The sequence below is a fragment of the Phacochoerus africanus genome, chromosome 8 (assembly GCF_016906955.1).
Source record: "Phacochoerus africanus isolate WHEZ1 chromosome 8, ROS_Pafr_v1, whole genome shotgun sequence".
In the NCBI taxonomy this organism is placed as follows: domain Eukaryota; kingdom Metazoa; phylum Chordata; class Mammalia; order Artiodactyla; family Suidae; genus Phacochoerus; species Phacochoerus africanus.
In genome coordinates, this window is record NC_062551.1 from 59029537 (window position 1) to 59145208 (window position 115672).

At 57.5% G+C, this 115672-nt stretch overlaps 7 protein-coding genes across 14 annotated transcripts; 1 reads left to right on the forward strand and 6 right to left on the reverse strand.

Moving 5' to 3' along the window:
- The first annotated feature begins 6584 nt into the window (after positions 1-6584).
- On the forward strand, positions 6585-18767 carry EPS8L1 (EPS8 like 1). Of its 2 annotated transcripts, XM_047790488.1 has the most exons (20): positions 6645-6758; positions 7431-7483; positions 9347-9387; positions 9512-9570; positions 10156-10317; positions 10609-10758; positions 11294-11376; positions 11717-11981; positions 12242-12368; positions 12533-12621; positions 12716-12790; positions 12888-13036; positions 14144-14285; positions 14399-14427; positions 16271-16391; positions 16486-16599; positions 16792-17392; positions 17555-17744; positions 18182-18314; positions 18403-18767. In XM_047790488.1, the coding sequence occupies exons 2-20, from the start codon at positions 7467-7469 to the stop codon at positions 18487-18489; spliced, it is 2634 nt and encodes an 877-aa protein (XP_047646444.1). In that variant the 5' UTR covers positions 6645-6758; positions 7431-7466; the 3' UTR covers positions 18490-18767. The 2 variants fall into 2 exon arrangements, with proteins under 2 accessions (XP_047646445.1, XP_047646444.1); XM_047790489.1 differs by lacking the exons at positions 14399-14427; positions 16271-16391 and having other exon boundaries at positions 6585-6758.
- A 2866-nt stretch (positions 18768-21633) lies between these two features.
- Positions 21634-43710, reverse strand: PPP1R12C (protein phosphatase 1 regulatory subunit 12C). 2 transcript variants are annotated; one of them, XM_047790494.1, is made up of 22 exons: positions 43283-43710; positions 39163-39293; positions 38971-39089; positions 31702-31861; positions 28282-28426; positions 28121-28195; positions 26802-26875; positions 26598-26725; positions 26218-26291; positions 25846-26004; positions 25703-25770; positions 24962-25054; positions 24639-24729; positions 24033-24116; positions 23898-23958; positions 23664-23746; positions 23492-23532; positions 23317-23410; positions 22991-23095; positions 22597-22647; positions 22365-22415; positions 21634-22269 (listed from the first exon to the last, which is right to left on the reverse strand). In XM_047790494.1, the coding sequence occupies exons 1-22, from the start codon at positions 43601-43603 to the stop codon at positions 22183-22185; spliced, it is 2295 nt and encodes a 764-aa protein (XP_047646450.1). In that variant the 5' UTR covers positions 43604-43710; the 3' UTR covers positions 21634-22182. The 2 variants fall into 2 exon arrangements, with proteins under 2 accessions (XP_047646450.1, XP_047646449.1); XM_047790493.1 differs by having other exon boundaries at positions 23664-23749.
- Positions 43711-48077: 4367 nt separating this feature from the next.
- Positions 48078-61117, reverse strand: TNNT1 (troponin T1, slow skeletal type). 5 transcript variants are annotated; one of them, XM_047792144.1, is made up of 14 exons: positions 61040-61117; positions 59429-59471; positions 59306-59319; positions 59037-59063; positions 58754-58786; positions 57961-57982; positions 55935-55998; positions 55401-55517; positions 55113-55190; positions 52111-52224; positions 51746-51855; positions 49262-49352; positions 48994-49034; positions 48078-48216 (listed from the first exon to the last, which is right to left on the reverse strand). In XM_047792144.1, exons 2-14 carry the CDS (start codon positions 59458-59460, stop codon positions 48171-48173), a joined length of 789 nt encoding a protein of 262 aa, XP_047648100.1. In that variant the 5' UTR covers positions 59461-59471; positions 61040-61117; the 3' UTR covers positions 48078-48170. The 5 variants fall into 5 exon arrangements, with proteins under 5 accessions (XP_047648100.1, XP_047648097.1, XP_047648101.1 ...); XM_047792141.1 differs by having other exon boundaries at positions 58998-59063; XM_047792145.1 differs by lacking the exon at positions 58754-58786.
- Positions 61118-62638: 1521 nt separating this feature from the next.
- Positions 62639-66318, reverse strand: TNNI3 (troponin I3, cardiac type). Its single transcript, XM_047792499.1, has 8 exons — positions 66162-66318; positions 65859-65871; positions 65626-65712; positions 65153-65194; positions 64740-64871; positions 64256-64345; positions 63546-63722; positions 62639-62776 (listed from the first exon to the last, which is right to left on the reverse strand). Exons 1-8 carry the CDS (start codon positions 66170-66172, stop codon positions 62693-62695), a joined length of 636 nt encoding a protein of 211 aa, XP_047648455.1. The 5' UTR covers positions 66173-66318; the 3' UTR covers positions 62639-62692.
- Positions 66319-67058: 740 nt separating this feature from the next.
- Positions 67059-73324, reverse strand: DNAAF3 (dynein axonemal assembly factor 3). Its single transcript, XM_047792574.1, is given in 13 exon segments — positions 67059-67442; positions 67444-67789; positions 67898-67972; positions 68141-68252; positions 68875-69007; positions 69267-69389; positions 69473-69598; positions 69778-69960; positions 70277-70434; positions 72218-72311; positions 72620-72753; positions 73034-73122; positions 73265-73324. Coding segments are annotated over 12 exon segments (1632 nt in total). The 5' UTR covers positions 73119-73122; positions 73265-73324; the 3' UTR covers positions 67059-67379.
- Positions 73325-77309: 3985 nt separating this feature from the next.
- On the reverse strand, positions 77310-84311 carry SYT5 (synaptotagmin 5). 2 transcript variants are annotated; one of them, XM_047790377.1, is made up of 9 exons: positions 84113-84311; positions 82930-83032; positions 82045-82217; positions 80109-80228; positions 79845-80012; positions 79359-79526; positions 78723-78837; positions 78323-78456; positions 77310-77891 (listed from the first exon to the last, which is right to left on the reverse strand). In XM_047790377.1, the coding sequence occupies exons 2-9, from the start codon at positions 83006-83008 to the stop codon at positions 77691-77693; spliced, it is 1158 nt and encodes a 385-aa protein (XP_047646333.1). In that variant the 5' UTR covers positions 83009-83032; positions 84113-84311; the 3' UTR covers positions 77310-77690. The 2 variants fall into 2 exon arrangements, with proteins under 2 accessions (XP_047646333.1, XP_047646332.1); XM_047790376.1 differs by having other exon boundaries at positions 78723-78840.
- Positions 84312-85699: 1388 nt separating this feature from the next.
- On the reverse strand, positions 85700-109651 carry PTPRH (protein tyrosine phosphatase receptor type H). Its single transcript, XM_047791125.1, has 18 exons — positions 109472-109651; positions 108394-108427; positions 106196-106462; positions 104026-104292; positions 101855-102121; positions 100670-100936; positions 99686-99985; positions 98553-98819; positions 96295-96373; positions 96120-96170; positions 91082-91172; positions 90353-90443; positions 90017-90093; positions 89779-89913; positions 89305-89427; positions 88941-89101; positions 86148-86283; positions 85700-86069 (listed from the first exon to the last, which is right to left on the reverse strand). The coding sequence occupies exons 1-18, from the start codon at positions 109520-109522 to the stop codon at positions 85944-85946; spliced, it is 2790 nt and encodes a 929-aa protein (XP_047647081.1). The 5' UTR covers positions 109523-109651; the 3' UTR covers positions 85700-85943.
- Positions 109652-115672: the final 6021 nt, after the last annotated feature.

Here is a 115672-nt window from a genome sequence, read left to right on the forward strand (position 1 = left end):
TTCTGCTGCACCATGACAGGAACTCCCCAGCCCTGTCAGGTTCTGATCCCTGCAGTGACCCTGGGAATCCACACCCCACCCCCATCACCTCCCTGACTTCAGGTCCCAGCCCTCTGCGCTCTGCACTCGGCTTCAGAATTTCTGGCCCTGCGGTGTGGGCATACCCTCCCCAGGACCTTTGCACTGGCCATTGCCTGGACATCCTTCCCCTGGTAGAGCCACTAGGTCCTCACTCAAATATCTTGGTGTCAGCAAGGCCTTCCCCAACCAATAGAATCCCCCAAACACCTGCTGGAGGCCCCTGGCCCTCCTCCCAGCTTTATTACCACCATTTGACATTCTCCACCTTTTTTTAATGTTGTTTTCCACCAGAATGTGAATTCCACGAGGGCAGGGTTGGGCCCGCTGAGTTCCACGGCACCTAGAACTGTGCCTGGTATCAAGCAGACGCTTAAGAAACATCTGAGGAATGAAGGGATACATGTCTGGAATCCATGAATGGTCATCAGAAGCTTAGGACTGAGGCTGCCTGTTACTTGGGGTGTCAGAGCCGGTGCCAGGACCCAGGGCTGTCTGTCCACAGAACCAGCCCTTGTCTTCACATATGCATCCGGTCGTTTAGTGAATGGCTCACTCCTTTGTCTACGTCTCCCCCATTGGCTGAGCACTGAGCCTGTTCTAAGCACTTTAGGTGTCTTTTTTTTCCCTCTCACTCTTTTTAGGGCCGCACCCATGGCACATGGAGGTTCCCAGGCTCGGGGCTGAATCAGAGCTGCCGTGGCAGGCCTACACCACAGCCACAGCGATGCCAGATCTGAGGCCCATATGTGACCTACACCGCAGCTTGTGGCAACGCCGGATCCTTAAGCCCCTGAGGGAAGCCAGGGATTGAACCCGCATCCTCATGGACGCTAGTCGGGCTCTTAACCTGCTGAGCCACCATGGGAACTCCCACTTGATGTGTCTTTTCACACTTCATCTTCCCATCAGCTTTCACAGTGGGTACCGGGGCTTGCTCTCCTTTTCAGGAGGAAGAAATGAGAATAATCTGAGAGTCACCTGCTCAGAGAGCAAAGTCACTTGCCCCAGCCCAGCACCCACACTTAAGCCTATCTGCCATCCTTTCCCCATCACTGCACCCCAGCCTGGGAGCCAGGTTCCTCCAGCTTCAGGAGACAAATCCACCCTGGATCCCTCCCAGAGATCAAGCAGCTCACCACCAGCCTCCCTCCCCCATCCTCCTCCCCCACCTCCTCCAGCCAGGCCAGTTCTTAGACTCACTCTCCCAGTGCCACTCCCCAGACTTCAAGGAGAAAAGCTTTCCTAACCCCTTCAGCCCCAGGAAGAACCCCTCTGAGCCACCACACCGCCAAAGCAACCTCCGTTGATGACCTGTTTCAGGTCAGCCCGTGTGTGTGTCACCTCCCCAACCAGACTGGGAGCTTCGTGAGACTCAGGCTTGGGGCAAAGCCACTTGAGCTGGAATGTGGCCGCCCTCTCATGGGCCAGGGTCATTGTCAAGGCCAACATCATGAGCATCCTCATAGCTGTCGCCATTCTCATCTCTGGCCAGCCCCACCCCCACCCCCACCCACCCAGCCTCCCCAAGGTGTTCCCTCTGCCTGAAACCCTCTCTGTATTACCATCTTGAAATTCAGGTCAAGGCTCTCATGCCACCTGCTCAGAGACACTGTCCCTGACCACCCACCTGAAGCGGCCGCACCTGCCCGCCCCTCGGTCACCCATCTCTTTGCCTTTGTTTTATTTCCTCCACAATCTGAGTAAGTCTTATTCATGTATATGCACCCACTTGTTTATTGTCCGTCTCCCCACCACACCCACTAGAATGACAATAACACAAGGGCAGGGGTTTTGTCTGTCCAGCACTTAGAATGTCCTTGGCACACAAGGGATGCTTCAGTATTTGCTGCTACATGACCTCACGACTTTGCAGAGGCTACTCCTCAAGCTTGGAATGTCATTCCTTGCCACAGCTTCCTTGGAAAACTCCTATTCATCCTTCAGAACCCCATCCAGTTATCCCTTAACAAGGGAAGTCTTCTTTAACTGCCTCACATGCCCACCACAAAGTCTTAATAAGGGTCTCCTCTGGGGACGCTCCACACCATTGCCACCTCCGCTAGTGCACACGTCACTGTAAATTCCTCCTGTGGGAGCCATAGGGTCTGCTTCCCCAATCAGCGTCTCTTCTTGAGGGCAAAGAATGGGGCATAAATTAGGTCTGGGGGAGCATTTATTGAATGGATAAATTAACTATTTATGTAAGTAAAGACATCTCCCCAAGACCCAGCTCCATTCTCATTGATACACTCTGTCCCAACAACCCGACCTCTGTCCCTGTCCTAGGAATTTATCAGGGGATCTGTGCCGGGAGAGGAGGATGGGGGAAGAGACGGGGTGGCTCCAGATATGACCCACGGGGGATCTTCGCTTAACAAGTGGTGGTGAGAATTATACCTGGTTCCTGGCATCTCTCAAGGGAGAGTGAGCAGTCCAGCCCCTGGACAAAGCCATCTCAGCTGGGGACAGAGGGGACAGAGGACTCTGCAGTCCTAGAGCTCAATAAAAAGCGCCGTACTGCCCGTCTGAGCCGACAAGGGTTGGGGGGGTGCTGGATCCCCCCACCCCACCCAGCCCGACAGTCTCCAAGCTGGGGGCTCGCTGCCTCCGCCTGGGTCCTGGGACCTACTGAGTCAGACTCGCAGGGGTGTGAGCCTCCGCTGGTATTCGGGAACCACGCGCTCCGGTTTGGAGAGAGGGAGGGGCCTCCTATGCAGCCGGGGGAAGGAGGAAGGAGGCCCTGGGCCCTGAATGAGGGCGGAGGCTCGGGTTTCGGTCTCACCTGCGGCTCCAGACCACAGAGGAGCCTCGGAAAAGGGAGGTGGGGCTGGAGGTTGCCTGCGCAGGACCTGCCCTCCTCCCTCAGACCCAGGAGCCTGGAATCCCAGACCCTCCTCCCTCAGACCCAGGATCCAGCCCCTAGCCTCTCCTCCCTCGGACCCAGGGGTCCAGCCCCCAGCCCCTCCTCCCTCGGACCCAGGGGTCCAGCCCCCAGCCCCTCCTCCCTCGGACCCAGGGGTCCAGCCCCCAGCCCCTCCTCCCTCGGACCCAGGGGTCCAGCCCCCAGCCCCTCCTCCCTCGGACCCAGGGGTCCAGCCCCCCACCACCCCCCAGACCCAGCAGTCCTGACCTCTGACTCCCATTGAATATGCCTCTATGACACTTCTTTCCTCTCGCGCACAAAGACAGGACCTGGACTCAGCCAGACACGCGTTCATCACAGCTGGAGCCACGAGCCCTTAGCCTCTGTCCTCCCTGTCACTGGGGTACCAATCCCGACCTCCTCCGCCTCTCCCTGGGTAAAGGGTCTCCTCCTTCCCTCCGACCCCAGCCCAGGCTGGCCAAGCTCAGAAACCCTGTGTGGCATGACACAGAGTGACAGAAGGGATCCGGAAAGCACAAGACGCCCCCTCCCCCATACACAGGGGGGGAGCACCTGCCCAGCACCTCCGCCTGCCCAGCACCTCCGCCCACCCAGCAGCGCCCAGCACGTGCCTCGTCGGCCCTGCCCTCCGCGGCTGAGGGAGCCCCTGGCCTGGGACACTCCTCCCTGCTCCTCTAGGCCACCTGGGGCTGCCAAACTCGCCCTTCAGGTTTAGCTCTGGCCACCACTCCTCCTCCAGAAAGCCCGCCCTGACCCTCGGAGCAGCCACTCCCCAGCTTCTGAGACTCTCTTAGCATCTGCCGTTATGGTCCTTGTGGAAAGACAGGCCTTTCCCCCGTAGCTGCTAACAGGGAGCAGTTTCTCCTGGCTCAGGGCTGTACTAAGAGGTCGCCATAAGCTCTGTGAATTCTCCCAGGGCTGTGCTCCCCACTGTGCCATTGGGGGACTGGGGCACAGAGAGGGTGAGTCATCTCCACAGGGTCACACAGCTGGAGAGGGGCCGGGTCACAAGGTGGGGGCACAGAGGAGGGGCCTGGGTCAGCAAGGAGGCAGGTCTAGAGGGTATGGCCTGGGGTCAGCCATCTCCACCACTTAGTAGCAGTGCGGATCGAAGGCAAACCGCTTCAGGTGAACACGCCTCAGTTTCCTCACAAACCCCCCGTCAGAGGATGTGCTGAGGTTTATACAAATACAGCGACACACAGAACAGAGGCAGAAGGGGCTACGAGCACACAGGAAGTACCACCAAAAGCATCAGGAGGCAGGGCCAGGACTCGGACCCGCACCCACCTGGGCTCTCTGCCATCACACCACACCATGTGATTCTCTCCCCCCCCTCTTTTTTTGTCTTTTTGCCTTTTCTAGCGCCGCACCTGCGGCACATGGAGGTTCCCAGGCTAGGGGTGGAATCAGAGCTGTAGCTGCCGGCCTACACCACAGCCACAGCAATGCAGGATCCAAGCCATGTCTGCGACCTACACCCCAGGTCACGGCAACATGGGATCCTTAACCCACTGAGCAAGGCCAGGGATCGAACCCGCAACCTCATGGTTCCTAGTCGGATTCGTTTCCGCTGAGCCACGATGGGAACTCCTCCCTCTCTCTTTTTTTTATCCCCATTGATCCAGGACAAGCGTTTACCTTTTCTGGTTTCCAGCCTCACTTAGCATAGACTGGGGCTGACACGAGTTCAGTGGAGCAAGGACGTGAGTGCAGCCAGTGCAGCAGCTCATTAATTCGGTGTCACCCCAGCACTTACTGCTCGCAAGACCCTGTCCCATACGCTGCAGGCAGACCCACAGCAGGATGTGCCCTTGTGCAGTGCAGCATACATTCTAAAGGGGCAGACCTGAAACAGGTCAGACACCCGGGTAATCCAGTGCGCCAGAGCAGGGTGCATGAGCCGAGGAAGAATTAAGTGTTGGTCTAGGAGGAAGAGACTGTGAAGGAGGGGAGGGGAGGGGATGGTCCTGCCTCGTTCAAGAAGGTGGTCAGGAGTTCCCATCATGCCTCAGGGGTCAAGGAACCCGACTAGGAACGATGAGGTTGCAGGTTCCATCCCCGACCTCGCTCAGTGGGCTAAGGATCCAGCATGGCCGTGAGCTGTGGTGTAGGTTGCAGACACGGCTCCGATCCCACATTGCTCTGGCTGTGGTGTATGCTGGCGGCTACACTCTAATTCGACCTCTAGCCTGGGAACCTGCATAGACCACGGGTGTGGCCCTAAAAAGAAAAAAAAGAAGAAGGCAGTCCTTGGAGCAAAGACCTGGAAGAAGGTGAGGGAGAGGCCCGAGGACACCTGAGAAGAGCATTCCAGGCAGAGCATAGCAAGTGCAAAGGCCCTGAGGCAGGATGGCCTCGGTGCTCGAGGGGCAAAGAAGAGGTGAGGTAATGTCTATTCAGGCCTCGGAGAAGGGCTTCTCTTGTAGCCAGAAAATGAGGTGCCACTACAGGCTTTTGAGGGGGGGGTGGCATGAGCTGACTTGGCTTTCTGTGGTCCCTGCACTGAGACTGGATGCAGGGGGGAGGAAGGCTGCGGGGGTGGGCCCACTCACTGCACGTGTGACCTCAAGCACGTCTCTGAGCCTTATGGGCCTCGGTTTCCTCATCTGTGGAATGGACACACCCCAACCCTCACCTCACTGGGTCTGGGGAGGAGTGATGTCTATCTCAATTAGGAGCTCCTGTCGTGGTGCAGTGGAAACAAATCCAACTAAGAACCACAAGGTTATGGGTTCGATCCCTGCCCTCGCTCAATGGGTTAAGGATCCGCCATTGCCGTGGGAAGTTCTGGAAAGGAGATTTTTGTGCCTGGGGAGCCTGTTAATTTTTTTTGGGGGGGGGCACCTCTGCAGCACTTGGAAATTCCCAGACCAGGGATCGAACCCCCACCATAGCAGCGACCCGAGCTGCTGCAGTGACAACCCCAGATCCTTAACCCACTGAGCCACAGAGGAACTCTAGCTGGGCTTTGAATCTCAGCTCATAGGAAATCAGAGAGGACTTTCCAAAGGAAGAGGGAAGGAGAGGGGGAGGGGCTGAGGGCACCCGCATAGGCGGGAACCCCAGACAGGAGGTATGCCCAGAGCAGGGATGGACACCGGCCCTGGAGAGGGCAAGGGGGCCCCTTGGGGTTCCCATCGTGGTTCAGTGGGGTAGGTGTCCATGAGGACGCAGGTTTGATCCCCGGCCCTGCTCACTGGGTTAAGGATCCAGCATTGCCGCAGGCTGTGGCATAGGTCACAAACGCGGCTCGGAACTGGCATGGCTGTGGCTGTGGCTGGCAGCTGCAGCTCCGATTGGACCCCTAGCCCCCAACAGTTCCACAGGCTGCAGGTGCAGTCGTAAAAAGGAGGAAGGAAGGAAGGAAGGAAGGATGGATGGAAGGAAGAGAGAAAAACTGCCTCAAGTTCAAAGCCACAGTGACCATGAACAATGGTCCATCAACTTAGCAGAAACATTAGGAGGATCTGAAGAGGGGGTGTGAGACAGCGCTTTCCGTCTGACATGGGAACAAGTGTGCCATCAAATTACTGTTGTTATCGTCCTGTTGTTGTGATGGAGACAATTACGGTTGGGGCTCCCCTGAGGACGTCCCAGCCCCCGCCCTGCCCCGGGTCTCTGCCAGCCCCGCCCAGGGGCCACTGGGCTGGGCTGTACCTGGGTGGTGAGTGCTCAGGTATGCGGGGCGGAGGCGGAGGCAGGGCCCTGGGAGGGAGCGGGAAGGAGGAGCCCATGTCTGGAAAGGAGAGAGCAACTCAGAGCCTCCCGTCTGACAGAGACTGACCAGCAGGTGAGGAGGGGACCCAGGGAGTGGGGGCCCCTGGGTCTGGGGGAGGAGGAGCAGGGAGCCCAACTCCTGGGTCCAGACAGGAAAGGCCGGGGGACCCAGTGCTGAGGAGGCGAGGGCTGGAAGACTCTGGGGTAAGAGGGGCTGAAGAACGGGCTGACCGGTTCTCTGAGGAGACGGGGGTCAGAGCCCTTTGGCTCCGAGAGACCAGGAGCTGAGCCAGACCCCTGGGCCGCTGAGAAGGTAAAAGTGGGGGCCTGAGAGACAGGATCCCCGAGTAGAGGGAGGAAATGGGAGTAAATTAGGGAGGGGATATACGGATCCCGGAGGAACTGGGGGGATCCCAGAGGGTTCGAGGTGTGAGGGAGGAGGGGCTGGGGTCCCTGATGGGAGGAGGGGCTGGGAGCCTAGATTCCTGGTCTGCGGGAGGAGGGGCCAGGGGCTGGACTCCTGGTCTGAGGGACAAGGGCTAGGGACCTGGATTCCTGGTCTGAGGGACAAGGGCCTGGGGGCCTGGATTCTGGCTCTAAGGCTCAAGGGCCTAGAGGGCTGGACTCCTGGGCCTGCGGGAGGAGGGGCTGGAGGCCTGGAGTCCAGGTCTGAGGGAGGAGGTGCTGGGGGCTGGAATCATAGGGCCTGCAGTCCGGTCAGCCTCGCCCCTTTGCTGGCTCCCAGGGCTCCAGGTGGCAGGAGCTCCCCATCCTCGGCAGCATGAGCACCACCGCCAGGTAAGCACCCCCGCCATCGGACCCCGTGACCCCCACCGGGGGCACTTACAGCACTGGACACCAGCCAGAGGAGTTCTCTTGCAACGCAGGGGTTAAGGATTGGGTGTTGTCCCTGCAGCCGCTCAGGTGGCTGCTGTGGGAAGACAGGCCCAGTCCCTGGCCCAAGAAGTCCCACATGCCATGCACGCAGCCAAAATAAAGGCCCCCTGAGCTGCTGCTTCCCTGCCGCTCCCAGACAGACAGATCTGGGCTCAAATCCGGGCCTTAACCTTCAGCGGTGGTGTAGCCCTGGCCAAAGGACGTCCCCTTTGCAAGCCTCCATCCCTCCTTGGTGACGCAGGGACAGTTTTGAAAGCTTGACAGGATGACGCCCATGGAGGACTTAGCAGTGAATCTAACCAACAGCAGGTGCTCAGTTTATGGCAACTGCTGTGGCCGTTGTTGTTGTTATCTTACTATTACATACGGAGCCTTGGTGACAAAGTGGGGTTTATAACAAAGGTTCGAGCCTCCTGGAGTGAGCAGGGAGAAGGACAAAGAGAGGCATAGGAAGAGCGGCACGATGTGAGATGCCAGGTAGTGAGTTCTCCAGCCCAGAGGTAATCAAATTGGGGGGGGGGTTGACTGACAGGAGCAGGATGAGGTTTGACTGAAAGGGTTTCTTGCCCTTCCTCTCTCATCCCTGACCCCACCCAGGCTCTGAGCTTGTTCTTTCTGTGGAAATGGGGACTCAAGAATTCTTCTTGGAGGAGTTCCCATCGTGGCACAGTGGTTAACAAATCTCACTAGGAACCATGAGGTTGCGGGTTCGATCCCTGCCCTTGCTCAGTGGGTTAAGGATCCAGCGTTGCCGTGAGCTGTGGTGTAGGTTGCAGCTGCGGCTTGGATCCCGCATTGCTGTGGCTCTGGCGGAGGCCAGTGGCTACGGCTTCGATTAGACCCCTAGCCTGGGAACCTCCATATGCCGCGGGAGCGGCCCTAGAAAAGGCAAAAAGGCAAAAATACACACACACACACACACACACACACACACAAGAATTCTTCTTGGAGAAAGGGACCTGGCAGAGGAGAGTGAGGGCAGGAGACAGAGCAGAGTTTGGCTGGAAAGAACCTGGCCCATGGCAGTAGGAAGGGAAGATAACTTTCCATCTACCCCCAACACTAATATTATTGCAAAAAAAAAATGCCATTTATGGAACAACTACTGCGTGTGAAGCCCTTTCCATCATCATGACAATGATAATAACCATTACTGAGGCTGCAAAACATTTCAACTGCATCATCTCACTGAATTTGCTCAACAGTCAGCATAGACAGAGTCTGCAATAGGCTAACCCGTGCTTTATGGAAGGGAAACTGAGCCAGGAGAGATTAAGCCTAAGAAGGGTCATGGGTAAGGCAGTAGCTGACAGGGGATTCAAACCCTGGTCTGTGTGACAGTAGAAGCCACGCTCCCCACCGCCACTCATACCACTGCCATACTTGTCTTGGTAAACATCCAGCTCTGGAAGTTTCCGTCATGGCTCAGCAGAAATGAATCTGACTAGCAACCATGAGGACGCAGGTTCGATCCCTGGCCTCGCTCAGCGGGTCAAGGGTCCGGGGTTGCCATGAGCTGTGGTGTAGGCCAGCAGCTGCAGCTCGATTCGACCCCTAGCCTGGGAACCTCCATATGTCTCGGGTGCAGCCCTAAAAGAACAACAACAAAAAAAGTCCAGCTCTGCCCCTGCTCTCCCCTGTTCGGAACCCTCCATGGCTCCCCACTCCCCCCAAAGAAGCTGTTGCGGCTCTGCTGGGCACTGAAGGCCCCCTGGTCGGCCTGCAAATCCCACGGCCTTTCTCACCCCTCTTTATCTTCGCCAGCCCAGCCGCTTCCCCCAAACGGAGCGCCAAGTCTATCTATGGTGAGTCGAGGGGCACAGCAACCAGGCTAAGAGGAGCTGGGTCCGAGGGGGGAGGGGCTGGGGCTGGACCCCGGGCCTGGGGGGTGTGGAGTCTCCAGTAACCTTTCTCCTTCTCCCCCCACAGAGGAGAGGAAGCGATACACCACTGAAGTTATGTCGGATGTTTCCCAGTATGCAGTCAATGTGAGTCGGGGGTCTGTGTTGCCACAGGGAGTCCCGGAGGAGGAAAGGCAGGCCTGAGGACAGGGGGGTGCTGAAGGCAGTTGGAGTTCCAAGCAGAAAGAACTTGGGGATGGGAGTTTGCTCACCTGCAGAGTGGACGCCCTTCGTCCTGCCTCCCAAGTGGGTATCCAGGGGAGGAGCTCAATTCCACTTGAAGCGGGCGAGTTTCCCTCTGGGCCAGCCCTTGTCGCTGGACAGCTGGACCACGGGGACAAATGAGATGCAGTCCTGGAGGAGCAGGGGGTCAGACAAGGTCCAGAGGTGCCAGCAAAATGTGCCTGGTGCTCTAAAGGAGATAGAGCTGCTTGGAAGGAACTAGATATCATCCAGACCATTCTCTGCCTTCAAGGAGCCTCTAGCTAGACCCAGGCACTTGTCACTCAGATGGAGGCCGCGATGGGCCCCACAGGTGCAGCAGGTGGTTTGGCTGGAGGGCTTCCCAGAGGAGGTCGGGCTAGTCGCAGGCTGGAAGGCTAATTCCAGGGGATGCCCCGGCGCCCCCGGCTACATCCTGGCACTCACTGCTTTCTCCGCGGCCCGTGCCAGCACCTGGTGACCTTCTGCCTGGGTGAAGAGGATGGCCTGCACACGGTGGAGGACGCCTCGCGGAAGCTGGCGCTCATTGACAGCCAAGGCCGCGTCTGGGCCCAGGAGATGCTGCTGTGCGTGTCTTCCAAACACATCACGCTGCTCGACCCGGATTCCAAGGTGCCACGGGGCACGTGGGTGGAAGGAGCGGCTGCACTGAGCCGGCCGAGGCCTGAAGAGCCTGACTCCAGGGATGTGAATTCTGACTCCTCTGGGAACTTCGGCAAGGGATCCCCGCCCGCTTGTTGAGCCCCGAGAGCCTCATCTGTTAAACAGGGGTGTCGTCCCTAACCCCCAAACTCGGGGGTTGCCCTGCGCAGTGCCTGTACCTGCTGGCACTGCTGCCGCCACGTAGGAGTACCCTCGGCTCCGGCTCCGGGCCTCAGCTGACCCGCTGTCCCCCCCGCGCAGGAGGAGCTGGAGTCGTACCCGCTGAGCGCCGTCGTGCGTTGCGATACGGTGACGCCGCCGGGCCAGAGCTGCTCGCTGCTGCTGCTCGTGTGCCAGGAGCCCGAGCGCACGCAGCCCGACGTGCACTTCTTCCAGGGCCTGCGTCTGGGGGTGAGTGGGCCGGGGACGGCCTCGGCGCCTCACCCTGCTGGGACCCTGCGGCTCCCCAGCGCGGGCGGAAGTCGGGAGCCGGCCCGCGGAGGTTGGGGGCGTGGCCTGGGCAAAGGCGGGGGCTGGGCCGGGGAGGGGGCGTGGCCTGGAGAGAAGTTCGGGAACGGAGGGGCGTTTGAGGACAGGTTGAACGTAGGGTCGAGAAGGAGCGCGAGGGCGGAATGGAGACGGAGGTTAAGATCTCGGACAGAAAGCGGCCAGAACGTGGAAGAGACGGTCTAGGGCAGCAGCCAGAACAAGGATGGGAGTGAGGTCTAGGGGCGAGGCGCCCCCTGGCCCGGGCTAGGGGCATGGTTGGGGGTGACCTAGGGCAGGTTCAGTTTTAGGGCAGGCGTGCGGGCCCAGGGCGTAGACGTGCGTGGGCGATGACCGATGACTGGACGTGGTCTGGGGCCGAGCCGAGGAATCGATCCGGAGCGGCGCCTGGGCGGGCAGTAGGTGGGGTGGGGTCGTGGCCTCACGGCGTGATTGGCAGGCGGAGCTGATCCGAGAGGACATCCAGGGGGCTCTGCACCACTACCGATCTGGCCGCGGGGAGCGCAGGGAGGCGGCGCTCAGGTAAGGGGGCTGGATGGAAGCGGGGGAGGTCTCCGGGAAGCCCGCTCCCCTCTTTGGGCCTCCGTCTCCGCATCCGAGAAGTCGGTTGAGAGCACTAGCCTAGAGCAGAGCGAGTTTTAACTGCAGTCAAACAAACCCTGCTTCAAAAACCAGACAAGCGTGCTCCTCTTGCGGGAGTCCTCGGCCTCTCCTCCCTCTGCCTCACGCATCGAATTTCTCCCTACCACTCAGCCTAGGTTTGACCCCTTTGGGCCACAGTGTCTCGGATTTAAGAGCCGAATATCTCCCCGCCCTGGACTCTCCAGTGTGCCCAGCCTCAGTTTCCCTTCTCCCCACGCAGGGCCACGCGAAAGGAGCTGCAGCGCCTCCCCTCTCCCGCCTCCGAGACCCTGCACCTGCATCACTGCCCCGTGGTGCGTCGGGTTACGATCAGCCAGGTGGAACCGTCCGCCGCCTGCGGGCGACCCCAGGCGGACCTCGTCCCAGAGGCGGAAGCGATGCGGAGGGCCGGCCGGGCGGAGGCCTGCAGCACTACTGACCCGGCCTCCCCGGACCTGGGCCCCCGCGGCCCAGACCTGACGAGCCTGCAAGCGGAGCGGGACGTGGTGAGCCGGGCTGGACCAGGGCTGGGGGCGGAACTAGCTTGAGGTGGGAATCTTCTGTCAGGGGATGGGGCTCGGTTCTGGGTACCTGGTAGGATTTCTGGGGGTGCGGCCAGCGGTGACCCTGGGGGCGGGGGCAGGCATAAGGGGGCGTGGCCTGGCCTGCGTGTGTGTCTGAACGCTCTGGGTTTGAGCCGCTTCCCCAGGAGGGATGAGGATCCGGGCTTCAGTGGTCCCACGCATCCCCCTGCTCTGCCCCCCAGGACATCCTGAACCATGTGTTCGACGACGTTGAGAGCTTCGTATCGAGGCTGCAGAAGTCTGCGGAGGCGGCCCGAGTGCTGGAGCACCGGGAGCGCAGCCGCAGGACCCGGGGCCGGGAGGCCGGGGGTGAGGGGCAATCCTGAGCACCACTCCCAAGTGTCCTCCCAATCCCTTGTGTCTCGTCTCGCACCCCCTGCCAGTTTGACTCCCTCTGGCGAACTCACTGTGTCTCTTGGACCCTGACACTGTCTTTTTGTCCCCCATCACTGCACCTGCCTCTCCATCCGCAGAGGGCCTCCTGTCGCTGCGGGCCAAGCCGCCCTCCGAGGCCGAGTACACTGACGTGCTTCAGAAAACCAAGTACGCCTTCAGCCTGCTGGTGAGGACGCGTCCATCCCGGGGACCGGGGGTCGCGGGAACCAGCCAACCCGAGCTGTCGGCGCACTAATGGCATCACCTCCCCGGCTCCGCAGGCCCGGCTGCGCACCAACATCGCCAACCCCTCCTCCGCAGAGCTGCTGCACTTCCTGTTCGGACCTCTGCAAATGGTGAGACACCCCGGGCCTCAGCCCTCAGGGACGCCTGCGGCAGGAGGGTTCGACTTCAGGCGATCTGACAGGATGCCCACTCCTCCGCCCCTGCCAGATCGTGGACACTTCGGGCGGCCCCCGGCTGGCGAGCGGCGTGCGGCGGCCGCCTCTGACTTGTGAGGCGGTGACGCTGCTGCGCGACAACGTCACTGAAGGAGAACACCTGCTCTGGACCTCGCTGGGGAACTCCTGGACCCGCCCGGGGTAAGGGGCGGGGCTGGAAGGCAGGGGGCGTGGTGATGGGAGGACGAAAGGGGCTGGGCAGGGCACGTGGTGATGGGAGGGCGCGGCTGCGAGGCTGGAGGCCGAGGAAACTGGGGGCGGGGTTGAGAGGAAGGGGCGGGGCCGTTGGAAAGGTGAGGTTGGGAGGGACTTGTTAGCTACAGGTTGTCGCCAAAGAAGCTGAAGATCAGGAGGGAGGAGTTCCCCTTGTGGCTCAGCGGTTAACCAATCTGACCTGCATCCATAAGGACACAGGTTCAATCCCTGGCCTCGCTCAGAGGGTTAAGGATCCGGCGTTGCCGTGAGCTGTGGTGTAGGTCGCAGACGCAGCTTGGATCCAGCGTGGCTGTGGCTGTGGTGTAGACTGGCAGCTGTAGCTCCAATTGGACCCCTAGCCTGGGAATCTCCATATGCCGCATATGCGGCCCTAAAAAGACAAAAAATAAAGGTAAAAAAATAAAGATCAGGCGGGACTAGAACAAATGCCAGGATCCGATCGGAGGGAAGGCCAGCAGCTCTGCGTGGTGTGCTGGTCCTCACAAAAGGGTGGGCAGCGCCCGTGGGTTTCTCCTAGGCAGGCAGACCTAAGCTTAGAACTGCAGGCGCTGTCCTAAGCGTTTGTACCCAGGACTTGTCTTCCCAATCCTTTACCTTTCCCCAAGAAGTGTGTTATTTGTCTCAGTTCTAAAAAGTTGCAAAGATAGGAGTCCTCCTCCAGGGACAGCTCCACCCTGCAGCCGACGAGTTCCCGTTGTGGCTCAGCAGAAACAAACCCAACTAGTATCCATAAGGATCGATCCCTAGCCTCCCTCAGTGGGCTAAGGATCCGACGTTGCCTCGCGCTGTGGTACAGGTCGCAGCTGCAGCTCCGATTCTACCCCTAGCCTGGGAACCTCCGCATGCTGCAGGTTCAGCCCTAAAAAAAAAAAAAAAAAGTTGACGTCACGCGTGCAGGGGCAGGGCTTGGCAAAAGGGGGCAAGATTAGAACTGTTGGGATTAAACCAGGCTTCAGGGAAGGGAAACTTCATGAAGTTACAGGCAGGGATCAGACCAGGATCCCCCAGCCCTCAGCCTCTCCTTGGCTGCAGGGTGGAGCTACCCCCGGAGGAGGGACCCCCATACAGACCCGAGTTCTACAGCGGCTGGGAGCCCCCAGCCACTGACCCACAGGGCCGCGCCTGGGAGGACCCAGTAGAGAAACAGTTGCAACACGAGCGGCGGCGCCGGCAGGTGAGGCTAAGGCTTAAGCACCCCCAGGTGACGGGGGGGGGGGGGGGAGAGAAACCAGGAATTCTGGGGCGCAGGGCAGGCACCACCTGACCTACTGCTCTCATCTCCTGCAGCAAAGCGCCCCCCAGGTCGCTGTCAATGGGTGAGTGTCAACGGGTGAGAGTCAGGTCAGGTGGGGTCCAGGAGGGGTGCATCCTGGGGGCTCCCAGCACTGACTCCCCTCCCTCTTTTTTCTTTTTCCTCTTGTCCTCGCGGCTCTCTGAAGGTGGGTGAGGCGGCAGTGAGGCAGGGGCCCCGGGGCAGGGAGAAGGGGGGAGGATGAGGGAGGGAGGGAGTGGGACCTAGACTTCTGGGTCGAAGGGAGAAGGCCCAGATTCCTGGGTCTGAGGGAGGAGGGTGCTGGGGTGGGGGTGGGGGGCCAGGTCTGAGAGGGTTCCCTGGATCCCCAGAGGTCTGGGAGAAGGCGGTGTGGTTTCCCAGCACCTGGGAAATGCCCTACCTGGGTCCCTATGAGGATAGAGTCTTGGGTATTGAGGAAAAAAAGCCTGGGGGAATTGGACACTTCGATTTTCTACAAGAGCTCTGCTGGTTGGGATCTTAGAGACCCAGGGAAGTAGCCTTGGGCTGCAAAGGGCCAAGGGCCAAATTTCCGGGACGATTAGGAAGTGGTGTCCTATCTGGGCCCCTGAGCGAGGAAAGGCTGGGAGGATGGACCCTCACTTTGCTACGGCCCGAAAGCCTGGTCTCGGTCCTTGCTGAGTGTCAAACTGGGAACCTTTAAGAGTTAAAACGCTGAGGAGATCAAAGCTGGAGACCTGGACTCCTCGGTCTCTGGAGGAGGGAGGGACTGGGGGAATCCAACAGGATGAGGGGTGCAGACCCTCGGGGAAAGAAGGGCCCAGAGGAACCAGGACTCCTCGGGCAAGTTCAGGGCAGATGGGATGAGAAGAAAATGGAGCGGCGGGGCTGGAGGAGCAGGGGGTGGGTCTGGACGAGGGCTTGGGCAGCGAGTCTCGGCAGGGACTGCGTGCTGGGAACTGCCGGCCCCACAAGGGGCGCCTTGGCCCTGAAGACCCCCCCTCTCCCTTGCACAGGTAGGCCTGATCCTGGCTGAGGTGCCTTTTACTGGTGTGTCAGAGACAAAATTCTGCTCCCCTTCCCCCCTGGCTGCCTGGTCTTGCGGACTCCCCTCTGCCTGAGCTTCTGACTCGTGGGCGTGACCACCCCAGCTTTTAACGCGTCTTTTTGGCACTTCAAGTTCTTTGCAGAGAGAAGATGGAACCGATAATAATCTCTCCCTGCAAGAGTCTAGGAGATTGTACAGGCTGGTATTTGAGAGCTCAGGGTCACGGCAGCACTCAAGTTCACATCCAGCTGTGTCCAAGGAGAGAGTTACAACATAAGCTCTGGGGCCCGCCTGCCGGGTCCCAGACTGACGATACCTTTTTCTTGCTCTGCGACCTTAACATCACCATGTCACTTTAATGTCACTGTTCCTTTCCGGTTAAATGGGGATAATAGTAGGGCCTGTGGGGGGAGGTAGGAACTAGGGGATCCAGACTCATGGTTCTACCAAGGGTTGTGTCTCGTTTCAAATCAGCTCATTTATCTCACAGACCTTGAACCATGTCTGGCATGTCACAGGTGCTCTATAAACGCCAACATTGTTTCTGTTATGTTTATAAAAATATAATGCGTAGGTTTTATTGTTTATCTCAGTTTATAGTAGACACCCAATAAGCAGCAGCCGTCTCTAGCTGGATGGGGCATCCATAAAATGCTAGGACCCATATCACGGTGCCAGGCACATAGGAGCACCATATATTCAAACTGCTACTCCGATTTCAAATTTCGCTTAACAGTATTAACCCGGCCCCCTGCCTTGACCCCTGCTTGGCTTTAACCCCAGCTCACACCAACAGCCGACAGCCCAGAGCAGTGTGGCTGGCTGCCTCCTTACCAGCAACCCTCCTGCTTCTCCTCAGTCACCCAGACCGGGAACGAGAAGCTGAGCCAGAGCCCGCAGGGAAGTGGGTCCTGTGTAATTACGACTTCCAGGCCCGCAACGGCAGCGAGCTGTCCGTCAGGCAGTGGGATGTGCTGCAGGTTAAAGGGGTAGCGGGGCCGAGGGGTTGGGGTCAACCCAACCCTAGCTAGCAGCAGACGGCAGCCTCTGAACCCTCCCCTTCGCCTCTTCCAGGTCCTGGATGACAAGCGCAAGTGGTGGAAGGTTCGAAACCAGCAGGGGCAGGAGGGATACGTACCCTATAACATCCTGACGCCGCACCCAGGGCCGCAGCGGGGCCGCAGCCTGGTGAGCAAGGGCAGACTCCTGGGTCTTACGGGAAGAGGGGCCAGGACTCGGATCTTAGGTCCTGAGAACCAGGAGCGTGGGGGATGGGGACAAAGTCACTGGCAGAGGAGGTGACTAGGGGTTCAGAAGTTTACCTCCCGGAGCAGGGATGGGGACTCAGTCCTCTCCGATCCTCCGGTTCCCTCTCTCTAGGAAAACAGCCCTCCCCCTCCCCCTCCCCGAACAGCGCCGGCCCCGGCTCAGGCTTTCCCGGCCCCACCACTGTCGGCCGCGGACCCCGCTTTCCCCCCACCGCCGCCACTCTCGGCCCCGGACCTGTCCTTCCCCCCACCACCGCTGTCGGCCTTGGCTCTGGAATTTCCTCCACCACCACTGTCGGCCCTGCCTCCAGCGTCCCCTCCACCACCGGCGGCGGCAGCCCCTGATCTGACTTTCCCTCCACCGCCAGACCCGGATCTGGCTTTCTCTCCACCGCCAGACCCGGATCTGGCTTTTCCTCCATCGCCAGCCTCAGATCCGGCTTTCCCTCCACTGCCAGCCTCAGATCCGGCTTTCCCTCCACCGCCGCTGTCGGCGTTGGATCCGGCTTTCCCTCCACCACCGGCGCCGACCCCGGCCCCGGCCTTCCCTTCACCTCCAGCGCCAGCCCCGGCCGGGGCGCCTCCTCCCCCTCCCCCTCCCCCACCAGCTCCCGCCCCGGGTCCGGCTTCGTGTCCCCGACCAGCACGGACCCAGGCTCGGTCCTCCAGGGACAGCTGCAAGAGCCTCAACAACTTGGACTCCAGCAAGAAGGGTGAGCGGTGGGAGCGCCCCTGAAGAGAGAGGTCTTTGTCCTCGCTTTCCAGGCAGGGAAGCCGAAGCTCAGAAAGAGTAAACGGACTCCCAATCAGTCCCTGGGCCACTGGAGGTCCCTGGAGCCTAGGGCCCTTATCCTGAGTCCTCCCTTCCTCTGCAGAGAAAGTCCCCCCGATGCTGAGTATTAACGAGGAGCTGCTGGCACGCCTGGCCCAGGGCCGCAAGGGCCCCAGCCGAGCAGCCCCGGGGCCGCGCGCCACAGAGCCCCGCGCACAGGAGCCGCAGCTCAGCTCGCGCTCCAGCGCCTCGGAGGTCTGCGCCTGGCTGCAGGCCAAGGGCTTTAGCTCTGGGTAAGTGTGGTGGGCGCCATCAAGGGGGCCCTGAGATTCGGGGGCTAGGGGCACAGCTCTCTGCATTAGCCCCGAGTGGCACGGCACACCACAGGGGACCGGGATTGGCCCCAAACGAGGGTCTGAGCGCAACACTGGAACAAGCAAGGTCAGGCTGTGATTGGCATGTTTTCCCAGGCTCTGATTAGACTCCGGGAGAGCCCAGTCTCCCTCGGAAGGCAGGGTGCCACCCCGCCCACCCAGCCATGGCGCGCAGTGATTGGTGGCTGGAAATTCGGAAGTCTTCCATCCACTTACCTCCCCCCACCCTCGCGGGAGAGCTGGAACTCTGCTCTGATTGGACAGAGGGCTGGGCGGGCGCCAAGTGGCTGGTGGGGCTGAGGTTTGCGCCGTGATTGGCCGGCGGGCCTGACCGTGCCCTCGCTGCCCCTGCCCAGGACCGTGGCCGCACTGGGCGCGCTGACAGGTGCGCAGCTATTCTCGCTGCAGAAGGAGAAATTTCGGGAGCTGAGCCCCGAGGAGGGGGCGCGCGTGTACAGTCATGTCTTGGTGCAGCGGTCGCTGCTGGAGGTGAGCAGGAACGCTTGGGGAGGCCCCAGACGGGGGAGGGCACCGAAGGTTCAGATGCCAAGGTCCTGATTTCCACCTCGCCCTCCAGAACAAAGGGAAAGTGTCAGAGCTGGACGCGGTGATGAAGAAGCAAAAGAAGAGAATGGTAGACGAAGTGGAAACGGAAGTCATTTGATCCTTCTCCGCCCCTCTGCTAAAAGTTTCAAGGCAGCCCCCCTGGGAGAACGGACTCTGCAGACTGCCCCCACCAATGGAAGTAGATCCCTCCAGGGATCGCGGACCTGTTCCGGCTGTGGTCTTACCCGTCCAGGTGGAAAAAGTGGCCCGTCCTTGTGTCCTTGCTGGAGTGTCCTGGACGAGTGCTCTGGGAATGGCCGAGAACAGGCACAGACAATTCAGGAGAAGCTCTGTGCATTGTGATACACTGCCCGGTCTATAAACAGCCTCCTCTTAGCAGGCGCTGTCAGCTGCTGTCCCATCTCTTCCCAGGTACCTGGGACCAGCGATAGCCTCGTAGGAAGGGAAGCGAGGAGATGTCACCCTGTCTGGGGTGCCTTTCTCTGAATCCTCCTCTCCCACCCTGGGGCCCCAACGCAGGCTTCCTCCTGACCTCCCAGCTTCCAGTCTGTCCTCCAGTTCACTCCAGAGGGACCTCTGCACACCCAATATCCCAGTCTATCCCTTACTCAAAATCCTTTTCTGGCTCCCCATTGCCATCTTAGCCCCATAACCTGGCAGTCGAAGCCCTGAGTGGTTTGGTCCCACCTCTCCAGCCTCATCTCTCACCTCCTCATTCCTCCATGCAGTCTGGTCCTGCCCATCTCAGCACACTCCCCAAACCCCTTCAACCATTGGGGTTTTTACATTCGCTGATTTCTGCTGGCTGGAACGACTTTCTGCCTGTTGAACTCCTAGTCCGTCTTCCTGACCCAGCTCAAACACCCTCTGGAAAAGCCCGCTCTCATCCAGCCTGGGATGGTAGTCTCCCAGCATCCACTTCTACACCCTGCTCCCCCACCTTCAGCTGGGGGGCCAGCTACAAAGTGGCTGCCTCTTGAACGTGTCACAGGCTTCCTGGCCACTCTTCACCCTGCCAGATCCAGAAGGTTAAAGGAAAGCTCCCTACCTCCTCAGAAACCACCAGCTTCTTTTCCCTCTGGCTTGCCAGCAACTTTCCCCAGTCATCTAGGTGGCTGGCAGGGCTGGTTTGGGTGGCACTGGTTTTCTCTGGATCCCAGCTTCATGCAGAGTGGAGGCCACCGACAAGTTCCCCTCTCCACCCCCACCAATTCCTGCTGACCTCTCCTCTCCCTCCAACTGTTTCTCTCTGAGCCACCAGATGGCGGCGCCCTCTAAAAGCAGGCGGGATCAGAGGCACAGCTTGGAGCTGGTCCTGAGCACTTAACTGCCACCTTCACATCTTCTGAACCACAAATCAGCTCTCTGAGATTCCTTCCCACCTCAAGCCCACCCTATGCCCTGCTCACACACCTCCCTTGGCTCCCCATCTCCCAACAAATAAAATCCAAGCTCCAGCTCGGCAGCTGAGAGCCTGTGGCTGGCCAGGCTTACCAGGCTTCTCGAGCACAGTGCCCTGCTTCCCTCCTCCTGCCTCCAGGCCTCAGGACATCCTGCTGCTTCCACCAGGCATACCCTCGGCCCGAGCAGGTGTCTAATCCTCTTTCAATCTCTTGCCTGGTGCCCCAGCCCCTGCTTTTAACAAAAGAACCAGAGAAGCCAGCACTTCTCCCAAACACATTTCCCCTCCTCAGTGACTCCCCCCGCCCCACCCCCAGCTCCCATCTTCTAGACTGCAAACTGGAAACCACTCAGGAGCCAGAGAGCTGCCCCAGATGAGCAACCCCGGCCTGAGCCCCATTCCTATCAGTCCAACCTGTCAGCACAGCTGGCGGACGCACCCACCAATATTCCGAGCCTGACCGTTTCTCACCATCTGTACTGCCACCACCCAGGCCTGGGCCGTGGTCACCTCCTGCTGGGATTATGGCAGTAGTCCCTCCACTGGTCTCCAGGGCTGGCCCCGCCACCCCCAGACCATCTTCCATGCAGCAGCCAGAGGAACAGGTTAAAACCCAGGTCCCACCTCACATCTCAAGTCCCTCCAGGCCGCATTCCTACAAAGCCAGTCCTTACTCCTCCAACCCCACCCCTACTTCGCCCCAACCCGGCCACACCAGCCTCTCCCCATGCCCCAACATTTCAGGCACATGTCCCCCCGTTGCCCGTGCTGTTCTCATCTGAAGATACCTTCCTCAAATGCCCACGTGGCTCATTCCAGAGGCCTGCACGCATCTGCCTGAGCCAGCTTTCCAGTGATGCCTATTCTGACCACCCTGTGGATGTATGCACGCACACTCCTGCACACGTGAGCCTGCTGGCACACTCCTGCACCTGCACTCCTGCACACACACACACCAGCCTCCCTAACCGCCACCCCTGCTTTTTCTCCGAAGCACAGCCACCTCATACACTTAGAATGCCTCTTGCTGCCCCTCCTAAAATGCATCAGCACGTCACCTGTGTCACGCACCACTGCGCCACCAAAGGGTAGGAGGGAGCCCAGCAAGTGGACTAGGACCACAAATGAGTGCGTGAATGAATGAAAGACCCATCTTAGAGGCTGGCTCCTCCTCAGCTCCAGCCCACTGTGGCCATGTGGACTCCCCAGCTCATACCGTCAGATTCCTGTGTTACATGTGAATGACCCCACACTTCACATGTTGGCAGCTGGTTCAAATTTGCTCCAAAACTAGTGAGGGCGAGAAGTTCCTGTCATGGCTCAGTGGTTAACGAATCCGACTAGGAACCATGAGGTTATGGGTTTGATCCCCGGCCTTGCTCAGTGGGTTAAGGATCTGGCGTGGCCGTGAGCTGTGGTGTAGGTCGCAGACACGGCTTGGATCCTGCGTTGCTGTGGCTCTGGCATAGGCCGGTGGCTATAGCTCCAATTGGACCCCTAACCTGGGAACCTCCATGTGCTGCACCAGTGCAGCCCTAGAAAAGACAAAAGACAACAAACAAACAAACAAACCAACACAGTGAGGGCAAGCCCTAAGCTCCCTGGCCCAATATTCACAGCCCCTTGTGTCTCACCCGGCTGGCGCCTCCTGCTCCACGTCAAGCCATCCCGTGACCGTGTCAGCCCTGCTCTTCCTAAAGCCACTTCCCTCCCGGTGAGCACGCTCCTACCCACCCCTCGGCACCCCACGCACACGGTCCCGGGGTCTGGTTACGGGAACGCACAGCCCAGCACGGAAGCCGGAAGTGGTGCCCCACCTCCAGCAGGGGACGCCGTCACTGAGTGGCAACTTCACGACTTTTATTTGTGGTGCCTGTGCTTTGTCTCGAAAATACCTTCTCCCCCTACCCCGGACAGCAGGCGGGGAGGGGGCAGCAAAAAATAGAAGGCGTCCCTCCCTATTGCACGCGGACCCTATATACAGGCCCGCCTGCCGCAGCTGGCGGGACTCTTGGCACATTCTTGGATCCCTGTTCAAGAGTGGGAGGGGTGACGAGGGTGACATCACACGTGAGGGGGACCTCTGGGCGGCCACTCTGGTCCTGGCGCTTCTTGGTCCTCGGTTCCTTCCTGGTCCGTCTCCAGCCTCGGTCCCCCTCAGCGACGTTCCCCTACCTGGCTCGGCCTCCCGCCTCCATCCTGGCCTCGCAGGGCCCCCCTTGGCTCCTGGGGACTCCGTACTCCCCTCCTAGGCTGGAGGTCCCGAGGGGAGGCTATGGCTTCTCAGAGACTCCCTCGAGAGCCCTGTCACTCGTGTTCACACAAGGGAAGGGTGCATGTGGCAGAAGCAGCTGTATAAATATGGGTGCAGGGGAAGGGCCGCCAGAGTCACTTGGAGAGTTTGCTGATGACACGGATCAGGGCTGCGTTCTCATCCTTGAGCCGCTGGTTGTCGGCCCGGAGGTCGGACAGCGCCTGCCAGGTGGGACGGGGTCAGCCGGCTGGCCCTGGGCAGCTGAACTGCCGGCCCACCCTCGCTGCCGCCCACAGCTCGCCCCAGTAATACTCACCTTCAGCTCCTCCTCCAGCTCCGCTGCCTTTCGTTCCAGGGCCCTGCGCTCCTGGAATAAATGGGAGAAGGTGACTGGGGGTGTCGGGGGGAATGCCGGGAGTTTACGCCAGGTTGAGGAGGTGGGAAAGGGCAGAGGAGCAGGTTAGAAGGGCAAGGCGGCTCTCCTCACCCTCCCACGGGCTTGGAAGGCTGGGGACACAGCTGGCCCCACCCCCGCCACCCTCACTCACAAATCTCTCCAGCTCCAGAAGGGCGGGCCTCTCTGCAAAGCGCTCCTGCCTCTGGTGAGGACAGAAGGAGCAGGGGTCAGAGAAGCGTCCCAACCGCAATGGCCAGGGGAAGCCAGCGCGGAAGGGGTGGGGGGCGCAGTAAAGACCCCTGGCTGCCCTGACCAGCCATCCACTGCTCCACACCCCTTGGCCCAGGCCCTGCCCCGCAGAGGTCCTGGCCCCGCCCCCAGCCGCCCCATCCCCCCCACCGCCGCCCGGCACCTGCCGGGGGGGATCCTGCCCAAAGGTCCTAGCCGCCCCCACTCACGTCTGGCCCCTCGATGCTGTGGATGGAGAACCAGCACTGGCAAACCCGGCCAGTCCTCGCCACCGCCAGGCCCTGGGGGGTCCTCACCTGCGTGGCGCGCTCCAGCTCCACCTTGAGCTGCGCCAGCTGCAGGGTGGTCTCGGTCAGGGCCTCGCGAAGCCGTTCGTTCTCACTGCGCAGGTCTGCGTACAGCTGGGGGGGCGTGGGGGTGGGGGGGACCCAGGTCAGGCCTGCGGACCGACACACGTTTGTGGGGATGGACGGGGCTGACTGCGGCTCAGGCCTTGGGAAAGGACCAGATGCCCTGCTCCACCACGCAGAGCCCAAGACGGGGACAGTAGGGCAGGGATGTAGAAGCCACTTTGAGGGGACTGGCGAACGGCACGATCATGGGCATGGATGGGGTCACGAACCTTCCTGAAGCCTCCATCCGGCTCTTCTGATTCTGGCTCCGGTTCTGGGTTGAGGTCCCGCTGCCTGCGGGATGAGGGGCCGCCCTCGGGAGTGCTGGGGTGAGGCAAGCGGGGCATCAAGGGGCGCGCCCACAGCCCCACAGACAGACCCAAACCCTTCCTGCCCACCAGGTACCTGGATTCTGGGCCTCGGTCCACGGGCTCTGCCTCCTCCCCCTGTGGGTGGAGGTGGGGTTCAGCCAGAAGCTGGGGGAGAGAGCTCGGACCCACGCCCACCCCACCTCCAAAGCCCACCCGCAGCCTGCCTGGGCCACCCCCTCCCCTCCCTTCCCCTCCCCTCCCCTCACCTCGGCAGGTCCCCTCCGCTCCTTGCCGACTCGGCGGTGCTCCCTGGCAGCCGGCGGTCCCTGCCCTTGCCCGTCAGGCGCCTCTGCTGGGGGAGGGGCAGGAATCAGCCCGGTGACCTGTACAGGGGTCCCCTCTGCTGCCAGGGTCCCTGGGCCCAACCTTCAGGACAGGAAGACTGGGGCGGGTGGATGCAGGGGACCCCCGGGGACGACCTTCCAGAGAGCAGACCTCACCTCTCTGGGCAGAGCCGTCAGAATTTTCCAGCCCCGGAACTCGGGGTCGCCGGGAAGGGTCCTGTGGGAGAGGGGCAGGGGTCAGAGGATGAGGGGTCTCCTATCACCCACTGCCTGGTCGCTGCCCCCTCTCACCAGGCTCTGCAGGCACGACTTCTCTGGCTCCGAGGCCTTCCCCGCAGCCTTCTCTGCTTCCTTCAGGTCGGTCAGAGTCACACCCTGGAGCAGAGAGGGCAGGCGGGGGCCAGGACTTAGGGCCCAGCCTCCGGCACCCAGGTCCAGCCCCCACCCCACCCCGCCTCAGACCAGGGGTCCAGCCCCCCACCCCCAAGACCAGGGGTCCAGCCCCCAGCCTCTCCTCCCTCAGACTCAAGGATCCAGCCCCCAGCCCCTCCTCCCTCAGACTCAGGGGTCCAGTCCCAGCCCCTCCTCCCTCGGACTCAGGGGTCCAGCCCCTCCTCCCTCGGACACATGGGTCCAGCCCCAGCCCCTCCTCCCTCGGACCCAGGGGTCCAGCCCCCACCCCAACCCCCTCAGACCCAGGGGTCCAGCCCCCAGCCCCTCCTCCCTCGGACCCAGGGGTCCAGCCCCCACCCCAACCCCCTCAGACCCAGGGGTCCAGCCCCAGCCTCTCCTCCCTCAGACTCAGGGATCCAGCCCCCAGCCCCTCCTCCCTCGGACCCAGGGGTCCAGCCCCAGCCCCTCTTCCCTCAGGCCAGGAGCCCGGGCCCCAGCCCTCACCTGTGTGGATCTCCGGGACTGGCGCATGAGGCGAGAACGAGCTTTCCTCTGGGATTCGGACTCCTCGTCCCGCACCGGCATCTGGTATATCCTGAGTGAAGGACCCCCGGCCTCAGGGAGGTCCCTCTGGACCCTGTCCTGCCCCAAGGCTGACTCCCTCAGGGGGTGTCAAGTTTGGCCAGAGGTCGTCCACTCCGAGCCCAAGGCCAGCTCTCCCTCAGGAGCCACCCCCACAAGGCCTGGGCTCCTGGGTGGTGCGGTTTTCGGGTTTCTTGGTGGCTGGGGGCCAGCGGCTTCCCGCCCCCGGGGCCTCTTCCCCTCACCTCCGGCGGTCCCGGGAGTCCGCTGGGGGCGCTGCCGAGGCTACGGGGACATTTGGCTTCACCGGGGACCCTGGGGACTCCGGCTCCGGAATCCTGGAGGGAGGAGTGGAGTTATCCAAGGGCAGAGGCGGCCCGAGACGGCAGACCTGGGGGAACTCATTCCATCAACAGACGCCACCCAAGCTGCCGCCACGCAACAGACACCAGATACACAGCAAGGAGCCAAAGAGACACATTATCTCTGCTCCGTGAGTCAAATCTGAGCTGAAAAGATGCAAAACGCACAACAGACACACAAGGATGGGTAGAGCGCATGGTGCGTCAGGAGGACAGAGTGCTCGGGAGCAGGGGACAGAGTGACGACGGGCTCAGGGACAGAAGGGGCGCGTGTCCAGACACTGTGGCAGAGCCAGCGGGGTGGGGGTGGGGGGACCGCACCGAGGAGCTGACATTTGAACAGGCCTGAGCGAGGGAGGAAGGAAGCCCTGTGGGTGCGAGGGGGGGGGCCGCGGTGACGGCCCCACTCAGGAGCAAAGCCTGCGATGGAAAAGATGGGGGGAGACAGGGCCCAGGGCCTGGGGGCCGAGGGAGTCCTGCTCGGAGCTTCCACCTGACGCCCCAGAACGGAAACCGGCCAAGGGCGGTGGGGGGCAGAGACCAGCCCCCAGAGAGCACCTGCTGACCAGCCTGGCACCCCGACCCACCTCCCGCCCCCCGGGGGCCCAGGCCCTTCACACTCACGGGGCAGACGACTCGGGCACCTTCCGGGAAGGGGTGGGGGTGACTCTGGCAAGTCGGGGCTCCCTGGCCTGTGGACAGAGGAGAGGAGGGGCTGTTCCCCGTGACCAAGCAGGGTCTGGGCCCCCGCCCGTCACCCCCCTCACCTGTGTGGAGGTCCCTTCCAGCCTCGAGGAGGAGGCTGAGCGCTGCAGCCCGGCCCCGGAGGCCACCTCAGCGGCCCGCCTGCCTGCGGGACCCAGGGCACCAGAGCTCCCCGTCTTCTGGAGGCCAAAGCGCCTGGGGAAGGGGGCCTCCTCCGGGGTCTGGAGGAGAGAAAGCTCTCAGTCACAGGGAAAGGGTCCCTCTTCTCAGCAACGGCAGGTGTTGTCCCCGGAAGGGCCACAACAAACCACAATTAGGTGCAGGCAGAGCTGGGAAAAGGCAGGCGGCTGTCCCAGAGGATTCTGGGAACTGGAGGCTTCACCCCCTTCCCAGACCGGAAGAGAGGTTTGCAGGCTCTGTGGTGCCAGACTCACCGTGGGGCTCTGAGGGCTGGAGGGTGGCGGGGACGAGACCCCGTTGAGGGTTCTGGACTCTGCAGGGGAGGGATCTATGGCACAGGAAGGGGGAGAAGTCATGAGAACATGCCCCCGCCTCTGGGAACCAGCCCCCTCCCTCAGCCCCCAGCCCCTCCCACCTCAGACCCAGGATCCATCCCCCAGCCCCTCCTCCCTCGGACCCAGGGGTCCAGCCCCCAGCCCCTCCTCCCTCAGACCTAGGATCCATCCCCCAGCCCCTCCTCCCTCGGACCCAGGGGTCCAGCCCCCAACCTCTCCTCCCCCAGACCCAGGGGTCCAGCCCCCAGCTCCCCTCTCTTGGACCCAGGGGTCTAGCCCCCAGACCCCCAGACCCTCACCTGAGGGGCCTTCTTCTCCTTCATCCTCATCCCGGATGGGGGGCCCCCCCGCGCCCCCAGGCCGGCGCTCCTTGGACAGGTCCTGGAGGGAGATCTTCTCTCGGCTGCTCAGACGACACACGGAGCTCCTGGTGGGAAGGGGAGGGCGTTAGGGTCCCTGCCCGGGAGCCTCCAGCCCACCCGCCCCCAGGTGCCTGTCCCTACCTGCGGTGTCTGCTGCTGGAAGGCATGGGAGGCTCCTGGCCCCTGCTCTGGGACACTTCCTTCTGGTTCCGGAGCTGGAGGGGAAGGGGCTGCTGGGGAGGGCTGGGACACGGAGACCTCCTAGGTCCCACACCCCTACTCTGAGGGCCCCCCACGCCGCCGTGCTGGCCCTGCTTTCTAGGGCCTCCGTTCTCAGACCCGGCAGGGGCTGTGCGGGGAGCTGACTGCGGGCTCATCCTGGATCTCCTGCGAGTGCTCCTGCTCTCACGGGGCCTCCAGGCTTCCTGGCCTCTACCTGCCAGGGGTGACCTGCCCAAACATCTCTGGACCCTGCGGCACAGACCCTCAGCACACCCGGACCCCCACAGCAGGCCCCTGCCTCCCTGCGGCTCGGGGCAGCCCACAGGTATCACCACGGGGCTGTGTTCACAGCTCTGAGCTGGCACAGCCCCCCCACCCCCCAGCAAACCCCCGTGTGCTCTAAGCTCCTTTCCCAGACACCCCAGGCCAGGAAGGCACGTACCTCGTCTGTGCTCCCACCTCAGACACCCCGCCTCAGCCACCAGCGCCCCCCAGGGCTGCGTCCCCCTCACCCTGCTCCTCCCTGGCACACAAGGCCCTTCGGGGTCTGCCCCTGGCCCAGCCTCCCGCCCCCTCCGGCACGTTCCTTTTCCCACCCCCCAGCCTCTGCTCGTGCTGGGTGCAGGCCCAGGCCCCCGCCAAGCTGGAAACACAACTTGTCCCCTCAGCAGCCCCACGGCCAACCTTCAAGCAGGGGCATCTGTCCCTGTCCACCCACCACCCAGCAGAAGCTCCAGGTCGAGGGCCTGGCCCCCTGAAGGCCTTGGGAGACATCCCTCACGGCCCGCCCACACTCGCTGGCCGGAGGCAGGGTTCGAAACGCTTCTGTTCAGTAACATTCATGCCACCCAGGCCAGCACGCGAGACTCCACAGGCCAGCACCCGAGACTCCTCGGCAAGGGCACACACTATTATCCCCATTTTAAAGGTGAGGCAATTGAGGCCCAGAGAGGTGAAGGGACTGGCCTGCGCTCACAGAGCAAGTCCATGGCAGAGCCGGGATTCAGACCCCGGGTCCACATGGTTCTGCCCTTCATTCTGCAGTTTCCTAGCAGCAAGGCCCGGCCCAGCCCAAGCCCAGACGGATGACCCCCCTCTGTACCCCAAGGCCCGCCCAGGCCCCAGACCCCGAGGGCCCAGTGGTGCCCCGCCTCATGGCTCTCCGCAGGGCCGCGGCCCCAGCTGGGACGGGCAGGTCCCCGGGCAGTGGAGGCCCCCCTCCGGCCGCTGAGACTCACGTCCTCCTGCTTGCGGGCCAGCTCCTCCAGCAGGCTCAGCACCTCCTCGTCCGCCAGGTCACAGGGCCGCTGCCCCTGGGAGGCAGGGGCAGGGCGGGTGAGGAGGAGGGCTCAGGCCCCTCTGCCCCCAGCCCCACTCCAGTCCCCCGGGCGGCGCTCACCGCGTGGGTCAGCGAGTCCATGCCCCCGCCGTGCTCCGCCAGCAGGCGGCAGGCGTCCTCCACGCCCCAGTGGGCTGCGGCGTGCAGGGGCGTCCAGCCGTCCCCGTCCCGCAGCTCTGGGTCGTAGCCAGCCTGAAGGAGCAGCCTGGGGACCAGGGAGGCTCGGGTCAAGGACAAAGACAGGGGCTCTGGGCCAAGGGCTGCTGTCGGCCAGCTGTGCTGTGGTGGCAGTACCAGCTGTGACAGTGCCGAAACCAACCCTGGGCCAGGGGGCAAAGAGCCCCTGCCCCGAGCCCCACCCCCAGTCGCCCCCTCCCCTGGCCCATCGGGTGGCCTCCAGAACCCTGCTGCTTGTACCTGCAGGGGTCATCTCTCAACCGCGACCCCTGGCTGTGGGACAGCCCCAGATGCGGGGGGAGGGGGTTCCCCGAGCCCAGGCCCAGGGCAAGGATGACACCCCAGAAGGGCCGGCCTGGTCGGGGGCACTGTTCCAGGGACTGGCTGGCTCGGGGCAGCGCTGCTCAACCGGGACCACGCAGCCCCCCGCGGGCGGGCCGTGTCTGCAGACATCTCTGGGTGTCTCAGCTTAGAGGTGGGCGCCGGGAGCATCCGCAGGTTGGGTGGGTTAACCGTCCCACACCGCGGGGCACGGCGCCACAACAAAAAGCCGTCTGGTCCAGAGGCCGCCAGTGTCGGGACAGAAGCCCCGGCTTCGATTAGACTCTTCCTGGAGACTGTCTCCGCCTGAGCGCCCTCAGCCTGGCTGGAGGTCCCGGCAGCTCTGCAGGCTCAGCTCAGGCAGACACGCCTGCGTTCAGAGACTGGATTTAGGCCCCGGTCGGGGAGAGAGCGAGAGAGCCAGGTGGGACAGATGGAGAGATGGGGTGTCTTGTAAACCGAAGCCCCTCTGGACAGCCCCTGAGCTCAGATCCCCCGCATGCTGGGCGCCCCCTGTCCCCCCCGGCAGTCAGGCAGTCACGACCTCCTCCCAGATGTCACAGAGGGGCCCGCCACCACACTCCCCTTCTCCCGCTGCCCTGTGCTATCCCTCTAGGGTAGTGATGCTCAACTGGGGACAATGCTGACCCCCAGGGGAAGTGCCCGGTTGTCGTGACGGTGGTGGGCAGGGGTGGGGGGGGCAAGGATGCTGCTCACGGTCCCCCAGGGTTATCCTGCCGCACGTCCCCGAGTGGAGCTGAGGACCCTCCCGAAACATGTGATGTGACCTGCTTCCTTGTCACTTGTCTGTCTGTCTCCTCCACGAGCTGTGAACTTCCCGGTCACGTGTGCCACCGTATCCCCAGCCCCTAAAAGGCCTGGCACACAGCAGGTGCTCAGCGGTGTCACATGAACAGCGCCAAATAAAGGCACCCTCCTCTCTGCCACTCGTCTTTCATGAGGAGAACATCGGTTACAGTCTTCCAAAAATGCAGTTCACAGATTCGGTTGTAAACACAAACCCACGGAAGTGAAATTACACTCAGCGAGTATCTCCGAGTGCAAAGCGTTTCGGTTCTATGGCAGAATGAGGCTGCCTGTGACCATCGACTCTCCCTCCCCCTTTAATAACGGTACCCAGCTTTCAGTGGGACTTGCTGTCGCCTGGCCGAAGTAGAAGCTCTCCGTCTCCCTTGAAGCTAGGAGTGGCCATCTGGCTAGGATCTGACAAATAGGATGTCAGCATTAAGTGTGCACGCCACTTCTGGACTGTTCGTCTCAACGAAATGGACATGTGCTCCCTCTGGCCTCTCCTTCCTGCTGGCTGGGATGCAGATGCAATGGCAGGAGCCAAAGCAGCCCCCTGAGGCTCAGGGATGGAAGCCAGAAGCAGAAGAGGGTACAGCCTCCAGGGCGGGGCACATCCCTGGGCCTGACCATGCACAGGGTCCCGGGCCCCTTGTTGCAGGGATTGGCCTTGGGCTGGGCAGGTGCACAAGGTGGCCCAGTTTCATCAGAACTACAGAGGATGAGGCACTCTACCTCTGAATCAGGGGGAGCAGCCAAGATGTGAGTCCAGAGCTGTTAGGGGTCACCCTAAGCTCCTCACCAGAAAACCTTCCTAAAAATTCATTAATGCGGAGGTGAGCAGAGCCGGGGGGACTCCTCCAAACTTCATGTACATACTAAAGGTAAACAAAAATATTGGGGGGGGGGGGGGTGGAGAATAGGGAGCCTGAAGGGAAGAAGTGGAGCCAACGACTCTGATGGGAAGGGGGGAGGTGGTCAGCAAACGATAGAATCCAGGTGAGGACGAGAGGCCCCGGCAACCATTTAAAACTTATGTGCACCAAACAAGCCGGCCCTGAAGTATGTCACACTCAAACAGCTACAACCACAAAGAGAAACAGGAAAAATCCACAATCACAGGAGGACCTTTTACCACAGTTCTCACAAGGACGGACGAATAAGCAGGTGGGAAAAAAAAAAAAAAATCACCAAGGATCTAGAAGATTTAAATAACTTGTCTACAAAGTTGCCCTAATAACCTAGAGAGACCGCTGTGCTTGACAGCACCATTCTCTTCCGGCTTTTTACAGGGACTGGGGTATGCGGCAACCCGCAACGAAGAGCAGAAATCTAGCACGGAGAACTTGGTGTCTGAGCTCAGGCAGACCTCAGAGACATTGAGGACTTGGTTCCAGACTACCAAAATAAAGCCAGTGGAGCAAGAAAGCAAGTCACGTGAAGTTTCTGGTTTGCCAGTGCACAGAAAAGTTGATGCTAGAGTTCCCATCGTGGCTCAGTGGAAACAAATCTGACTAGGAACCATGAGGTGGCAGGTTCGATCCCTGGCCTCGCTCAGTGGGTTAAGGATCCAAAGTTGCCATGAACTGTGGAGTAGGTTGCAGATGTGGCTCAGATCCTGCATTGCTGTGGCTGTGGTGTAGGCCGGCAGCTGCAGTTCCGATTCAACCCCTAGCCTGGGGAACCTCCATATACTGCTGGAGCGGTGCTAAAAAGCAAAAAAAAAAAAAAAAAAGACGTTTACACTACACTGTAAACTATTAGGTGTATAATAATAGCATTATGTCTTAAAAAATAATTAGAAGATACTTTATTGCTAAAAAACGCTCATCATCATCTGACAACACAGGGTTACCACAAACCTTCGACTTGCTAAAAACACAATATTGGCAGAGTGCAATAAAACGAGGTATGCCTGTAATGAAACAACAACAACCCATGTGGAAATGAGCAACACACTTCTAAATGATCCATGGATCAAACAAGCTGGAAAGCATTTTAAACTGAAGGACAGGGAGAAACCTGCACATCAAGGCTGGTGGATGCAGCTAAGGCTGCATTTAGAGGAAAATGCATGGCCTTAGGTATACAAAGTAGGAAAGGATGGGAATGGACAAAATCCACAGGGAGACAGCTGGCCCCACACAAGGGAGGGTCTATACCGGCCCAGCTCACCTCATCACTTCGATGTAGCCCTTGGCGGCAGCCACATGCAGGGCAGAGGCCCCTGTGCGGGGGTGCCGGGCCTCTGGCATGGCGCCCCCATTCAGCCAGCACCTCGTGTCATGAAGCAGTAATTCCTCCTCGGCCCGTTTGGCTGCCTCCACATCCACACCTGGGAGGACAAGAAGGGGCAACAGGTGGGACTCCCACCCCCAGATCCAGGAACTGCCCAGTGTGCCACTCAGGGGCTCCAAGGGCCTGGACTAGCTCAGTCTATACCTGGCATGTTATGAACTATCGAGATGAGAGTAAAAATGGTCGCTTCTAGGGGATGTGTGCTCCTTCTGAGAAGTTTTTTACCATCTGTGCTGCACAGAGCAGAGCCGTCCTGCTCAATGGCCATGGGCAGCCGCTCCCCACCGAGACACCAAGACACGTGAGGGTAAAACTTGCGGTGGATTTAGACGCATGGGAGAAAGAATGTGCGGCAGCTTACGAATGATTTTCTCACCTTGATTGCGTACGGAAATGACAGCCGGGTTAAATACGACCCAGTAGTAAAATTAATTTCCCCTCTTGTCTGTTTCAGCACGCCTCCTAGGAAATGCTCACTTGCGCCTCTGGCTCACTCTGCTTTCCGCCGGACGGCGCCGGCAAAGATGACAGAGGTCACAGCGGCCCCGTTGCCCACCTTACCCCGCTCTCTGCGGGCCACAGAGGTAACCACCATCACAGACCAGACGGGGACGGACCAGAGCCATGGCAGTGACAACGCTGGATTCTTAACCCACTGGGCCAGCCACCTGGGCACTCCGCAAATTTGCATTCATGAACGCGCGCCTTGTCACAGTCTTACTATGATGTTGCAAATCCTGCCCCCAGGGCAAGGCACAGGATCCCAGGAACACAATTCGCACCAGGAATCACATCTGTTGGGTCCGGCTGCATGCTGGCACCACCCGGTGGCACCTGGTGGCCCTCAGACTAGACTCCCAGGGGATCACCTTAGGGTCTCCTGGCTGCTGGGGACTCCCAGGGGCAGCTGTGCCAGGAATGTGTGGTTGGCCATCCTGGAGGGCCAGGCTGGGGTGGAGACGCCGGGACAGTGCCAGAGACTCAGGCACGCCCCCCACCTCCTTAATGGGAATCACCTACGGTCAGTTGTATTATAGATTCAGGCGCCTGGCTGCCTCACTGTGGGCAGGGAGGGTGGAGTTTGCCGACCTTTTATTCAGCAACCACAGTCAGTGACCTTCTGCCTGTTCACACGATCCTTCTGCAATTGTGGTTTTCGCCGAGTTTTGCCGGTGTTTATTTCTTATTTTTGTTGTTGTTGTTGGTGGTGCTATTTCTTGGGCCGCTCCCGCGGCACATGGAGGTTCCCAGGCTAGGGGTTGAATCGGAGCTGTAGCCACCGGCCTACGCCAGAGCCACAGCAACGCGGGATCCGAGCCGCGTCTGCAACCTACACCACAGCTCACGGCAACGCCGGATCGTTAACCCACTGAGCAAGGGCAGGGACCGAACCCGCAACCTCATGGTTCCTAGTCGGGTTCGTTAACCACTGCGCCACGACAGGAACTCCTTGCCGGTGTTTATTAACAGAAGTCTTGGTGGGGTTGGCCAGCTACGGCCTGTGCCTGTAAGCCATCTGTTTGATTAACACAGAATCAACCCATTTCACTATTTTAAAGTGTACAATTCAACTTAAAATTTTTTGCACGGCAAAGAAAACCCTAAACAAAAGGAAAGGAAAACCCATAAAATTGGAGAAAATATCTGCAAATGAAGTAATGGACCAGGGATTAATCTCCAAAATACATAAACACCTCCTGCAGCTCCATACCAAGAAAGAAAAAAAAAAAAAAAACAGCAAAAAATGGGAACAAGATTTAAACAGACAGTTCTCCAAAGAAGACATACAGATGGCCAAAAAACACATGCAAAGTTGTTCAACATTACTCATGATTAAAGAAATGCAAATCAAAACCACCATGAGGTACCACCTTACACCAGCCAGAATGGCCATCATCAAAAAGCCTACAAATGATAAATGCTGGAGAGGGTGTGGAGAAAAGGGAACCCTATTACACTGTTGGTAGGAATGTAAACTGGTGCAACCACTGTAGAAAACAGTATGGAGATTCCTCAGAAAACTAAAAATAGAACTACCATTTGATCCAGCAATCCCACTCCTGGGCATCTATCCAGAGAAAACCATGACTCGCAAAGACACATGTACTCCAACGTTCATTGCAGCACTCTTTACAATAGCCAAAACATGGAAACAACCTAAATGTCCATCAACAGAGGAGTGGATCAAGGAGATGTGGTACATACACACAATGGAATATGACTCAGCCATGAAAAGGAACGAAATACCGGCATTTTTAGCAACACGGATGGACCTAGAAATTATCATGCTAAGTGAAGTCAGTCAGTCGGTGAGACACCAGCATCACATGCTCTCACTGACAAGTGGAATCTAAAAAAAGGACACAATGAACTTCTTTGCAAACAGATACTGACTCACAGACTTTGAAAACTTAGGGTCACCAACGGGGACAGGTTGGGGGGTGGGGGGATGGACTGGGGGTTTGGGATGGAAACGCTATGAAATTGGGATGTGATCATGGGTGCACAGCTATAAATATAACCAAATTCATTGCTTTTTTTTTTTTTAAAGAAAGAACAAATAAATAAAGTGTACAATTCGGAACTTTCACAACATACAAACCACGAATCCTGTCCATATGGAACTGTCTCCTCACCCCAAAGGGAAACCTCGCACCTCCCTCCTCCAGCCCCTGGCAACCACCACTCCACTTCCCCACGGCACCTGCCTCTTCTGGAAAAGCCGCCTGTGTTTGTAACTAAAGCTTTGCTGGACCAAGGCTGCACCCACTCATTTCCGTATCAGCCCCCGGCTGTTTCCCCGCTACAGCCGCAGGTTCACGTGCTCTCAGGACTGCACGGAGCACCGGGACCCTGGAGCCAGCAGGCCTCTGCCGGGTGGTCCAGGAGCAGAACCGCTGGAACACAGGGTCTCCCGCCGGAATCCACCCGTCCAGCGGCTCCTCCGTGGTGTCATCGCCCATGCTCCTGCCGGCCTGAGACGTGCCCCATGCTCGGCCTCTGGAGCTGACTCTAAAACGAGCCCATTTCCACCTGACTTTTTTTTTTTTTTTTGGTCTTTTTAGGGCCACACCCACAGCACATGGAAGTTCCCAGGCTAGGGGTTTAATCGGAGTCACGGATACTAGTCGGTTCGTAACTGCTGAGCCACAATGGGAACTCCTCCCCCTGTCCTGATGTTGGGATTCCGAGTGGGATTGCTTCAAATGTCTCAGAAACACTTCACGGGTTCTTCCTGCCCAGTTCTGAGTCCCTGTGGGTCCGACCGCAGCCCTTCTGAGCGAAGGCTGGAGGGTCCGGGCTTGACCTGTGCTGCTGCAGCAGACCTGAGCCTTGGCCTGGCGGGCCCCCCTTCCTCCTCCCTAACCAGGCCTTCCTTCTCCTCACCCTGCTTCCACATGACATGCTTCCGACGTGACTGAGCCCACAGCCTGGCTCCATGGGCGGCCACATCGCCAGGCCTGCCCATCCTCCTTGCCACAGTGACTGGCTCAGGGGAAGGTGTGTGATCAAGGTGGCCCGAAGAGTGTCAGGCAGGGAGTTCTCACTGCGGCTCAGTGAGTCAAGAAGTTGACTAGTATCCATGAGGATGTGGATTCAACCCCTGACCTCACTCAGTGGGTTAACGATCTGGTGTGGCCCAAAGCGGCCGTACTAAGCACCTCACTGAGAGAACCTGCCTAAGAATGAAGTTGCCACAGATTTCAGCAGTGATGGAGGGATGCTTTTGCCTTTTCCTGAGCCCCTGGGTCAAACCATGCCTGAAGTCCATTTAACTCCTAGCCCTCAGTTACGTAAGTCCATAAACTGTCCCCCATAGACTCAGCTAAAATACACATAGAATTTATCATCCTTATCTTTTTTTTTAAGCTGTGCCTACGGCATGCGGAAGTTCCTGAGCCAGGGATCAAACCCATGCCATGGCAGATCCTTCACCTGTGCCAGATCCTTAAGCCCCCGCCCCATAAGAGAACGCCATCTTCGCCATTTTAGTGTGCGGTTCGGTGGTGCAAAGAGCAGTCACACGTGTGCAAACACCACCACCACCTCCAGACTCTCCTCGTCCTGCAAAACGGAAACTGTCTACCCCTCAACACGTCCCACTCCCCAGCCCCTGCCAAGCACCCTTCTACTTTCTGCCTCTATGAATTTGATGGTTCCCCCTTTTTTTTTTAAGTCTTTTGTCTTTTTAGAGCCACGCCCACGGCATATGGAGGTTCCCAGGCTAAGGGTCGGATCAGAGCTGTAGCCGCCGGCCTACACCACAGCCACAGCAATGCGGGATCCGAGCCGTGTCTGCGACCCACACCACAGCTCACGGCAACACCGGATCCTTAACCCACGGAGAAGGGCCAGGGATCAAACCGGCATCCTCATGGACACTGGTCAGGTTCGTTAACCACTGAGCCATGACGGGAACTCCTTGACTGTTTTTGTTAAATTCCACAAATGAGTGGAATTACACGGTATTTGCACGTTTTGTGCCTGACTTAATGCCCTTAACGTAATCTCGTTAAGGTTCACCCACGCTGTAGCCTACGCTGGACTCTCTTTCCTTCTTTCTGGCCACACCTGTGACATGTGGGCCAGGGAGTAAACCTGCACCCAAGTAGTGACCTGAGCCACAGCAGTGACCACACCAGATCCTTAGCCACTACTCACTGGGGAACTCCTCCCTTTCCTTTCTCAGGCTGGCTCATGCCCACTTCATGCACAGATCACAGACCACTTATCCAGCCCCGTCTGTGGACAGGTAGGCCGCTTCCACCCTTCTGCTCCTGTAAGGAAGGCTGCTAGAGCCAGGACACAACAGGCTCCTGGTGCTGATAAAGGTGCACCAATTCAGCAGGGCGGCCTCCCTTCCTGGGGGGGGCAGCCTCCACCCACCTCTGCCACTGTCCTCTGTCCGGCGCCCAGCACCGCCTGCCTGGGGGCCTCTGTCTTCAGGAGTGAAAGCCCTGCTCTCCTGCCCCCCCCCCCCCGCCCCCCCGCACTGGGTCCAGGCTTCCTGTTCCCAGAGGCGGGGGCTATGCTGGTCTCGGCAGCAGGGGGTCTTCCCAGTAGAACCACTGGCCTTCCTGCCTGGTTGGTCCTACGAGCCAGCACCCCCAGCCACCCCCGCCTCTGACCCCACAGACAGGGGCACAGGGTCGAAGTGAGAAGGTGGTGGGAGCCACACGGGCAGCCCCAGAGACCACCCACCCACCGCCCTGCGGCTGCCCTTTAACCACAAGGGAGAAGAGGGCTCCACGTAGGGTCACCTGGGCGACCCCCAGAGGAGGCGCAGGATTAAGTCACCAGTAATGGGGCAGACAGACAGCTGGTCTCCCAGAGGGACGCGCTGAGTTCCTGCCAAAAACGCAGAACCAAGAAACAACCAGGTCCAGGCTAAGGGGCCTGTGAATCACCACGGGGGGTGGGGTGGGGGTCCAGGTGGAGGGAGACGGGAGATGGGGTGACAGAGGCGACGTGAGGACAGGGCAGGGCCTGAACCAGCGGGGTGGGCGTCCTCAAGTGGCAGGTAAGGGTTTAGCATCGCAGTCAAGCCCAGAGCTGACGGGAGAGAAACACGTCGCGTCCCCGGCTCCCAGGCGGCGGCGGTCACCAGGAGTGTCCTTGTGCCAGGGACACGGCCTCTCTGCGTGCAGGTGACATTTTCTCCAAACAGTTCAGGGCAGCGAGGGAGAGAGGGAGGGAGGAAGAGAAGGAGGGAGGGGGGAGGAAGGCAGGCCGCGCCCTCGGGGGGGGGGGGGGGGGGGGGTGGAGGGAGTGCGTGCGAATGTGCCCCAAGGTTACAAACCCGCGTCTACACAGTGAGTGCACCGACACAAAAGATCCACAACAGGCAGGTGCACACAGACCAGGCCGACGACGAGGAGTGGTTTCCGAGGGGTGAGGGGATGGGGATTGGGGGACAGTTCAGAGGCACGGGGCTTCTTTTGGGGTGATCAAAAACTCCTCTACTAGAAGTGGTGATGGACGCACGACGCTTAGTGTAAACACACCAAGGATAAAACCCAACCTAACACCGAACCGCACCCTTCCCAGGGTGAACCGTGGGCGCGGTGAGTTCAAGCTCCCCGAAGGCGCTCAAAAGCCCTGCTAAAGCCCAGGGAGGGTCACCAGACCGCTGCCTCTGGCTGGAGCGTCAAGCTAAATTGTGGAGAAGAAGGGGGGCGAGAATTCGGCTCCCCTTCTGCTCCCCTTCTGCTCACCTTGCCTCCCCAGCCTGAACCAAACCAGGGCTCCTGACCCTGGCGTCCTCCTCAGCTCACCCGCTGGTGCCCCCGCGCCCCGCGAGGCTCCGAGGCCACCTTGCCTGAGGGCCCCGGCCTTCCCACCCGGCCCAGGGCACTGCAACCAGAGCCAGGCCGGGAATCCGGGGATCGCCTCGGATGCGATGGTATCTTCTTCATCAGCCTCGCTGCCCCTCCACGGGGCCCTCCAGACCCCCACCCCGGGCCCTGAACTCACACCTGCTCATCCACTGAACCCTGGCCGCCGCCCTGTGCTCTACGAATGAGCCAGTCGCTGCCACAGCCGGGACCCGAACCCAGGAAGCCGGACTCCAGGAGCTCCCACAGGAGCCCAGGTGGAGCTGTGAGGCGGTTCACTGCCCCCCCCCCCCGTCCCCCCTCCAAGTCCTCTGTCTCCAGTGCCGTTGGGCCACGGCCTCCCCCAGGCACCCAGCACACCCACGAGCCGTGTTGGCTCCTCTGAGAGGGGGGAGGTGGTCACAGCCCCTCTGAGAACCTGCTAGAAGTAACGCGCTCCCCTAGAAAGGGAACCTGACCAGATTCCGAGTTCGGGGATGGGGGGTCCTTGGCCCCACATTAAGGACCCTTGGGGCTCAGTGAGCCTGAACACAGGGGAGGCCAGTCCCTCAGCAGCCTCTGCTTTCCTCTGCCTCCACCCAGTGAAGCTCCTAAGACCTGGCATCTTACCTAACAGACCCCTGGATGAGCCCCACCGCCACCTCCCCAGAGGACCAGGCGACACTTCAGATCCACGTTGCCGTCGGAGCTCCTGTTCTGGGCCTGGCAGTGGCACGCGCCTTTCATCTGGTTACTGCTTAAATGCTACCTGTTCGAAGCAACCTGGGGGTGGGGACACTGAAACCCGCCGCCGCCGCCCCCCCAGGCCCACCTCGGCGGGCGATCTCGGCCTTCAGCAGCCCTTCCATGGCGTCGGACTCGGCCAGGTCCAGGGGCAGGTCCCCATCACTGTTGACCGCTGCGATGTTGGCCCCATGGCTCAGGAGGTACCTGGGGGTGGGGCGAGGTCAGGGCGGAGGGGTCCAGGCCGGGCCCCGTCCGGTCTCACCCTCCCCCCCCTCACCTGGCGATGTCCAGGTAACCACAGGAGGCGGCCACGTGCAGGGGCGTCCAGCCCTCGTTGTCCGCCTGGTTCACCGTGGCGCCCTGCTCCACCAGGAAGCGCACCACCTCCAGGTTCTCGTCGATGCAGGCCTGGGGGCGGGACAGTGCTGTCGGCCTCACTGGTCCAGGCCCCGCACGCCCAGCCACGCCACTCAAGGAGAAAGCCCCGAAGCACACACCCTGGGCCCCCCCACCCCCCGAAGCCCCCTCCAGCCACCCGGCTGTTGAAGACACCCCCCAGCTTCCATCCTCTGGGGTCAGCCCGGCAGCTGCAGCTCACTGAGAACGTGAGACGAGGCTCCCAGCAACCTTGCAGCAGGAAGCGGATGGGGGAGGCTGCACATCCAGGTGCAGGAATCTGGACGGTGCTGACCAACCAGAGGCACGCAGTCACCACCAGAGGATGCGGCCTCCAGTGCTGGACCAGAGGGAAGAGGCCCAGCCCCTCCCCCCTCAGACCCGGGGTCCAGCCCCCAGCCCCTGCTCAGACCCTCTACAGAACCGACCATGGCGCTGCCTTGTACTTGGAGGGGAGACAGCTGGACCCTGGGGCCCAGGGCTGTGCGGGGCTGGTAAGGCGACCAAGCCCCTAGCACACTGGGAGAGGGGGCAGGTCAGCCTGTGCCCAGGGCCTGGGGCTGAGGTGACGCAGGCCTATGTGCGGAGAGCATGCTCTGCACAGGTCACTGCGCGAAGGATTTCCACGGGCCACCCTCCCTGATCCTGCCCCTGGCGGAGTCCAGGACAAAGCCCTTGCCCAAGCTGGCACAGCGAGTGGGGGCCAGAGCAGGAGGAGACCCAGGGTGCAGCAAACGCTAGGCGAGCACTGGGGCCCGAGCAGGGTCTGGGGGGATAGGGGGCCCAGGACTCTTGGGTCCTCAGGGTAAACGAAGAGCTCTCCACACCGCCCATCTGGAGAAGGGGGAGGAGCACCGAGGGCCAAGAGCATGAAGTCATGGAAACTCAGGCTGCGAGAGGGGGGCCACACGTGCCCTGGGAACAGGATGAACTCTGGGCTCCGTTTATTTCTACCCGGTTGTCATGGTGATGGGGGAGGGGGGCAAGGAGGGAGATGGGCCTTTCCCTTTCAAGGACCTGGCTGGGCACCGGCATCCATGCGAAAGATGCCTGAGGCTGGGCACCAGGGATCCGAGAAGCCAGGCACCAGCCCCTCCTCCCTCAGACCACGAATCTGGGTCCCCAGATCCTCCCCGCCTCAGATCTGGGGGTCCAGATCCTTCACTAGGGCCGGGGCACAGGGCGGGGTTCGGCCTCCTCAGGCCCGAGGTAGGAGCTGAGGCTTGAGAACCCCTGGAGACCCAACTCGAGCAGGCGGCTGCCACCTGGGGACCTGCTCCGGGGAGGACGGGGAACAGAAACCGCAGTCCCAGACACCGTGAGCAAACATCCCGGTCAGATGTGGGGGCTTTCCTGGGACCTGGGGCTTTCAGAGCTAAAACCAGCATGAGCTGGTCCCCGGACACCCTCCGCTGAGCCAGAGCCCCTACTTGCTGTTGACTGTGTGACCTCAGGCAGGGACTTCCCCTCTCCCTACACCCCTCCTGCAAAGCCCTGGCAAGTGAGTTCACGGAGGGGGAGGGGAAGGGGAAGGGAGGGGGAGGGATTCCCCCGACAGGCCAGCCTGGAGTGTGCTTTTGCAGGGTTTGGGCCAACGGGGATGTTGGGGACTGGGGCCTGGCCCAAAAAGCAGAGCCAGGAACCCCTCTGGGAAGGTCCAGGGGAGCGAGGGGCAGGGGTGGTGGCGGAGGAAAGGGGACACCAAAGCCTGAGGCTCCTTTCCTGGGCTTGCCAAGCTCTGAGACCGTGCAGCTCCTCAGGAAGTGGGCTGCTCCTTTAGATGGAAAAAAAATGTCCCAGATGGCACTAGGGCCTCTGCAGGGGACAGGCGGGGGGGGGCGGAGAATGGGGGGGCCCTTAGACCAGGGGCTGCAACTCCCCAATTGAATGCCTATGGCACTTGCTGAAGGATGTGCCAGAGCCCCGCCAGGGAGAGCCTGGCTACTGGCCCTGCTAACAGCTAAGAAACCTGAGGCACAGAGAGAAAAGGCACTATTTCAAGGCCAAAAAAGAGCTGAGGAGCTGAGATCAGAACAAAGGACTAGGGGTTCCCGAGGTTGCGGGTTTGATCCCCAGCCTCACTCAGTGGGTTAAGGACGCGGCATTGCCATGAGCTGTGGTGTAAGTCGCAGACTCAGCTCAGATCTGGCATTGCTGTGGCTGTGGTGTAGGCCGACAGCAACAGCTCTGATTAGACCCCTAGCCTGGGAACCTCCATATGCCGCGGGTGTGGCCCTAAAAAGACAAAAAACTAAAAAAAAGAACTAAGGACTAGAGAGTTCCTGTTGTGGCTCAGCCGATTAAGACCCCAGCATAGTGTGCATGAGGTAGCAGGTTCAATCCCTGGCCTCGTTCAGTGGGTTAAGGATCCAGCGTTGCTGTGACCTGTGGTGTAAGTTGCAGATGCAGCTCAGATCCTGAGTGCTGTGGCTGTGGTGTAGGCCGGCAGCTGCAGGTATGATCTGACCCCTAGGCTGGGAACCTCCATATACCACGGATGCTGCCATAAAAAGAAAAGAAAAGAAAAGAAAAAAAAAAAAGAGCTCGGGACTCTTCTATTTCCCTGAACTGCTCCTCTTCTGGGTACCTAAGGGGGCCTCTTCAGGCATCCTCCCCATTCCCGTGCCCCCACCCACGCTTCCTTCACAGGGTCCTCTCTGGGCCCCAAAGTAACCGAACCCGACGGGCTCTGGCAGGGAAGAGAGGCCTGGGGACTGGCCTGAGCTGGGAAGACTGGGAGGGAGACAGCCTCGGGGACAGAGGGAGGAGTAGAGGCTCTTCTGTGGCCTGTCCCTAAAGACCCACTGCAGCTAGGCGGGGGGGCCAGGGGATGCGATAAAAGCACTCAGAACCAGAGGGAATCCTGGTTCTAGGACATATAGTGACTCTGGCTCTGGAACACAAGAACAATGGAGGCAGAAAGCAAGGTGTTTTGGGAAGGTTTGGGGGCCCAGGTTGTGGAGAGAGAGGACCTAGCAGGGCTCTAGGTCCCCTGGGAAGGGGAAGTGACCGGGCCTAGGAGAACCGGCGGTACACTCTGAAGGAGGGAGAAGCTGCCCAAAGCCACAGGAGGGCATCCAGGCAGAGAGAGCAAGATGACCCGAGGACAGACAGGTGGCCCAGAACCAGAAGAGGAGGGTGCTCTGAGTGTGCCCAGAAAAAAGGGTAACGCTGCAGGCCCACACAAAGCAAGAGGACAGAGTGAAAGGGGAGGTGTGTGGAGAAGGAGAAACATCCCCGAGAGAGAGCCTACAGTGCGAGGCCAGAGGTGGCACAGAGGGAGAATGAGGAGGGCACGCAGGTGAAGGGGGCAGGAGAGAGAGCAGGAGGTGAGCCAGGCGAGGGAAGCATCCACTCGAGGAGCAGAGCGCCTTGAGGGCGATGGCTCAGGAAAGAGCACCCTTACATGGCAACAGATGGCAGAGACCAAGGATGAAGAGCAGAAACCTGAAGGAAAGGGCATGGAAGGCTCGGGGGCTGGCCGAAGAAACGGCCCAGGCCAGAGAGCGGGAAAAGAAGCAGCACAGGCCCAGGAGAGAGGAGGAGGACACTCAGGGAAAGTGGTACCTGCCTGGACTAGGGGAAACAGTGGGTACCGGTGAAGCTGGGAGAAGTGGCGGACTCGAGAAAGAGGGGCAGCATTCGATGGCAGAGTAGAGGTGGCACGAGCCAGGCTGGTTTAGAGTGCTCAAGGTGGGGAAAGAGCAGGGCGAAAGAGACAAGACGAGGATGGACTGGCCTGAGGCCCTCAGCAGTGGCTCGAGTCTGGAGAGAGGGCAGCGCAGGATGGCAAAAACCAGGCCAGTTCAAGTAGCTCAGGACTGGAAGAGGGGAGCTCCAGGTGGGTGGGATGGGAAAAGGACTCAGCACGGGATGATAAAGGACCGGGGCAGCATCGACGGTGCAGACCACGACTGGCAAGGGTGACTCTGGACTGGGAGGGAGGGTGCTCGAGGCAGCGCAGACCCAGGGCGGATCGGGGACCGGGCGGGGGCGCTGACCTGGTGCAGGGCGCTGATGCCGTCGGCGTTGGTGGAGTCGAGCACGGCGTGGGCTGGCGGCGGGGCGGAGGGGTCCAGCTCGGCGTCAGGGCCGGGGTCGGCCGCGCGCAGCATCAAGCGCGCCTCGTCCAGGTCGCCACCCGCGCAGGCCGCCAGAAACTCGGCGGCGCGCTCGAAGCGCACGGTACGGGCGCGCCGTTCCCCGGGGCCCGGCTCGGCGCCTGCCCGCGCCCCCCACTGCCGCAACTGCTCCCGCCGCCGCTCACGGGCTGCCGCCGCCGCCGCCCCCGGGCCCGCCCCCGGGCCATCCTCTCCCGACATCGCGCCGCCCGCTCGCCCGCCAGGTAAGAAGCGAGCGAGCGAGCAAGCGACCAGATCCCAGGCGTCGCCGACGCCCGCCCGCCTCCGGGCCGCCGGGAACTGCGTCCCGCCCCGCGCCGCCAGAGGATCTACCGGTCCCCGCCCGGCACGTGACGTCACCACGCCGACTCGGGGCCCGCTGGGAAATGGAGTCCACAGGCTGGAGAGGCAAACGGCAACCGCCTGAGGGAGGACCGCGGGGAACTCTGGGAAGTGGAGTCCATAAACGGAAATGGATCTCTGCAATAGTCCCGCCCCGAGGCACATGGGAAATTCACAGCTCCGAGGTGTCAAAAGGAAATCTGATTGGCGTGCTGGGAAGTGGAGTCTACAGGCGGGAGGTCGGCCCCAGGGCATGCAGGAAATGCAGTTCGCAGCATCCAGGTGACGAAGGGCTGGCCCCCGGGGACCTACTAGGAAATGGACTCGACAACCTGAAAAGTACAGAAGTTTTCCGTTTTCCCCTTTTTCATGTCATGTACTTTATTTACTTTGGGTTTGTCGCGCCCTTCAACAAGAAATAAGCCCCAGGAAGACCGGGATTTTTGTGTTGTGTGCTTTCCTTGTTCCCAGTACCTAGTAGAACGCGATCGGAAATAGTTTTTTGAATGAATGAATGAATGAGTGAACGGATTCTCTAGGTCGTGGGAAACACCAGGACACTATGGGAAATTGAGTCCGAAACCCTTGGATCATCAAGAAAATTGCAAGCCTTCCTGGGTGACCGCCCAGGGCATGCTGGGAAGTAATATATGCGGTACAAAGGTCATTACAATGGGCCGCTGGTCGCGCTGGGAAATGTAGTCCTGGGCCCAGGCCCTTAAAGGCACATTTGGTCCTAGGCAGAGCCCCCAAACACCCCAAGAAATGAGATTCGAGGGCAAGATAAGTCCAGAGTCCCCGAGTAACCCCTGGATCACATCGGGAAGGGAACCTACGGGGTAGGATCCACAAATGAAAATGCCCGCAGAGCCTTAAACTGGCCCTCTCTGCCATTGCAATCACCCTGAGGCGTGGAGCACGCTGGGAAGTGTAGGCCGGACTCTATATCCTCGCAAGCCATGCTGGGATTTGTAGTCCAGATGAGGCGTTCTAGTTGATGTGGCGGGCTAGTACGTAGCACCATAAAGCAAGAAATGATCCTTAGCTTGCGTGTTCGATTCCAGGCCTTGCTCAGTGGATTGCGGATCCGGCGTTGCCGTGAGCTGTGGTGCAGGTCGCAGACGCAGCTCGGACCCTGAGTTGCTGTGGCTGTGGGGTAGACCAGCAGCTGTGGCTCCCATTCAACCCCTAGCCTGGGAACTTACATATGCTGAAGGTGGGGACCTAAAGAGCAAAAGGAAAAGAAAAAAAGAAAAAAGAAAACTATCCCCATCTTAAGTACCTTGCACCTGAATCCTCATTGGGAAAGAGGTACACACTTTGAGACCGGAACAAAGACCCCTAAAAATCGCAAAGAAAAGTGCTGAAATGCAGACACAGGCAAGAGATTCTTTTTCTTCCAAGGAATGTCAGAGCAGCCTACAGGCTCTGAGGTCCTTGGGGGTGGGTTGGGGGGACTGTGCAAAGAAATAAACTGCAAATCCATCCCATGAGATCTGGAGACCGTGGGGATGGACACGAAGGTGATCCAGTCCTGGGAGCTCTTGGGATGTTGAGTCCCACTCAACCTACACACCCAGGGAGCTTAATCATCCATCTGTGGTTATGTATATTTCTGTGCCTGAGCGAAACGGTGATATTTGGGTGTTTTGTGATCGCGTCTGCAGTTGAATGCAACCTGATTTGGGTGCTCGTGTTTATGGTGTCTGTAAGCTTTGGTGTAGAGCGTCTATCTGTTTGCGGCCTTTATTCATTTGGGAGACACAATATGGAATTTCCACTTAACCCCCACAACCTATGATGGGATGTGTTCCCACGACAAGCTCTATTGGCAATCTTTACTTCTGACGGCTATATTTAGACTTTTCACCTCTTTATGACAAATGGTTAATACCAGCTCTGATTTAGCCAGGCCCAGGTTTGAGTCTTGACTCCACCCACTTCCTAGCTCTGGGACCTGGGCTAGCTCTCTTCCTCTCTGCCTCTTGAGTTGTGGAGCTGCTGTACATGCCTTTCTCACAGGCAGGCGCTGTTGGCTCTGTACAGGCATTTTCATATTCCACTCGTTAAATTCTCTTCTGCACGTCTCTTTTCCTTGGTGAAGGCTTTTTCACTGCTCAAGCCTGCTGTTTTCTCTGAATGCTAACACTGGAATTTTGATGCTTAACCTTGGAACTTCAGGCCCTCCTCAGGCTGGTGAAAATAACCTCAGAAAGATTAGAAGGGACTGGTCCCTCTTCCCCTGCGACAGGCAGAAAGACAAACACTCCTCTGCATCATAAAGACAGTTCAAATAAAGGGATGCGCTGAGAACATTTACAAAGTATCAAGCTGACTCCCTCCCATCCTCCTAAGAAAAATGAGGTAGCATATCAGAAGTCAGTTCTTATTTCAGTTACTTCAGCTGTCCTTGGAAGAGTTATTTACACAAAAGAACCCGCCTCCCTTTTATTTTTGGCTTTTTTTTAGGGCTGCACGTGGGGCACATGGAGGTTCCCAGGCTAGGGGTCAAATCAGAGCTGTAGCCACTGGCCTATGCCACAGCCACGGCACCGCAGGATCCAAGCCGCTTCTGCCACCTACATCACAGCTCACGGCAACCCCAGATCCTTAACCCACTGATCGAATCCATGGATCGAACCCACACCCTCGTGGATGCTAGTTAGGTTCATCAACTACTTAAGCCATGAGAGGAACTCCCTTCAGCCAGGTTCTTAACCTACTGCACCACAGCAGGAACTCCAAGAGATGTTTAATATATAAATAAACATGTTAGCGCACCTGAGGTCCCATCTGCAGGACTTCTGCTTGGAAAACTCTGACTCCCCATTCCTTCCAGCCAGAGCTGTGTTCCCACAATTGGACCCCCTCCATTAGAGCTCAGATCACACTGTGATGACTGTGTCTGTCTCCCGCATTGGACTATAAGTTTCCTGATGGCCGAACTTGGGTCTGCTTCAGGTCTGTGTCCCCGGCATCTCCCAGCACAAGACTTGGCCCAGAAGGCCTTGGGACATATGTGTTGAATGAGTGACTGTAGACGGCTGCCTGCAACATGCTTCTCCAATTCCTGACCTCCTACTCATTCTTCAAAACCCCAACGCAAATGCCCCCTCTTCCAGAAGAACCACACTGACTATTCAAGGCAGAGTCTTCACTCTCTCCTGGGTACCTTCTGATTCAACTGGGACAGTGTCCAGGGGTGTCTCCTCTATCTGACCTGGAGTTTCCTGAGGGCCTGAATCTTTTTTTTTTTTTTTTTAAGGGCTGCACCCACAGCACATGGAGGTTCCCAGGCTAGGGGAAGAGTCGGAGCTGTAGCCACTGGCCTACACTACACCACAGCCACAGCAATTCAGATCTGAGCCACACCTGCGACCTACATCACAGCTCATGGCAACACCAGATCCTTAACCCACTGAGAGAGGCCAGGGATCAAACCCGTGCACTCATGGATGCTGGGTGTGTTCGTTAACCGCTGAGCCATGACCAGGAATCCCCCCTCTGCTGCTGCCCATCGCCCCGCGCCCCAGGGGAAAAAAAAAGAAATTTTACACTTAAGAGACTCATACTATGAAAGACATCCCATGGCTGACCTACTTGTGACTCTGCACACTAAAATTTGACATTAATTTGTCACTGAGCGGCCCCTCCCATGGACGAACTGGACATGTTTTAGTCTGGCTGGGTTTTGCGTTCCCATAGTGAAAAACCTGCCGTTTCGAAGTGGGTAATTCAGTGGGGATTTTCAGCCCGTTCACAAAGTTGTGCAGGCATTACTACTCGCTGATTCCAGAACATTTCACCACCCCCAAAAGAAACACAATTCCTTCTAGCTATCACCTCCCATCCCCCCACACTCCTTCCTGTCTCTACGGATTTGCCATCTCGACATTTCCCATCGTGGGAATCACCTGGTGCGTGGCCTTGTGTGTCCAGCTGCCGTCATTCAGCACGATTTGGAGACTGAGCTGCGGTGCAGCCTGTGTCAGCGTCTCACGCCTTTTCCGGGCCGAGCGATCGTGCTTTGTAGCCCTTCATCGATGGACGGACTTGTGGGTTCTTTCCACTTCTTGGCTCTGGCCACTGATGCTGCTGCCAAGGTTAGGTTTCGGGAGGACATAATCTCAGTTCTCCTGGGTGGCTGGGTTCTGCGGTCTCTCTATGTTTAACTTTTTGAGGAACTCCCAGACAGCCTTCCACAGAGGCGACACCACGTTAGGTCCCCAGCCCCTGTGTGTGTTCCCACTGCGGGGAAGCATCGCTTGCGAGCGGCGGCCCCGCCCTTGACTGGGAGGCCCGCGCATTAAGAACAGGCAAGGAACTCAGCAGGTGCCAGGAGTGGAGCATTTATTTCAAGCCCCAGGTGGGACACACACTGCAACGGCGGCTCCTCGGTGCTCAGGGTGGGCGAGCGCCCACCTGCTCACTTCCAGCGGCCTCCAACACGGCCCTTCCCGGCCCCCTTCCGGCTGGAGGAGAAGGAGGGGTATCAGGCAGGAGGACCTCCTCGGAGTCGGGGCCCCTGCCCTCGATTCGAGAAGTTCCCCCCCCCCGCAAACGCCCGCCTGCCCCTCCCCGCAAGTGCCTTGTGGTTGGGGTCCCTGCCTGGGGCGGAGCGGTGAACAGATGGGGCGGGAGCTGCTATCGGTGGGTGAGTTCAGGATGTCCCCGTGGGTGCTGATACATGTTTGGGGGCACCAGGCTGGGCCAAGGAAGGGAAAGGAAGGACCGCGTGCAGGGAGGCCGAGAAGGTTGGGGTGAACGAGGCAGAAAGTTGGAAATGAAGCAAAGAGAGAAGCACAGAAGGCGGAACGGAAGGAAGGTGGGCGGGAAGGAAAGCGGGAGACAGAGCAAGGGACAGAGAACGAGACGGGCTGCTCCGCCTCGGCGCTAGTGACATTTGGGGGCCAGACCCTTCTCTGAGGCGGGGGCGTCCTGGGTAGAGTAGGACGTTGAGCGGCAGCCCAGGGCTCCACCCACCAACTCCCTGGAGCTCCCCCCTCCCCCGGTGTCCCCTGGGGCGGGACAGGATCAGCCCCTGTCCCAGAGCCAGTGATTTAGAAGGACGGAGGAACAGGGATGGAGACCCCAGAAGAGAGACGGACAAATAACGAGGGCGTCCCAGAGAAAGAGGGGCCAAGACAGAGACCCCGAGAAGGGGGGTGCGGAGTGAGGGGCAGCGGGAAGGAAGGAAAGAGAGGCCCCGAGAGGCGGGGGGGGGGGGCTCGGCGCGTGTTCACACTTACAACTTCTGGGCGTGGCTGATGCGGTTGTACAGCACGTTGATCTGGGGAGACGGGAGGGAGATGCTCGCAGAGCCGGAGGGACGTGCCGGCCCGCTCCCGCCCACCCCTCGCAACCCCGCCCACCCCTCGCAACCCCGCCCACCCCTCGCAACCCCGCCCACCCCTCGCAACCCCGCCCACCCCTCGCAACCCCGCCCACCCCTCGCAACCCCGCCCCGCCCCCCTCTGTCTCCCACACGGCCTGCGCCCGCTCAGAGGTGCATCTCACCTCGTATTTCTGCTGCTTCAGCTTCGCCATCAGGTCAAACTTCTCCGACTCCAGCTGGTGGATCCAATCCGACAGTTCCTGGGCCTTCTCCCTGGCAAGGCAGAAGGGCTGTCATGGAAGGGAGCCAGGCCATGCGCCGGGCCCAGAAAGGCTGAAAGATCCCTCCAAAGCCACACAGAGGCCGTGTGTGCCGGTGCCAGTTTGTCAATATTTGAAGACACAGTACTCAAATATTGTGACATTTTGCAGTACAGGGTTTTTAGGTCTCTGCCCACCTCCTTCCTTTCCTTGGTTAACGGCCCAAGCCCTGGAGTCAGAAAGCCTTGGTTCAAACACCGGCTCTGGAATTCCCTGGTTTGTGACTACAACCAAGCGACTCCCCCTGGGATCCTGTTTCCCTCTCCAGAGAAACGTAGAAATAAAACTGTGAAACAGGTGGCTGGTTGCCCACCCAATATCCCTTCTTTCTTCCTTAAATTCAGAATTTTTTGCAGCAGACTCAGTTTAAAAAGCTACTCTTCCCAGTAACTCCCTTGCAGGTAGGGTGGCCAATGAGATCAAAATGGGTCAATGGGTAGAGATTCCAGGTAAGCCTGTGTGGTTCTTCCCTTGCAATTTCTTTCTGCTGCTTGGCTGTGATGGCTGGAGCACCAGCAGCCACTTTGGAATATGAGGTGATATTGAGGTTGGACATAGTGGTGAAACAGAAAAATAGGAAACTGGAGTTCCCCTTATGGCTCAGCAGTTAATGAATCCAACTAGGATCCATGAGAACGCAGGTTTGATCCCCAGCCTTTCTCAGTGGGTTAAGGATCCAGCATTGCTGTGAGCTGTGGTATATGTTTCAGATGCAGCTGGGATCCCAAGTTGCTGTGGCTGTGGTGTAGGCCAGTAGCTGCAGCTCTGATTCGACCCCTAGCCTGGGAACCTCCATATGCCGTGGGAGCAGCCCTAGAAAAGGCAAAAAGACAAAAAAAAAATAGTGGATCCAAATTACGAGTGGATGTGTGGTGGGGGAAGGGAAGAGGAGGAAAAAGGAAAAGGGAACATTACTTAATGCCCGGCCCCTGTGATGACGTGGTTGGAAGGAGAGTGCGTAGCTGGTGGCAGGCAGGAACCTTCCAAGAGCCAATTCTGCACATCCTTCCCTGACTGCGAGTGCAGAGCCCTTACACCAGTCGTTTGAAATCAGCCACGTGGGAGATTACACCACGGAAAGGAGCGAATGCTAAGAATATGGACTTTTAGCTCCTGGAGAGCCTTTTGTTATGTATTGACCATCACACCCCTTTATAGAACAGTGACAAAGAACACAGACTGCCCAGGGTTCAAATCCCCATTCTTTCACTTGTAAGCTGTGCAACTCTAGAAAGTTTACATAACCTCTCTGTGCCTTGGGTTGCTCTTCTTCTTTTTATTTTCTTTTAGGGCTGCACCTGCGGCATATGGAGGTTCCCAGGCTAGGGGTCTAATCAGAGATGTAGCCACTGGCCTACACCACAGCCACAGCCACGCCAGATCCGGGCCACGTCTGTGACCTACACCACAGCTCACGGCAACACCAGTCCTTGACCCGCTGAATGAGGCCAGGGATCCAATCAGCATCCTCATGGATCCTAGTCGGGTTCTTCACCTCTGAGCCATGAAGGGAACTCCCGGGTTGCTCAATTTCAAGATAATGGTAACAACAATATCTCTCTCTTCTGTGAGCCCTCCGGAGGGAGCTACTGGTGTTATCGTCATCTCACTGACCTTTGGCAGCTCTGCCAGGTAGATTTTATCATGCCTTCATTTTATCAATGAGGAGAAAACCTGAGAGGAGTTGAACAACGTGCCTAAGAAGACACAGCTGTAAGCGGTGGAGCCGGCACTGAGCCCTGGGCAAGCGGTTTCAGATTTGGAGCCACAAAGCCCAAGACCGTCCCCAGCCTTCCCTCCAGTGGCTTATCCTGAGATGCAGGCTGTGTGATGCATGAGCTGTGAAGGGTGAGGCAGAGCCCGCCCGGAAGAGACGGGGCTGCAAAACTGTTGCCAGCCCATCTGGCTTTAATTCGAGTAGACGATGGGGCTCAGGGAAATTTCCACGGTGGCCTAGGGGTTAAGGATGTGGCGTCACTGCCATGGCGTGGGGTACTGGCTCAGATTCGATCCCTGGCCTGGGTGCAGCCAAAAAGAAAAAGGAAAAAAAAAAAAAAACTGGGCCCATTTGGAGTTCCTGGGGCATTATTAAGACAATATCATTTCCTAATCTCCTTCTGTGAGCCCTGGCTTCCCATCACATTATCTCCCAGACTCTACAGGTCTCAGCAACTAAAAAAAGTCAGTCCTACCTCAGGGAAACGTTCCATAGGGGATGTTACAGCGGCCCAGAGAGAGAGAGAGACACTTGCCCCAAGTCACACCGCACCAGGGCTTCCTCCCACTCGGATCTAGGCCAGGGGTCCCCTTATCTGCCCGTCTCACCCCCAGGCCCCTCCCGCCTACCGGAGCTGGTCCTCTCCCATGTGGTCGATATTCAGAGGCTTTTTACGCTCAGACAGAATGCGCTGTTTCATCTCACGCCCCGTCTGGCGCTTGCCCCGCTTCTGTTCTGCCTGAGGGTTGGGAGGGGACATGTTGAGCTGGAGGATGGATCCTCTGGATGGTTCCCTACCAGAACCCAGGGGCCTACACCACCTGCCACCTCCTCCCCCAGGACCCAGGGGCCTACACCACCTACCACCATCCCCCCCAGGACCCCAGGAATCTAGACCCCCCCCCCAGCTTCTCCTCCCTCAGACCCAGGACTCTGGCCCCCAGCCCCTCCTCCCTAGGAACCCAGCCCTCAGGCCCCAGCAGCGTGAACTCACCTTGACCAGGTAACCCCCAAAATGGGCCCCCATGTTGGACAGAACCTTCTTCTTTTTGGCGTCATCCTCGGCCCGCTTCTTAGCCTCTTCCTCTTCCTTCCTCATCTTCTCCTCCTGTGGGAAGGAAGGGCTTAATCCCAGGCCTCCCCCAGCCCTGGACTGCGAGGGAAGGGGACCTGGGTTCTTGAAGCAAGGATCAGTGAGACCCAAGCAGGAAAGACAAGGTTAAGAATGCAGACATGCCCCCCCGCCCCAACCTCCCGGCCCTTCCAGGCCAGGCTGTGTGAGCACTGCAATCCTTCCCCCTCTTTTGGCCTTTTTATACCCCACCCCCTGCAGCAAGAAAGTAAGCTGGGGTGGGGGGGGAACCTGCTTGCTTTTTTCTGCATGTTCCCACCTGAAATGACCAATGGCGACCTTTGCTGTGTGACCTCAGTGCAGACACATACCTTCTCTGGGACTTACTCTCTCTTAGTCTCATGAAGAGGAGGAGAATGACTGTCCTTGGAGGGTCAAGGAGGGCAAATGTCATGGGAATGGGGGGGGGGGCTTGGGGCAGTAAAGAGGCCCTTGGCCTTGGAGTTCTGGTCGTGGCGCAGGGGAGACTAATCCGACAGATAGCCATGAGGCTGCAGGTTCAAGCCCTGGCCTTGCTCAGTGGGTTAAGGATCCGGCGTTGCTGTGAGCTGTGGTGTAGGTCACAGATGCAGCTTGGATCCCACATTGCTATTGCTGTGGTGTAGGCTGGCAGCTACAGCTCCGATTGGACCCCTAGCCTGGTAACCTCCATATGCCATGGGTATAGCCCTAAAAAGCAAAAAGAAAAGAAAAAAAAAGCAAAAGAAAAGAAAAAGAGGCTCTTGGGCTTGAGCCTGAGGAAGCGATTCTAGAATAACTTGACTAAGCCATTACCACTTTAGGAAGTCTGACTGCATGTTCCAGAAATAGCAGCTTGTCCAGACAAGGCCCCCCACCGCTGGAAGGGCAGGTGAAGTGGACATGTGGATTTTTCACTTGCCCAACCTTTCCCACTGAATTAGTCTCCTCTCACTGCGGAAATTCGCAAACACAGTGGCTTAAGACAATGCCCATCTTTTCTCCCCCACTTCTTTAGTGCCAGGCCCATGGCTTATGGAAGTTCCCGGGCTAGGGCTTGAACTGGAGCTACAGCCTACAACATAGCCACTGCGACGTGGGATCTGAGCCTTGTCTACGAGCTATGCCACAGCTGAGGGCAAGGCTGGATCCCCGACCCACTGAGCAAGGCCAGGGATCGAACCCACATCCCCAGGGATACCAGCCAGGCTCCTTACGGCCGAGCCACAACGGGAACTCTAACAAGTGTATTTATTATCTTATAGCTCTGCATGCAGACCAGAAGTCTGAAATGGGTCTTGTGAGCTGAAGTCAAGGTGTGAACAGGGCTGGTTCTTTCTAGAAGTTCTAGGGGATATTCACGCATTTCCTTTTCCAGTTTCTGGGTGCTGCCCTCATGCCTGGGCTCGAGGCCCCTTCCTCCATCATCAAAGCTCCTCTCTCTTATAAGGACCTTTGTGAAGACACGGGGCTCACCCAGAAAATCCAGGATCCTCTTCCCATCTCAAGATCTTCAACTTAATGTCTGCAAAGGCTCTTTTATACCATGGAGGTCTCCTATTTCTAGTCTCTGGGAATTAGATGTGGACATCTTTGGGGACCCCTAATCTTTGAAAGCGGTTTGAGGAGTTCCCGTCATGGTGCAGCAGCAATGAATCCAACTAGGAACCATGAGGTTGTGGGTTCAATCCCTGGCCTCGCTCCGTGGGTTAAGGATCCAGCGTTGCCATGAGCTGGGGTGTAGGTCACAGATACGGCTCAGATCTGGCATCGCTGTGGCTGTTGTGTAGTCCAGTGGCTACAGCTCTCATTCGACCCCTATCCTGGGAACCTCCACATGCTGCAGGTGTGGTCCTAAAAAAAAGATAAAAAGATAAATAAATAAATAGCAGTGGTTCGACAAATACTATATGACATCACCTATGTGTGGAATCTAAATAACGTGTAAATGGAGCTCCCCTTATGGCTCAGCCATAACAAACCCGACTAGTATCCACGAGGATTCGGGTTTGATCCCTGACCTCTCTCAGTGGGGTAGGGATCTGGCATTGCCATGAGCTGTAGCAGCTGCAGCTTTGATTCAACCCCTACCCTGGGAACTTCCATATGCCGCTGGTGCAGCCCTAAAAAAAAAAAAAAGCAAAAACAGAGTTCCTGTAGCGGCTCAGTGGTTAACGAATCCGACTAGGAACCATGAGGTTGCAGGTTCCATCCCTGGCCTTGCTCCATGGGTTAAGGATCCAGCGTTGCTGTGAGCTGTGGTGTAGGTCGCAGATGTGGCTTGGATCCCACATTGCTGTTGCTGTGGTGTAGGCTGGCATCTTCCAAGAGGAGCATTGCAGCCACTCGCCCCCAGTTAGCCAGTGATTCACTCCACAATGGACAGGTGAAAAATCTGAACATACGCCAGGATTTTGCAAAAGACAGAGGAAAGGGGAGTTTAAGCCAGAGCAGCTGGTGGCCATTTACTACCCCTGCCTGGGAACAGGGTTGTCCAGTAGGGTGACCAACCATCTGGTTCTCCCAGGGCTGATGGGAGGCAGGATTTTCAGACTCAGACCAGGAGAGTGCAGGGCAAACCAGGATACGTTGGTCACCCCAGTGTCCACAGAAATATTGGCCAAGGAATGAGAAGAGAATAGCTGGGTTTTTGTGATATTAGTTGAGTCCCTTGATCCAGCCATGCCTGAAGCAAGACATACCCTGAACCATTTAGTTCTATGACCAGATAAAGTTCTCCTTCTGCTAAATTCAGTTGGGGTTGGGGCCCTTCCAATAGAAAGATCCTTGAGTAACAGCAAGAGGGCTTTCTTGGGATCATGGAGAATATCCTGAAGGGAAAATCTGAGTGTATTCCCAGCTGGGAAATTAACATTTGGGCCCCTGGGAGGAGGGGAAGCACCCACCGCCAGCTTAGCCTGACGCTCCCGCTCCTTCTCGGTTCTGAAGCGCTGTTGCTCAGCTCTCTCTGCCCGGCGCCGCTCCTGGGGGAGGGAGAAGAATGAAGGGGTGCAGGGACCCCCTTACCCCTTCCCAGGTTAGGTCAAGAGTGGAGATGGATACCGACTTGGGTACATCCCCCAAAGTTTCAGCCTCGGGTCTGTACTGGATGGGAACGGTTCTCTGTATCTCCCAAGACCCAAAGGATGGAAGGAAGGGGAAGAATCTGGGGGACCCCGCCTCCCCCAACTCACAATACGCTCTTTCAGCGCCACGAGCTCCTCTTCTTCTTTCTTGCGCTGCTCAAAATGCACGTCAATGAGCGTCTGCAGCTCCAGCAGATCTTTTTCCATGCGCTTGCGGTGGATGTCCTACAGGACAGAGTGAGAGGCCGGTCATTCCCAGGCGGTGCGGGAGAAGGCGCCCTTGGCACTTCTGAGACGGCTGGGCAGGCGGAGCCCTTCAGGGCGGCAAGAACGCGTGGGCTTGACTGTCTCCGACAGACGGCTGCCATGCACCTTGTGTCCAGCGGGGGGCAGCAAAGCATTGTGCTCGGACGCTGGGGGGCTCCCGGGAGAAGAAAAAAAGGGAGCAGGGAAAAAACAAAGAGAAGGATAAAGACGCCAAAAAAGAGAGAGAGAAGGAGGAGGGGGGTGGGGAGGAGGAGAAAGGGGAGGGAGAGAGGAAGGGGGAGGGAAGGGGAAGGGGAAGATAGGGAGGGGGAGCTCTTCCTAACGGGAACCCTAAAGGCCAGAAGCCCCGCGTGGGATGGAGTGTCTGTTACTTACATCGAAGTCCACGCGTTCCCCCTCTGGGATCTTCGGGGGGATCAGTGGAGGCACCACGGGACGGCTGAGTGGACAGAAGGGGAGAAACACCGAGTATTTTGACCTATCTGATGGGCTGCACCAGCCACACATGTGTGATGCCTGAGCACCTGGAACGTGGCTGGTCCAGATCAGAGGCGCTTGACCAAAATCATGTAAAATATTTCACTAGCAATGTTTTTATGGATTAGTGTTGAAATGATGAGATTTTAGGTATAACAAGGGTGAATAAAATATGCATTGGGAAGAATTTTACCTATTTCGTTTTACTTTTTTTTTTTTTTCTATGGCTGCATATGGAAGTTCCCAGGCCAGGGGTCGAATCCGAGCTGTAGCTGCGGGCCTATGCAATATGGGATTTGAGCGGCGTATGCGACCTACACCACAGCTCACGGCAACGCCGGACCACTGAGCGAGGCCAGGGATCGAATCACAACCTCATGGTGCCTAGTCGGATTCGTTAACCACTGAGCCACGACGGGAACTCCTGCTTTTACTTTTTAAAATGTGGCTACTAAAAAAAAAAAAAAAAAGGTTCATTTGGAGCTTGCTGTTGCATTTGTATGGGGCATCTCTGGGGATACGCCTTTGCCTTCTCGAAGCCCAGCCCCGAACTCCCACTTCTTGAAATTTTCTCTTTCTTTGGTTTCTAAGACCACACTTTCTTCTGATAGGCTTCCTAAGGCTCTGCCTGCCCTCATCTCCGTCTCCTTGTCCCCTGGTGAGAGTTTTACCCTCTGATTCATTTGTAGGAAATGCTAGTGATTAATATCATTCACCTGTGACTTGGATTCTCCTCTATTACTGAGGATTCACCAACCCTGGTCTCCAGCCCAGACTCTCTCCCAATCTCCAGACTCCAGGTAATGGATGGCTCCATGCCCCAGCTGAGCTCCCCAACCTGGAAATCTCTCCGTCTGTGGCCCCCTTTCCACCCCCTGCCCCCTGCCCAGGCTTTGGCCTTCTTCCCTGAAAACTCACCACATTCTACAGTTCTCTGGCCATGCCACATGGCTTCATGCTCCCGGGGCCTTTGCACATGCTGTGTGCTCAGCTTGCAATGGCCTCCACCTGACATTCTCCGCACCTGAGGCCTTCCTGCCTCCAACGAGCTTTCCTGATGCTGCAGCCCAGCTGTGTCCTCACTCCCATCTGACCCTCTGCCTCCTCATCCCTCAAGCCATGGTGAAACTCCACTGTCCACTGCATCTCATGCTCAGATTGCAACACCAATCTCTGGCCCCAAGGTCCCCACCTCCAGGTCTCCTCTCCGTCTCCCAAGGAGCTCTCACAGCCTGGCCTCCACCTGTCTGCAGAGCTTGGATCCTCAAAGACTGGCCGAGATCTGGCTGCTGGACCTTGCACCTTCCGCATTGCTTCCTCGTCTACAATCTCTCCCACCTCCTTCAGTTAGCAAACTCCCAGGACTCAGGGCAGCACCTCCCCCAGGAAGCCCTCCATGACTGCCACCGGGCATAGCTAGGGCCTCTTCTGTGCTACCATCTTTGTATCTGGGTCTGCTTCACCAGCAGGGCAGCCACACTCTGACTCATCAAATACCATGGGAAGTTCACCAGAAATGTTTGCTGAAGGACAGAATCACTGTCCTTTCGTAGGTGTCCCTCCCCCTCTCCTCTGTCTTTTTTTTTTTCTTTTTTGTCTTTTGCCTTTTCTAGGGCCACTCCTGCGGCCTATGGAGGTTCCCAGGCTAGGGGTCCAATCGGAGCTGTAGCCACCGGCCTACACCACAGCCACAGCAACGCAGGATCCGAGCCGCGTCTGCAACCTACACCACAGCTCACGGCAATGCCGGATCCTTAACCCACGGAGCAAGGCCAGGGATGGAACCTGCCACCTCATGGTTCCTAGTCAGATTCGTTAACCACTGCGCCACGACGGGAAGTCCTCCTCCGGTCTTTTTTTGCACCCTGTCTCTGAAGGCAGGGGCTAGATCTAAGAGACCCCACCCCCAGCCCTAGGATCTCACCTTGGCTTGGGGCGCTCTTCTTCTGTTGGGGGGGGGATACAAAGACACAATTAGCACGAGTTTGTGGGCGTGGGAGGACGCGACACACCCAAAGGTGGGCCCTCCTCGCCCCCCCAAGACTTGGTCCCCAGGCCCAGTTCCCTTGTCCTGCAGCCCTGGGGGAGGGGTATGGCGGGGGTAAAAGAGGAGAAGGGAAATCGGGGTGGCCGTAAAGGGAGGGAGGGGTCACACGCATCAGATATACATTCAGAACCGGTGTGGGGATTCCCCCCTCCCCCCGCTTCGCTGGGAAACCAGGCTTCCAAACCCCCCACCCTCCTTCTGCAGACCCAGAGCTCCTGCCCTCCTCCCCAAGCCCTCTGTTCACTCGGGGACCCTGGAGTTGTGTCCCCAGCCACCTCCCCCTTGGGGACACAGGAATCCAGACCCCCACTGTGCTACCCCCTTCTGCAACCCAGGCCCCAACCTTTGAATGTATATGGGGGAGAAAAATAACAGGCGAAGATGACAGGGGAGGAGGGGTGCCTCTCCGCAAACATCCAACCCTTCTATAAGTATTCCTCCAGTCTGGGGAAGAAGGCTTGGGTGTCGGTCCCTTTAAGAAGGAAGGGAACGGGTTAAAGCCGCTGCGAGGCTATTTCCCTTCGTGGCCACCAGAGGGCGCGCGGGCTCTCCGGGGCTTAAAGGACCGGGTCCGGGGCGGGTTATGGGGGCGGGGAGGGAGTCCTCGTGGAGGTCAGGGCCCAGAGGACCCCCCGCAATTGGTCTCAGGAAGCGAAGCAGCCGCGGTTACCTCGCTCTGCCACCGGCTCTGGCTCCTCGGGGGCTGGGGAGGGGGCAGGAGGAGAAGCGAGGGTTTGGGGAGCCAGGAGAGGGGAGCGGCCAGGCCCGGATGCAGGAGGGGGAGAGAGGGGAGAGAGGGGAGAGGCTGTTAAAGGAACTGAAGCCGAGAACCCCGAGAGCCCCGCGCCCCGCCCGGCTGCACCCCTGGACCAGCGGGCCCCCCACCCCCCCGCCTGTCCCCCACCCCCCCAGACCTGCGTCCAGCTCCAGACCTGCGGAGTCCGGGGCCTCACCTTCCTCCTCCTCAGCAGCCTCCTCTTCTGGAAGGGGTCGGGGAGAGAGAAGAGGGGTTAGGGGCCCAGGGGGACCCGGGGTGGAAGGGGCTTCAGAGAGGGGACCCAGTGGGTGAGGGGGCAGAGACCCAGATTAGGGCTCGAGCCTCAGCTGGGCGGGGCGGGGGGGGTACCCGTCAGCCTCAGCGGCCGCCGGGCACGATGGGCTTTTCCCTCCCAGGAGGATGGGCGTCGGGCCGGTCGGGCGGGGTGGGCCGAGGTGCACTCACCTTCAGGCTGCTCCCTGAGGACCCGGGCGGGGAGAAAAGAGGGAGGGGGAGAGTTAGGCGCCTCGGAGGCGGAGGGGGTCTCCCCCGCTCCAAGCCCCCAGCCCTCCCGCCAGCATCACTCACTCCTCATATTCCTGCTCTTCGGCGTCAGACATCCTGGCGTGACCTAGAGAGGCAGAGAACGGGGGTCTAAACGAGGGACTCGGGATCCCCGACCTGGGGTCCTGACGCCCGGGTCTGAGGGACGAGGGGCTGGGGGCTGGATCCTGGGTCTGACGGGGGGGGGGGGGGCTGGACCCCTGGGTCTGGAGGAGGAGGGGCTGGGGCAGGACTCCTGGGTCTGAGGGAGGAGGGGCTGGGACCTGGACCCCTGGGTCCAAGGGAGGAGGGGCTGTTGGCTGGATCCTGGGTCTGAGGGCGGGGGGCTGGGGCTGGACCCCCGGGTCTGAGGGAGGAAGAGCTGGGGGGCTGGATCCTGGGTCTGAGGGAGAAGGGGCTGGGGCAGGACCCCTGGGTCTGGGGGAGAAGGGGCTGGGGCAGGATCCCTGGGTCTGGGGGAGGAGGAGCTGGGGGCCCTCAACTCCCAAAGATTCCTAAACCGCGGATGAAGACAGGGCTTGGGAAGGTATGGCCCTGCCAACCCCAAGGCCGCAGGCCCCACCCCCTCACCACAGCTGCCCTCTTTTGTCTTATGACAAGTCCTTTGGAACCTGATCTGAGGAGGGATTAGGGGAAGGTATTTGGGGAAGACACAGTGGCCTGAAGACAATAGCTGCCCCACCCCCAAGGGCTATTTTGGGGGGATGTCATGGAGGGTGACACAGAGGACATCTAAAAAGTATTCTAGGAGGAGGGGTTCTGGGAGAATTCATCATACCCACTCCCCTCTGCCACCCTTGTCCCCTCCCCTTTGGTTATCAGTCACCTTCACCCACAGCTGTGGAGGGGACAGGACACATGAGAGCAGCTTCTGTCCCCAGACCTCATCCTGACCCCTAAATACTAAGACCCCCCAAATCTGAGGTCCCCAAATCTTAATACCCACAGATCCCAATTTAGGAATTCTGAAGATGGCTAAGTCCTCATATCTCCGGATTCTGACACCCCAACTGTTGATACTCCCGATTATGGGCCTGGCCACCCTAAAACCTTGACCCCCTCAGTCTTGAATCCTTAAATTGGGGAACCTTAAGCTTATGAGACCCCAAAATCTGGATGCCCAGACTCAGGGGCCCGATTCCTGATACCCCAAAATATGACTCCACAAATTCTAATACCTCCAATCATAAGATTTCAGATCCTGAGACCTCAATTCCTAAACCTCCAGATTCTGAGGCACTGCCCGTGCCCTGGTCCTGACACCCAGACTGTCTGCCAGCCGAGCACAGAGGTTCCCAATTTCTTTTCTTACTCCTTCTTGAATTATTATTTAATTTTATTGGAATAGAGTTGATTTATGAAGATTCCCAATTTCTGACATACCCTCAGAGCGCAGAGGTCTGAAGATGTAGATTCTGGAGCTCCCAAATCCTGGCACCCCCCAGCCCCATTCCCTAGCCCCTCCATCCCAATACATGCCCCTCCATCCCCAGGTCCTCTGAAGCCTGGCCCCCTCAAATTCCCAGACCTTCGCTTTCAGGGCTCCTGGGCCTCCACACTTTTCCCCACCTCTCGTGTCTCCCACCACTCTGCCCCTCCCCCAAGGACCCCCCCTAGAGACCACAGGGCTGTTACCTGAGGTTGGGTCGGCAGAGGTGTACGCTTTGGGGCAGAGTCCAGTTGGGCAAGTCTAGCTGGGCACCCCGGGTTTATAGCCAGAGGCTCAGCCCCGCCCCGGGGGCAGAGGGAGGGGGAGAGAATTCCTTTCCTCAAACTCTCAGCGCAGCTCCGAGGCTGCCCTGCCCCCACCCTGGCTCCGCGTTCGGGATCCAGGCATCTCCCAGCTGCTCCAAGGCCTCTCCCCACCCCAGCCTCCCTGCCCAGAACCCCCGGGGGCTGGGTCAGGGCCCCCTCGGGCTCGCCACCGCCCAGGGCACGGGGCACGCTCTGCTCTGAAGTTGCCCGGGCTCAGCAGGCAGTAGGTCCTGAAGAATGCTTAGTGATGAAAGGGGAAAAGGGGCACTTTGCCCCGTGGCTCTGGTCCCCTGCTCTTCATCCCTCTGGGCCTCCTCCCCCCACACCCTATTTCTCGGGCTCTGTGACTCTCCATTTCTTTCTCTGTCTCTGTCTGTCTCTCTGTCCCCCCTCCCCACCCCCATCCCTTTGTCTGCCACCAGGATTCCACCCCGATGACAACAGGCGCTAAAGCCGAGAGACAGGTGTTGGGAGGTGGTGGGGGGGGGAGTGTCAGCCCCGCAGGACCTCAGATTCCCCCCCCCCTCCATCTGACACGGCTCTTTCTGGTATCCCCTCCCCTTTCCCGGCCAAGCCATGACCTTGAACTCTGGGGGATTCCTCACTCCCTGTACCTCCGTGTCGCTGTCTGTGTTTCTGACTCTGCATTTCGGGGTGGGGGGCTTGGGGGCTCTCTTTGGCCTCTGTCCCTGTCTACGGTGTCTCCTGGTCTCCCTCTGCCCGTCAGTGACTGGGTATCTGACTGTCTTTAGCTCTCTGTCTCTATCTTTCCAGCTCTTTGTGGGGGTGGGGGGACCTCTCTTTGTGCTGCAGCTCTCCCTCTGTGGGGCCTCATTTCTTTCCATCTTTTTTTGTCTAAAAGGACTGTACCTGTGGCATATGGAGGTTCCCAGGCTAGGGGTCCAATTGGTGCTACAGGCTGCAGGCTTACACTACAGCCACAGCAATGCAGGATCCAAATCATGTCTGCGACCTGCACCACACCCCCGGCAACGCCGGATCCTTAACCCACTGAATGAGGACAGGGATCGAACCCATGTCCTCATGGATGCTAGTCGGGTTCATTAACTCCTGAGCCATGACAGGACCTCCTGTGCACCCTCATTCCTGTCTCTTCCCGGGCGGGCGAGGTCCTCTCTATTTCTCACTGTGTAGCCTGTGTCTGGTTTCCTCTCTCTCTGCACTTCTTTTTCTGCATCCGTCTCCTGTCCTTCTCCCTTGGCTGTCTGTCTGTCTGTCTCTCCCTGTGTCTCTGACTCAATCTGTCTGTGCCTCCATGTGTCCGTCTTTGGGCCTCGGTCTCGGCACCTCTGTGCACCCCCCACAGGGGGCAGAGGATCGGAGAACGCCCCCTATTGGAGACCCAGCTTTGCCTCTGGGGTGCGGTGTGGCTTTGGGGGAGCCTTGAGCTCAGGGGTCCCATGTCTCTCACAGCAAGACCCCAACCCCCAGGGTAGCAGACACACAGCCACTCCCAGCTCAGAGAGAAGCTTTATTCCTCAGGGTTGGGGCCAGGCTGCCCGTCAGGCCAGCTCAGCCCTCAAACTTCTTCTTGCGACCTTCCATCCCACTGAGCGCGTCGATGTTCTTGCGCCAGTCTCCCACCTCCCGGTTCTCCTGGGGGGATGGGGTCAGAGGTTAGGCTACCTTCCTGGTCTACAGGCTCTCAAATATCCTCCATGTGCCCTCTGTGCCCTTTTGCCCGCTGGGCCACTCTCCTCTGGATGCCCATTGCAGAATCTGCTTCTGGAACACTTCTTTTTTTTTGTCTTTTCTAGGGCCGCTCTCGCAGCATATGGAGCTTCCCAGGCTAGGGGTCAAATTGGAGCTGTAGTGCCAGCCTATGCCAGAGCCACAGCAACGTGGGATCCGAGCCGCGTCTGCGACCTACACCACAGCTCATGGCAACGCCGGATCCCTAACCCACTGAGCAAGGCCAGGGATCGAACCTGCCACCTCATGGTTCCTAGTCGGATTCGTTAACCACTGAGCCATGACGGGAACACCTGGAACACTTCTTGTTCCTTCAGACAACCCCTCCCAATTTGCCCCACTTCATGTCCCCCTCCTGCACTTCCTGTCCCCCCCTGCACTTCCTGACCCCCTCCTGCACTTCCTGCCTCCCTCCTGCACTTCTATCTTCTTCCTGCACCTCTGCCTCCTTGCCACTTCCTCCCTCCCTACTCCACTTCCGGTATTCACCTTCAACCTTCTGTCTTCCTCTGGCATTTCCTGTGCCCCTCCTGTACTTCCTGCCGAGGACCCTTACCAGGTATTGCTCCCCACCACCCCAAGTGCCACCTGCCCTGAGTCTAGGCCATAGGATGGCAGCCCCCCACACCCTCTCGCCAAAGCACCCTTTTTTCCTGGACCTAGTCACACTCACCTTCTCCGTGTCCTCCTTCTTCACCTGCTTGAGGTGGGCCCGCAGGTCTAAGGTCTCCTTAGCCCTGGCCCCCAGCAGCGCCTGCATCATGGCATCGGCAGAGATCCGCACCCTCCGCAGGGTGGGCCGCTTAAACTTGCCCCGAAGGTCAAAGATCTTCTGGTTCAGATCAGCGATCTAGAGGCAGCCATAAAGGGAGTCTCCACTCACCCCCCCCCCCCGCCTCACTCTTCCACCTGACTCTTCCCTCCTATCCCCATCCAGGCTTCATCCAGACTCTCCCTTGTTCAAGCTCCTACCACCTTTGGGACGAAACCCATGGTCCCCACCCTGGGACCTGAAGCCCTCCCCAATCTACCCCAGCCTCATCTCTGAAAACCGCGGACACAGCCCAGCCCAGCTACATGCATCACAGCTCCCTGGACCACACTTGAATTAATTTACCAACACGCGAGGCTCCAGCCACACATTTTCAAACATACTTTCTGCTTTCCCACCTCTGGGTTTTTGCATGTGCTGTTCTCTCTACCTGGAACAGCATTCCCTGACAGGATTGTACTCTGCCTCTGGCTCCTCCCTACCAGGCTCACAGAGCTGCCCGGCATCTCCTGGTGTCTGTGCCCATAATCAGGTGCAAGTGGCCAGGCTGAGACCAGAGCCCCAGGCACAGCACCTGCTCTGAAGGGACCCGACTGCCCAGGGCCTCCCACCTCCGTGATGTTCTTGGTGACTTTCGCCTCCACGTCGTATCTCTCCTCATCCACCTTGTCCACGCGGGCATGGAGCTGTCGGCACAAGTCCTGGTGGAGGAACACGGAGTGTGGGGGGGACTGCTGAAGGCGGGGGGCCAGGACTACAGGGTCTGAGGGAGGAGGGGCTGGGGATCTAGGTGTCTGGTCCTGGAGGAGCAGACTGAAGCCAGACTGTGGGAAACGGCGACTAAAGCAAAGCTCCAGAGCCAGGTGTCTTCAGAATCTGGCCTGGAGCGGCTGGAGGAACGAGCCCCCAGGTTTTGCTATTGTAGGCATCGGCAAGACTGTATTTCTGAATTCCTGAGAGTAGGGATTGGGAGATTGGAGCAGAGGATCCTGAGCAGAAATGGGGTGTAGTAACTTTACCCCTGGAGAATGCAAGACTGGACCCTAGGAGCCTTGATCCCTCCGTTGGGCCGGAGTCCCTGATTAGAGCCGGTACCTGCAGCTCCGCGAAGCTCAGCCCGGCCAACTCCAGAGGCTGGCACCGCGTGCTCAGAGCACGCCCCTTCTCTCCGCGCCGCTCCTCTGCCTCCCGCTCCAGCTCCTGCTTCGCAATCTGCAGCATCAGGGTCTGGGGAGGGGAGGCAGGAACCGCAGCCCAGGTATCGGATGAAGCCGGCGAGGAACAGCCACCCCCCCCCCCGGCCCCGCCCCGTAATTCCAGGCGGGCTTCCAGAGACCAGTCCCCTCAAGGTTGAGGTCCACCATTCCAAGGCCTCACCCCGCCCTCGGAGGGCGTCCCCTCCGCAAAACTTTCCAGGCCCCGCCCACTTGCTCATCCGAAACCCCACCCCATCCTTCAAGCTCCGCCCCCAGAAGACACCTAGACGCCTTCTCCAGGCCCGTCCACACCTTCAGCTGCAGTTTTCTCGAGGCGGAGATCTTAGACTTTTTCTGCCGGGGTGAGAGGGAGCAACAAAGGATGAGGGAGGAGAATCCAGAGGCGGACCCGCCCCCTCGAGCTAGGTCCGGATTTAGGCCCGCCTCCAACTCCAGCCTTCCATCTAAGGGAGGCCCCGCCCCTCATTTCCTTCCACCAATCCGAGCTTCTGTCTCTGGATAGGCACCGCCCACCGTCCCTAAAGCATTCGCTTTTCCCAAGGGCAACGGGACTCCGCCCATAAGCAGCTCTCCCCGAAAAGAGCCAGGATCCCTACTAAACTCCGCCCCTGAGGCCCTCAACCGCTTGGGCTCCGCCCAAGACCAAGGTCAGGTCTAGGCCCTGGCTCCGCCTCTCCTCCCCCAGGCGCAGGTAAACTAAGGCTGGAATCCGGGCTCTGTGAAGCCTACCCAAGCCCTGCCCACCGCGCTGGCCCCGATCTCACCTTGGCGTGCGGCTCGGTGGCGTAGGCGCGGTAGTTGGCTGAGGACCGGCGTCGCACCGGGGCCGGCGCGGGGCGCGAGTCCCCCGCCTGGGGTTGGGGAAACGGAGCTGGGTCACCGGAGGGACCCCCACCCACCCACACAGCCCTTCTCTGTGTGGTCCCGCCGCAGGGCCGCAGCCTCTAGCCCCAGAGCCCTCCCCCGCCGTGCGGGTCCAGCCCAATCCAGCTCTCACCGCATCCCCGCTCCTGGAGGGAGAGAAACCAGGGAAGGGGGTTAATGGTGGTCTGTGTCCTGTCAGTCCTCGTCCTAAGGGAGCCCAGAGACCTCTCTGACCCAGAGTCCCACCCACCAGCTCCGCCTTCTCGGTGCCTAGGGGTCGGATTCCCAAACTCGTAGCCTCATTCCGACACCCAGGGGTCCGGTCCCTACCTCCCTGCTCTGGCTGGGAGTCCTGCCTCATAGGAACCAGGGAGATATCTCCCCGACCCGCCGCTGCCTCCGGTCTCAGGAGTCCAGGCGACCCATTTTCACTCACCGGTCTGCCATGCTGTCTCCCGCCAGGAGGCAGAGAAGCGGGCAGGGGGCTCTTGGAGGGTCAGTGAGGGAGCGTCCGGAGTGACCTTGAAGGCCCCTGGTACTTCTGTCTTGTCTGTTCTCCTCAAGCCTCACAGAGGACACAGAGGAGAAGGGCGAGGACAGAGACTAAATATATTGCTGCCCCCTCCTCCCCTGCCCAGCACTCGAGATAACGGGGCGCGTGAGGGGTGGGGCGGGCCCGGCTCCAGCTGGATCACCCTTCCACCTCCGGGGCCTGGGAATCCAGCCCCTCCTTCCTCCCACCTAGGAGTCCAGGCCCCCAACCCCCTGCTCTCTCAAATCCAGGAATTCAGCCCCCACCCTCCCCAATTAAATTGCTATCTCCCTGAGGGCTGGTACTTTGTCTTTCTCACCATGTTATGGACAGTTTCAGTGCCCTAAACCTGTTAGGCAGTCAATGTATTTTCTGATTTATTTGAGGTTCTAGATATGGTGTGCCCAGACTCTCGGCAGTCAGTACATGCCACTAGGAAACCCAGAAATCTGGTCTTGGTTTCCTCTCTTGACCACTCCTGTCCCTCCCCTTTCCTAGCCCTGGAGACAGATTTTTTTTTTTTTTTTTAAGGCAATATCCGGGTCATATGGGGGTTCCCAGGCCAGGTGTGGAATCCGGGGTGTAGCCACCGGGCTACACCACAGCCACAGCAATGTCAGATCCCAGCCGCGTCTGTGACCTACACCACAGCTCACGGCAACGCCGGATCCTTCACCCACTGAACAAGGCCAGGGATGGAACCTACATCCTCATGGGTGCTCGTCAGATTTGTTTCCGCTGAGCCATGATGGGACCTCCTGGAGACAGATTGAAGGCAGGAAAGACACACGGACACAGGGAAAAGAGGCCCTGGCTCTCTTTACTTGGTCCACGCAGGGCCTGACCAGCTCCAGAGGAGGGGACACCCCCACCCCACAGTTAGGAATGGGACGCCGGAGGACGAGGGGACCACGCAGAGGGTCTGAACCCCAGGGCCAGACCTGCAGGCTGCATTGTTCAGGGTCTCGAGAGTGGAATGTAGAACTCAGAGAACAGTCTAGATTCTAGGAGTAAATAAATATAGAATCCCAGGAATGGAATCTGAAATTCTAGCGACACCTCTGGGGCTGAGTTGTGAGCAGAGAGTATTTTAGAGGTGGGTTCAAATTCTAGGACCTGACTTCAGAAGTTAGAGGTGGGGGGCTTGGTCTCTGGGGGTCTGGTCAGACTGTCGGGTTTGGCGGTCCTGACTCCCTGCAGGCAGAGCCAAAACCTCCGGGAGTGAAACCTGAGACGCTGAAGGCAGCTTGAAGGGCTCAGGGGGCGGGGTCTGACCTTCAAGGGGTTGGGTCAGGTCCTCAGCGGGCGGGTTGGGGGCCTCAAGGGGCGGGGCCAGAACTTCCGGGGGTGGGGTCCCAGATTCCACAGCTGGGTCCTCCTGGCTGGGAGAAGAGTCTCCGGGCTTGAAGAAGCGCGCGAAGGTCTCCGAAGGCCTGGCTCCAGGCTGTGGGGCGAATCCAGCCGCCCGGGCTAGCTCCCCCACCCGGCTGGAGAACCCCTGCAGCTGCTCCTGCCGCAGGTCCACTAGGTACCTGGAACCAGGATGTGGCGATGGGGGACCTGGCTTACGGCCCGCCCACTCCAATTCCACCCTCAGCCTGGGAGATCCCTTCCCTGCTCTCCCCAGTTAGCTGGCTCACTGTGCCAATTCCACGATCAGGTGTCCTCCAGGGGCCACGCAGGCCCCGAGCTCAGGGCAGAGAAAATGGACCATCCTGCGGAGAGAAGCGGGGAGGGCTGAGGCTCAGGCTTTAAGCTCCTGAGCGAAGAGGGGGGCTGTGGAACTGGACTCTGATTGAGGAGGGTCTGGGGATCTGGACTCCTGGGTCTAAGGGAGTGTGTGGTTGGGGAGGGAAGTCTGGGAAGCTCCCAGGCTCTCTTACCCACAGGCCACGTAGAGAAGCTGGAACTGTTCCTTGTAGCAGCTCTTGTGGTGGAGGGTCTGGGTGGAGCCGAGGGACAGGAAGTGGACAGTGAAGGATCCAGGGGCAGGGGCTGCTGGGAAGGGAAGACTGGCAGGATTAGGCAGACACACAAAGCCTGGAGATAACTCTGCTTGCCGTCAAGACCTTTCTCATCCTTTCTCTTAGGCAGATTCCAGGAAAATTCTGGGAGAAGGTTAGTCTGGCTGGCAGAGACCCATTTTACAGACCAGGCAACTGAGATTCAAGAGAAAGAAAGAGAGTGGGTGGCCCACGGCCACGCAGGACACACAGACATCCGGGGAGGGCCAAGTGAGGGGATGGGTAGAAGGGGGCGCGACCAGATTTAGTGGCAGCTGTCCAAAGGTGAGCCAGGACCCAGAAACGTGTTAAAATATTCACAGCCTCTTCGTCTTCTGCAGGTGGGATTAAAATTCTACCCTTGTAGTTCAGACTGTGAAGAATTGTTTCAGGATTTAGGAAAGGGAGAGAAACTCAGAGAGAAGAAAAAAGAGACCGAATGTGAGGAAGGGGAGATCATTCCTCCAGCCATTTGATACCGTATCAGCCCACGCTTGAATTTAAAACACCTGGAGCCTGAAGCGCGGGACGGGGTTCGTGTCCCACTCTGTCCCAGGCGATGATCACCGGAGCCCTGCTTTCCATCGCAAGAGAAAAGACTGTCCCTAGCTTACCAGACTCTGGCAGGCTTCCACCCGCGTCGCTCGGCACCTGCTCCGAGTCTCCCTTGGTGGTTCTCGGCCGCCCCCAAGCGACCACTTCTCTAAACAGCTCCGTCACGTTGTGCAGCGTGATCTCGCCCGCGGTCTTTGGAGAAGGGATGGGGTCAGACGCTGGGCTGGGACCGCAGGGCCAGGGTGGCAGGGAAGAGCCTTAGAGTACGCCACCCCTCCACTCCCTCACCCCAAAGCTTGCAGCTGGCATCCACACTGGCCTTAGGAAGGAGAGAGAGGCGGGGCCTGTTACATTTTGCGGGCGCACCACCAGAATGAGGGGCGGGGTCTGGGCGGCAGGGGGCGGGGCCTCGTGAACTCCAACCCCTGCACCTGCACCTTCAGCTGCGCACCTTGACCGGCTGCCCGTTGTTGGTCCGCAGGAGTGTCTCGTCGTCGGTTTCGATGCCAAAGGCCACGAAGGGCCCCGTGGCGATGTCCCCCCAGTACCCGCGCGCTGCTACGAGCTCTCCGTGCTGCGAAAGCAGAGAGAAACGAGATGGATAGGCGCCCCGGAAAGAAGGAGCAGCCAGGGCAGGAAGTGGCTCGGGAGACGCACTTGGCTCAGGAGACGACCGGACGCCAGGGTCCGGTTGGGCACGTGATAGGCGCTGGAGTCTCTGAGTTCAAAGGCGACGCCTGTGTCCCTCCAGCGCCGGAACTCACGAGTATGGATGACTCGGGCCTGGAGTTGGGGGAAGCAAGAAAAGAGGCCTCAGGGAATCTGGGATACGGTTCCCAGCACTGAGGGCCTCCAGCACCCTCCTCCCTCAGACCCAGGATCCCAAGCCCCCTTCCTCAAGCCCCAGAACCACCTCCTCACCCGGGACTGAGGACCTGATCCCCCCGGGTCCCAGCCCTCACCCCGCGATCGTGCAGCTTCATGTGCAGGTCCCAGTCGCTGACACCGCGCCGGGCGTCGTACCGGGAGCCCAGGTAGTGGCGCAGCCTCGAGTCCCACAGGCGGCTCATGGGGAAGGCCTCAGGCCCCTTCTCCCCGCCCGCCCAGAAACGGAACACGGCCTCCAGGGCGTCGCGCTCGCGGAACTGCACGGCCAGGCACGCGTGGAGGGAGAACCAGGGAGAGGCGGCTGCAGGAAGAGTGGCTTCTCCTGCTGGACCCTCCCTTCCCTCCCAGAGCGTGGGAACGATTCTCCCTTTTCTCAGATGAAGAAATTGAGGCGCAGAGAGCAGAAGCCGCCCCTTGGTCCATGTCTCACAGTGGGAGTCAGGAAGCCGGGGTTCGGACTCCCGCGCCCTCAGCCTACTCCATCAGCCCAAACCCATTTGGACCGTCCATCTCCATTCTTCCCGTTGCCACCCGGATCCCCGGCGGTGATAGTCGGAGGCCAGGCGGAGGCACCTTGAGCGCGCCCAGGCTGAGCCAGGGCAGCTGCTCTTGCAGGCAATCGGGTTCCGGGACCAGGTGAGCCAGGCGGTCGGCCTGGGCGCGCACGAAGGCGGCCACCGGGGGGCGCAGCAGCGCGTTCCCCCACACCTCCAGGAAGGTCTCGCTCCTCTCTGCGGGGAGGGGGGAGAAACTAGTGGGAGGAATAGAGGGAGCCTGGAAATGAGACCCCTGTGGATGATGCACATCCATTTTACAGTGATCTTAGGTTTTCATAGTCAGGTAGTGAGCATAAGGGACCCAGGCAAACTCCCCACCTCATCCCAAGGGCCAGAAGAAGAAGAAATAACTTAGACCTATTCTTCCCACCTATTCCCTCCCCCCAGGTAACCTCAATTCTGATTTTCATATTTGTTTCCCTTGCCTTAAAAAAGAAAAAGTTATATACAGATGGAGATGGAGATGAAGATTTATGTGTATTAAGTGTTAGACTGTTTATTTTTTCCATTTTAGTTAAGAACCTTATGAGAGAGAACTATATACCTGTAGTTAGATCAGATCCAGATTAGATTAGTCCCAGTTGTTTAAGGACTTTTTAATTTACTTATTCATTTGTTATTTTTTCATCTTTTTGCCATTTCTAGGGCCGCACATGGAGGTTCCCAGGCTAAGGGTCTTATCGGAGCTGTAGCCACCGGCCTATGCCAGAGCCACAGCAACGCGGGCTGCGAGCCGCATCTGCGACCTACACCACAACTCACGGCAACACCGGATCCTTAACCCACTGAGCAAGGCCAGGGATCGAACCTGCCACCTCATGGTTCCTAGTCGGATTTGTTAACCACTGAGCCACGACGGGAACTCCTTAAGGACCTTTTCATAAGGTGTATTATGAAATCTGTGCAATGTCTTCCGAATGTTCTGGGCTATTAATGACACCTACCATCCATAATCATGAAAACAACAGTACTCACTAAAATGTATTGAGTCAATATCATAAGCCAGGACATGTGCTTTTTTTTTCCCCATTGTATACTCATAAGAATTCTATGGGGGAAGATCTTTCATGACCTCCATTTTATAAATGTAGAAACTGAAGCCAAGAAAAGACCAGATACTAGCCCAAGGTCACAGAACAAGCAGAGTCAGAATTTGAACACGGCTTGTCTGAATCCTAGAGGTTTTGCTCTAGGCACTAAGCTGAAGTTGTTGTTACTGAGAGACAATCAATTTCCCAAATCCTCCTTCTCCCCCTTCTCCTTATAAGTTCACTTTCCAAGTCTGCCTCCTTCAGGCAGGCTGCCTGGGTTTCACCCTCAGCTCAGCCAACCCCCCCCCCCTACTTCTGGAGGCCTCACTACCTCTCAGAAAGTCCCTTGATCTCTTTTGGGCTTCTCCCTTCGTGGAAGGTTCTGCATGCTTACACTGTGTCATGCATAGTTCTGAAAGTTTTATGTGGATTTTCTTCTAGAATTCTCTAGATGATTCTAGAAAGTATTTTTAGGCCTACTTCACAAGTGGGAAAGACTGAGGCTCTAAGGCCAACAAACGAGTGAGCGAGTGATGAAATAGGGATCAATACTCATTCAAAATGAGTACCCTTGATTTCTTGTTTGTTTTGTTTTTGTCTTTTTGCTTTTTCTAGGGCTGCCCCCGCAGCATATGGAGGTTCCCAGGTGAGGGGTCTAATTGGAGCTGTAGTCACCCGCCTATGCCAGAGCCACAGCAAAGCGGGATCCAAGCTGCATCTGCAACCTACACCACAGCTCACAGCAATGCCAGATCCTTAATGCACTGAGCAAGGCCAGGGATGGAAACCACAACTTCATGGTTCCTAGTTGGATTCATTAACCACTGAGCCACGACAGGAACTCCTGAGTATCCTTGAAATGCCAAAATTCCTACAGGGAAGGGGAAGAGGCTGGGGGCCAGACTGCCTGGGTCTTTGCCACTGACCTTGCAGCCCCATCTTCTCTGGATCCTCCAAGGCTATACTGAAGATCAGCATGTGTCGGGCTACAGCTTCTAGATTATTTTCCAGAACATAAAACTGGAAGTATGGAGAGGGAAGGATGATTCTGAGATGTGTCCTTGGCTCCCAGGAGACTCAAGAGTGAGCAAACTTAGAACCCAGGAGACCTGTACATCAGCCCCCCTTCTTCAACACGAGCATGGGCACTCAGAACTCTCCTCCCCATCACTACTCAGGCTCTTCCTCCCACTCGGACCCAGGAGTCCCCAGACCCAGCCCACTCTTTCCCCAGGACTCAGGAGTCTGGGTTCCCAGCTCCAGGGATTCAGGAATCTGGGCTCTCATATTCATCCTCCTCCTTTCACGACCCCGTAATCCCAGCTCACGTGGAATCTCCTTCGAGGCCAGAGCGCAGCTCGGGCCAAAGTCCGAAGCAGATGCCGCCCATCCACGGAGCCCACCAGCAGGACATTTAGTTCGGGTATCCCGTGCTCTGGATCGTCTGGGTCCACAGGAGGACCTGACAAAAAGACAGCGGGTTGGGGTCGGTGGCCTGAAGAGCGCCCATGGCAGCCTCGCTCAGCACGATGGACTACACCTCCCAGGAGAACTTGTACTCCTGGCCTAGGTTTCAAAGGGAGCTGTGCCTCTAAGCATTCTGGGACTGGTAGTCTGCAGCGGCATCAAGGCTGTCCGCTGGGGGGCGCCCCCACCCTTGGAGCCTCAAAGAAGGTTAGCGCGCTGTCTGCCAGCTCTGAAGGCAGCGCTGTGTTGGATTTGTGATCCTGCGTGGGACTCACTCTCAGCCTGCAGGTCCACCGCCGGGGACAGGCCCCACCAGGACACGGAGCCGAAGCCTGAGCCCGAGCCTGCCGGTGTGGTCATCGCCCTGCACGACAGACAACCTGGGAATCCCCAAACATCGTGTCTGCGGCCCCCACCCATTCGCCTTTCACGTCCCCTGATTTCTCGCCTCTTTCCTCCATGGGACGGCCCCCCTCACCTTTATCCTTCCAAATAACTGGACACACCTGCTCTCTGCCCACTCCGAGATGCAGTCCGACGCTCTCTCCGCAACTGCTGCCCAGAGTCTCCGCCCTTTTCAATCAGTAAGCCAATGGGAGTGTGCGGGCTGGCACCACTGTGATCCACTGACCAATGAGAGCGAGCGAGACCTGTCCTCTATGAACTTTTGACCAATGCGAGCGTTGAGGGACGACGACTCTGGCTTGTGGGAGTGGTGGGCAAGCGGACGCGGTTGTCATGACGACGGCGTGGACGAAGGGGCGGGGCCGGAAGACACGGGGCGGAGCCTGGGGCGGTCCAAATTTCTGGAACGGGGAGGAAGAACGGAACAGAATCTTGATAAACCCAAATTAAAGTGAGATGGCCCACACCTTAAATTATAGACCTCTGGAGTTCCCGTCGTGGCTCAGCGGTTAATGAATCCGACAAGGAACCATGAAGTTGCGGGTTCGATTCCTGGCCTTGCTCAGTGAGTTAAGGATCCGGCATTGCCGTAAGCTGCGGTGTAGGCCAGCAGCTGTAGCTCCGATTAGACTCCTAACATGGGAACCTCCATATGCCATGAGTGCGGCTCTAAAAAGCAAAAAAAAAAAAAAAAAAAAAAAATCAAATTCCAATTAAACACATTACATTAAAATAAATGTAATCAGGAGTCCCCTAGTGGCCCAGCAGGTTAAGGATCCAACGTTGTCACTGATGTGGCATGGGTCACTGTTGTGACATAGGCTCAATACCTGGCCTGGTAACTTCCAGATGCCGGCAAGTGCGGCCAAAAAAAAACAAATAAATAAGGGAGTTCTCGTCCTGGTGCAGTGGTTAACGAGGCCAACTAGGAACCATGAAGTTGCTGGTTCGATCCCTGGCCTCGATCTGTGGGTTAAGATCCGGCATCGCCATGAGCTGCGGTGTAGGTCACAGACTCGGTTCAGATCTGGCGGGGCTGTGGCTGTGGCTGTGGCGTAGGCTTGGCAGCTGTAGCTCTGATTAGACCCCTAGCCTGGGAACCTGCATATGCCGCGGGTGCGGCCCTAGAAAAGGCAAAATAAATAAATAAATAAATATGGTAAAGAAAAGGTAATCATACTCAAAACTCATCAGTTTCTATTTTATTATATTTTACTATTATTAGTGGTCTCAAGGTTATTTCCAACTATTGTATCTGTAGGAAGGAAATGCTATTTTAATGCAATGTTATTTTTGTTTGTTTAGGGCCGCACCTGCAGCATATGGAAGTTCCCAGGCTAGGGTTCAAATTGGAGCTGTAGTTGCTGGCCTCCACCGCAGTCACAGCAACACCAGACAGAGCCTCTGGGCAGGTCCAGGTCCTTAACCTACTGAGTGAGGCCCAGGGTCGAATCCATGCCCTCATGGCTACTAGTGGGGTTCATAACGCACTGAGCCACAAAGGGAATTCTTGTACTTCATTGCTTTTTACGACTGAATAATATTCCATTATTTCCCCCTCATTTTTGCAAGTCTCATGCCTTCTTGCCATTCAAATCACAGCCCCTAAACACTACTTTTTCTTTTTCTTTTTTTTTTTTTTTTTGGCTTTTTAGGTCTGCAGGGCATATGGAGGTTTCCAGACTAGGGGTCAAATCGGAGCTGTAGCCACCAGCCTAGGCCACAGCCACAGCAACGCCAGATCTGAGCTACATCTGCAACCTACACCACAGCTCACGGCAATGCCAGATCCTTAACCCACTGAGCGAGGCCAGGGATCAAACCTGCGTCCTCTAGGATGCTAGTCAGATTCGTTTCCACTGAGCCGTGATGGGAACTCCCCAAACACTACCTCTTCAGGGAAGCTGTCCCTGACTACCCTTTTAAAATGGTCTGGGGAGTTGCTGTGTGGTCTAGTGCTTAGGACTTGGTGCTTCCATCGCTGTGGCCCAGGTTCCTGGTGTGGCCACTGAGATCCCACAGCAGCCATTGCACACCACAGCCACAGCCCAAATAAATAAAAATTTTAAAACAGGATCTCACCTCAGCCCTTACTGGTTTCCTTCCAGTCTGGTCACCATTTTTTTTTTTTTTTGGTCACCATTTTTAATGGTTTTGGACTTCTAATTTGTCTGCTGATTTGTTGAGACATGGAACTGGGGATCCCAACGTCATTATCTAACTCAGAACAGATTCAACCCCAGGATTTAAAGAAGGACTTCCAGCTGTAGCCCTGAGCAGGTCACATTAATTCACCGAAGCACAGTTTCCTCATTTGTCAATTGGGAACAATCATCACATCTATTTCATGAAGTTTTTGTGAGAATTATTAACAGAAGTGGTAGCAGTAATACTGCTATAATACGACATAGCTCTGTCTTTATAAAGATGCCTCCCTCGAAGTTCCCGTCGTGGCGCAGTGGTTAACGAATCCAACTAGGAACCATGAGATTTCGGGTTCGGTCCCTGCCCTTGCTCAGTGGGTTAAGGATCCGAAGTTGCCGTGAGCTGTGGTGTAGGTCGCAGACGCGGCTTGGATCCCGCGTTGCTGTGGCTCTGGCGTAGGCCGGTGGCTACAGCTCCGATTCAACCCCTAGGCTGGGAACCTCCATATGCCGAGGGAGCGCCCCAAGAAATAGCAACAACAACAGCAACAAAAAAGACAAAAGACAAAAATAAATAAATAAAGATGCTTCCCTCACTCACACATGAGAAATCACTGCATTCCTTTGGAGACACTTTTTATTTTCTTTTTAGGGCCACACTCTCAGCATATGGAAGTTCCCAGGATAGGGGTCAAAGTGGAGCTGCAGCCACAGCCACACCCACAGCAATGGGGGGATCTGAGCTATGGTTGTGAACTACACTACAGCTCACAGAAACGCTGGATCCTTAACCCACTGATCGAGGCCAGGGATTGAACCCACAGCCTCATGGATACGAGTTGGATTCATTTCTGCTGTGCCGCAACAGGCACTCCTGGAGAAAATTTTTAAATCTCATGGACCTCACAACCTAAGTGACTGAGCTGACTTCTCTTTTTCCCATTGGCTCCCAGGAAGCTCCGGGTTAAGTTTGTACTCTGCCCCTTTCCTTAGCAAGTGGGGTACCTGCTTATTGGTTCATTTTCCACTTAACTTGATGCTCAGAGAGCTCTCTTGCAAAATGTCATGAATCTTTGTCCGCCACTTGAAATCCTGTCTCCGATGAGGTGGGGGAGAAGCCAATGAAATGGTCATCCTTCCTAGACGCAGACTGAGAGAAAGAATTTGTGAAGAAGAATGAGGTATAGCTGGAACTATTGTCTCTCCCTGTGTAACACTTGTCTTTCTCCAGTTCTCTGGAGATTTCTTTCCCAGAGTCTGCATAGTTACTTTGTTGCCTTGATGAGAGCAAGTTGCTTGGATGTAAAACCTGGGATGGCATCTGATTGGGGTTCCAGCATCCACCGGAAGCTGGGAAGACCTCTGGGAATATAGAAGGGATGGATGGTGCAAGGAAGAAAGGGAGGGAGGGAGATATGGGTGTAAAAATCTATGTAACTCGTGGGTGAGGGAGCAGATACATTCATGAATAGAGAAGTGCATTCTTGGAGTTTCTGTCTTGGCTCAGTGGTTAACAAACCCGACCAGGAACCATGAGGTTGCGGGTTCGATCCCTGGCCTCGCTCAGTGGGTTAAGGATCCGGCGTTGCTGTGGCCTAGGTATAGGCCGGTGGTTACAGCTCCAATTAGATCCCTAGCCTGGGAAATTCCATATGCCGCAGGAGCATATGGAAAAGGAAAGAAAAAAAAAAGAGAGAAGTGCATTCTCTTTGAATTCTCACTGACTGCAAACATACAGTAGGTAGTACTGTTATCAGAATTTTTTCAGATGAGGAAGTTGAAGCTTAGAGGAGTGAGTGAGTGCTCACTCAAGTAAGTGGCAAGCGAGTGTGGGAGGGGGCAGAGGGGCAATGGATGAATGGCTGGGTGGGTGAATTTCCCTGTGTGTTTCCACGATGCGCAGCCCTATCTCTGCCCTCCTGTGCTCCCACCCCGCTGGGCCCCTCTTGGGTTTCCCGCCTGCCCCTGCCCACCCCATCAAGAAGCACCAGTCCAGGCCAGCAAAGTTGCTGAGTATTTATTTGGTCCCAGGAGCGGTGTAGGAATCGGACTCGAGATGGGAATGGTTGATCCTGCACAGGAAAAGGGGCGTTGGAAACCAAGGGGATGGTAGGCTGGGATCACTGATTGTCAAAGCAGAGGGCAGGACCATGGGGTGTTGGGGGGAGGCCAGACCGCTCCCCGCCCCCAGAGGTCCTGGGCTTCTGGGTATGTGCATAACGGGGAGTTGGCAAGTTATCATAATTGGCATAACGGAGGGGAGCGGGGAGAAGGTGGGAGTGGGCGGAGTGGGAGGGGGCGTTAGCCCTCAGAGAGAGCTTAAAGGGGGGACATGGGCGTGGCTTTGGCTGGGAGTCTGGGGTCAGGGGCTTGAAGGTGGGGATCAGGGGGCTGGCGGCGGCCTCACCCGGTCAGGGGGCCGCAGCGAGTGCCACTGGGCGATGGGCCGCCGGGGGTTGGCCAGCATGTCTGCCCAGTGCCGCAGGCCAGCCCCCCCGGCCGCCGCCCCTACAGCTACCCTCCCGATGGCCTCGTTCTTGCCCAGCTTGTCGTAGTCCAGCACAGTCAGCTCCACCTGGACCTTCTGGGGTGGGCGGGGGAGGAAGAGGAGACAGAGCGGGTCAGGAGGCACGTGGCGGGGCGTGGGGAGCTAATCTCCCCTCTCTCAACATGAAGGCGGAGGCAGTAAGAGTTGCTGTGCCCAACATCAAGTATCGTTGCTAAGGAGACGCTCTCCCTGCAACCACAGTTCCTTGCCAGGCTCCTGGGCTGAGGCTTCACCAGGAGCTCCAGGGCGTGGGAGCTGAGCCGGGCATCCGGCTCTCGCTTGGGGGGCGGGGCTTCCTGGTCCTCCTCCGAGGAACCCGACCGTGAGAACACACCATCAGAGCCCCCAAGACCGGGTGTCTCCGGGTTGCTAGGGAGTTCCATTAGCGGCGGGGTGGGAGCTTCTAATGACCTGAGACTCTGGGAAAGGGATGCTCCGGCAGGGGCTACGGGCAGGTCTGAGCTCACCTGGACCTGGTCACAGGGCACCTCGAAGCTGAAGGCCTCGTTGTAATAGGGGTTCAGGGTGTTCTTCTTGATGGTCGTTTTCTTCTTCCGCACCTTTTTGCCGCCCTGCAGCAGGTGCACCTTGACGTAGGGATCTGGGGAGAGGGAGGAAGAACGGTACAGCCCCGTCTCCGCGGGGCCCAGGATGGAGGGAAGGGCAGGAGACTCGTCTTTGGCACTAGATGGAGACAGCCCACGCATCCCTCAGGTCTCCTTCTCTGTGCCCACATTGAATCTAAATCCTCCATGCTGGCCTGGGCCTCCCTCTCCCGTATGGGACCCTGGGGACCCAGAAACTGCCAGAACCTCAGCCCGAGGGCCTCCTCCGCCCCCCCACCCCATGTCCTTGCTTTCCACACACCTGACAGCCCTCCCACGTCCATCTTCTTCAGGTTTTTAGCCTCCAGGACGATGACAGTGAGTTTCCCGGCCGTGGGGACATAGCGGAGGGAGAAGCAGATGTCACCTAGTTTCTCCTGCTGAAAGATGGAGAGGGACACAGGCTCTGCATCCGTTCCCTCTGCTACCTTTCTCTCTCTCTCTCTTCTTTTGTTTTTTTTTTTGGGGGGGGCCTCACCCACAGCATATGGAAGTTTCCGGGCGGGAACCTTAGCTGCCGGCCGACACCAAAGCCGCCGCATCTGTGACCTACGCCCCAGCTTGCGGCAACGTTGGATCCGCTGAGCGCGACTAGGAATTGAACCCGCATCCTCATGCATAGTAGCCAGGTTCGTTCCTGTTGAGCCACAATGGGAACGCCTTTTCTTTTCTTTTTGCCTCTGCGACCTTTCTTGCCTTCCCCCTCTCTTGGAATGGTATGGTCCAGTGTTAAGACTCCAGTGGTACAATCCAAGGGGAAGCATCTATCCTCCGGGAGAGACCAGAGGGTCCTCTCCCTCAGACAGGAGGGCAGGAGCCCGGACCCGGGAGGCCTGTGATCTGATTGGCCCGGGGTGGTGGGCGGGGCTGGCCTGGGGGCGTGGCCACACGGTCTCACCTCCTCCCGAGGAGCGGCCTGCAGCTCCCGCCAGGCCAGCACGGGCCGCCCCAAGTCCACAGAGCTCATGGGGACCCGCACCTCCCCGATGGCGTCGTTGCGGGAGAAGCGGTCGAAGTCGTACACTGCCATGACCAGGACCCTGCCTCCCAGCTCCACGTAGGGGACCTGGGTGAAGGGGGGCAAAAGAAGGCACAAGGTGAGAGTCAGAAGTGTGCGCACAGCTTCCAGGGGGAAGGCCTTGAGTGGGGGCAGCGAGGGGCCAAAGCAACAGTGGGGAGGGTCCGTGGAGCCCAAATGGGACCGTGCAAGAACCAGGGGAGCAGTCCAGCCACCAGCAGTGCCCTAAAGGGACAACAAAGGGTCCAGTGGAATAGTCCCCAGAGCTGGTAGCTGCCACCAGTAAAGGCTGAAGTGATCGGCCCCCAGTGTTCCAGAGACTGGGGACAGGCTGCCGGGCATGGAGCACTGAGGCCAGGACCTCACCTTGAAAGCAAAGTTCTCCCCAAAGTGTGGGTTCAGCGTCTGCCGATGCACCTTGGTCTCATACCGCCTCCGTTTGTCTGGCAGCAGGTAAACCCGCACATAGGGGTCAGAGGAGCCACCTAGGTCCAAGGCTGCCAGTCCCTCAGCTTGCAGGATGCCCACCAGCAGCTGTACAGTGATGAGGGGACCCTAGTCTTAGCTTCCCTTCTGGAGCCTCCTCTAAGAAGGGACCAGAACCTCCCCTCCAACGCACCCCACACCCACCTGGCCACTCTGGAAATCATAATCCAGTGAGTACTGTAGTCGTCCTAGTTCATGCTTCTCTGCCACCTGCTGCCCTGGCCCAGATGGTGCTGGTTCCAGCTCCTCCACTTCTGGTTGCACCTTAGGGAGCCAGGGGCAAAGGCAGGTGAACTCTTCCCCTGATAATGGTATCCTCCAGGCCCAGAAGCCAAGGGAGACTCACAGATCCCTCTGGCTATACCTGCACACTTGCAAGCTAAGCGGACTTCTGTGTGATTAGTGATGTCTGCCAAGGACAACATACAGTGTGGTATGTGTGTCAGTCTTTGATTAGTGATGTCTGCTATGGGCAGGAATAGGCTTACAAGTAGTGTGTTTGTCCTTCCTACACTAGAAAAACAAGCAATGACAGTATGGATGAGGATTTTATTTCACACATTAATGGATGTACTGGGGTGACTGTCCAAGTTGCCACACTGATTGCCACAGAAAAACATGGAGGGAAAATGGCTTAATTACTGTGTATCTGCCTTTCTAAACTAGAACAACATCAGAAGACTTCTCTTTTTATGGTCTTTTTTAGGGCTGCACCCATGGCATATGGAGGTTCCCAGGCTAGGGGTCCAATGGAAGCTGTAGCCGCTGGCCTATGCCAGAGCCACAGCAACACGGGATCCAAGCCATGTCTGTTACCTACACCACAGCTCACAGCAACGCTGGATCCTTAACCCACTGAGCAAGGCCAGGGGTCGAACCTGTGTCCTCATGGATGCTCATCATCATTTCCACTGAGCCATGATGGGAACTCCCAACATCAGAAGACTTTTTAACCTAAGCCACCAATTTTCAAAATTTCAGAATTCCCGAGTAGAGTGGTTGAAATGCCTTCACTTCAGAGATTCTGATTTGGTAAGTCTGGCACAAAATCTAGGGTTTGCATTTCAACAAGGACCCGGGGTGATTCTGCTGCAGACCTTCTTTGGAGTCGCTGGCTTAGAGGATAGGGATACCAGGACCCTAAAGGGCATCCCTTAAGGTTAATAATCATAACGGCTATGTGTTAAGAAGGGAGAAGGGAAACTACTAGTTATGGACCAAGAACTTGAGGCTCAGAAACAGACAGTGAGTTTCCCAAGGTCACAGAGCCTGTGGCTCTGGGTTGGAAACCAGGACTCTTGGGCTCTCATATGAGTCATTCCCCTCTGCCTTCAGAGGCCTAATGCTCAGATCCTTGCACCTGCAGCTTCCCACTTTCCAACCCCAATGGGCCTCTTCCCACTCAAGTTTCCTTCTCAGGGCTGCCATACAGTCTCCTGGCCCTAGACCTATTCTCCACGTGGGTTCCAGGAGATGGGTTCATCCTAATACCCACGTGACCCTGCCCCTCTCTCCTGCTCAAAACTTCCATGGCTTCCAATTGCTTCATTTCGTGGGTCCTGCTGAGCTCTCCAGAAGCCTCACTCTAGGGCACAGGCTATCTGTGCTCCATACCCCAGCTACTGTGGAAAATGACTCTTTGTTCTCCAAATATCCCTCAGAACCTGGATTCCAGGCCCCAGCACGTGCTCTTCCTTTGAGGTCGAATGTCCTTCTCTCTGCTCTCAGAATGTCCCCGAGTCCCTTTGGGTCTCAGCATGGCAGTCGCCTCCTCCAGGAAGCCTTCTCAGACTGCCCTAGGCTGTCAGGCGGCCGCTCTGTGTTCCCACAGGCCCTATACTGCCTCTAATGTGGCACATACCGCCCTGTATTGTGAATGTCTGTGTGAGCGTCTGACATCCCCATCAGACTGGAGGTTCTTGTGAATGTCTGGTCCATCTCCAGGTCCCCAGGTCCAGTTTAGGGCTAGATGAGCAAAGAAGGGTGAAGGAGGGATGGAGCAGGGTCTGAAGCTGCTAGGCAATGGGGAGAAGAAGGGGTGCAGGAGGGGGCAGGGCTGAGGGGCTGGGCCAGGCCACACCTTGTCTATGTAACTCCGGCCCAGCTCCTTTACTTCCTGAAGGTGGACCTGGGCTTGGGTCTGGCTCTTCTTGCCCATCCGCCTCCGACATCGCTTCCGGTAGAGACAGAAACAGCAGCTGAAGACGAGGAGGGCTGAGACCAGCACAATGGTGGCCAGGGCCCAGGGGGGCACTGCAGCGGGCGTGGAAAGAGAAAACACTGAGGCCCTGGGATGCAAGCCAGCTGATTCAGTCTGCATTACAGTGTTTAGCTGAAATCCTGGCCTTCTTTTCCCTCCAGCTATTTCCATTCCATTTTATTCCCATGTTTCCCTTTCAACTGATCCCACCTATAAAACTATTTGAAGCCCTGTGGCAGGTTGACACTGTCTAGATTTTCCCACCTATTTGTTCCACTTCTTCTATCCCCATTCCATTCTAAATTTTCTGCTCAACCCTCGTGCTTTTAAAAGGAACAAAGTTTCCCTATCTCTTTTTTCGTTGTTGTTTATTTTATTTGGCTGCACCCATGGCATACGGAAGTTCAGGGGCCAGGGATCTAACTCGTGCCACAGCAGCAACCTGAGCCACATTAGTGCCCATGCCAGATCCATAACCTGCTGAGCCATCAGGGAACTCTTCAGTTTCTGTATCTTTAAAAGAAAGGAAAGGTGGACTTTCCAGTTCACCAATCCAAGATTCCATTCCATTCCACACCTCTTGATCTGGCTCTCGATTTTCTTGCATACCTGTTCCTTTTCCATTTCATTTAGATCCCAGTCCAGGATTCCGACTATGATCCCACCCGTGTTTTCCAGCCCGCCAGCCTGAATACACCCGTCCGAATCCAGCCCCTGGGCATTCTGGCCGGGCTTTCCCTCCGTTCCACCCCGGGTCTCGCTCACCAGGGCCGTGGCTGAGACGACTGGAGTCCGGCGGCGTATCGGGCGCTGGAAGCCCAGGTGTTGGGGGCTCCGGGAACATGGCGGCAGGGTTTTACGGTTCTTTCTGCGGAGGCACCCAAGCGCCCTTGCTACCTCGCACGCACCCAGTGCATCCATTGAGCCCCCCGAACAACAAAGAACTCCAGCTCCCATAGGCACCCTGGGCGGCCGGCCGTGCAGGAATCGGCCGGCCGCCGCGAGGCATGCCGGGGGTTGTAGTTTCAGCCTTCCTGCGACCCAGGGCAAGCGCTGGGAGTGGATTCCGGAACCCAGTTCCATCCCAAAGGAACAGCCCCTCCCTCCAAGGCCCCCCAGAAATCCAATCCAGCTGACTTCTGCCCCTTCCTTGCCCATCCCCGGGGCTTGAACCGGAAGTGGGCGATGGCTGGCGTGGGGACCAGCGCAAGGTGTTGCCCAGAGCAACGGCTGGCTCCTCTCCGGCAGGAGGGCAGTGCTGGTTGCCCCGGCAACGGCCGGTTGCCAGGACAACGGGCGGGGCTTACGCACAGCGGCCAAGTCCAAGCTGGACAAGCTTGTTCAGTGCCCTGCCCCGCCTGGGACCCCCGACCCGGATACCGGGGACAAGCGAGAGTAGGAAGGAGGCGGCCTTGCCCGTCTGTCCACGCGCCCACTGCTGGCTCCTCCCTCCACATCTGGCCCTGAGAGTGAATACTCAGGCTGCCTTCCCTCTCCCACTCTTGCAGGGACTCGGGGGTGGGGGCTGCCCTGCTCCCTCGGCTGAGCCCCTACAGCCTTCTCAGCCTGTTTGTCTCTCCCGCGTACCCCAAGCTCTGTCTTCATACCTGTCCCCGTGACCACCTCGGCCTCCATTCCTCTCTACTCCTAATCAAGGTTTTCCTTATATCTGTCTGCCCGCCGGCTTCTCGCCGCTCCTCCGTTGTCTGGTCTCTGCCTGTTGCCTGGTCCCCGTCTACCGAGGTCCCTCACTCTCCACCCCAGCCTCTCCTCCCTTCCCTCCGGCTCTTTGTCTCCACACCAGTCTCTAAATTCCATTCAGGCTCCAGCCTACCACCCCCTCCGTTAGTGTCCCTCCCACCCCCCACACACACACGCACACGCCCAAGCGTCTCTCCAGGATGCCAATAAGGATGGGGCTTAAGGACGGGGTCCCAGCAGCTCCTACCTGCTCCGCGGCCAGACCGGACCCTCCAGAGAGACAACGAGGCGCCGGCCCCGCCCGGACCCCGCCCCCGCACGCTGGTGGGTGGCGCTGTCCTGGGTGCTGATCGCGGAGCGCTGGGGGGTGGGGGGGCGCGGCCCAACAGCTCCCGGCTGAGCTGTGTATGTGAGCGTGTGCGTGTGTATATGTGTGAGAGCGAGCCTGTGTGTGTGCGTGTGTGAGTGTGTATGTGTGTGTGTGTGTGCGCGCGTGCGTGTTCGGGAGGTAGAGAGCCCCGCCCCGCCCCTCGTCCCGCCCCTCGCCTGGAACCACCAGGGTGCCCACGGATATTTATCCTGCTCCGAGGATTTTCTGCTTTTCCTTTTTTTTTTCTTTTTTTAAAATTTTATTATTATTATTTTTTTGCTATTTCTTTGGACCGCTCCGGCGGCATATGGAGGTTCCCAGCCTAGGGGTCGAATCGGAGCTGTAGCCACCAGCCTACGCCAGAGCCACAGCAACGCGGGATCCGAGCCGCGTCTGCAACCTACACAACAGCTCAGGGCAACGCCGGATCGTCAACCCACTGAGCAAGGGCAGGGATCGAACCCTCAACCTCATGGTTCCTAGTCGGATTCGTTAACCACTGCGCCACGACGGGAACTCCCGATTTTCTGCTTTTCTAGTCCAGCCACCTGATAATTCAGTCCCCTTCTTCCCCGGCGGTACTGCCATAGAATCAGGGGCCAGAATATTGGGTTCGAGGACTCTGAATGCCCTCCCTGGAGACCCAGGTATTCTGATATCTAGACAGGAGAGACTGAGCGTGAAATTCTCCAGCATAACCAGCTCCAGACTTCACCCCACCCACTAAGTTCCCGTAATGCCAGGCCCAGGAGCCAAGCCTCCATGATCCCAGCTCTGGGAACCAAGTTCGCACAGCCTCAACCCCCAACCTCCAGCCTTCTCAGAGAGACACAACTAACTATCCAAATCTGCATTTTTTTTCAGGTGCAAATTGTGAGCCCCTCTAGTTTCCTCCCTAGGACATTTGCTTCAGTATCTAGGCAGCAGGGACCCACCCCAATATTATTTCCAGACCCAGAAGTCCACTGGTGCGTGTCTCTGGGGAGAAGAGTGATTTAATAAATTATGGGATAAAAGAAAATATATGTACAGGCAGCAGGGTGCAAGGAAACCTCAGATCCCAGAAGACTGATTTGGTTTCTGGAGTAAAAGATGGGCAGGTCCTGCCTGCCCTTGCTCCTTAGGCAGAATTCTGGGCCCTCGTGCTTCTTTCTTCATCAGAATCCAGCTTGTTTCCCTGGGACCCTGCAGCTTCTCTCAAAAAAAGGAGATCCTGGGGTGTTCCCATCGTGGCCCAGTGGAACCGAAGCCAACTAGTATCCATGAGGATGCAAGTTTGATCCCTGGCTTCGCTCAGTGCCCTGGGGATCCGGCCTTGCCATGAGAGCTGTAGTGTAGGCCGCAGACGCAGCTCGGATCCTGAGTTGTTGTTGCTGTGGCATAGGCCGGCAGCTCTGATTCGATCCCTCGCCTGGGAACTTCCATATGGCATGGGTGCAGCTCTAAAAAGCAAACAACAACAACAACAAAAGGAAATCCTGGCTTCCATCCCTCCCCTTCTTCAAGGACCTGGAAATCTAGGATCTGGCTTCCCACTTAACCTCTCTCCCTCCAGAAAGTAGGAGTTGAGGCTGCCAGCCCCCTCTTCCTGCAGAGCCCAGGGGTCTGAGACCCCAGCCTTGTGCTGTCCCCAAGGTCCAGGTATCTGGGCTGAAGAGGAATTCGGAATGTGAGTCTAGATGGGCTGGGGTCTCAGCCCTCTCCCAACTTAAGCCTCTGTCGCAGCTGCATTCTCATAACTTAGGTTCTCATATATGGCCCCCTTCTTCGCGGGCGCCGGGGATGACTGCTGCAGAAACCGAAGGATGCACTGGTGTAGGAACACGTACTGGGCCTGGGGACAGAGCAGGGGCAGGTGAGGGGTGGAGCCTCAGCCTCCCCCCCACCCCCAGTGCCCGAGGACCCCCATCACCTCCGTCTGCACCATCAGTGGCCGGCTTTCTCTCATCTTCCTCACGTAGCTGAAGGGCCCCACGAGACCCTCACACTCCAGCTGCCGCAGCAGGACGTCCAGGGCAATGAGGGTGCCCGTGCGGCCCACGCCAGCGCTAGGCAGGGACAAGAAGGGGTCAGACCACAGGAGGTGGGGGGTGGGGAGCTCCGCTGACCGGAGGGATCTGTCTCTGGAGCACCCAGGGGCCAGGGTATTCAGAGTAGAAAGTAATGACAAATGACTATGCCTTGAAGTCTCTCTATCTGCTTGACCCTGTTCCAACTGCCTTCATTTTTTTTTTTTTTTTTTTAACACGGCTGCACCTGGTGGCATATAGATGTACTCAGGCTAGGGACTGAATTGGAGCTGCAGCTGCTGGCCTATACCACAGCCACGGCAATGCCATATTCAGGCTGCGTCTGCGCCCTACACCACAGCTCACTGCAATGCCAGATCCTTAACCCACTGAGCGAGGCCAGGGATCGAATCCATGTCCTCATGGATCCTAGTTCGTTACTGCTGAGCCACAGCAGGAACTCCTAAAATTAACCATTTTAAAGAGAACAGCTCAGGAGTTCCTGTTGTGGCTCAGCAGTAATGAACCAGACTAGGATCCATGAGGATGTGGGTTCAATTCCTGGCCTCGCTCAGTGGGTTAAGTATCCAGCGTTGCTATGGCTGTGGTGGAGGCTGGCAACTGCAGCTCCAGTTTCACCCCTAGCCTCGGAACATCCATATGCCGCAGGTGCAGCTCTAAAAAGACAAACATTAAATTAAATTAAAAATAAAATAGGAGTTCCCGTCGTGGCTCAGTGCTTAACGAACCCGACTAGTAACCATGAGGTTTCGGGTTCGACACCCCTAGCCTCACTCAGTGGGTTAAGGATCTGGCGTTGCTATGAGCTGTGGTGCAGGTTGCAGACGCAGCTCAGATCCCGAGTTGCTATGGCTGTGGTGTAGGCCTGTGGCTCCAGCTCCGATTAGACCCCTAGCCTGGGAACCTCCATATGCCGCAGGTGCAGCCCTAAAGAAGACAAAAAGACCAAAAAAATAAAATAAAAAATAAAATAAAGTAGAAAGTTGCTATCGTGGCTCAGCTGTAAAGAACCTGAATAGTATCCATGAGGACATGGATTCAATCCCTGGCCTCAATCAGTGGGTTAAGGATCCGGGGTTGCCGTGAGCTGTGGTGTAGGTCACAGAGGTGGCTCAGATCTGGCGCTGCTGTGGCTGTGGTGCAGGCCAGCAGTTACAGCTCCAAATAGACCCCTCGTCTGGGAACCTCCATATACTGTGGGTGGGGCCCTAAAAAAAGACAAAAAATAAAATAAAGTGAACAATTCAGCAGCATTTAGTCCATTCACAGCATTGTGTGACAGCCACCTCTGTCAAGTTCCAAAACACTTTCATCCCCAAAGGAGACCCCACCCATTAAGCAGTCACCCCCAGGGCCCCATCCCTCCCAATGCCCTGCCCCCACACTGAGCCACTGCAACAATCTGGCTCTTCGGATTTACCTATTTGGACTATTTCATGGAAACAGAGCCATAAAATACATCATCTCTTTGCCTGGCTTCTTTCACTCAGGATACTGTTTTCGAGGTTTGCTCACATGGTCCCATGAATCAGTGGTTCATTACTTTTTATGTTTCAAGCTAAAGGTCGTGACTGCGGCACACGAGTCCCTTCCGCGAGTGCGCCTGGGGAAGGGGAGGAAGCTCTACTGGGGCAGCTCCTGCGGGGGCCATTGGGGCTGCGGACGGTGTCAGGACACAGCTCCGCAAGGGCTCCAGAGCTCCACCCTGGGCATCAGCTTGACCATCCACTACTGACCATGTGCCCAGGGACTTGTTTCCCCACTCAGTTCCCCTCTTGTCATAAGGATGCGCCGAGGGTCGAGGGTTGGCAGGATGTGGCTGGGACGTGTGGGACGTGGTCCCTAACTGCCGACCAGCATCCAAACCAGAGCCCCCGTTTCCGAGGCCATCTGTCCCTCTGCAGCCAGCTCCTTCCGCAGGCCCTTCACACTTAGATTGAGTGAAATCACACCTGCAGAGGCTTCAGCATAAATACCCAGACGCTGAGCCCAACGAGGTTTTTTTGTTTTTTGGGTTTTTTTTGCTTTTTAGGGTGGCACCCGCGGCATATGGAGGTTCCCAGGCTAGGGGTGGAATCAGAGCTATACGTGCCAACCTACACCGTAGCCACAGCAACGAGGGATCTGATCCGTGTCTGTAATCTACACCACAGCTCACGGCAATGCCAGATCCTTAACCCACTGAGCGAGGACAGGGATCAAACCCGCATCCTTGTGGATCTTAGTTGGGTTCGTTCACCACTGAGCCACGAAGGGTACTCCAAAGGAGGTTTTTTTAAAATGTTTCTGAAAACCTTTGGCATGGAATCCCCTGGTGGCTCAGTGGGTTCAGGAGCTGGCATCATCTCTGCTGTGGCTCTGGTTGCTGCTGTGGCGAGGGTTCCATCCCTGGCCTGGGAACGTTCACATGCTGTGGGTGTGGCCAAAAAAAAGAAGAAACAAAAAGATGAAAAAACCTTTGGCGCCTCTCCCTTCTGATCCGCCCGCCTTCTTCCATCCTTCTCCCTACGTGCAGCCTCCACCTCTCTGTCCCCTCCTCTCTCCACCTCGCTCTCCCGCTGCATCACTGCCTTCGCCTTCCACCTCGTCTCCTCTCCTGAGGACCCGAGGGCCCCTGCTTCTGAGACATGAGGGTCGGTTCCCTCACGGGGAGAGGGCTCAGAGCTGGTCCTTACCTGCAGTGCACAATGGGGGGGCCTCCCCCCATGCTCTGGTCCAGCCACTGCCGGAGCTTCTTCCAGAAGGCCAGCAGGGGGTCTGGGGAGTGGGGGACGCCGTGGTCCGGCCAGGTCACAAAGTGGAACTGATGCACCGATAAAGCCTTCTGCTCTTGCATCTAGAGGGATGGGGGTTGGAAGGGGCTCAGAACTGGGCCGGGGGGGGGCTGGTTTCTGATGGGCAGGGGCATTTCCCGGGCACACTGCAGTCCCTTGTGGGAGGGTCAGAAGGTTTGACTTCTCGGGGAGCTGTGGGGTGGGGGCTGCCTGAAAGGTCACCGGGGAGGAGCTGAGGGTCTGGCGGGGAAGGGTGGGGGCTTACATGCCAGAGCTTCATGTCTCGCACCGTCCAGTTCTCCGTCGCCTCCTCAGCCACCAGGGTCACTTGTAGGTGCCCATGGGTGCAGGGCTGGGCGTCTAGGGGCCAGTAATGTGCACACTTCACCTGGGGAAAGACGGGCAGGTCAGAGTTTGGGGCGGGGGGCAGGTAGAGACCCTCCCCCGGGCCCCTCCGCATGGCGGCTCTTTTATTCGGTGCAAAGGAAGGCCCCTGCCCTGGCAACGAGGACCCAGAGGCGGCCAGGTATGACGGGTCCCAGCCAGAAGGGCGCCTCCTTCCCCAGGTCCTGAGATCAGCCTCGGTCTCAGACCAGCAGACAGACGGGACGGGGGCGGGCGGGGGCTGGAAAGGTGAGCAGGGTGGCGCTGAAGGCACTCCGTGAGGCCGGGGGCCAGGCCTGCCCTGGGGTCCGTATCTGGGGCGGGCTCAGCACCCAGGACCCAGGTCCCCTCTCACCCGGCCGGACTCCACGCAGTTGGTCAGCATGACCAGAGTGTGGCTCTGCTGCTCCCACACCAGGCGCCAGAAGTCGCCCACCGTCTGGGGTAGGGGGCCCTGGGCTGCAATGAACTCCTGGGGGCTCCAGAGACCCTGGTTGAGGAAAGCAGGCAGGTCTCGTCCCGGCTCTGGAGCATTTTCCCAGGCCCCCCTCTCCCCGGGCCTCCTCCCCGCTCCCAACCACCCATAGCCTTACAGGTATGAAGCTGGCATTGATGTACTCGGAGCCCGGCTCCCCGCGGAGGGGCATCAGGGGCACTCGGGACCAGTCATCTAGGGGAGGAGGCGGCGTTAGCGGTGCAGAGGTTGTGGGGAGAGCCAGACTGAGGCCCAGGAGAGCCAGACACACAGACGCGGGGAGCCTGGCACCCCGCATCCGGGCGCCAGCCAGGGACTCCCACATCTCGGGGGGGCAGGAGCTTGTCTCTAGCGGTGGGGGGCGGGGTAAGGGATGGGGGGTTGCAGGGGGTCAGGCATGGGGTGCTGACAGAGTCACGGCTGAGAACAAAGTCAGCAGAGGCTTTTGACTCACAGGGCAGCACATTTCTGTAACGGTTCTTGGCGCTGTTTTCTGGAGCCGAGGCCACCTTCTGGGACTGGCTGTGGTCCTCCAGGGCCAGTTGCTGGGGGTGGAGGGAGAGGAGGGGTACACGACGCTGGATTTCCCCCACCCTCCCCCAGGGACACCCCGTTGTCCCCTCTGCCCTCCTAAGCATTGCCACCTCACCCCTTGTGCCCTGCAGTTCTGTAGCACCCACAGAAACAGGGCGAGTGTGTGCTCCATCCCCAAGGGGCAGGGGCATTTGGGGGACTGGAGAGGCAGGCAAGGGTGGAGACAGCGGAAAATCAAGCTTTTTCTTTCTTCTTTTTTTTTTTTTAGGACCACACCCTCAGCATATGGAGGTTCCCAGGCTAGGGGTCGAATCGGAGCTGTAGCCACCGGCCTACACCACACCCACAGCAACACCAGATCCTTAACCCATGGAGCGAGGCCAGGGATCGAACCTGAGTCCTCCCGGATGCTAATCAGATGCGTTAACCTCTGAGCCACGACGGGAATTTCCAAGGTGTTTCTTTAGGAGGGACCCACGGACCTGTCACTAGCCTAAGAGCTCAATGAGTCAAAAAGATGGATGAAATGGCTGAGAGTTTCCGAATCAGCCAGCCAAGCGTGTATCCCTGCTTCTGTTCTGTCCCAAAAGTGGGGACAGGTCTGGGTGGGCGCGTTGGGCTCAGCGCAGCCCCCTCCGTTCTCACCCACCTGGTACTCCTCTGCAAAGCCACAGCAGCTGTCCTTCTCATTTTTCCTGACGTGGTCGGCAAAGTCCTCAGCTGGGATGTCCCCTGGGAAGCTGTAGGGGGAGGGAGACCAAACAGTTTAACCCCACACTCTTGGGATAAAAGAAAAGGATTTGGGGAGTTCCCGATGTGGCTCATTGGGTTAAGAACCTGACTCATGTCCATGAGGACGCGGGTTCTATCCCTGGCCTCGCTCAGTGGGTTAAGGATCCGGTGGTGACACAAGCTGCAGCACAGGTCACAGATGTGGCTCAGATCCTGCATTGCTGTGGCTGTGGCGCAGCTGGGCAGCTGCATCTCCTATTCAACCCCTAGTCTGGGAACTTCCACATGCCGCAGGTGCAGCCGAAGAAGGAGGAGAAGGGGAAAGGGCTTTGTTTTGTTGACCTCCCCCAGGACTTATTTTTCATCTATGTTCTTTTGGGACTTAATTATTTTTATAACGTGAAGTCTGTACCTTCTCACCATTTTCACCCATTTCACCCATTCCTGGCCCCCTGATGCTGGCAACCCCCAATTTCTTCTCTGTATCCATGAGTTCCAGTGTTTTTTGTTTTGTTTTGCTTTTTTTTTGTCTTTTTGCCTTTTCTAGGGCTGCACCCGCAGCACATGGAGGTTCCCAGGCTAGGGGTCCAATCGGAGCTGTAGCCACTGGCCTCCACCACAGCCACAGCCATGTCAGATCCGAGCCACATCTGCGACCTACACCTCAGCTCACGGCAACACCGGATCCTTCACCCACTGAGCAAGGCCAGGGATCGAACCCACAATCTCATGGTTCCTCGTCGGATTGGTTAACTACTGAGCCTCGATGGGAACTTCCAGTTTTGTTTGTTTGGTTTGGTTTTTGGATTACACATAGGAGATCGTGCAATATTTGTCTTTCTCTTTCCATGTTATCTCACTTAGCATAATGTCCTCAAGATCCATCCATCTTGTCACAACTGGCATTATTTCTGCTTTGTTATGGCTGAGTAGTATTCCTTTGTATATAGACCGCATCTTCTTTATCCATTCATCTATTGAGAGACATTTAGGGCGGCTCCATATCTTGGCTATTGTGGATAATACTTCTCTACACATAGGAGTTGCAGATATTTTTTTTGAGTTAGTTATTTTGATTTTTTTTTCAGTGGCACCCATGGCATTTGGAAGTTCCTGGGCCAGGGGTTGAATCCAAGCTGCAGCTGTGGCAATGCCAGATCCTTGAATCCACTAAGCCCTGCCAGGGACTGAACCTGAGCCTCCGCAGTGACCTGAGCCCCTGCAGTCGGATTTTTTTTTTTTCTTTTTAGGGTTGCACCTGAGGCATAGGGAGATCCCCAGGCTAGGGGTTGAATTGGAGCTACAGCTGATGGCCTACACCACAGCCACAGCCACTCAGGATCCAGGTTGCATCTACGACCTACACTATAGCTCACGTTAACACGGGATCCTTAACCCGCTCAGTGAGGCCAGGGATGGAGGCCACGTTCTCATGGATACTAGTTGAATTCATTTCTGCTGCGCCACGACGGGAACACCCTCCTGCAGTTGGATTCTTTTTTTTTCTTTTTTCTTTTTTTTGTCTTTTTGCCATTTCTTGGGCCGATCCTGCGGCATATGGAGGTTCCCAGGCTAGGGGTCCAATCAGAGCTGTAGCCGCCAGCCTACGCCAGAGCCACAGCAACGCGGGATCCGAGCCGCATCTGCAATCTACACCACAGCTCACGGCAACTTCGGATCCTTAACCCACTGAGCAAGGGCAGGGATTGAACCCGCAACCTCATGGTTCCTAGTCGGATTTGTTAACCACTGCGCCACGACGGGAACTCCTGCAGTTGGATTCTTAACCCACTGTGCTACAGCAGGAACTCCAGTAATTTTGTTTCTAATTCATCAATTCCACCTGTGGGTATATATTCCAAAGAACTGAAGGCAGGGTTCCAGAGAGATTTGTGCCGTGATATTTGTTCACAGCAGCATTCATCACAACAGCCAAAAGGTGGAAGCAGACGCAAGCGTCCGTCAATGCGTGAAGGGAGAAAGAATACATGGTCCATCCATATGATGGAATATTATTCATTCTTAAGAAGGAAGGAGGAGTTCCCATCATGGCTCAGCGGAAACGAATCCGACTAGGAACCATGAGGTTGCAGGTTCAATCCCTGGCCTCGCTCTGTGGGGTTAAGGATCTGGCGTTGCCATGAGCTGAAGTGTAGGTCGAAGATGTGGCTTGGATCCCGCTTTGCTGTGGCTGTGGTGTAGGCCAGCAGCTGTAGCTCCAATTCGACCCCTAGCCTGGGAACCTCTATATGCTGCAGATGCAGCCCTAAAAAGCAAACAATGAATAAATAAATAAAAAACAAATAAAAAACAACAAAAAAGACTCCTTTGGAATGCTCTGATGGCAGAACAGGTTAAGGATCTGGTGTTGTCACTGCTGTGGCTCAAGTCACTGCCGTGGCATGGGTTCAAGCCTTGGCCTGGGAATTTTCACATGCTACAGGCATGACCAAAAAGTAAAAAAATACAAAATAAATGAAAAATTTCAAAACCATCCTTTGACCTCATGTGGCGCCAGCTCCAGTTCTTTCTCTCTCTTGGCCTCGTAGCACAGTATTAAAAATACTCTCTGCTGAATTCTGAGACCTTGGTCGGTGGCTGGTTGTTTCTGCCTTCTGAGAAGCTTTCAAATCCACACCCTCACCCCTCCCCTTTTGGGATCACACGCTCTGGGCCGTCAGGCATCTGCTCGAAGTCCCACCAGGGACAGGTACCAGACGAGCAAGGACAGCCCTTCTGCCTCAGAGTCCACCGAGATGGTTCAGACTAAGCCTGCTGGCCTTGGAATGCCCATTTCCTCCTGCGGAAACCACGAAAAAGGCTCTTGCTCAGCTGTGGCCCACCTCCCAGCCGACCCCGGCGCCTCTCCGAGTGGCCCTGCGAGATGTCGCCTATCATCCCCCAACTGGGAGTGTAATAAACTGTCTATTAGTGGCAGCTGTGTCTTGATCCCTCGGCCTTGTCATACCTAAATCCTAACAAGACCTGTGGAAACACCCTTCGCATTCAAATGTCCCACGCAGGCCCGTCTTCTCAGCTTCCCACCCACTCTTCACCAAGGCCTGGTGCTGACAGCGTGACGCCAGGGGAACAAGGACATTTTTCAAAGTCCCCTTATCTTATTTGCCTCCTTATCGCCAATTCCAAAGGCCACCTCTCCGTCCGCCCTGAGCGTGGCTGCTCGGCAGCGTGCAGCGCTTTGGACGGAGCCCCCCTCTTCCTGAGGCCTCTCCTCGTTTGCACGATCCCCCCTTCTGGCTGCTGCTTCACCATCTCCTCACCGCCCCTTGACCTCAAAAAGTGGGTGTTCCTGGGAGTCTGTCCTCAAGTCCACTCTTCTCCCTGGACCTGGACACACACTTTTTAGGGGGCCCGTCCACTTCCGCAGCTTCGACTGCAATCCGCACACCCACGATTTCTGAGTCTCCACTGTCAGTCCCTCCGGCTCCTTCTCCCGACCTTCAGACCTGTTTTCCCACCTGCCTCCTGGAATCGCCACGTGTGTGTCTGAGAGGGTCATTCCCAGGCACCCGGACACGCACGCAGAGGATGGCAAAATGCACAACATACAGACAGGGCCAGGCTTGGAATCCGGTGGGTGTGGTGATGAGTTGCAGAGGCCGAATGAGGCCGAGGGGCACAGGGTGGGGAGGGGAGAGGTCAGCTTGAGTGGGGTGGGATGCTGGCCAGGACCGATTCTACGGCAGAGAAGAAACTGGACATCATCGCCCCCCACACCTGTATCTGCTCTGGCTTGTGCACCTGCCTCAGACGGCCAGGCCCTCACTTCACGCCATCACGGCTGGTCTCCCAACTCCCCTGAACGCTCTGTCCCAAATCTCCTCTATCGATCCCTGGGGATCGTTTTAACATAGAGATCTTTTTTTTGGGGGGGCAGGCATGTGGAAGCTCCACAGGCTAGGGATCAAATGTGTGCCACAACAGCAACCCAAGCCACGGCAGTGACAATGCTGGCCCCTTAACCCACTGCACCACCAGGGAACTCCGAACATAGAGATTCAATGACCAACCCAACCTAAAAGGACTCAGAGGAGAGAAATGTTCTCTCGAAGCATAGAACTCTTTACCCGACACCCATTCCTCGCAGCCTTCACTGGCATGTCCAACAAGCACCTCAAACTCAGTGTGTCCACACAGCTCCCGACAGGGTTCCTCAGACCTGCCCTCCCCTACTCATTCATCTCAGGTAATGGCAAGTCCAGCCTTCCCGGGGCTCAGGGTAAATTCCCCGGAGTCACTCTTGAGCCCTCTCTGAATCTCACACCACATCCCCACACATTCTTCAACCAGAGCCACTGTGTAAACACACAAAGGATAGCTTTTTTTTCTTTTTATAACTGCACCTGAAGCATATGGAAGCTCCTGGGCCAGGGCTTGAGTCAGAGGGTGCAGCTGCCGGCCGACACCACAGCCACAGCAACGCAGGATGTGAGCCACACCTGCGAGCTACACCACGGCTCAAGGCAACGCTGGATCTTAACCCACTGAGCAAGGCCAGGGGTCAAACCTGCATCCTCGCAGACACTACGTTGGGTTCTTAACCCACTGAGCCACAAGGGAAGTCCTTCTTGTTATTACGAAAGGCTCCTTGTGTTAGAATGTAAGCTCCACAAGGGCAGAAATCTCTGTTTAAGTCGCCATTTCCTAGGCACCTAGAACGGGGCCTGGCATTTAACAGGGGCTCCGGAAGTGTTTTGTTGGATGAATGAATGGAAGACCCAGAGCTGAGACGGAAACCCATTCCACAGCCACCAGCCCAGGCCACTTAGGGGCAGCACAAGCACTGCAATGTCCGCTGTAGCGGGTGCCAGGCCCTTTGGAGGCCTGCATGGGTGGGTTCACCCATCCTGCCCTCTGACCTGTCCGGGGACCAGCAAACAGCCCTGGACTTGACCTGACAGCCAGTTTTCTGGATGCTCCCCAGATGTTCTCACCTGAACACCAGGTCCCTGGGTACCTGTCTCTTCTCAATCATCTTCTCACGCCTGGAAAAATGACGTGAGAGTGAATGGCTCCGGGCGGAGAAGTAGCGAGGTGGGAACCAGGGGTCCCCAGTTTCCCCCACCCCCAGACCCTCCAGGCACTGCTGAGGCCTGCACAGAGTCTTACCTCCTCTTCAGGAAGAAAACCAGCAGGCCCACCAGGATGAGAAGCAGGAGGACGCCAATGATGGCTCCAGCGATGACCCCTGGGGAGGAGGCATGGGGTGGGGGGGTGAGCGCCCGGGTCTTCCCTCCGCTCGTCCTGGCTCTCCCACCTCTGTCCTCACCCAGACTGTGATCAGGGGGCCTACCAGGTAGACGTGAGGGCAGAGAAGAGAAAGAAGAGCCCACCTCCCAGCCAACCTCCCCCTACCCCACCCCAGTATCTCAGCTCCCGAGAACTGGCCCAAAGGCACCACTTTCTCCAGTGACCTGGTTGTTAGAGACTCTCCCACTTCCTGGCCTAGACCGGTAGTTCTCTGGGGGCCCCACGCTCCCACAACCGAGCATTTCAACGAGGATTAGACTAGCAGTTCTCAGTGGGGGTGATTTTGTCCCCCTTCCCCCGCCAGCGACATCAGGCAACGACTGGAGACATGTCTGGTTGTTACAACTGCAGCAGAGGAGCCACTGGCATTGAGAGGGTGGAGGCAGGGGATGCTGCCCAATATCCTAGAATGCCCAGAACAGTCCCCTGCCACGAAGAGCGAGCCAGTCCAAGAGACCAGAAGGCCTGTCCTCTCAGAGACCTTTCTTTCTAAGCGGGGGAATCCTAGACAGCAGGACCCCTGGCCCGGGCTGGAATAGCATCCATTTATCAGTGCACTGAGGTCTCCAGATCAGATGGCCCATCTCCTAAGAGGCTCAGTTCCTACCAAGCAGTGGGTGGGGTCCAGGGAGGCCATGACCTCAGTCAACCTTATGAGACCAAAGTTTCCTGAGCATGAGGTTCAAACCTCTTCAAATACCCTTTGGGTGGGTGAAAAATGGTACGGCTGTGTTGGAAAAAAATTTGGCTGTTCTTCAAGAGGTTAAACACGTATGTATGACTAGGTCACTCTGCAGTACAGCAGCAATTGGCATAACATTGCAAATCAACTATGCTTTAAATTTTTTTTTTTTTTTTTGCTTTTTAGGGCCACACCTGCAGCATGTGGAAGTTCCCAGGCTAGGAGTCGAATCAGAGCTGCAGCTGCCAGCCACAGCCACAGCCACAGAAACACAGGATCCGAGCTGCAACCTACACCATAGCTCAAGGCAACATCAGATCTTTAATCCACTGATCGAGGCCAGGGATCAAACCTGCATCCTCATGGATACTAATTGGGTTCTTTTCCATGAGCCACAACAGAAACTCCGATTACACTTAAATTAAAAAAAAAAAATTAAAAGGAATAAACATGAAAGTTCCAAAAAAATAAAAGCTTGAACACAGAGAACACAGAGTTATCATATGATCTAACATCTCCGCTCCTGGGTATACACCCAAGAGAAATGAAGACACGCATCCACCCAGAGACGCGCATAAATGTTCAGAGTATTCCTCCTAAGAGCCAAAATTAGAAACAGCCCAAGAGATCCATCAGCAGGTGAGTGGATGAACAAAATGTGGTTTATCCATATAACGAAATATTATTTTGGCAATAAAAAGTAATGCAGCACAGATACAGCCTAGAACGCTGGATGAACCTCAGAAACAATATATTAAGTGAGAGAAGCCAGTCACCGAGCGCCACCTCCTGTGATTGTATTTTTAGAAAATGTCCAAAAGAGGCAAAATCGATAGAGACAGAAGTAGATTAGAGATTGCCAGTGGCTGCTTGGTGGGGAATTGGGGAAATGAGGTGCTGGTGACTTTTTTTTTGCTTTTTAGGGCCACACCCGAGGCATATGGAGGTTCCCAGGCTAGGGATCCAATTGGAGCTGTAGCTGTCAGCCTACACCACAGCCACAGCCACACCAAATCCAAGCCATGTCCCTGATCTACACCACAGCTCACAGCAACATCAGATCCTTAACCCACGGAGCGAGGCCAGGGATCAAACCCTCATCCTCATGGATCCTAGTTGGGTTTGTTAACCGTACAAAGGACACTCCAGGCGCTGATGACTTCTCTACGGAGAAGTGAAAATACCTTAAACTGATAGTGACGATGGTGCAAGCACCGGGAATACACTAGAAGCCGCTGAGCTGTACACTTTAAATGGTTGATCGGCCGTATGTTACCAGGAGTGCATCTCAGCAGAGCTGTTTTAAAGAAAGCAGGAAACGAAACACAAACAAGAAGGTTCCCCCTGCCTTGGTGAGACTCCCTAACAAAAGGGCCAGAAGGGGTCTTGGAGAGAAGGTTATCGAAGCTCCCTGTGCCCATGGGGCTCTGCTCACCTGCGCTCTCGGTGTGGCAGGTCACTGAGGTAGACTGGGCCCTCATTCCGTCCCACAGGGTGGTGACCATGACTGGGTAGGACTTAGCTGGCCCAAGTCCTGACATTGACACGCCCTTCCCACAGGAAGAGGGGGGCTGGGAGACCCGCTGTCGGCCCACCTCCAATTCAAAGGCTTCATAGCCTCCTGGGGGGCAGGACCAGGTCACAACGACCTTGTAGCCCCCCGAGGCACTGGAGCAGGAGGTGATGGTGACAGGGTCCGGAGCTGGGGGGAGGACAAGAGGAATCAGTGGGCTCTGTCCACGGGGGCTTTCTACTCCCCATACCCACCAGTCAGGGCAGCCCTCTGAGAATCAGCTCATCCCTTCCTCCCCCCAGACCAAAATACCTCTTGGGGTCTTGTTTGTTTGTTTTCTTTTTAGGGATGTATCCGTGCCACATTGAAGTTTCCAGGCTAGAGGTTGAGTCACAGCTGCAGCTGCCAGCCTACGCCACAGCCACAGCAACGCCAGATCCGAGCTGTGACCTACACCACTGCTCATGGCAACGCCATATCCTTAAGCCACTGAACAAGGCCAGGGATTGAACCCGCATCCTTATGGATACTATGTTGGGTTCTTTTTAAATTTTTTTTTGGACGTTTTCGGGTCACACTCGCAGCATATGGAGGTTCTCAGGCTAGCGGTTGAATCGGAGCTGCAGCCGCTGCCCTACACCACAGCCACAAGGCCAGATCTGAGCCGCGTCTGCGACCTACACCACAGCTCACGGCAACACCAGATCCTTAACTCACTGAGCAAGGCCAGGGCACGAAATGGCATCTTCGTGGATGCTAGTCAGATTCGTTTCTGCTGAGCCACAACAGGAACTCCTTTATGTTGGGTTCTTAACCTGTGACCCCCAATAAGACGCCTCCAAATACCTCTCCATACCTCATTTTCTGCTGTTTTCCAAAGGAGAGCCCACAGACGCCCTCAAACTACAACTCCCATGAGCCCCTGGAGTCTCGGTGCCACTGCCGCTTATGAAATCATGGCCCCATGGCCTGATGGGATTTGGAGTCCACCTACCTCTCACGGCCCCCAGGGCTGACCCAAGCCTCCCACCAGGTCAAAGGGGAGCCCATCTCACCTGTGGATGCACGGAGGCTCCGTGTGGAACCGGCTACGTTGTTCCTCTCTGCCCACACGCTGAAGTTGTACAGAGTCCCGGGTTCCAGGGCCTCCACCTCGAACCGAGTCTCATTGGTCCTGCCCGTCTGGTTGGCCTGACGTCCTTGGGGACCTTGCTCTCCCTGGGGATGTCCTCCACTGACCCACTGGACCCAGAATACGTAGAGCTGAGAGTGGGGGTCTGCGGGGGCCTCCCACTGCAGGGTGACTGAGGTGCTGGTCTGCGTTTCGTTCTGCAGGCCTGTGACCTCGCTGGGAGCTGAGAAGTGAGGACAGGAGCTGGAGGGGCTGGATCCCCAAAGACCCCCATGCCTGAGCCTCCTCCTTCGCAGAGCAACATGGAGGTGCTCTGTCATGAGGCAGGTCTACTTCCTGAGCAGTGGGGAGCACGGGAAGGGGGCCTGGTGGGGACTGGGGTCTGTCTCGAGTCTCCCACCCATCACCCTTCCCTACACTGTCTCTACAGGCCGCCTGGGAACTCGACCTCCTCTCTCCGGCGCACACTGAGCTTCCAGAGGGAGCTCTTGGCTTCGGTCTTTTAAGCCCAAATGGCCACAGACAAATGAGTTTCGGGGTCCATTCATCTACACTTCATCTACTTCCTGGGGTAATTTTGGTTCCTCTCACATTCTGGACCCCCCATGAGGAGACTGAGAGGGAAGGCTCTCTTGGTTCAGCTGATTGACCAGGACGAGCCGTGGGTCACTGCCTAGCTGAGGACGTGGTTGGTTTCTGCTCTAGTCCCAAAGACAGGCCCCGTCATGGGAAAGTCCTGGTGGCTGAGGACAGGAGAGGCCTAGGACGTAGACCTACAGGCTCGTGGTCCAGCAAGGCTGGGGAGGGTCACCAAGCACCAATCACCCCCCAACAAGCCCCCCATGTCTCCCCAGCTCCCCTTCCCCCGTCCCAAGAGGGCTGGGTCCAGAACTAGACGGTGCCTCACCAGTGGCCCCGGTGAGGGTCCTGTTGTCACTGCTGGCTCCATTCCTCTCTGCCCAGACAGTGAAGGTAAACAGGCTCCCAGCTTCCAGCTCCAGCACCACCCGGGTGTTTAGGGTGTGACGGGTCCCAGAGGCAGGAGTGCTCTCCTCGACCCATGAGACCGAGTAGGTGTAGGGAGGGTGAGGTGGGCCCTGGGGAGCGGTCCAGCTCAGGGTGAGGGAGCTGTTGGTCCAGTCTTCCACCCTGAGACTTGTCACTGCATTGGGGACTGACAGAAGAAGTGGAGTGTCAGGACCTCCATGTCACCGGTCCCCAAGAGTCCGGGACACACCAGTGAGCCTCTCTTCATGCAACCAGCTTGTTAAGAAACACTTCTGGAGTTCCCATCGTGGCTCAGTGGAAAGGAATCTGACTAGTATTCATGAGAACACAGGTTCAATCCCTGGCCTTGCTCAGTGTGTTAAGGATCTGGCGTTGCCGTGAGCTGTGGTGTAGGCAGCAGACACGGCTAGGATCTAGAATTGCTGTGATTGTGGTGTAGGTCAGCAGCTACAGCTCGAATTTGACAACTACCCTGGGAACCTCCATATGCCACAGGTGCGGCCCTAAAAAAAAAAAGGCCAAAAAAAAAAAAAAGAAAGGAAAGGGAGTTCCCATCGTGGGGCAGTGGAAACGAATCCCACTAGTAACCAAGTGGTTCTGGGTTCAATCCCTGGTCTTGCTCAGTGGGTTAAGGATCCAGCTTTGCTGTGAGCTGTATTGTAGGTTAAAGATGGGGCTTGGATCCTGCGTTGCTGTGGCTGTGGTGTAGGCCGGCAGCTGTAGCTCTGATTCAGTCCCTACCCTGGGAGCCTCCATATGCTGTGGGTGCCGCCCTAAAAAGCAAAAAAAAAAAAAAAAAAGGAAGAAAGAAAGGGAGGAAAGGAGTAAAGAGAGAGAGAGAAGGAAGGGAGGGAAGGAGAGAGAGAGAGACTAGCAATGGAACCTGCAGAGACCTGGGCTCTGGCAGCACCAGCTCTTCTGGACAGGCCCGTCCCCAGGCACGGCCACATCTGCCCTGTGGCCCCAGGGCGAGCCAGTCTGGCTCAGGGGGACTGAAGAGACGGTGGCTGGAGCCCAGAGGTGGGCCCATCTTTGCCAGTTCATAGCCTCTCAGCAGAAGAGGGTGGGCATGGAGCCTGCTCACCTGTGGAGCTGTTGAGGGTCTGGTTGGAGCCAGGAACGCCATTCGCCTCCACCCACACAGAGAATTCGTACAAGGTCCCGGGTTCCAGACCTTCCACTGAGACACTGGTGTTGGTTGTGCTTCTGGTCTCAGATGTGCCTCCATCTCCAGTGCACTGGACCCAGTAGGTGTAGCCCTGAGGGTCAGGGCCTTCGGGCACCTCCCACCTCAGGGTGATGGAGCTGGTGGTCTGGGTCTCCACACCCAGGTTCCTGACGGGGTTGGGGGCTGAGAAACCAGGAGGGAGGACCTGGTGTCAGGAAGGGAGCAGACCACGGGGCACAGCCAGTGGGCATTTCTGACCCTTGACGTCAGTGCCCGGTCCTGCCTCATCCACTGGTCCAGGAGACACAGGGGGTAGGGTCTAGGCCAGGGCCTCCCAAACCTCACCTGGCATACACGTCGCCGGGCATCGGGTTAAAAGGCAGGTTCTGACTCAGTAGGTCTGGGAGGGGACGGACAGCCTGCAGGTACCACCGGCTCTCAGGGGATGCTGACAGGCCCACCCAGGGACCGGGCTGAGGAGCAGGGAGCCAGACCTGTGCTTTCCAGCAGCATGGCTGCAGGGATGGACGTGCCCTCCCAGTGCCCAACAGGGTAGACACCAACCCACCCACCGGGATGGGGGGGGCGCGGGGACTGGGAACCCCTCAGCAGAGCCCTTGAGCACATGCAGTGTGCTCATCCAGCCTCTTTTTGTTTTTTGTTTTGTTTTGTTTTGTTTTTGATGGCCACACCTGTGGCACATGGAGGTTCCCAGGCTAGGGGTCCAATTGGAGCTGCAGCCGCTGGCCTACGCCAAAGCCACAGCAACACGGGATCTGAGCCGTGTCTGTGACCTACACCACAGCTCACGGCAACGCTGGATCCTTAACCCACTGAGCAAGGCCAGGGATCGAACTCGCAACCCCATGGTTTCTAGTCAACTTCCTTAACCACTGAGCCACGACGACGGGAACTCCCAAACTTTTTAGTATCCATTACCTGTCAAAATGATAACATTTTGGATCTACTGGGACAAAGGAAATATCTAGCTACAATTATTTTCAACTGGGTTTCTTTTTTTTTTTTTAGGGCCTCATTCTCGGCATACGGAAGTTCCTGTGCTAGGGGTGGGATTGGAGCCTACACCACAGCCACAGCAATGCCGGATCCCCAACTCTCTGAGCAAGACCAGGGATCCAACCCGCATCTTCATGGATACGAGTTGGGTTTGTTACCGCTGAGCCACAATGGGAACTCCTCTTTTGCTCATTTTAACGGGACTGACAGAAGACCTAACTTAACAGCATGGCTTCCATTATATTTCCATTGTCTGCAGGACCTGCCACGTACTCACGTGCATTTTCAATCACTGCCTATGACCTTCCTTAAAAAAAAAAAAATGAAGTTCTCCTCGTGGCTCAGTGGTTAACGAACCTGACTAGTATCCAGGAGGATGCAGGTTTGATCCCTGGTCCCGCTCAGTGGGTTAAGGATCTGGCATTGCTGTGAGCTGTGGTGTAGGTTGCAGGCGCCACTCAGATCCAGTGTTCCTGTGGTGGCTGTGGTGTAGGCTGAAAGCTACAGCTCCAATTTGACCCCTAGCCTGGGAATCTCCATATGCCACAGGTGCGGCCCTAAAAAAGACAAATGACCAAAAAAAAAAAAAAAGGGAGTTGCCATTGTGGCTTGACCAGTATATCGCGTCCTAGGGTTCGATCTCTGTCCTCACTCAGTGGGTTAAGGATCTAGCCTGACTGTGGCGGTGGTGTAGGCCGGCAGCTGTAGCTCTGATTCAGTCCCTACCCTGGGAGCCTCCATATGCTGTGGGTGCCGCCCTAAAAAGCAAAAAAAAAAAAAAAAAAAGGAAGAAAGAAAGGGAGGAAAGGAGGAAAGAGAGAGAGAGAAGGAAGGGAGGGAAGGAGGGAGAGAGAGACTAGCAATGGAACCTGCAGAGACCTGGGCTCTGGCAGCACCAGCTCTTCTGGACAGGCCCGTCCCCAGGCACGGCCACATCTGCCCTGTGGCCCCAGGGCGAGCCAGTCTGGCTCAGGGGGACTGAAGAGACGGTGGCTGGAGCCCAGAGGTGGGCCCATCTTTGCCAGTTCATAGCCTCTCAGCAGAAGAGGGTGGGCATGGAGCCTGCTCACCTGTGGAGCTGTTGAGGGTCTGGTTGGAGCCAGGAACGCCATTCGCCTCCACCCACACAGAGAATTCGTACAAGGTCCCGGGTTCCAGACCTTCCACTGAGACACTGGTGTTGGTTGTGCTTCTGGTCTCAGATGTGCCTCCATCTCCAGTGCACTGGACCCAGTAGGTGTAGCCCTGAGGGTCAGGGCCTTCGGGCACCTCCCACCTCAGGGTGATGGAGCTGGTGGTCTGGGTCTCCACACCCAGGTTCCTGACGGGGTTGGGGGCTGAGAAACCAGGAGGGAGGACCTGGTGTCAGGAAGGGAGCAGACCACGGGGCACAGCCAGTGGGCATTTCTGACCCTTGACGTCAGTGCCCGGTCCTGCCTCATCCACTGGTCCAGGAGACACAGGGGGTAGGGTCTAGGCCAGGGCCTCCCAAACCTCACCTGGCATACACGTCGCCGGGCATCGGGTTAAAAGGCAGGTTCTGACTCAGTAGGTCTGGGAGGGGACGGACAGCCTGCAGGTACCACCGGCTCTCAGGGGATGCTGACAGGCCCACCCAGGGACCGGGCTGAGGAGCAGGGAGCCAGACCTGTGCTTTCCAGCAGCATGGCTGCAGGGATGGACGTGCCCTCCCAGTGCCCAACAGGGTAGACACCAACCCACCCACCGGGATGGGGGGGGCGCGGGGACTGGGAACCCCTCAGCAGAGCCCTTGAGCACATGCAGTGTGCTCATCCAGCCTCTTTTTGTTTTTTGTTTTGTTTTGTTTTGTTTTTGATGGCCACACCTGTGGCACATGGAGGTTCCCAGGCTAGGGGTCCAATTGGAGCTGCAGCCGCTGGCCTACGCCAAAGCCACAGCAACACGGGATCTGAGCCGTGTCTGTGACCTACACCACAGCTCACGGCAACGCTGGATCCTTAACCCACTGAGCAAGGCCAGGGATCGAACTCGCAACCCCATGGTTTCTAGTCAACTTCCTTAACCACTGAGCCACGACGACGGGAACTCCCAAACTTTTTAGTATCCATTACCTGTCAAAATGATAACATTTTGGATCTACTGGGACAAAGGAAATATCTAGCTACAATTATTTTCAACTGGGTTTCTTTTTTTTTTTTTTAGGGCCTCATTCTCGGCATACGGAAGTTCCTGTGCTAGGGGTGGGATTGGAGCCTACACCACAGCCACAGCAATGCCGGATCCCCAACTCTCTGAGCAAGACCAGGGATCCAACCCGCATCTTCATGGATACGAGTTGGGTTTGTTACCGCTGAGCCACAATGGGAACTCCTCTTTTGCTCATTTTAACGGGACTGACAGAAGACCTAACTTAACAGCATGGCTTCCATTATATTTCCATTGTCTGCAGGACCTGCCACGTACTCACGTGCATTTTCAATCACTGCCTATGACCTTCCTTAAAAAAAAAAAAATGAAGTTCTCCTCGTGGCTCAGTGGTTAACGAACCTGACTAGTATCCAGGAGGATGCAGGTTTGATCCCTGGTCCCGCTCAGTGGGTTAAGGATCTGGCATTGCTGTGAGCTGTGGTGTAGGTTGCAGGCGCCACTCAGATCCAGTGTTCCTGTGGTGGCTGTGGTGTAGGCTGAAAGCTACAGCTCCAATTTGACCCCTAGCCTGGGAATCTCCATATGCCACAGGTGCGGCCCTAAAAAAGACAAATGACCAAAAAAAAAAAAAAGGGAGTTGCCATTGTGGCTTGACCAGTATATCGCGTCCTAGGGTTCGATCTCTGTCCTCACTCAGTGGGTTAAGGATCTAGCCTGACTGTGGCGGTGGTGTAGGCCGGCAGCTGTAGCTCTGATTCAGTCCCTACCCTGGGAGCCTCCATATGCTGTGGGTGCCGCCCTAAAAAGCAAAAAAAAAAAAAAAAAAAGGAAGAAAGAAAGGGAGGAAAGGAGGAAAGAGAGAGAGAGAAGGAAGGGAGGGAAGGAGGGAGAGAGAGACTAGCAATGGAACCTGCAGAGACCTGGGCTCTGGCAGCACCAGCTCTTCTGGACAGGCCCGTCCCAGGCACGGCCACATCTGCCCTGTGGCCCCAGGGCGAGCCAGTCTGGCTCAGGGGGACTGAAGAGACGGTGGCTGGAGCCCAGAGGTGGGCCCATCTTTGCCAGTTCATAGCCTCTCAGCAGAAGAGGGTGGGCATGGAGCCTGCTCACCTGTGGAGCTGTTGAGGGTCTGGTTGGAGCCAGGAACGCCATTCGCCTCCGCCCACACAGAGAATTCGTACAAGGTCCCGGGTTCCAGACCTTCCACTGAGACACTGGTGTTGGTTGTGCTTCTGGTCTCAGATGTGCCTCCATCTCCAGTGCACTGGACCCAGTAGGTGTAGCCCTGAGGGTCAGGGCCTTCGGGCACCTCCCACCTCAGGGTGATGGAGCTGGTGGTCTGGGTCTCCACACCCAGGTTCCTGACGGGGTTGGGGGCTGAGAAACCAGGAGGGAGGACCTGGTGTCAGGAAGGGAGCAGACCACGGGGCACAGCCAGTGGGCATTTCTGACCCTTGACGTCAGTGCCCGGTCCTGCCTCATCCACTGGTCCAGGAGACACAGGGGGTAGGGTCTAGGCCAGGGCCTCCCAAACCTCACCTGGCATACACGTCGCCGGGCATCGGGTTAAAAGGCAGGTTCTGACTCAGTAGGTCTGGGAGGGGACGGACAGCCTGCAGGTACCACCGGCTCTCAGGGGATGCTGACAGGCCCACCCAGGGGACCGGGCTGAGGAGCAGGGAGCCAGACCTGTGCTTTCCAGCAGCATGGCTGCAGGGATGGACGTGCCCTCCCAGTGCCCAACAGGGTAGACACCAACCCACCCACCGGGATGGGGGGGGCGCGGGGACTGGGAACCCCTCAGCAGAGCCCTTGAGCACATGCAGTGTGCTCATCCAGCCTCTTTTTGTTTTTTGTTTTGTTTTGTTTTGTTTTTGATGGCCACACCTGTGGCACATGGAGGTTCCCAGGCTAGGGGTCCAATTGGAGCTGCAGCCGCTGGCCTACGCCAAAGCCACAGCAACACGGGATCTGAGCCGTGTCTGTGACCTACACCACAGCTCACGGCAACGCTGGATCCTTAACCCACTGAGCAAGGCCAGGGATCGAACTCGCAACCCCATGGTTTCTAGTCAACTTCCTTAACCACTGAGCCACGACGACGGGAACTCCCAAACTTTTTAGTATCCATTACCTGTCAAAATGATAACATTTTGGATCTACTGGGACAAAGGAAATATCTAGCTACAATTATTTTCAACTGGGTTTCTTTTTTTTTTTTTTAGGGCCTCATTCTCGGCATACGGAAGTTCCTGTGCTAGGGGTGGGATTGGAGCCTACACCACAGCCACAGCAATGCCGGATCCCCAACTCTCTGAGCAAGACCAGGGATCCAACCCGCATCTTCATGGATACGAGTTGGGTTTGTTACCGCTGAGCCACAATGGGAACTCCTCTTTTGCTCATTTTAACGGGACTGACAGAAGACCTAACTTAACAGCATGGCTTCCATTATATTTCCATTGTCTGCAGGACCTGCCACGTACTCACGTGCATTTTCAATCACTGCCTATGACCTTCCTTAAAAATAAAAAAGAAGGGGAGTTGCCGTTGTGGCTTGGTGGTAACGAACCCAGCTGGTATCACGTTCTAGCGTTCGATCCCTGTCCTCGCTCAGTGGGTTAAGGATCTGGCATTGCTGTGAGCTGTGGTGTAGGTTGCAGATGGGGCTCTGATCCAGTGTTGCTGTGGCTGTGGTGTAGGCTGGCAGCTGTAGCTCTGATTGGACCCCTAGCCTGGAAACGGCCATATGCCCCAGGTATGGCTCTAAAAAAAGAAAAAAGAAGGAAAGAAAGGAAAAAGAGTGAAACAGTGGCTGTTTCTCACCTGTGGTGGCATTGAGGGTCTCCTCAGAGCTATTGGCTCCGTCCTTCTCCACCCACACGGAAAATTCATAGGAGGACCCGGGGTCCAGTCCCTCGGCTGTGAAAATGGTGTCTGTCGTGTTTCGGGTCTCGGTTTTGTCACTCTGTCCAGTCCAGCGGACCCAGTAGGTGTAGTTCTGCTGGTCCAGGCCACTGGGAGCCTCCCAGCGCAGGGTGATGGAGCTCGTGGTCCAGGCCTTCACAGTGAGGTTGGTGACGGGGGGCAGGGCTGAGAATCAGGAAGGGGGATGGGGTGAGCAGGGAGCAGGTGGGCACTGCCCCTTCCGGTACCCCGGGCTCTTGCTGTGTGTCCAGAAAGGGCCATTCCCTTGGGGGTGAGCCATGGATCACTGGGTCCTCCGTGGAGACCACCCCCCGGAAGCTCAGGGGCGTTGAGGTGCCATGGTTTCGTGTGGGCAGGGAACTCAGGAAGGGGTCACTCACCAGCCGCCCTGGCCCCTGTCCAGCTGCACAGGCCCTGGAGACAGCCCAGAGGTCAGACGTGAGCCTCGCCTCCCTGGACCAGGTGAGGCTGCCAGCCAGTGCCCCTCCTGTCCTCGGCCCAGACCCTGTGAGTCACAGTGCCCGAGGGAGAGGGGACACGGCCGGGCTCCACCCTGAGGCTGGGCTCTGACAAAGGTCACCCCCAATGTCCATCCTCTCTGGGTGTGTGCGTGTTGTCGTTGGGGGAGCAGGGCAGGGGTGGGGCTCCAGGGTCCCAGGAGCTAGGACTGGCTTCACCAGTAAGGTGGGGGGTTAAGCTTAGTGCTTTCACTTCCCGAAAAACATGGCCTTGGAAGAATGAGGGCAGGGAAGTAATCAACAAACTGGGAATAAAGGAACTGACCAGGAGCCAGAAATCCAGTCTGAGGGCGGAGGGGCCAGGGGCCTGGACCCCTGGGTCCGAGGGAGGAGGGGCCAGGGGGCTGGACCCCTGGGTCCGAGGGAGGGGGGCCAGGGGCTGGACCCCTGGGTCCGAGGGAGGAGGGGGTGGGGGCGTGGACCCCTGGGTCCAAGGGAGGAGGGGCTGGGGGCTGGAGCGCTGGGCCTAAGGGGGGAGGGGTTGGGGGCTGGACCCCTGGTCTGAAGAAGGAGGGCTCGGGGCTGGACCCTTGGGTCTGAGGGAGGAGGGGCTGGGGGCTGGATCCCGGGGTCCGAGGGAGAGGGGGCTGGGGGCTGGACCCCGGGGTCCGAGGGAGGGGGGGCTGGGGCTGGACCCCTGGGTCTGAGGGAGGAGGGTTGGGGGATGGACCCCTGGTCTGAGGAAGGAGGAGGGGCTGGATCTGGCCAGTCACTCCCAGCAGAGCTCACTCTCACAGCAGACATAGCAACACCTAAGAGCCTAAGACTCCCCCCCAATCACCCCCAACCTAGAAGCCTGCTTCCCTTTCCAGGGAACCATCAGCCCCTCCACCCTCAGGACCTGGGTTCTGGGACCCCAGCATCCTTTTCCCTAAGACCCAGGATGGGCCCCCCAGCCCATCCCTGAGACCCCAGCTTCCCCGAGTCTGGGACTACTCACCAGCAGCACCAGGCTCCCCCAGGCCCTGAGGCCCCCACCAGCCCTGGTCATGTCTGCAGACACTGCCAAGAGACCCAGGTGTCCCAGCCTGGACCTTCCACCTGCTGGACTTTAAACGCAAGAATTTCCCCTTTCCCGGTCCAATGGTGAGGCCACAGGCCAGGGCGGGGTGGGAGGAGGAGGAAGTGGAGGCTTGTAGCCTGAGAGCTCCTAGCCCCGCCCTGCCCTTCGGCCTCTGTCCTCCTCCCTGGACGCCCCTCCTGGACCCAGCGTCTCCCCTCTGCTCCCGCCTCCTTCGCTTTCTCATCCGAGGATAAGGCGCTGCTTCCCGCTGCTGTATGAGGGCACAGAGCTGGTCCCAGACGTTTGGAGCCGGCAGGGCGCCAGGAGAAAGACCCATCCCTCTCCCAGGTGGAGAGTTAGGCCCTCACCAAGGCCGGGCGGGGGTGTGTGTGGGGGGGTCTCCTTTCCTGTCCCGTTCGCGATGCGGGTGCTGGCCCCCCTGCCTCTCTGGTCTCCCACGAGCCGGTGCAGCTCTCACCAAAGGAGCCCAGACCTCCAGCCTCCTGCCCTTTTCATATGCGGTTGTTCAGGTCCCTCTTCCTGCTCCTCCCTTGGGATTCGGAGTTGGACGAACCCTGTGTGTCTCCACAGCGCACACCTGACGCCCCCTGTTTGCAGATCCACGTGGCCCATTCCAACTGGGCCCGTGAGATTCCTAATCTACCTAAATGGGAACAATCCTTCGCAAATGCGCCACGAGGAGTCCCCGAGTTCCTAGGAACTCTGAGAACAATGCATTTGATAACCATAACCGCATTTATTTGGGGGCTCGTTCCCAGATGTCCAGTGTCTGGAAGAGCTTTTCAGGGTTCTTTGTTGACTTACTGCAGAGCAGGTGCACACACAGGCTGCCTCGGTTCCGCCACAGGTTGTCTGAAAGTGAAGAAAGTGGGGACGGAGTCATAGGTCTGTGTTCGAATTCCTGCCACTCATCACCTCTGTGGGTTTTTTTGGGTTGTTTTTGTTTTTGCTTTTTAGGGCGGCACCCACGTCATACGGAGGTTCCCAGGGTAGGGACTGAATTAGAGCTACAGCTGCTGGCCTACACCATAGTCACAGCAACCCCAGATCCTCAACCCACTGAGGGGGCCGGGGATTGAACATGAAACCCCATGGTCACTAGTCGGGCTTGTCTACACTGCACCACAACAGGAACCCCATCGTCTGTGTGGTTTTGATCCGCAGCTAACCTCTCTGTGTCTCTGTCCTCTTGCTTTTGAAATGGGATCAAAAATACTGCCTGTTGGGGCTCCCTGGTGGCTCAGCAGGTGAAGGTTCTGGCATTGTCCCTGCTGTGGCTCTGGTTACTGCTGTGGTGCAGGTTTGACCCCTGGCCGGGGAACTTCCACATGCCGTGGGTGCAGCCAAAGAAATAGCATGTACCTCAGATACGTCGCAGATGGTCAATTCTGGAACATTAGATATCACACGGTCCCCTCTTCAAAAAAGAATTGCCCTGCGGATTCCCTGGTGGTCTCTTCAGCGCTTTCACCACTGTGGTCCAGGTTAAATCCTGGGTCTCGGCACGGAGATCACCCATCAGGTGGCTGTACACTGTGCCCCCCTCCCCAAAAAGTAAGTAAAGGGAAAAGGACTGCCCTTTATCATCTCAGCAGAGTTTGATGGAAAGAGGGCACCAGATCTCTGGGTTAATTGTTACTATGTCTCAAAAGAGCTGGTGTGAGTCCTGACACCGACACGCCCCTCCCATAGGACGAGGGGGGCTGGGAGACCCGCTGTTGGCCCACCTCCAATTCAAAGGCCGCATAGCCTCCTTAGGGGGCAGGACCAGGTCAGGACGACCCTGTAGCCCCCACCCTGAGGCGCTGGAGCAGGAGGTGATGGTGACGGGGTCCGGAGCTGGGGGGAGGGCAAGAGGAATCAGTGGGCTCTGTCCACGGGGGCTTTCTACTCCCCACACCCACCAGTCAGGGCAGCCCTCTGAGAACCAGCTCATCCCTTCCTCCCCCCAGACCAAAATACCTCTTCATCCCTCATTTTCTGTTGCTGCCAAAAGTACACAGGTGACTTAAACTACAACTCCCATGAGTCCTTGCAGTCTTGATGTCATGGCAGCTTATGAAGTCTTGGCTCCATGGCCAGATGGGATTTGAAGTCCACTCACCTGTCACGGTCCCCATGGCTGACCTAAGTTACTACAGGGCCCTTTACAGGAAAGGTTTGTCAGCCCGTGATCTAGTTACTTTCATCTGCACGTCTACATCCACAGCAAAATGGAGCAAGAGGCACAGAGATTTCCCACACGCCAGCTGCCCCAACTCATGCACAGCCTCGCCCGTTGTCAACACTGCTCACCAAAGTGATACTTCTGTCACCACTGAGGAACACAGAATAATCACCCCAAGTCTATGTTCCACCACTTTTCCCTGCTGAGTAATATTCTATTTACTGATAGGCCACAATTTGCTTTCCCATTCCTCAGCTGACGGACACTTGGGTTTCTCTCTTTGGGCTGTTATTAAGAACGGTGCTTGAGGACTTCCCATCATGGCGCAGTGGTTAACGAATCCGACTAGGAACCATGGGTTGCAGGTTCAATCCCTGGCCTTGCTCAATGGGTTAAGGATCCAGTGTTGCCGTGAGCTGTGGTGTAGGTCGCAGACGCAGCTCGGATCCTGTGTTGCTGTGGCTCTGGTGTAGGCCGGCGGCTACAGCTCCGATTAGACACCTAGCCTGGGAACCTCCATGTGCCGCGGGAGCGGCCCTAGAAAAGGCAAAAAGACAAAAAAAAAAAAAAAGGAATGGTGCTTGATGTTCACATTGCATGTTTGTGGCTCTGGCGGGTGTTCCCACAGGAGGGGCCAAGCTCTTTTCAGACTCCGGGGCTATCCTCTCCATAGCCAGATCCACTTGCCAACCTGGTCCCCACCTCTACCACCAGCTCATGACCCCCTTCACTCTCCCCAGGAGTGTCTCACCATTTCTGCTGCTCTGTGGCCCTCAGTCCCTGTGCTCCAGGCTTTCCTCTCCTTGTGTGGCTCAAGAACTAAAGCCGTGTTTGCTCACTGGGGAAGAAATTCCCTGCAGGTGTTCCTCCATGGGGGACCCCAGGCTCAACCGGCACCAGGGACTCCAAAGTCACCCAGCCTTTTCTGGTCCTGGCCAAGCTTGTGCTGCAGCGAGGAGACAGACCAGGAAGGTGACCAAAGTGTGACACAAATGTGCTAAAACCGTGAGGGAACCGAGGAAGCATCTGTCCCTTTGGAGGAGGTGACAGCAGGGCTGTGTGCTAAGAAAGCGGGATGTGGTCAAGTCAAGAACTGCTCTGGGAAGTCATTCTAGGCCGAGGACATGGGTCTGGAGCGAGTGACCTTGGACGAGGGGTCAGGTCGCCCAGCTCCAGCCTGGTCTCGGCTTCTGTTCAGCCTGCAGGGTTGGTGAGCCCGGAGTCTGGGGAGAGGAAAGCTTCCTGGACAGGGCGTGGAAGGGGTACCCTATCCCCACGCCTTGTCCTGTGTATCTCTTCCATCTGGCTGTTCCCGCATTACATCCTTGGAGAGGAAACTGGGTTCTGGCAAGGAAAACGTTCCTCTGAGTTCTGTGAGCTGCCTGAGCAAATGAATCTCAGCCGAGGAGGCGGCCTTGGGAAACTGATTTTCAGCCAGTTCATCAGCACAAGTAAAAACTGGGCTCGTGAGTGGCATCCCAAGTGGCAGGGGTCGGGATGGGGGAAGGGGGCACTTTGGTAGGACAGAGTCCTTAACCCGTGGGACAGTGTCGGGGCTGAGCCGACTTGTAGGATGCCCAGCTGGTGTCGGGGATTTGGGGGGTGTGGGGAGCAAGCTCCACACTGGGACTGAGTGCAGGGTCGTGGTTATCTTCATAGTTCTCATCGAGAAACACTGAGAACATGACAAAGGATGGATAACACCAATGCTTACGGTGAATTGTGCTGGTGGCTGCCTTGGGCTGGAGGGGATGGGTGACCGGGGAGGGCATAGCTAAAAGGCACGTGGTCTCTCTGGGGGGTGATGAAAGGCTCGGAGATGGATTATGGTGAGAGCTGCACCCCTCTGTGAGTACCCTAAAGCCACGGCCATGTACACTTTAAAAGGGCAGTGGGTGGTGCATGAAGAGAATCGCAGTAGAGCTGCAATCCTGACGCCTCTTCCAGGAAGTGGGCACACGAGCCTTCAGAGGAAGGTCACCCACAGTGATGAAGACAACACGGAATCACAGACTCCGAAGTCGCCGAGAGACTCGATCTCAGGTTTTCCTACCACACAAGAAAGAAATGGTCATCCTGTGACACGGCAGAGGGTGGTGACCCCATGGCGACAAATCGATGTACCAGATGGACAGCAGGGCCCCTTAAACTTACGCACATCAGTACATCAACATGTCAATCATATCTCAGTCTGAAACACATGGAGTTCCCGTCACAGAGCAGCGGTTTATGTATCCGACTAGGAACCATGAGGTTGCGGGTTTGGTCCCTGCCCTTGCTCAGTGGGTTAAGGATCTGGCGTTGCCGTGAGCTGTGGTGTAGGTTGCAGACTCGGCTCGGATCCCATGTTGCTGTGGCTCTGGCGTAGGCCGGTGGCTACAGCTCCGATTCAACCCCTAGCCTGGGAACCTCCATATGCCACGGGAGCGGCCCAAGAAATAGCAAAGAAGACCCCCCCCCAAAAAAATAAATAAAATAAATAAATAAAAACACAGAACATGGGGTTCAGACAGGTGTGAGCTGGAAATACCATTCCTGGAGCTCCCTGGTGGCCTAGCGGTTAAGGATCCGGCGTTCACTGCTGTGGCACACTTTGATCCCCGGCCCAGGAACTTGAGCATGCCATGGGTGTGGCCAAAAAGAAAAAAAAGAAAAAAGAAAAAAAATTTAAAATAAATACCAGAGTTCTCCTTGTGGCTCAGTGGGTTAAGGACCCGACTTGTATCCATGAGGACGTAGGTTCAGTCCCTGGCCTCGCTCAAGGGGTTAAGGATTCTGCGTTGCCACAAGCTGTGGTGTAGGTTGCAGATGTGGCTTGCATCCCAAGTTGCTATGACTATGGCATAGGCCAGCAGCTGTGGCTACAATTTGACCCCTAGCCTAGGAACTTCCAGATGTGGCCCTTAAAGAAAAGAAATGAAAAAATACCACTCCTTAGCACTCTTCCCTAGAGTGGGAGGTTGTTTCGGGGGTCCTTGAGGAGGGAGAGGGTGCTTGCTTTATTTAACCCCACCTCCCTTAGTGTGTCGTGAGTCCCCCATCCTTTACAGATGACAGAGGATGGGCAGCATAGGGTGTGGTCATGTTCCCCAAGTGGGTGTGGGGCTGAAGGAAGGAAGGCCTACATGACACCTGAGGTTGTGAAGAGCAGGGCGCCCCACCCAGAACACCTGCATCATCTGGCCTGAGGCCTTCCTCTATGGTGACTGGGGATCCTGGTCTGAAGGTGGAGCAGGGGCTAAAAAATAAGGATGGGCTCTGGGGATCCCAAAAGTACATCATGGATGTAGAAGTCTCCTCTCTGCTCTAAGAGTCCCCAAAAGCACATCAAAGATGTACACATCTCCCCTGTGCTATAAGAGTCCCTAAAAAACACCATCAAGGATGTACGAGTGCCCTCTCTGCCTAAGAGTCCGTTAAAACACATCGTGGATGTAGAGACTAAGCAGGACTTAAAGAGCAGCTGACTGCTTCCGGTCCTCATGTGCAGAATCTCAAGCCCAGAGGGGCAGTGGGCTGCCACGGTCACAGCCAGAACAAGGGCCACACCTGGGTTCTTCCCTAGTATTGTTCTCCTCTGTGTTGCTACCTAGCCCTTCCTCCAGGCGCTGTCTTGTTTCCTTGCCTCCTCAACCCTCTTCTGATGGTGCATGTGACTGCAACAGGCTAAACAGGTGCCCCCGAGTCCTGACCCCAGTAGCTATGGATGGGACCTTGTTTAGGAATAGGTCTTTGGAGATGTTATTAAGGATCCAGGATATAGAGCGGGCCCTAGACCCAACAGCTGGTGTCCTCAGGGGGGGAAAGACAGAGGGAGAATGCCACGGGAAGGTGGCTGGGGCCACCAGGAGCTGGAAGGGGCAGGAAGGCCTCCCCTAGAACCTTGGAGGGAGGGCAGCTCTAGCAATACCTTGACGGTGGACGTCTGGCTCCAGAACCATGGGAGACTA

Coding starts and splice junctions, on each gene's coding strand:
- EPS8L1 (XM_047790488.1), top strand. Junction 16,392..16,485: donor GGCAGTGGGATGTGCTGCAG/GTTAAAGGGGTA, acceptor CGCCTCTTCCAG/GTCCTGGATGACAAGCGCAA. Junction 18,315..18,402: donor TGCAGCGGTCGCTGCTGGAG/GTGAGCAGGAAC, acceptor CTCGCCCTCCAG/AACAAAGGGAAAGTGTCAGA.
- PPP1R12C (XM_047790493.1), bottom strand. CDS start 43,603: ATGTCGGGAGAGGATGGCCCGGGGGCGGGCCCGGGGGCGGCGGCGGCG. Junction 39,090..39,162: donor GGTTACCTGGACATCGCCAG/GTGAGGGGGGGG, acceptor CCCCACCCCCAG/GTACCTCCTGAGCCATGGGG. Junction 23,411..23,491: donor GACCGAGGCCCAGAATCCAG/GTACCTGGTGGG, acceptor GCCTCACCCCAG/CACTCCCGAGGGCGGCCCCT.
- TNNT1 (XM_047792141.1), bottom strand. CDS start 59,460: ATGTCTGACGCCGAAGAGCAGGAATATGAGGA. Junction 58,787..58,997: donor AGGTCTGGAGCTGGACGCAG/GTCTGGGGGGGT, acceptor CCCCCTCCCCAG/CCCCCGAGGAGCCAGAGCCG. Junction 51,856..52,110: donor TTGGGGGTTACCTGGTCAAG/GTGAGTTCACGC, acceptor CCCAACCCTCAG/GCAGAACAGAAGCGGGGCAA.
- TNNI3 (XM_047792499.1), bottom strand. Junction 64,346..64,739: donor TGAGCTTCGCGGAGCTGCAG/GTACCGGCTCTA, acceptor TTCCTCCACCAG/GACTTGTGCCGACAGCTCCA. Junction 62,777..63,545: donor AGAAGGAGGACACGGAGAAG/GTGAGTGTGACT, acceptor CCATCCCCCCAG/GAGAACCGGGAGGTGGGAGA.
- SYT5 (XM_047790376.1), bottom strand. CDS start 83,008: ATGTTCCCGGAGCCCCCAACACCTGGGCTTCCAGCGCCCGATACGCCG. Junction 80,229..82,044: donor GCCGGAGTTACATAGACAAG/GTGTGGCCTGGC, acceptor TGGCTCCCTAAG/GTGCAACCAGAAGTGGAGGA. Junction 79,527..79,844: donor GGGAGAACTTTGCTTTCAAG/GTGAGGTCCTGG, acceptor CCCTTCACCCAG/GTCCCCTACGTGGAGCTGGG.
- PTPRH (XM_047791125.1), bottom strand. CDS start 109,522: ATGACCAGGGCTGGTGGGGGCCTCAGGGCCTGGGGGAGCCTGGTGCTG. Junction 99,986..100,669: donor GACCCTCACCGGGGCCACTG/GTGAGGCACCGT, acceptor CTCACTTCTCAG/CTCCCAGCGAGGTCACAGGC. Junction 96,374..98,552: donor CTGCCACACCGAGAGCGCAG/GTGAGCAGAGCC, acceptor CCTCCTCCCCAG/GGGTCATCGCTGGAGCCATC.